The sequence below is a fragment of the Zonotrichia leucophrys genome, chromosome 4 (assembly GCF_028769735.1).
Source record: "Zonotrichia leucophrys gambelii isolate GWCS_2022_RI chromosome 4, RI_Zleu_2.0, whole genome shotgun sequence".
NCBI classification, from domain to species: Eukaryota; Metazoa; Chordata; class Aves; order Passeriformes; family Passerellidae; genus Zonotrichia; species Zonotrichia leucophrys.
Genome location: NC_088173.1, coordinates 55445082 through 55589260, shown reverse-complemented (window position 1 = coordinate 55589260; position 144179 = coordinate 55445082). Strand labels below are relative to the sequence as shown.

The 144179-nt window shown below is 38.5% G+C and overlaps 2 protein-coding genes and 1 long non-coding RNA gene across 6 annotated transcripts; 1 reads left to right on the top strand and 2 right to left on the bottom strand.

The window, feature by feature from the left end:
- Positions 1-3346: 3346 nt before the first annotated feature.
- Positions 3347-25212, bottom strand: LOC135447468 (uncharacterized). The gene is made up of 4 exons (XR_010440146.1): positions 25156-25212; positions 8176-8232; positions 4877-4933; positions 3347-3973 (listed from the first exon to the last, which is right to left on the bottom strand). It is a non-coding gene; the product is annotated as an uncharacterized LOC135447468 (long non-coding RNA).
- Positions 25213-65538: 40326 nt separating this feature from the next.
- CLNK (cytokine dependent hematopoietic cell linker) lies at positions 65539-96100 on the top strand. Of its 3 annotated transcripts, XM_064711794.1 has the most exons (18): positions 65601-65659; positions 65759-65853; positions 66855-66904; positions 70203-70237; positions 72682-72844; positions 74556-74632; positions 74926-74971; positions 77151-77179; positions 77510-77529; positions 78950-79078; positions 82011-82038; positions 84798-84816; positions 85849-85909; positions 87019-87059; positions 89471-89604; positions 89921-89998; positions 90130-90285; positions 95518-96055. In XM_064711794.1, exons 1-18 carry the CDS (start codon positions 65633-65635, stop codon positions 95644-95646), a joined length of 1317 nt encoding a protein of 438 aa, XP_064567864.1. In that variant the 5' UTR covers positions 65601-65632; the 3' UTR covers positions 95647-96055. The 3 variants fall into 3 exon arrangements, with proteins under 3 accessions (XP_064567866.1, XP_064567864.1, XP_064567865.1); XM_064711796.1 differs by lacking the exon at positions 84798-84816 and having other exon boundaries at positions 65539-65659; positions 65782-65853; positions 82011-82054; positions 95518-96098; XM_064711795.1 differs by lacking the exons at positions 65601-65659; positions 65759-65853; positions 66855-66904; positions 84798-84816 and having other exon boundaries at positions 70015-70237; positions 82011-82054; positions 95518-96100.
- Positions 96101-96865: 765 nt separating this feature from the next.
- ZNF518B (zinc finger protein 518B) lies at positions 96866-109842 on the bottom strand. Of its 2 annotated transcripts, none has more exons than XM_064711793.1 (2): positions 109670-109842; positions 96866-102786 (listed from the first exon to the last, which is right to left on the bottom strand). In XM_064711793.1, the coding sequence occupies exon 2, from the start codon at positions 102585-102587 to the stop codon at positions 99363-99365; it is 3225 nt and encodes a 1074-aa protein (XP_064567863.1). In that variant the 5' UTR covers positions 102588-102786; positions 109670-109842; the 3' UTR covers positions 96866-99362. The 2 variants fall into 2 exon arrangements, with proteins under 2 accessions (XP_064567863.1, XP_064567862.1); XM_064711792.1 differs by lacking the exon at positions 109670-109842 and adding an exon at positions 109278-109517.
- Positions 109843-144179: the final 34337 nt, after the last annotated feature.

The window sequence follows — 144179 nt, the reverse complement described above, 5'->3', positions numbered from 1 at the left end:
GCAGCCGGAGATTAGAAAAAAGCAATTATCACTCACAGCCATGGCTGGCAGAGAACAGATTGGGGTGACATGGCCAGATGATTATGTTACTTAGAGACAAGGACAATTTTTTTTTCTGACAGTATTTCAAGAACTTGTTCAGACTTAAAGAGGTGAGAAAATTATGGAAGTCAAACAAGAACAAGCATCTCTTCAGAACCCTCAGAGCTCTGGTCCATTGTTCTGGCATTTCATCTAACTATAGAACAGCCAAAAAATCAGGAGAAAAAAAGAAATCAGACTGTATCTTGACAATGTGTAGGTTCTACAGTTGTCCACATCAAAGCATGTGATAAATTCCCTAATCATTTATTTTGCATGTGCTAAGGTGATACATCTCAGTCTGTTTTGCAGCAAAAGGTCTCCCTAAGAAAATAAAAACAAAGTGCTAAATACAAACAAAATATAGAGGTATGGTCATTTCTTAGCCCTTAAGCTCTCATCCAACCTACAATCACTTTCTACATCTTTCAATAACTATTCTCATATCTCATATATTGATTATAATAATAAAGCAATAATGAAGGAAAACTTTTGAACTTTGAAAATAGACTTGAGAAAATATCTAAGGAAAATTTCAAACTGATAATACTCAAAATATATTGTTAAAAACCAAGAATACATCTTTGTATGGAGAGTTTCAGAAGAAAATTTTCTGTATAAAGAGAGTCTGACAATAGAAACTTGGAAAGCTAACCTTTAAAAAATTACCGATTTTTCCAAGTCACAATGCCATGCTACAACACAAAAAGTAATAGATTAGTAAAACAATCCCATTCTCTATTAAACAGGTCCCAAAATCTTTCAGTTGCAAATGCCTGTCAAAGCCAAATAGAATAATTTGTTATTTAAAAGGAAAAGTAATAAATTGGATTTTATGCCCAAAGAGCAACCTAATCAAGGTGATGTTGGATGATGATAATGAGACTTTACCAGGAAATCTGGAGATCAGTTTATTACTTTCCTACATGTTATTTGAGTTCAGATCCTATTTATAAATGCAGGCACATTCTCTGTTAGGTCATTCCAATTACTTGGTATATAATGCAGCACCTGAATCAATTCTATCAAGTTGAAGATGATGCACTTAACAAGATCCTATTTGCTGAACAATGGTGGATAGAAGCTTCCTTAATAAAAGAAATAGAAAAAAACCTGTGAGCAAGTAAGACAAAGTGGAAAGTCGTTCTAGAAATGCAGACCTGTTTCCTGTGGCACAATGAGTCCCAGCTCAGCATTTGCATGGTGGAGCATTACTTACAGATGGAACTGTCAAAATCTGGTTTTCATTGTACAGGATGACAAATGTAGTCCTTGTGGGAGAAACTTCTCAGCATAATGAAATCTAATCTCTCTGGAAAAGATTCATTCCCTGTTCATTTCATTTCTCCTCAACTTCTCCCTAACTACAACATGTTTTATAAGGGTTTCACACCTTTGCCAGCCATGACCAAATAGCAAGGGGATAGAGGGGGAAGAGGCAGAATTGCCCATAATTTACAACTTTTCTCTCTTCTATGCAGATTTTTCCCTCCTAGAACTGATTTCTTCTACATCTGCCCTGTACCGCAGTGATGTCCAACTGGTGGAACACAACAGGGACTACAAACAAGACCTGCCAGTTTTATACCAGCTGGGCCCAGCTCAGTTCTCTGATTTTTTCCCTACTGTGAGTTCATGCACATTGTCAGATATTCCCATGCATTCAAAATGTGTGACTAATGCACTGTATTGCAGTTACCTTTTCCTCATTTCTTTGAGCATTTGCTATGGAATCAGTTTTATCCAAGATGCTTTGCTTTGCCTTGGTTTCATCCCTCAAATTACTGATGGCTTGGAACATCTTTCTGGCTGCAATTTTAAAGTGGATAAAATGTATAAAAACACATATATATATATATATAACTCACAAACTCCAGACAGATAGGTAGCCATTTCCTTTGTGAGTTATCTTTCACACACATGAATTTTGCATCTGCTGATGGAGCTCCACATCTAGACATCCTGCTGCCAGAGGCCTCAGAGCACCATACAGCCAAAGCATCATTTTTCTTAGCTTGTTCACCCTCCAGTTTCTACGCCATGATATTTCTGCTCCTGGGCATCTTAACAACATCTGTGATGGTGAGAAATAAGCATAACATGCAAGATAACTAAAAAGTTGACAGCCATTTTAATAATACTGAAATTATTCTAAATTAAGAAGATAGAGTACAGACTCACTTTTATAACTGTAAGGAAAGATGAAGATTACACGGTGACCAGTACTTAATGCTGTCTTATTTGCTCTTCTTCAGCATGAGTTTACTTTTCAGAGAGCCCCCTCTGTGTCTGTGGGAGTGTGTGCAAACTTCAGTACTGGTATTTGTAGAAACAAACAGGTGTTGGCCTGTCAAGTCAGTTATAGTATCCATTATAACTAGTTTGCACAAACCAACATGCTTGTGTGAGGTAAACAGATGGCATCATATTTTCCCTCCTGATGCAAGCCCTTCGTAAAAGCTTTTGCAAATATTGCTTAAGGATTATTAACAGTGTCAAATGTAAACATATTTAGCACCTCTCTTCAGTTCTACATCACAGTATGGGTGCATTTGGTATTTCTCTATCCATATCCATATGCCTCAAGACTTACCCTTCTGATATTATGCTTGATTGCAATTGGGCAGTCTTTAATTCAGAAGGACTTTTGTCATTAATGGTAAGAAGATTGCCTCTCCATTAAAGCTTTTTGTTTTATTCATAAGCTTTATCCATATTTTAAAATTCTGCCACTGCAGCTTGGATCTTCCAAGAACACTGCAGGCAATGCTTCCACCTTGATACAGCTCATGTTTGTAGAATACAGTGAACAAAGCCTCAGAGTTTTGCCAACATTGTGCAAATTCCATGCACTTTGCTTTTTCCTACCAGTCTCAGATCAAATTAAGACATCAAAAATCTAATTGATTAATAATTTCTCTAGAGAGGAAATTATTTCATTTAATTACCTAAATGACAGCTGAATATTATTTGCTGACTTTTTCTCAGGACACAAGTCATAGTCATTTCTATTCCTTCTGCTCCCCTCATTTGATTTTCCTTGCACAAAAGGGACAAGTATTCTGTTAAATCATCTGTAGGTCCCTCTGTCAGAGCCAGCAGTGCAATTTGCAAGGCCAATGTACAACACCACAGAAAATAACCAGGTGACAGATTTGGTAGGATTCACCTCACTTAATTCTAACTTCCTTCATGTAAGCTATCTTGCTAACCTTGCTTCACCCCAATAAGAAGAGACATTGCTGGATACACAGCTCATGTTCCTTTATTCAGATTTACTTTCATCTGAAAAGACAGGATATTGATTACATTGACTATAAAGAGTGACTAGGACAATTAACTCCCAATGTAGACACTGGTTCTCCAATCAGAAGAACTTACTACTCAATTTGGAGGTGAATTTGAAATTCAAGCCATTGCTGCCAATCCATAGGCTGACAAAGTAACAGAGAGAGACCCTAGAGTGCTGCTTCTATAGACATTGTATTTGAAAATTGTATTTGGAAATATGAAAAAATTACCAGAACAATTTTTTACAAGAACACATTAAGAAATACAAAGCAAGACTAAAAAGTACCAGCAGGAAAAAATATTTTTGCAATGCTGTATCTTCACAATGCCTTTGATGGATGGAAAACTTCAAAGATAAACCAGATTCATCCTTCCATCCACTTCTCTCACAAATCCATGAAGAAAAGCAGTGCAGTCAAGGAATAGTATGAAGTAAAACAGCAGAAGAATAAGTAGCTGAGGGCCCTGCAGCTGATGGCATGCCCTGGCACAGGGCTCATCTGCAAAGCACAGTGCTCTATTTGCACTGTCACTTCCCCTGCCTTCCTTCAACAATGGAATACAAAGGCAGGACAATTCCAGGCTTTGAGGGGGAAAGTGTCTGCAAACAGAAATGACACATTTAGAGGAACACAGGGTCTCTATTCAAAGAACAGAATTCAATAGATATAAAGACTCAGTGTCAAATGAAGAGTCTAAAACAAACGTGTCATAAAAAAAAGCAAACATTTTGAATACTGATGAATAATCTCTTTTTAAAAATATGATTCAGATTTAATCTCTCCATTGTAGCAGAAAGCAAAAATGAAAAATAAAGACATTTATATAGCAGTTTAAAAAAATTGTTAAAATACTGCCTGAAAGCACTATTTACTGTCTTCTTTAGTAAATTTATAACTGAGTGGCCATTTACAATAATGCTATGAGCACATACTGCAGTAGCGTTGAGTAATCAAAGTTTTAGATTCTTCATTCTCATAGCATTAGCATTCAGGACAGTAATAAAAGGGAAATCAGGAAGAAAAACTAGGAAAGAATGAATATTAGCAGAGAGTTACTGTGAAGGACAGGACAACCTTACTACAGAAGGAAACCTGCTGGCAAGTTCTGTACCTAATTCAATGTTTAGGTACAAGTCACACTGGAGTGTCTTGGCATTGAGTTCTGTGTAACTGAAGCCAGTATGAAACTGTATCATGAATGTTTTGTAATTCTATGTTTATTGATGGACTACTGACAAAGAGAAAGAAAGAAAAGAAAGATGAAAAGAAAAGAAAGAAAGATGAAAAGAAAGGAAAGAAAGATGAAAAGAAAGGGAAGAAAGATGAAAAGAAATGGAAGAAAGATGAAAAGAAATGGAAGAAAGATGAAAGGAAGGAAAGGAAGGAAAGGAAGGAAAGGAAGGAAAGACAATCTCAACAGTTTCCACTTTCAAATTAAACCTATATTCTTGCACATTTTTATAGAAACTATATTTTGTGACATATTATTAATACAAACTTACATTAGAGATCAAGAAGATCAAAGTCTCCTTTTCCAAATACAGATCCTTTAGATATTCCTGAAATACAGGATATTTTCATTTAGATTAAATCTACTCTTAATTTTAGGCACCCAAGTATAAAAGTAGATCAGTATCTCAGTTGAAATATATCTTCCCAGGTCACATCAGAAAGCCTGACTGTACTGAAAAGCTCTCCTCTAGCTGATGACTGGTTATCTTAATTCAGGAAGCCATGAGTCCCACATGCTGAGTCCCAAGAGCCTTAGGACACTGAAATAGAGCATCTGTTCTACTGCACCACAGTGCACATTTAGATGACTGACTTCTGTATGGTTCCAAGCAAGTGGGAAACCCATTTCAGATAGATCAACAGGCACAAAGACCCTAATCTTTTATTCCAAATTGAGTTACAACTTGACTTCTCGCCCAATTTTTTCCAAAGTTATATGCTTCTTTTACTTTTTATTGTTTCATATAGTATTTAAAACTCTCATGTTCTTTTCATCCCCATCTGTGGTTATCACTGCCATTCAGTTTGGTGATATTCTGCTTAGCTTGTCCCCCTTGTATGATCAGATAAAGGAACAAATTCCTTCATGCTTTTTCATTCTGGATCCTGATCCATAGAATGAGTCTTGCTTCTGTGTCATGATGACAAGAACATGAGTGAACAATTCCAATGTATATAATAACAAGCAAATTATCACAGCTTTTCTTTCTCTTTCTTTTTGATAAAAATAAGAGTAAAATATACAATTGTAAGGCCACTGATGACAAGGAATGCAGTAAGGCAGCGCTACAGGAGCAGTAGCTGTCAGCATAGTCAACGCACCTTGTGAGAAACAGAAAATCAAGCAATTCACAGTGACAACAATCTGTGGACAATCTGTGGGAATATTCATCAAAGTATGTTGAATGGATAATCTGGAGTGAGCATGCACAAGGCAAAAATAGGCAACAAAGCTGTTCAAACATTACCTGACTACTCATTTTACAGTTTCCTCACATGATATTTATTTTCTCATCTTTCTGCTCTGGGTTTCTTCCACAACAGAAATGAGCAGACATACATATTGAGGCTCACCATATGGGCTCTGGCACGTTTCTATGAGTGTGTTGGATGCTGTTCTGCTGAAACAGGGACTTAAGATGCCTACAAGCCCAGATCTGCTTGCTTTAATTTCTCAGTAATTCCAGATGTGCCTGCAAACCATCCTCTGGCTCCTCAGAGTAGCTGTTCTTTATTTTTGCCTTCACAGCCCATCACAGTACGCTGACAGACCCACACAGATGTTTTACACAAATGTTGTCCTTGGGCCCCCATTCACTAGAGACAACCTACCATTCACCCTAACATGCCAATATTTTGTGAGAAGTATTGAAATAGCATGAAGATCTCAAAATTCAGTCTCTTCTGCATACTGCTTGCAGTGTCCATGGAGATCCAGGCTTTGTGGTTTTCCCAACCCTAAATCTAGGCACAACCCTAATACTAAGCAGAGAAGTAAAAGTCATTTGTCAGGCTGAGATTGCCAGCTCCTATGGTGGTGCTGAGGAGAAATGTGGAGGGAACAATGTTGTGGCAGTGCCATGGACCCATTGGCACGCCTTTGTAATTGCAGTGTCCCTGGAGATGAAGGCACTCTGGTTTTCTCAACCCTAACTCTAAGTATAATCCTAACCCTAGGCAGAACATTAAAAGCAGATATTTGTGAGGCTGAAGATCCCAGGACAGGAGTGTTGCCAAGGAGAAAGCTGTGGAAGAAATAGTGTTGCTGCGCTGTGCACCCCTTGGGATGCCTTTTGTAATTGCAGTGTCCCTGGAACTCTGGGCTTTGTGGCTTCTTCAGCCTCGACTCTAATCAGAGCATTAAAGCAGCCACTTGTGAGGCAGTGGTGCGAAGGGGAGCGCAGCACTGTGCAAACATTTCTCCCTCCTCAGCTTTGTCCTTGGCACCACCCAAGCCCTGGGAACCTCAGCCCCACAAATGCCTGCTTTTGACCGCTGAGCTCTCAGCACAACACGTTCTCCACTCTTCTTCTCTACTCCAGGGCAGAGTTTAGATGTTCAAAGGCACTGCCATGGGAAATCTCACACCTTTTGCAGTATATGAGGTAAAAGCTACGGAACATATCTTCTCAAGACACCTAAAGTGACTTCTTTAGTATTTTTAATTCATTAATTTATTTTCCTCTCACAATTTATAATTGTTATAAGGTCATTCTTTTCATACTGGGGTTAGAGTCTAGGAATGATGAATACAAGTATATAACATATAAATCAGTTCACTGATTTTTGTGTTGCTTCATACCTATTGAGGAGCAATGTCAATATTTTGCTTTCCCTCTCCCATCTACAATAATTTTAAACACTTTCAGTTACAACTTTCAGTTACAAGTCTTCCCATACTTTTCTTTCTTTTCTGTCATATATCCACAACACATTCTTTTACTTCTCTCTGCAAAATTTTGCAAACAGGAAAAATATACTCTCAAGCAACTCATCCACAAAGAACCTCACTTTGATGTTACTGCAATTTTCCATCTCATATGTTTGTTTATTTTCTCACTTGCTGGAATTTTGAATTTCTCCAGCAGACACATTGGCACAATTATTTTTACCCTATTTTATGCACCCTGCTGAGTATGTCTACAGGCTCACAGTCAAACGTCTGCTTCCTCAGCAGCTGATAATCTTCTAAGCTCTGTGGGACTTGTTTACTACTCTGTGCCAAAGGGGCACAGTGTTCTTTGAGTGCCTCTCACAGAGAGCTGTTGAATTTTTTACCAAGAGGAAAATCAGCAATGAGCAGAAACAAGGATAAATTTTCTTTCACTTAATTAACTCAGAAAACTACATTTTCAGAAGTGCCCCATTTACTCACGTCTGCTATAGTAATGACATAAACTTCATAATTGTTTGGGATATTGTTTTAACTAAAGTGTAAACACCCAATCAGAACCTAAGAAAATTAAAAAGGTATTTTGGTTCTTTCCTAAAATATCCCAGCTAAAATACTGGTAGACTGTGGCAGATGCACAGCCTAAGTGCATAAAACCACCATAACTAAGTAAGTGCTTAATCATGCCAAGCTTGTAGTCACCCTATATCTACATTTGAAACAAAACTCTGTATCTATATATTTGCTGTTAAATGGCTTCTTTTTTCTTAAGCAATGATCTACCCTATGGCATAATTAAGACTAAACAAATAGGATTTTCCCCTCTGCACTCTTTTGTGCACATGAGACATCTTGTCCCACGAGACAACCAAACCTAATTTTATTTGATGTATTTACCTGTCCATTTCTGATTCAGCTCCTGTATACTGGACAAGTCACATCACTTCTGATTTCCTGGGAAACAGTAATAATAATACTGACTTCCACTGCAAATTGCTTTGAAATTTAATGATAGAAACAAAATAGAGAAGACAGGAATTATCACAATAAGATGATAATCATTCCATTGTTCACCCATCAATAAAACTTAAAAGGCAGTGCAATAACCTTAGAACTGTATGAAAATTCAGCTTTAGAAGATTGTTCTGCTGTGCATTTGCTAAACAATACACAGTGGTTTCCAACATTCATTTTTCAAGATGAAATTATTATTTGTCACCTGGAGGTATAGCAATTATCAGCAATGCCACTGATAAGCAATAACTTACAATAGATAACTGAAGTCCTTCTTCTGTTAAAATTGAGCATTTGTTTTAATATATTTGATTATTTTCAGCATGCTCAGATTTTTCTTTTCTGACAAGTGGAACAGCTATAAACTACTTCTGTTAAACTATCAAGGGATTGGATATCTCCATGCAAAATTTAACACAACCAAATTTCAGTGAAAGGTAGAGCTCTAACAGCATCCCTCTGAGCTGCATTGCCTCATGGGGGCAAATAGAGGAATGACCCATTTCAAATTTATCACCTCAAAGTTCCTGGTGTCACAAGATTTTTTTAGCCTTGCTATGAAAGTCTTACTAAATATAAAATTTAGAAAATTCTTCTGGTATTGGCATCATCCCTTCAGCAGCTTGCATTAATTGAGACAGAAAGGTTAAAAATATGTGTCCTAAATCACAGGAGTCAGCATCAGGTTATTCCTGATGTCAAAGCAGTCACACTCATACAAACACCAGGATATCCTTCCCTCCATGCCCCCCAGAAATAAACAGGCCCCTCACTGATATTCATCTATTCAGTCTGGTTCCTTTGGTCAGTGCAGTTCCAGGAATAAGGTGTAAATTAGGTGTTTGGTGGAAATGCATGCATTTTCTGATGAAGAGAAGCATTTTCTGATGAAGAGAAACATTTTCTCTGTAACACTGAGCGTTGTTAATTACCTTAGTAGTGCAGTGCTGAAATATAAAAAGTGGCCATTGCTGTAACAACCAGGTGACATGTAACTGTATGTTTATCTTGACAGTGTTACAGCAGAAAACAAATTGATACTGAGGTTTGTTTATGTTTATCAGGGGAAGAAATAGATGAGTTTTTTCTTGTATTTAACCATTATCTTCTATTGTAGCAGGAGTCTGGGAAAATTAAAAAATATATGTACAAGAGAAATTTTGTGACTGCTTTTTTCCTTGGGGCCTCTCCTGGAGCCCTCACAGCAACAAAGGAGGGATACCAGGAGGTAAACAGTCAGCCAGAATTTGACATGAAAAATACAATACATGCATCAGCTTCAAGAAAGATGAAAGGAATTATGCCTTGAGTACTAGGCCAAATTTGAGGTATCTTGCTGAGTTGATTGTCAAATTTCCTCTGTCAGATGTTAGAGACTCACCAGATGAAACAAATTGTTAAATAAGAGTTGAAAAAAACTTTCTCATATTCAATGATTGCTTTTTTCATCTTTACATAATGTACAACTCAAGTATTAGAATGAAGAGTGTAATATAGGAAGCTGCAGCAGAAGTGATAGATGCAGTCATTAGATTAGAAATGGGGAAAGTTGTCTTCCAGATTGAATATCTAAGAGTTCAAGGAAATAGGCAAAGTAAAACAAGCATCTATAATAGAACAAAGATAAAATGAGGCAATAAGGATTCATTAATTAATTTTTAAAAATATTTATGTTGTTTTCCATTTGACATATTCACTGGCTCTTTAAATTATTATTCCTGTCATTAGACAGTATTAGTAAAAAGCTGCATACTTTGGTTTGATCTGAATATATTGTCATTAAGATTTAGCAACCTAATGAAACAAGAATAAATAAATAAAATTTTCAGTGTTAAACTGTATCTCATATGTAATACTGCTATATCACTTTATGTTTTGTAGGCTTTTTATCTACATAATGTACTATTCTTATACAGAATGCAGATAAACTCATTTAATAATGAGAATTACAAATTGTTCCATAGATTCATAAGCTGGACCATATGGGAGATATTCAAATGTTTCCTATAGGGAACTCATATTTTATAAAGAAAATAGAAATAATTTTGGGGGCACATTCTAATCCAGTGTACGATACTAGAGATACAGCTATACAACTCAGAAATCCCACATTTTAAGCAGCATATTAAAAATTTGTTTAGAAAATTTATTTTTATTAACGAACTTTTAGCATCCCTGACTGACATGAAGCTCTATACAGTAAGAATAGAAATCCTTCATAACAACAACTGAGAACAAATAATGTTATAATGATCAGTGGTTTAATATAATTTTTTCTTTCTTTGTTCTTCAAGTCCAGATTAACTTTGGGAAAATGAATATAAAATCTCCAATACCACATTTAAAAATTGCAAGCAAAATACTTCCCTGTGTAATATTTGCTTCCTCAACATGTTTTCTGTAAAATGTTAATATATTTTTGCATTTCTACTACAAATATCTAAATTACAGTGAGAAAAAAAAAAGAAATTAGACCAACATTTTGTGCCAAGACAGCACATTGAGGTCTCTAAAAAGCCAAATGAGTTTAAGTAAATTCTTTTCCTCTCCAAACTGGAACCTTTTCCTACTGTGTTTGAATCAAATGCATTAATGCACCAAGGCCCCCAGAATCAGCTGTATGTCTGTGCCTGTAAGCTTCTGTTGCATCCATTTTAATGGATCTTTGAGGGTGGGATGCCAATTGCAACTGCACTTTCTGTGGAGCAAGAGGCATAACTTAGAAAAAGTTCCCTTCCTGATATGAGTGGATTTCACTTTTGTCTCTGGTGTGCTTGCAAATTAAAAAGATGGGTAAATCTTCTCAACACTGTTAACATCCTCAGATTTAAATTCTATAGATTAAAGATCCAAACAAGGCTCCACATCCCTTCTCATTTCAGATGCAAGGGTCTGAACTGAAAATAAAATGCATTAGAAATGTTTGTCGCAAGATCAAAAATGTTCTGCATATTATGTTATTAAACCCAAAGATTTCCTTTAACGGAAGAAAAGAAACAAAACAAAACCCCCATATTCTATATTGGATGTTATGATCAATCCCTGATCTTTACAGTATCAGGCATGGAAAAACCTACAGGCAGAATACCAAGTGTGCCCATTTGAATAAGGATAAGCACAACCCAGTCAGCATTCCCAGTCTGATTTTCCAGAGCCATGGTCTCAAACTCTGACCATGGATGGGGGTCCTTGTTCAGCTTGTAAAGCTCTGCAGTGAACTTTCTATAGATCCTGTAATCAATGCCTACACAGCCTGAGCCCACACTCACACTTGCATAGTCTTCATCAAAGTATCAAGTTGCCTTTTAATAGTTATTGCTTGGCTTTCTAAATTCCTCATTATGGAATTTAGAAAGGCTTCCTTTAGACAAACAGACTAGAAAACTAGGGAGCACAGACTTAGCCATGCTAAGCCAGGCTTAACCAAGGAATATGCTGCATCCTTGTCTTTTAAAAGCATTGCAGGATTGGGGTGATAATCTGTTCTCCTATTGGGAAAAGCAGTCCTTTCTTCCTCCTGCACAGGCAAGCTGAATGTTTACAGCAGCTCAAACTATGCTGAGGAGACAATCCACTGTAAGGAGGCACAGGACCAGCAGTTCTGAGGCAGTAAAAGATGATGGTCCTTAATTCCTGTGTCATCTGTGCCACTCACAAGCCTTCCAGAGTTTGCCACAAACCTTGTGTGGAATACATCATAGCAAGTTTGCCTGGTCAAGCTTAGACACACACTGAGAATTTACCGCAAATAAAACAAGTGTGTCACAGCCACCTTCCACCATCCCACCTTCAGTTTAGAAATAAAACTGAGCTGCTGATCATTCACAGTCCCTGGCATTACCATGATATTTTACTATCTTCAGTATTTTGTCACTAGTATCCAAGCCTGATTCCTGACAGGCTATTCCTGTTTTCTACTTTCTCATTCTCCTTGTTATCTTTGAACTGTATTGGATGTTTTCTCTCACATCCCATTCTAAACTGATAAATATTTCTAAGCCATTTTCTATCTCCCTACTTTTGAATAACCAAAGTAACTGCTGCAATTATTTGACATGCTTGCAATTTTTATACTAAAACTGGTGCAGTTATGCTACTGTTCTTTCCTATATTTTCATTCTGTCTACTAACATCTAGAAAAGCCCAAATGAACATATATCCACACTTACTATAACTAAAGAAATAACTTTCTAAAAAATCTGTCCCAAATGAAAATGTATTAAATGAATAATGCAAAGCAAAGACATATGATACCAATTGGATAATGTAATCCTAATCTTACTTATCTCATAGCAATCATGTCATTGATGATTTACAATAGGGGACACAGCATAAGGTACTTTTTTATAAAAAACTGTAAAGATTATAGTTGAATGTATAGTTTCCATGAAACTGGAAATAGCTTTAAGATCATCCTTTTTCCCATAAATATGTATGAATTTATCAAAGAAAGAAAAGGCTCAGTTATTTTATCTCATTGGCTTCTTATCACTTGTCACAAATGATAACTACTCTACACTCTCTCAATATATTACCCCTTCATTCTCAATCTGTGATTTTTCAATGAGAGAAGATTCTGCTTTCAGCAAAACAGTCAAACTATGCAATGGAAGGATACAGATTATTTGGGCACCAACTTAGGCATTAAAAATGTCTCAGCCTCTAAAAATGTAACAGTGACACCTGTCCAAGTTCCATGGACAGGTGATTGATTCTCACCTGATTTTTCCCGAGAAAGCATTAGCTACATAGTTCAGAAAAACTGTGGATAAAATAATTCATCTCTACTCCAGACAGATCTTTTGAGACTATTGAGTTTTTACCAGAAATAAAGGAACACCAGTGACAGAACTAAAATGATGCCATTTGCATAGCTCTCTGTGACCACAGATTTTTATCATAAATAGAAATAAATCCAACTTTTTTTAATGGTTCCTGGACCCTTAAGGCTTTGACTCTAAAAATTCTCATTTTCCTTCTACAACTCTGTGTCTTCAAAACCCTGCACTTTTTGCTTCAAGTGTCCATTTTTACAATGTTTTCCTTCCAAGATTACAGGTGTTGAGCCTTATATGTCTTTTAATAAGTGGCCACATTCTACAAGGCAACTTCTTTGAGAGATCAAGGAGGATTCACAGTTCCTTTACAACCTTTCTATTCTGGAGGATTCAGCAGGCTTTAATCCCTTAAGTTCATGTTCTAAGAATAAAAATTTAGTGTAAATTTATTACCTACAGAGGCTTTCACCAGATCAGCACCCTCATGATTTAAAACACTGTGTCTGGGAGTCCTTCCTTAAATTTCACCAAGAGGGAATTAAAATGATGGAATATCTTTCAGCTACAGCCATATAATCAAAACAAAAATGGTTATCCACTAAATCTATTTGCTGATGTGAGTAATGGGAATCATTGATCTAGTAAGTTAATTACATCTTTGATTTAACCATATTTTTGTTCTTTTTGTAATAGATGCAATAGTAAAAACTCAATAATAAATTATACATATAAATAACTTTGATTTCATTAGAAAGTTGAGCAAGCAATGTAAGAAAAAAAAAATACACAAATGGAATAGGGAGTGGATCCCCAGTCATCTGCATCATGTCACTGTTTAACAGCATTCCTTCTGCTTCGGCTCACTCCAGCCAGCTCTTCAACAGAGGTGACAAGTCCTAAGATATTGAGACATGATCCAGTCATTTCTAACTGCCCCTTCTTGGCCCTCCTTTGCTGAGTAGCACAGACACAGGATGCACCACACCTGACAGCTGCATACATTTCAGGAAAGCAGCCTACACGCCTCAAAACTCCACTTCCAAATGAAAACCAGTCCATTCATGTACTGTGTTGGACTATATCAAATTCTTACCGAATAATATGACGACGAAAAGGCTGCAAATATATTCAGGTCAGCATCTTAGTAAGTTTTTATACCCAGACTTCTGAATATTTTGAGAAGAACATGGTCTGAGTGCAGTCCTGCAACATGCAAGATTTGACAGCCATCAAAGGACAGTTAGATCTGAGATCCTTTCACTTGAAGTGACAACTGAAATTATGAAGTTATGATGTAAATTGTATGGAAAGTACAATTCTCAGTAATATAAATAGTCACCTTTTAAAATTGACTGAGTGAATTGGAGAGTCCACAGCATTACCCTTTCCCTAAAGCTGTAAATTTAAATGAAGGAAATAAATGAATAGAATATGCCATCGCCTTAACCCAACAGTATTCTTATCCAACAGGTTTCTGACTTCAGTGAACATCAGGTCTCTTCCTGGATTTTACCTTTCTCATGCTGCCCTTGTTCAAAGATCCAAGGCTGCCTAGAACAGATACCATTAGTGGTAGGAATCAGATTCCTATAATCCAAATACTGATGTCCAGATTCCTATAAACCAAATACCGAAGAGCCATTCAACTCCTATTAGCCTAAGACTTGTAGCACTTCAGCAAACTCACTGGTAGATCTATCACAGCCTAAAAAATAAGATTTTTCTTAAAATGTACATTGTTACTCCTTTTTCTTTCATATCCATTTCTCTCTCTCTTATGGATGCCTTTCATGACATCATTTATTCTAATGACTGAGCCATGCCAGCTTTGTTCCAGGATATATGGAATCATGCCATTTCTAGTGGCTCAGTATCTGCACCAGGTATGGGAATATGAGACATATCCTACAAATTCACTGCCATAGTAGTTGCACTGGCTGGATTAGTTACTAATGGGGTGACATTTCTGTGAGCTGTGACGTGCAGGGTACAGCTACACCAGCTGTATGTCAGCACATATAAGTTCTGAAGACTACCAGAACTATACACTGTTATTTTACCTAATGAGTGTTCCTGAGAGATAACAGGACTTTAAAAGCCATGAGTTCCATTCCTTCATTCGCTTTTTGAGTATCCCAAAACTTTTGTGCTACACTCAGTTCAGACAAGGCTGAAGAGTTCAGTTCCCATTTCACATAAAAGTCTTACATATATTGACAATCCTTGCCCTTCTGTCCACATTTTGAATTAGTCACTGGTTTCCACTGCTTCTTTTTAAGTCAATGAGGGGACTGATTATGTAAATTCCTCCTATTTCTACTTTTCCTATTGCTCAATACCAAATGTCACTATTATGATTTTTCCCCTCTGCGAAAGAGAATGCAGCCTTTTAAATACAGATTTTGCTATGTGGGAGGGTTTGTCCCAACAGTAGTTTTCCTGACACAATTCTGAATTTGAAATTTAAATACTTACATATATTTTACATATATTTTATGTAAAGTGTGAATTGCATGGATAGATTAGACAATACACAGGCAAACCAAGAAAGGAACATAGAAACCATGAAAGGAACAGCATGATAAAGTAGTACTGCAAAATACTTGTGATTACTGGGTGAATTTTCCATCTTCATTTTACTGGAGGTCATGAAATGTAAATGCTAGCAAATAGGTACTGCACACATTGAAGATTTTTCTGTTTCAGCATTTTGTGATAAGGGTGCATTGTCCCCACCAAGAATATCTGAAGAAATGGTGCCCTTTGACAAATATTTTCTCCCAAGTAAAGGCAGAATTTTATGCTGAAAACAGCATAAAACAGATTTGTTTTCACAGTACTCCCTAAAAATCATTTTTAAATTATTTAACAGGTGTAATGCAGATCAAGAGCTTTGAAGGAAGAGAAAAAATAAACAACAAATAAAATGGGTAAATGGAATTAATAAAATCACATAAATGAACATAAAATAAAACTTATTTATAGAATGTAAAAAAGAAGGAATAAAATCAGCTTTAAAACTAGCTCTTAAAACTCTCAGGTTCTAAACCAAGAGCTCCCAAAGAAGAAATAGAAAGCCACTTGAGGTCATACAAGTTACCATTAAAGCAATGAACTTGGTGGAAGTTATGTTGCAAAAGTGGCTCTTGCAATCCAACCTGGGAACCAACAGCTTCCAAAGAAGCCTGGTTCTCAGGCTAACAAAGAGCTGCACTTAAAATCCTAATCTCAAATACAGTGATAAATAAAGAATAGGAACCTGCAGATAAAAACAGACAGGTTTTTTATCAGCCATTTAAAATCAGAGTGCCTGGATAACAAACAAAAAAAGGAATGTTTGTACTCAAAACTTCAAATATTAACTTGAATATCACTAATGAGTCACCATTTCACTGGAAAGGCAGCTAACTTCAGCTTAGAGACACAGTTTCAAAGACCCAGGGGACTGAACTCAATGGAAATTAGCACCTGCTCCTGAACATAAATTTAGTGCAAGGTAAACACCATTTTAAAGCACAGTATCTCTTTATAGTGGTGTCTGCAATGTAGAATCATTTTCTTGCTCTGAATGAGTTGAGTATTATTATATGATTTTCAACCACATAGATAAATATACATATTCTAAGTTTAATTATCTCCAATTATTTCACATTTTAAAAGAAACTATTGGTCTATTTTGAATTAAAATGCCTTTCAAAGTTTGCCTGTGAAAAGCCCTTAATCTTTTTTTATTTCTGATTCTCCTTCCTGACAACAGTTTTCAGTCATCTTATTTCCCATTCATACAACTAAATCAAACTGGATCTGTATTATCCGTGACTTTCACTTATACTTTGCTAAGCTTTTACCTTTATTTATTAAAACTTATTTAAGGACTATAAAATGAATTAATGCTTGATGGCAGACCTCAGAAATAAGGTCAAGAGACTGGAAATAAGGTCACCTGTGGATATGTTCAGAACTGCTGCTGTGGAGAAAGATGAGCTCTTTAGATTGACAGGAAGTGTAAAGAGCATCCTCGAAGCTGCTTTGTGTAAATGTGTTACTTAGCCCAGATTCTTATAGCAGCTCCATAATGAAGGACCCTTCTATCCCAGTCTAGATTAATAAAGAGAAAGACAGCTTCACTGGCACAAGATTTCCACGCAGATATCTTTTAAAGACCTTTTGTGAATCACAATAACTTGGCATGAACTCAGTACTAGTTAGCAGTTAAACTCACTTAGACAAGAAAAACTTCCATTTGAAGCCTAGAAATTTAGCTTTGACAACGAAAATTTTGGTTAATGGTCTCAGATACATTGGTTCTCTGCTGGAGTGTCACATTGAATATATGGTTCAGCATTCATCACAGGTAGTAATAGAAGAGGAAGACACAGAGATGATTTTCTGGAAGAATGCAATGCAAAGAAAGTCTTTGCTGAAGTCCCAGAAGACAACAGCACAAAGTAGCTTTCCTAGTCTGTTGCTATATAATTTTGAAATCATTAAATCTAAATGAGATGCAGAAAATACAAGTCTTGGGCCTGACATCACCTGCTGAGGCAATATTCCTCATGGACATATCAAGACTGTAGAGCTGTGATACTTGTTGAAACCAAAGCATAAGTGGGTTTTGTTGGAGAAGATGGGGGAAGGGATAATGGAAAGGATAGTTTTTCTCTCATAGATGCATGTGTCTCTGTGAAGAATCATCTAGCATCTTCCTGACAACCCTGTTATGCTTCCTTTTTCATTTGTTACACAACTGTCGCACTCCAAACTCAATTTGTATGTTCTTTCTTTTCGTTTTCTCCCCTCTTCCTCCCCACAACATCAATTCTCTCTACTTCAATTTTCAACTTGCACAATCAGCAATCCAAGCAGTCAAAGTAAGAAGTTCCATGATGGATCAAAAAAAAATATGTGCTCTCTCTGCCAGTCCCCCAGTTGCCAATACTAACAGAACAACTTAAGCCCTGAAGCATAATGTTGGACATCTTTACAAAATAAGTGCTGTAATACTCTTTCATAGAGATTTGTATTCCTTCTGCACACCAATATATTCCTTCCCTTAAAAAAATTGCTAGTATATTGATGTGATACTGAATTTGAGTCTTATGTACATGAAAAAGGATGGGAAGGGGAAGAATTTAATCATTTTACTCAGAAAATCTTTTGATTTATTTCAGTCTCAGTTTGTTCTTGTGTTGCTCTGTTTGCCCTATCAGCAGAATATGCCAGATTTAATGAAGTCCATTCATGCTTCACTGTCATTTTTATTTAAAGATTATTAAAGCACTGATATTTAGAAATTTCAGTTTAACTAAAGGTGAAGGTTTGAGTTTCTTAACTATCATCAGGTGCTTAAGCAGAAATGTTGAGGTATCAAAGGGTGGCTAAATCTCAGGTTTTGGATTGCAGGTCTTAATCTGGACTTTTGACATATGGCATTTCACTCAACTCGCTAAAAATGTCCTTCAGAAGTGAAGTTGCTGTGGAGATCATGACACAAGCTAATTAGCACCAACAGATGAAGTGTTGTTTTCTCACCACAAGTGAAACCTGATATAAAAAAATAAATAACTGATAAATGTTGGTAATTAGCATTTGTAATCTTTGATTTCATGGTACACACAAAAAATATGGAAGGAGGTTTGCATGGACAGCCTGTATGAAAATAACTGCACCTGGGAGGGAGGAAACACGAGGCAGCAGATGGAGGAGCCACATGGACTCTTCACTTTCTTTGCTTTCCACTAAGTGCTTTCTGTCACCTGCTCCATAGCCCAAATCCGAAGGCATTGCAGGGACAGGCTGCCCAACAGTCCAGATGAGCATATGGATTTGGAATCACAAGAACCAGTCAGTGTCTGTAGTGGAAGGCATTTGGCTGTGTTTTCAGCAGTTGGATTAGCCACAAGGAAGCTACACAGTTACCAGGTAAGCCCTGCTGGTGGATGCTGGAGTGATGCTCAAGAGACACTAACCATGAAATCCTCACTGGGTTGCCTCTAAAAGCCTTGAATTGTTGTAGCCCAATCCTCACTCTAAACATCTATACTTCAGAGAACAAAGTACAGGAGAAATAAATTGCCTTCTTAGTTTAAATTAACCATTTACACTCCTCTGTGTTCAGTGAAGAGAGATGAACAATGAAATAAAAGGCAATTCATCTCATCTATGTTAAGAGAGAATGAATAGCTCTCTGGAGAATGCTCTTTCTCTCCACTGACTACAGAGTGAGCCTGGATGACTCCTTTGGATTGGAGCTGCATCTTTTTTGATGGCTGAAATAAAGTAAGATGAATCTAGGCAAAAATTACTACAACTTCTAGAATCCCATTTATTTTTCTTTCATCTCAGGCTACCTACAATCACTGTGAACCATACAGATGAGTACATTTTCTCTGCTCATTAAATTTAATTCAGTAACATTCCTTACAAAGCACAATATAAATTTCTTCCAAAATGCCATATGCTGCTCAACTCTAATAAATTCCTACTAACCCTTCAACTCTGTTTAATTTTTGAAATTGATTATTTTAACCCCACATCATAAATTATGCAGTATTTCAGTTTATTTTAATAGTCTGAACAGTGGTCTGTGGGATCTTAAATTCTGTTCTTTAATTCTCTGTCACTTTTCCATTTTATCTTTTTACTCTTAATGGCTATTTAAAGACAAATCCACAGGAGCTATCATATTTTAGAACTAACTAACATTAATTAGCAAAAAAATATTATTTTAATTCAACAGAAAGACTTTAGCAGATTTAGATTTGCTTTTTTGTGCTGGAATAACTTTTAGGTTTAGTTTAGTATATATCCTACCCGGGCTTATGCTTCTTTCTTTTACACAAAATGATGTAAAAATCTGCAGCTTGCAGAGGATAACTTGCATTCAAAGACACATGGATGACAATCATTCCACATTCTTTCTGCTTAATTATCTTTCTTTTCCTCTCCAGAGCAAATGTAAAGGAGAGGTGAAGAATGAGTTGGACTTTGGTTGTGTCTTTCACAAAGCACTCTGCGCTACTGAACTGATTCCAGCCACAAGTTAGCAGACCCTGGAGTCTCTGAAGCTGAGCAGAATTTGGATCAGCAGTATTTCAGGAGAACACTTTTGTAGAAGACAACACAAAACAAGTAATAATAAGATAAAGAAATTCAGGAATATTCTGCAGACCTGCTTATTTATGGCAGTATTTGGAAATTCCAAATTCTTAATGAATTTTTGTGAAGCATATCCTTCTCAAAAAAAAAAGAATATATATATCAAAAAGAAAAAAATTAATGTTCAATTCATCAAATCCAGAATTATCAGCAGCATCCTACTGCTTAGGGGACCCACACTGCTACCCAGGTGATGACACAGTGGTAATAAATAGCATAAAAGCAGGAAAACGGAAAAATTCTTGTCCAGAGCAGGACAACAAATCTGGTGAAGGGGCTGGAGCTCTTCTGATGAGAAGTGGCTGAGGAAGCTGTGGGTGTTTAGTCTGAAGAAAAGGAGCTTTAAGGGGGATGTTATCACTCTCTGTATCTCCCTGAAAGGAGGTGGTAGCCAGGTGGAGGCTGATCTCTTTTCCCAGGTAAATAGTGACAAAACAAGAGAAAATGGCCTCAGGTTGCACCAGGGGAGATGTAGATTGGATATCAGGAAAAATTTCTACACCAACAGAGTGTTCAGGCACCAGAGCAGGCTGCCCATAGAAGTGATGGGGTCACCATTCCTGAAAGTGTTTGAAAAGCATGCAGTTGTGCCAATTGAGGACACGGTTTAGTGGTGACCACTATAGCTTTGGGTTAAAGGTTGTACTTCATGATATTAGGGGTCTTTTCTAGCATTAAAAGTTCTATGATTCTATGAACAGTTTGCCACATGTCTTAAAACCACCTGTTTAAACTTCTCTTTGAGCACAAAGTTAAGGTCAACAAACCACACTTGTGGTTCTCCCAAGCACAGTGAGCACCAACTGCAGGGCACAGAGGAAGGGTGAGCATCAATTAGTCTGCCTGATTATCTCCACTATCTTCCCACCCCATGCTACTTTAGTCAGGGCTGCTTTCATGCCTGCTTTACCACATGGATGCTGGCTGACCTGCACCCTGGGGGCTGAGGTGGAAACCTCTCTCTCTGCAGGGCGGCCTGAGGTGGGGGAATTTGGGGCTGCTCCTGAGGGTCATGACAATAAGGTGGCCACAGGCAGGGCAGGGTGCCCAGCTGCTGCTTGTGGTCAGCACACACAGTGTGCAGGACTGAACTGGACATGGCTCAGAGCAGCCCTGTCACTACAGGCCCAGCTGAGCAGGGCCGGGTTAAGATGGCCTCTGGGGCTCCCTTTTCACCCAAATTATGATTCAATAACATTATTGTCTCTGAATGGTGATAAACAGTTTGGGACACTGCTCAGCAGCACAGCAGAGAAGGTGGAGCCACAATGTTGGTGTGACCCTTGGACATGAGCTCAAGAAAACTTGTGGAAGGAGCCGATGCAATGGGACAGAGTGTAATAACTCATACTTGATAAATGTTAGTAGTTAGATGCAAGCCTAAGGGAACCTAATTCACATGTTAAGCTGATTGGGAGAGTCTTCTTAAGTTTATACCTGAGTTCAGATCACAACAGAGAGCTAAGCTGGCTGGAGTCAGTGCCTTAGCTTGCTGTTCACTGTGCTCATCAGCACTCAGTGACACTTCTACATGGGCAGGGAATTGGGCAAAAAAAGTACACGAGAGGTAGTGTGAATGGGAAAGGAAAAGGACCTATAAAATAGGAAAGTCTTTGATACTTGAAAGAAAAATTCAATGCTTTATCATCAGTTTTATAATAAATTCAAGCATAAATTATTAATTTGATTATCAGTGGAATTTCTATAAATATCAACCATTACTTCACAAGTTAATATTTGAAAGACATTTCATTGAATTGAAATGATTGGGTTTTTTTCTTTTTGCTGTTGAGAATTTGTCAAAGATATTAGAAAGAAGTGGTATTTAGAATAAGACTCATGCTGCTTACTGTGTGCAAGGACTTGGCAGGACCTCTCAGAAGGGGCATCATGTTCCCACCAGGCAGCTCCCACCTCTGGGGAGTTACCCAAGCTGTGTGCAGAAAGCTGCAAGGCCTTTCACATTAAAGTTCAGTTTTTCTAACTGAACCCCATAAACAAGGTCAGACCCAGCCAGGTACATACATATAAGGTGCATGAGAGGACAGAGAAGGTTTCTGACTTCCTGTGGGCCACTTCAGCAGTTAAAATGTGTTTATACTGGTGGTTTGGGTGGTTAACATCTACCCCATTATTCTAGCAAGTGCTGCACTAGCAGGCTCACTACCTCAAGCCCACTGGTTTCTTTTCCTTTTTGTTCTTCCTGATAGAGAGCAATTGCTCATAAGTTTTGTACTATTATGGCTGGTTCTGCAGGAGCATTTATCCAGAAATCACCCAATCCAGGCCTCAGCAGACATCAGTGATGAAGCAGGTGCATTACATGGTCAAATATGCTTTGGCAGATAAAGTGACATTTCAGCTAAAATTGTGATTCTGCAATAAAAGCAGTTTCATTGTGGGGGGAAATGAATAATGTCTGTAAAGGCAGTGATAATTTTCAGCCATCTTAAAGAGTATTACAGATTAAAAAAAAAAAAAAAAAATCTTTCTTCAATTTCTATTCTGGTTTTACTTAACATGTAGAATGGATTTTAGGACTGAAGAGGCCTTAGCACTCCAGTCTGCATGCATTGCTCTACTGTATTACAGTTTTATGATTTCTTTATGATTTATTATGAGTGCAATAACTGGCTTCATCTTTTAGTTTGGTAACTTCTCAAGATAAGAAAGAGATGAATTCTATAACACTAATCATTTTATGGATAGCTCCTAAGAAGAGAATGTATTTTTCACAAAGGAAATTTGACAATGATAGCTACATAACATAGTAAATGCATCACTGTTTAATCCTGACTTCAGATTGGAAGAGTTTAACTATTCCTTCCATCCTACTTTTCAAAAATTGGCACAAATTTCACAGATTTCCATTTGCACTAATTGGAATTAGTTTGTTTTGTAGCATGTGATAATTTTGTCACTTTTTTAAACTTTTCAGAGTTTTCCAGAGTTATCAGATTAGCATCTTTGGAAATATGTGACCTCAAAAATTCAATAATTATTTGATGATAGCAAGGGTCTATTCCAAGTGGCATCTGCTTCCCTTTGATATTAAAAATGCTAATTTTATTTATATTTCCCATTCCATTTTCACATATAAGTCTCAAGAAAACCTGTTATAACATAGAAGTAAAGCAGATGAAATTTAGATGCACCTGTGCTTTTATAGTTATATCAAAATATCTGAAAATTCTGCATGGTTCCCATTGCTGTAAGTCAGCTCTGTGTCCCTAGAAATGGCTTAAATTACATCAAATGAATTGGCTTTCCTTTTGATATAATGCAGAGACAAAACACAAAATGATGAGCTTATGGTGATTCCATCAAGAGGGTAGTTCCATTCTGATGGGTCTGCAACAGCAATTGACTCAGAAATAATTCTGAGTCTCTCAATATTCAAACTCCCTGGACATGAGAGTAGAATGCTCCTGCATGGCTAAAAGGCAATTTTAAATATTCTAAAAATAGGAAATATGAATGAATGAACAAATGAACAAAACTTACTCAAGAGTCAACATCCAGAGACCCAATCACCATGCTCTGGACATGCATTAAATAAATGGGTCTTCACAGTCCATTACCTACTTCCATTAATTTACCTATAAGAAGTTTTAATTAATTGCCAGAGGTGTTGCAAGTGCTATTACTTTCTCCCTGTAGAAATATCCATCTATCCTGACTGTTTTGAAATCTGTGAATAAATAGAAATCCCACTAATCCTGCATGAATAGCTGATCCTCGGATACTCTTTTCTGAACACAACACATGACTCAACACAATGAAATCCCACCAATAATGAAATTTAGGATGCAATTAAAAATAGGATTAATTGATTATGCATTTTTTAAAGTTATGATGTGCTCTCCAAGGATCTGTCCACGTAGCTGTTCTGGAAGCTTCTTGTACACCATTAAGTAGTACAAAGTGCTGCAGATAAGTGAGGCCCCACTTTGCAAACAACAAAAGTCATGCTACAATTATTTGTAGCTCCATGACATCTCAGCAATGCAATAGGATGAGGAACGAAGGAAGGAAGAATACAAAATGAGAGATTTAGAGATGCTACATACTAACTAAACCCAGAGTATCAAGGCTATCAGGTGGCAAAACTCAAACTTTTTATTGCCCTGTTCTTGATAGAAAAGTGCCCTTAGAACTGGACTGTTCAGATGATAGCATCAGATATTTTCATTCACTTTTCTTATGAAAATGAAAAGCTTCCAATTTTCCAGTTTGTTCTATTGCAACATCTTCAGAGTTTTATTAAGACTTCCTTGAGACATTCTGAAACATGTATATGACCATAATATAATCAAAGATTTACTATGTAACTCCAGAGTACATTGCTTTATCTTTAGCAAACTATAAGAACAGTTATGAATGTTTTTCAGTTCATACAATTTCAGAGACCCCCCCCCCACCAATACACTGCAAGAAGGAAGTGTTCCTTTGTACCTCATCTCCCACCTGTTTGCCTTGAAAAACAGGTTGATGTAAATTCAGGTCTAGTATTGATATACAGACCTTACTAAATACATTTCCTATTCAACCATTTGGCAGTTTTGCCACAAGCTGTGTTGGGAACATGCTGTCACTTACTTGAAGAAGGTCTATAATCGTGTTTTGAAAATTAGTTTGCACTGCTTTATTTTTAAATTTAAATATGAACCACTCTCAGATGAAGCATTAGTAGGATAGAATAATTTAGGAACTCTGTGGCTCAACACAGCATTGATGACTGGATTGCTACTGACCTTGTTCAAAAAACTGTTAGGGTGTTCTTGGAAAAATTCCTTCCTGATGAACCTTTGTAGCTATCTTAGAAGGGGCTATAAGTTCGCATGTTACATACAAACCTTTCAGTACTTTGAAACATCTACCTATTGTCATTACATCGCAAGGGTTCCACATTGCTAGAGTGTCGCACCTCCTTGATGTTTCTCGTAGGCAGCTCCTCTGGGCACTGACTCTACCTTGTCCTCACAGCAGCCACTGACCCCAGTTCCCCTCAGCCAGCCAATCCACTCTTTTATAATGCTCTTCTTCTTGGCTACAGGTGTGGCCTGTTAACATCAGGCCTGCTCCTAATCTTTAATAATTAACCCAGCTGCAACTCTTTAGGGGGTAAAATTACTTTCTACACTACCTTTATTTACTTATATTCTGTCCCCCTACATCTACTAGCCATGAATTTGAGGTAAGAATTTTTCACGGGGAGAGAGCTAAATCTCTACCCCTCAGAAAATCAGTATCAAATGCCATATGATAACCTGACCTTAGGCTAATCTATGTTATCACTCTAACGTAGGTCTAGCCTGTACCTACACCTGGATCCAGACCAGTTTATTTTTATCTGTCATTAAAACTGGTATTTCCAGAATTTTAATTAGCTGCTTACTCTTTCAGTGTTTGTTTTCCACTAACACCTGCTCTCTAATGGAAATAATTTAAGCTTTAAGCTTTTTGCCAGTCTGGCTTTTAGCACATGAAAGCACTGTCAGCTGTCAGTTTTCTTAAGAAAGGTTTTAAAATAGAAAATAGCCAGTATAAATATTTCTTTGTAAAGAGTAAGTTTACAGTTAGGTCTGCCTTGCCTCTTCTACAAGTCCAGCACATCTGCTTTGGCAAATATCGCTGAAAATGAGGCAGCAGGATCAAAGAGTCCTGCACAGGTGGATTCAGAGATGTACACTCTAAGAACACAGTCATCTACCACTAAAGGCAGTGATCAAGCAGCAAATAGAGTTTCTGAAAAATCGGAATCAGCTTCCACTACTATAAGGTATGTTTTCTACAAAAAGTGATGGTAGGAGGGAATGTTCTCATGAGAACATTGTGTCACTAGGGTGTAAGAAGCATAAAAGTACTTTTTTCCCCAGATATGAAAGCCAAAGTGAAAAGACAACCTTTAAGAATCTCCTACTTACTCAGATCAAGTTTTCCTTCTGGATTTACAATTTCCAGATGTTTCAGGATTATAATGCCAGCCTAAATTCTGATTTGACATCAAAAGGAGAGAAAAAGAATGAATAACAAGTTTCTAAGGGAAGTAAAGGCCAAAACATGTTTATTGGAGAGTTCTTCATACATTTTTAAAAACAATTATTAAATGTCACACAGATGTCCCTGCATAAGTCATTTCTCCCAAAGCATTGATACTCCACACTCCCAGACCAGACCCTGAGTGAAATCACTCAACTATTTTATGTCTCCATTTAGGCAGCTACAAGGCTCAGGAGGACAGGAGGTTTTCCAACCTCACACCCCTTCAGTTGCAGAATGTGCAATTGTTTAATTGGTTTGCTCACAATTACTACAAGTTCACGTGGTTCTGATCCTTTACAAAGTTGTATCTGGGCAAGTAGAAAAGTTGCTTTATTATCTTTGGCCCAGCATGTGCACTCTGAGTCGAGGAAAAGGGGTAAAGATATTCCTTTCTCAAGGGGAGCTGGGGGAAACCAATGGGAAGAAAGAGATACTTAGCACTTTAGTGGTATCAGATTCCAGAGAGATTTCTTGAAAGAAAAACAATTAATCAATGTTTACTCAACATAGAGTAACTTTTAAGGACATGTATTAACTTTTAAGACATATATATATATATATATATATATATATATGTATAAATTTTAAAATTTGCATTAACAAATTTCAGATCGCTTAATTCAGTATTAAGTTCTTTTACTTTTATAAGTGGCTTAGATTCTACCCTGAATTTTGACAAAAACAACAGAATTTAGGATCCTTAGTACAAACAAGTTTTTACTAAGACTATCAGAGATAAAGCAATAATGATGTCTCAGAGCAACCAGGCCCTTTTAGTCAGTACTCTACCACAAATTCTCTCAAGACTTGTGTTTTTGTAGTCACAGCAAGTTTTGGCACCTTCATTTTTTTCCTTCTGTGCTCTGGCTTGACTTTGCCTCACTCCAAATAAAAATAAAAAAACCAGTCCACCAAAATAGTTCCAACCTTTAAGTGATTATACATGTGCCTTTTTTTCTGTTTGGAAAATTTTATCTCATAACTTCTGCAATCATAAGTTCAGGGCAGGGCCACATCCTCACTCAGCTAAGCTCTTTTAAGATTTATTAGCTTTGTAATAATATGCATTGCATTTATCTCCTATTTTTAAAATAGACTACTCTTTTACTCACTTTGATCTTTCTATAAAGAAACTATATTTTTAAACACCTTTTCTACCTCAGCATACCAGATGATCTTTTAGGTCCTTTCCAAGCCAAACCATTCTGTGATTCTAGGATTCTAAAATAAATAAATAAATAAAATAAATAAATAAATAAATAAAGCTTGTTTATTTCAAAATTACTTAATACTATGGCAAATATGAGATATATAATTTTTTTGTTATTTTCAGAGTTTTTTGTAGGTATGAAGACATTGCAGTGCCAAAAATACTCTCTTTTTTCTCTGTGGCAAATTATTTTATTCCTCTGCTTCCGGCAGGTGTCCAGGCAAGCTTAAAAACTAAAAAAAAAATGGTAACAATTGGTAGCTTCCCTCCTATAAATCCAACACATGGCTTTACTTCTGCCTTAGAGGATGAAATTGGGTCTTTAACATCTGTGTGTCCCCAGCCCTAAGCACTTCATAGCACTTCTCCCCTTTTTATTCCTGTCAGAAGCAGGTAACTGATTCTTGTGAAACAGGATTTTTTTTCTCACAATTTAAAAGACGACAAATTCTCCCTCCAGCTGCTTTCTTCTTTGAAACTGTTACAAAAATTCTTTTCATTGATTTATATAACCTTCTAACTTTAACATTTGACTAAATTTAGTCAACTGCATGCTCTCATACACACTTGTTCCTGTGACAATTTTGTTTAGTTTAAACAACTCCTCTCCCTGTTACTTTCACTCATAGTATGGAGAATCTCCTGCCAGACTTCGTTACACAAGCTGTTCCTCTTTATTTTCATCAAATATACACTTTGTTTACCTTCTCCTTACACTCTGCATTTCAATTTCTTATTTTCAGGTAAGATTCTAGACAACATTCTTGCTCCCCACTAACCAGCAACAAAATTTACATAAGGACCTTTTTTGGGAAATAATTTAATGAGGAAGAAGTTGAGCATTGTAATTCTCTTCTTTTGAATTTCTGAAGAAAACCAGACTTGATCACTCAAAAAGCAAGATAATAATGGCAACACAAACACACCCACATCCACCTTGGGCTATATTTTGGCAAAGAACTGTCAATGATGGAGAAAAGTTATGAAAAGTTAATCTTTGGGACATTGTGATAAAAAATTCACAGTGAAACTCAGGATTCTCCAGAATGATAAAGTTATAATACTCTGTTTTCTACAGAAAGATGAGAATGTTTTTTAATCTTTTAGCCATAACTATGTAATCTGTTGAAAAGAAATGTTGCGGTGTGTTTTAAACTTGCGGGTCCCTTCCCCAGGTGTGCCAATACCCCTCTTCCCCTTCCCCCCTCACCCCCTGCTGGGCTGTCAATCAGTTTTAACATTCCATCAAGGCGTGGTGTGGTTCGTCACTTTCAAAGGATGCCCCTCAGGCCCAGAGGTCATTGGTCTGTCTAGGTGCCATCCTCTCCTGAGACCCCACCTCTCCCACCTGGTTGGTGGCTCACCTGTCCCCTCCCCCTGCCCCGGGAGCTTAAAATGTGAATCAGGCCATGTGATCAGCATTCTGTTGGAGCTGTTACTGATGTTCAGATCTCTGTCACCATGGAATAAAGCTCTGGATATCAAACCCTCCAGCAGAATCCATTTCTTTTGTCTTCACCTTCGCCTGAAGCCTTCTTCCTGAGGTAAACAGAGTTCCTAACAAGCCTGGACTTGTTTGGCTGCCTAGCTGCAACCACCAGCAAGCTAAAGGTGTCTCGGGGTGAAGAACCACAGCTGCTGCCTTTGGCCCAGCAGCGAGGGTCAGACTGGCCCAGGCACAATCTACCTGGTAATATTGGGATTCATATTCCAATAAAGAAACCTTCCAGACTTTTCTTCCAGACAATGGAGACAAGTGGACCTCTCCTAACAGATTGTTTTATGCCATTTAACAAGCAACTAGTTATCTGCTTCACATTAGTAGTTAAACAGGAACTTAAATTTTCTGCTGAATAAGCAACTATCAGGAAAAAAAATTGTTATCATATAGCCCACAGTTTGGAGGATAGTATGATATGCCTAAAACTTTTCAGTCATGGTGCAGCATTGCATTTCACTCATGGTGACATTTCATGCAAACACAAAGTGTCTGTCTTAAGAGTGATCTGAGACCACAACCACAAACTCCAAGGCTCTGGATCTATTTTAGAAAAATGTTTATTAAAAAGTTAATTTTCCCTGTGATATTCAAATAGACTGAATGTGCAAGTAATTCTTGCTCATTATGAGTCCCACTCATGTAAAACTAAGTTGAAAATGTTTGTTTCTATATAATCTTTCCATATACTTGTGTCTCTCCTGAGTGGGGGATATAGGTTTCTTCTATCCTTACCATTCATTTAATATAAACTTGAGCCATTTGGCAGCTTTTTGGGTGAAGGCATATCATGCAATTTAAAGTATTAGCCTTTTTTAATCTACAGCTCTTTGAATTTGTTCTCTATCAAATTTTCATTTAGTTGTCCCCCTTCAGTCGCGTTGCCAACAAGAAATTATTCATTCTAGCACAGAAGCTCCTCAGCCACAGGAATGCATGGCTAAAAAGATCCTCATTATTTTCTGACAACTCCTTAGGAGCAGTTGTTTGAAAACACTGCAAAATAGGTTGCATTTGAATAATGTAGAGGTGCCTGTAAATGCAGCCTGATTCAAAGCAAAAGCAACAAAATGCCAAGGCTGGCTAATTTTAATAGGGGTAAAACTGAATAGTTTTAAACTAATCTTTTCAAGTTTTCAGTTTCCAGCTCTACCTAGATCCATCCCTCATCCTCATTTTCTCTCTCCAAGCATTTATTTCTGTTTATCCCTGCCCTTCTATTTAAAAAACACCAAGAGTAAGCCCATTCTAAGCTCAGCTCCAGCTCTATGCTCAAGCCTCCAGGCCACCTCTCATTTTCTTGTCCACCACAAAGCCCCAGAAGGGAGGATGCAGGAGGGGTAAGAACCTCTTCAGGCAACCCCACTGGCCTTCAAATCTGGATATTCAAAGCAACATTGCTAAACAAGGCCATTCAAGAGCTGAAACACTTAGAAGTATTTTGGATGGGGTGTGAAAAATCACTCTCATTGTTTATTCCAGGAATGTTTGAATATTTTTTTAAAGTATAGGCTTTATATGTTCAAGCTTTTCCTCTGAGGATTAGAAACATAATTCCCATGTAAAGGAAAGCTGAATCTCACATAACCATGTGATTTGGGGGCTGTGGCCTCTGAGACAAATAAAATGTGTTACAAGACTCACCCATGAGAACTGGCAGGAGTGAGTGCAATGATAGCATTTCAATCATCATAACAGAATGTTTGGAATCAAATATATAAAATCAGAATAAAATGTGACAAATATTTCTGCCAGTCTCAATTATATAAAAGTTTGTTTATATGCAGTGTACAAGCCAAATCTAAGTTGGCATAGTCCCTCTAAACCAGAATGAGGAAGAAAGCTCTAGACAAATATGAATAATGCTCTTTAAAAACAAAAGCTAATCTGAATCTCAATAAAAGTATTTCTCTTGAAGACATGATAAACATTATTTCTTATTTTATTTTCCTTGTATTATGTATCCTTAGTGATTTTTTAGGAAGTTGTCGAAACAGAGTTTTAAAAATAGAAAAATTAAGATGTAAAAATGCATTAGAATTGTGAGGCTTTGCTATGCTTCTTTTCATAACAGAAAACACAGTCACACCAGAAATTAATCATCACAAGCAATAACTTCTAAGAAATTGAGAATCACTGTCTATTTGTATATAAGATGTTGTTTTTCTTACAGCATTTAACACCATGATGTCTTATTGTGGCACACAGCTAAGGAGCATTCTTTTTTGTGACTATGCTTTGACTAAATTCCAGTTGAGAATCCCAACAAAATTTATTACATTATGTGAAACAGATGTGTCTGTTATTTTAAAAATTCCAGCCACTCATAAAAATGATGATTTGAGTGCCCAGAACCATTGTTTGGAAAAAATATACTGAAAAAAAATTGGTATTACCCAAATCAGTCCCTTGCATGTACACAGCAGTAGTGGAGCAATTTACTGGAAGGTAGCTCGTGATCAGCCTTCCTCCAGCAACACGGTTTATTGCTCTAAGTCAGTTCTTACCCTGCAGACTATTTCAGAGAAATCTTCATATAACAATCTCTCTTTAAAAACCTGCTCTTTTCTAACCCTATTTTATTACAGGCACTTTTAGGAATCATTCAATGTGCTATTTGAAGCAGCCATCTGCATTTAAGTTATGTATGTACTGGTAAAGTACAGTACTGCTCATTGGTGTGTGCTACTGACATACATTCATAAACAGAATTATTTGACACAATCATTCAATTCAAAGCTTCAAAGTCCTAAAAAACATTTTCAATGTATTTGTCTCCTCAGTCACCTCATGAGGTTCAGAAATTGCTGGTTTTTTGAAGGTTGCCTTTTGCTGGAGGGCACTAATGAGTTACACCCAGCCAGCAGGATGGACGGTGTATACAATGAGAAGCATGTGCCAAGATGAAAACTGCTTTAGTAACTGCCCAAAAGTGCCTTGAAGGACTAAAAGTCTAAAAGATATATGAATAGCAAAAGAAAAAGCTGAAACCACATGTGAGACCTCAGTGTAAAGAGCCACTGACACGCTTCCTATTCTGGTTTACTCTGAAGAACTAGTTCTCACTTAGTTTGCTAAATGCTTTTGCTCTCATTTAATATAATGATAGGTGTTTTTAGCATTTGCACTCCCATGCTAGAAAAGTGACCTTTTCTGTAGTATGCAGGGCAGAATTATATACTCGAGATTAAAATAATTTGCAGATGCACTTTAACATATTAAATATAAAATGCAAATGCAGAAAAATAATAAATATACAAAGTTCACCTGTAGATTTGCTTGCAAAATAATGAGTACCTTGTAGAGAACTAGAACCCTCAAGGGGTATTTCCTCTGCATATTATGGGAACATTATAGAGAAGTTAACATGGAAATGATTGTATGTAGCACTAACAGTTCACAATAGACTCTGCCAACCACAGGCTAATTAGAGGATCTGTACATGAACAGCTATGGACCACATCCAGTGTTAGTAAGAGCAGTGCAAGAAATGTTGTATCTTCTCTGTTGTCCACAGATGAAAGATGTGAAAATGCAAAGGCAGTTCAAAGGAGGGCCAAAATAATGAACGAAAGTATAAGAAAAATAAACCCTATTATGTGAGTCTTAAAGAGCTCAACTTATAAAATAAGTGCTTGATCATGAATACATGAAATAGTGGGAGGCCTTTGAACCTTGCTGACAATGACATAACAAGATCCAATGACTAGAATTGGAAATTAGGCAACTGAACTTCAAAGTAGCTGCAATTTCACAAAAGATGACATTTCAGAGAAATTACACCGATTAAATAGTTCATCAACTTAGCTTTACTAACACCTTGAACTTGTAAAGTGAGATTAGATACATTTCTCCAGAACAGAATTACCTCATCTTTTGGAAGACATTTTTTGGATTGTGAGCGTGTTTTGAAAGGAAGAATAAAACTGGAGAATCTTTCTGGGTTTGAACTCCTCGAATTGGATTAGTATCAGGCATGTCTTTTATTTCTGAGCCCCAGGGAAGCCAGGACCTGCACGCGCATCCCCCACAAGCTCTGTAGCTGCATTAAGATAAGGATTAAAAATTTCATGCTTTTGGATTTTTTAAAATGCTTATAAAGTATTGAAAATAGGTGTTTTGCCCTGACACATTTTTTGGTTCAGAGTGGGGCAAAGGTTCTCACCCTCCAAAAGCAGCAGAGCTTAACTATGGGGAAGGGTAAGTCATAGAGAAGTATCACCCTCTGAGCCTCCCAATTAGTATATTTTATAAATTAATTAATTAGTTAATAATGTAAGTTGATATAGGGAAATAAGTTTCCTCTCCAGTGAGGATGGCATAAGCAATCATTTTCCACAATTTTATAGCTTAAGAAGAGTAATTCTGCTTTCTCCATATCATTTTCACTGCAGAAAAATCAATTCATTGTTACATGTAGTAAGCATTTATTTTCCAATTACCAAAGTGCTTGATCTTATGTATTATGCCTGATAAGCTGTAATATAAATATCAAACAAGTTCTCATGGACTACTAGTGTTTGACCTGATTAATTAAATTAATTAAAAATAATGTAAAAATCTTAAATATTGCATTTATTGCATTTGGTCAGTCAGTATAAACAAAAGGTGATACACAATACCTACATTCATATATATGCAAATATGTTTAATTGCTTAAATAGAGCAATTTTACTAACAGAATATTTCTTTTCCTGGTGCTACTAAAATATTATCAGGTTTCTGTATGTGCTATTACTAATCTATTTCTTATAATTTTTATACTCTTACTGCACTTAGAGAAAACCTAGAAAAATATTTTAACGATTTCCTGCCTTGGCCCAAATGACTCAGTTATTTCTCAGGTGGATACTAAGGATTATTATAATATTTTGCCCGTGTACACCTTTAAATGCATTTTAACTATGTGAGAATAATTTTCAACATTTCATGTAGAAATCTAGTATTCCAGCATTCAAAGTTTAAAGAAAGTTTGTGACAGAAAAATGGTGTAGATATACAGATAGACAGATAGACAGATAGATAGATAGATACTTTTTGTACTGGCAAAAAATAGCTTATTTTGAAGATTTCTGCAAACTAAGTAGTCTCACAGATCTATAGGTGCTTAGACGACCTGATCTGCCAGATTTCTGAGTGATTTCTAGAAGAATCCTGCCATCTGTGACTCTAAAAATTCCCTCCTTGCAGAGTCCTGCAGGGTCCTCCAACATCCTAAGTCCCAGCTCCACAGCAAAGGGTCTAGAAACAGGGAAATGTGACTTGTACTGAGTGGACTCCCAAAATTAATGGAAGTTTTCACCTGAATCCCTCATCAGTCATATTTGGATAATAGCATGCCTTCACCTCCCAAGGGTGCTGTGAGGTTTAATAAGTTAATGTTTATGCAGTACTCAGATACCACAGCAATCATGCCATAGGAAATCTGTCAAGTAAATACTCACTTTTCAAAGCAGATTTCCAACAACATGGCACAAAAAGATGAGGGACAAAGTTAACAGCCAAGAAAGAATGAACTATTTCTGAGCAAATCCCACTCACTGAATGTATCTAGCAAGGCATCTTAATGTTTTGGGTTTTTTGTCTGTTTGTTTTTTTAATCTAAACAAGAAATTGAATTGGGGAAAAGAGGATCTGAATAAAATTGCCCAGACAAAAATTACAGCATTCTTAATTATGAGTACAGACAGAACAACTTCCAGAAAACTCTTCTAAAGTTGAATATTTATACAATCTTTTAGAGATTAAAACACACAGTTAAATGTAGTTTACCATATATCTTTAATATCTTTCATGTACCACCATCCATCACATGTTCTACTTTTTATGTAAATGAGAATCTATTTGCCAAGCTCTACGATTAATTAATTTTTTATTTTTTTAACAAGCAGAAAGCTGAACTCTAGTAACTCGTTCCAGGAAATATGACCAACCACAAAAAGATTACATTTTAAAAAGAGTACCTTACAAAAAAGATAAGCCTATGCAGAGGTCTTCAAATTTTTCAGCTCAGTGTGAGCTTTTTCTAAATTCTCTATTTCTAAAATTGGCAAACTCACATTTGAACTTGTTCAATTCAAAGTAAAATTTTGAAGTACTCAGTCTTGGGTCAGACACAAGTATGAGATATGTTAATTTTTTTAAGAAAACATTCTAAAATTAAGGGGTAGTCACGCAAAAGGAAAGCAGTGCCCAGAAATCACTCTCAGCCATTGATTTTTCTTTCTGAGCAGAATATCTGCTAAGTGCCAATTCCAGCAGAAAACAGCTGAATATATGGGGATGTGTGCAGGAACCCAGTGAAGATAATGGGTTCTCAACTGGACAGCTCAGCTCAAGAAGCCTTACAGCTCCCAAAGGAAAGGTGATGGTCTTGCCCACAGTGTCTTGGCTTGTCTTGATTCCTGACTTGTGCTTCCTGCTGAGCCTTGAGCTTAGCACTGGCTGAAGGTCTGCAGTGCTAGGATGGACAGTGGCTTTGGGACAGGCAGCAAGTCCCACTTGACCCTTTTTGCAGCTGCATGTCACATCAGAAGCCCAAAGCTCCTCAGGGTGGCAGAAAGTCACCTTAGGATCGGTGTGGTCCTCTGCACTGCACAGGTTAATGAGAGAGGAGAGCTGGGCATCCATCCTGGACAGTGTTAAATCAGTGCTGCCTTGGTGAAATATTGTATTTAGGTACTTCAATGCTTGATACTGAGGCACAGAACATACAGGTGGGCTAATTTTAACTGTTTGAAACCCCTCCACACGCAACTTTTCAGAGCTGGGACAAGAAGAAAAAAGAAAAAAAAAGAAATGAAAAGAAAAAGAAATCATGCTTCTCATCTCTAGAATCTGGGAATTTGGAGTCCATGTTGAGTCCATTTTATGAAAATTGAAAAGACATAGTATGACATGTAAAGCCTGGGCAGTGTGATCATGACTCTGGAACTCAGCAGAAAGAAAGGATACAGGAAAGCAGCTGCCCCAACAACTCAGCTGCTCCTTCATGTACCAATTAGACACAAGATACTAAATGTTATCTCACCATATCAGCTCAATTGGGAGAGGCAGAAATAAAGTAGGGTTTGAGTATTTTTTGAGGCAGAGGAATCAGGAGTGTTTTGCTGATGCTTTTGACAATCCCACATTAGCACCAGGCACACCTGTGATAGGGGGCATTCTGCTCCAAAAGCATGCTCATGTTGTTAGGGAAATTTAGAAATATTTCACAAAGGTACCTTTGGGTTTAATTGAAATGTGCCATTGAACTTTTCCCCAACCTCAAACTTTATTAGAGAGATATTCTTGCAGTTTATACAAACTAAGCTTACCATTCCTATTCCACAAATGCATTGATGTCAGCAGCTTTTACCCAAACCCATATTTGATAACTCTGCAATTTAAACCCACAGGCTGACTACAAAAAGCTACCTAAGTTGAAAGTAGCCAAGCTCATAATGATTTGTGCTGGTTTTAATTAGTATATTCTATAGGAAGCTGAATTTGAATAAAATATTAATAGATATTATTTTCATTGTTCAGCAGGCATGATAGGTTTTTATTTCTTAAACAGTGCTAAAACTTCCATCTGATTTAAGTCACACTTCTTGACAGCACAGTATGCAGATTTCAAAGCTTGTGTCTCTGGGAAAACAAAACAAAATTAAACAAAGCCCATGCAAATGAGCATAATCAGCAATGAAAACTTGATTTGTTACCAGTCAAAACCTTTATCATTTTTTCAGCAAATTTTTGCACCTCACAGACAGACATTTTTTTTCCTATATGCAAATATCACATTTCTAATCAACCTGGAGAAAAGAGGATAACTTCAATGGAAAGGAAACCAAAAATATTAATAAATTTGATCAAAGTATAGTGTCCTGGTGTAAAAATAGCAAAATTTATTCTGGTCAAGAAAAATAATTCTGTAGTGCAACCTCACCTGATCAGTAATTAAGCAAAGGCTCCCATAAGGCTTCCCTGCAATTATGGTCTTTTAATTTAGCTTTGAAGAAGAATACATTTGGATTAAAAAGATATGCTCTAACCTCATTTATATTGACAGAGTTGATCTACTGCTGTAGAGTCTGTGACCTTGATAACACATACATATTTTGGGTATGGGCATGATCTCCATTCAAAAAATTGCAGAGGCACATTGCACAAAGAGCTTCCCCATCGGATACACCAGCCTTATTTATATTAGCATTTCATACAGGAGGTTCTGGCCTTGTAAGTGACACTGAGGAATGTATAAAAACATAATTGAGAAGTCAGCAAAATGCCTTTTAAATAGAGGGGCATACTTTGCTTTTCAAAGCAGTATTATGAGCAAGAGTATGGTGAGAACTGTCCATAAGTGATTGAAAAATCACCTTCCTAGAAAGGTTTAATTACAGTTCTGTAGTACTACAAGCACCTTATTATTGCTTCAGGGAAGAGATGCAGAATAAACATGTTCCACATATACTAGAAATTCCATTATGGATTTATCCATAAAAGTATCCATAATCAAAACATAACTCTGAAAAAAATTGGATGGGCAAATGTTGTGGGTTTTTTTCACTGACCAAAACACAAGGACAATGTCTGTCAGACAGGATGTCATCTGTAGGGGCAAAGCATAAACAGTGTATAAACAATAGGTTTTGCCCTGCTTTTTACTAATTCCTTTCCTCAGCACAGGGTTTGAATGAACCCAGGTAAGACAGGAGGTTCCTGCTAAGCACTCATGCTTTTAAATATTTTTATAACTTTTCATTGAAATTGGAAAAACAAGTTTTCATTCCATTTATCTCAAAGCTGAGTTTATTAATCATCCAAATTTTGTTGTAAAAGCTGTCTTTTTGTGTATACCTTCCCATTATAATTGTATTGTTAGAAAACAAGTTTGGTGATTCTTACATTTCATCCTGTGCTGGTGGATGCCTGTAGTATTTAAGAATGTGAAGGATACTCCCATGCTATCATGACTAACAAGATAATCGACTAAACAGAAAAACAGAAGATGGAGAAATTAAATGAAGTAAATTGGAGATGTGAACGTAGGACATTTAATTCTTCATCCAAGAACAAAAGGGGATAAATAGAAAAGAGAACGTCTTGCAACTCAGAAGAGTCAATGTTCTCTGTAGCAGATAGGGCCTGGCGTTCGGAAGATCTCGTGATGTTACGGGAAGACAGGGCCCCTGCCCCCTTAGATAAGAAAATTAACATAGGAATGTAGCCCCCTAAACCGGATTCCAGTAACTTTCCACTTGCCCAGGTAACTTTCCATCCCCTACTAACCATAGATGGTAAAGACAGACCCCCACCTGACGTAGAAGCCCCCTAGACTATAAAACCCCACGGGAAGAGAGAATAAAGGCCTTTGATCCTCCACCACATTGGTGTCTGCGTGTTTCTTAGGCCCGAGTGACCCTGGGGAAACGGGTCGCCGTGCTGTTTCCTGAAACCAGGCCGCCTGCCTTGTATCAGAAGGCAACAGTTCTCCCAAGCAGAAAAGGCAAAGTAAAACCCATTCTTCTCTCTGCCTCATAGAGAAAAATTATCTTTGCCTTTATAATTCATGAAAGGGCACTTCTATTGGCTCTGTCAAGCCTCAGCTCTTCAGTATGGGAGAGCTGTAAGGGACAGGAAGCCTCCTTTGCAGCACAGGGGAACTTGCGGGTCCAAGGCTGCCCATGTGCACTGAGCCCGTCCCCAGGCAGCCTGCAGCTCCACCAGGACAGCCACGCAGATGGAGAGCTGGCAGGAGGGGAGCCATGCTGTGTTCACATCTGTCCTGGGATCCTGCACTTTCGGAGGCACAAAGACACAGCCACTGAGTCCCTCCACTGTAAATGAGACATTTTCCCACAGTGAACAGCTTGGGTATTAAAGCAGTAATGTAGCATTTACCAGGCAAAGTACTACTGATGTTAATTATAAAGCTAAAATAACATTTTCTGAAGAAAAGAGATTTTGAGGGACTTTAAAAGCTAACCATTTCCAGACTCTGAGAAATTTTCTAGGGAAGTTAGATTTTTCAAATTCCTCTCATTGAAACAGGAGGTCAGCTCTTGCACATTTTAGCTTTTGTCAATGTCTGTTGCTGGAATGCTGGTTACACATTACCTTATTGTTCAGCCATAAAAAGGCACATATTTGTCACAAACATTTTACATGAAAAGTCATTCAGGAATGTTTGTTCACTTGTAATCAAAAAGTTCTTTTATAAATGGTACCTTTGTGACCTTTCTGAACTTAGTATAACAAATGTTTAATATCAAAAATTTCAAAACAAATTGTCTCAAAATGGCTGGGTTTTTTCCCCCCCTTTTTCTTCAGTTGAACTATTACTGGATCCCAGTGTTAACAGAGTCTGCAAGCAGATGTAGATGAACTGAAATTATTTTTATCAACAATTAAAGCAAATAAGTCTCAGCAAAAGAATACCACAGTCATGGAGTCATAAGCATAGCACAAAAACACTGTCTCTCAGAAACTGCCTCACAGCTCCAGAACTTTCTGTTCTGCAAAACATGAGCAAGAACAGACCTGTGGAACAAAACCAAAAGTCACGTTATTACTGCTTCAGCCAAAAAACAGACAAAACCCTGACCTGAACACAAACCAAGCAGATCTGGAGGTATTTCTGCAATATACACCACAAAGGTCCATCCTGCAGCAGACAGTGTTGGTGTCATCACTCCATCAAAAGTCTTCCTAAGAATTCCTCTACTTACTCCTCCTCAGTAGGATGGTAAGGACTTCCCATAGCACAGCAATAAAAGGAAGAAGAAACTGAATTTGCAGTGGTGTTTTACAAAGGAAGCCATAGTGTGCATCCTCATTCTCTAACAGCAATTAATGAGAATAATAGGATTCACATTGACGCCAGTTTATGCTAAACTGGCACTCTGCAGTTTTACAGACAATAATTATAAATGTGTTCATTTACCATAATGATGGTTCCATGCAATATTTTAATTACAATATTTTATTTATGCACAGAGCACTCTCAATGTTATGGCTTAAAATGTTTGCATTAAAAATCCAATTAAAAATATAGTATGCTTTGCAAACACAGAAAAAGTATCTATTGGTTTGTGGGTCATAGGCTGATTTGACTGGGAATTGGAAATACCTACTCTATTTTTAACTGATTTCTTGAATGGAAAGCATATTTTCAGATAAAATACATTTTTTTTTCATGAGAAACACAATAGGCCAGTATAACAGCTGTTGAAAGGGGAGTAAGCTTACAACAGAGGTATTTGTTTCAAAAATTCTATCAACAATGTTTATTGGGGCTATACTGTTAGTGGCCCATGCATTCTAGATTCTATGCTCTCTAAAATGCTGCCAATGTTCTTGTGCTGGGCACCATTCTTGTGTTCTATGGACTGATTTTTCAGGATATACATTTTTTTCCCACAGCAACACTGACATTTTTTACAAAATGTTATTTTTAGTAGGAAAAATATTTAATGAAATATATCTTTAGAAACCTCATGCATATTTTCTACTTACATATTGGTCTTATGTTTTAAAATACAAGGAAAAAAAATTCTTCATGTTCTCCAAAGTAGTCCTATACATAGGCACAAAGATTTAATGAAATCCCTTGAAACCACAATGTAAGAATAAGGACATTGTTCCCAAAATATTAATTTAGTTTTAAGGAATAGATAATGAAAATAGTCAAACATACCTTGAAATAATATGTAAGCTCTTTTAAAAGATTTAGAAGTTGAGAAAATTTAAAATCAGGAGATATATTTTTCCCCATTAAAATTAAGCAGCTGCCTATTGAAACAAAAACTTTTTCTGTGTGTTAACATTTGAAATGGCTATTGCCACACAGACTGAGCTACTGAGTATGGGTTAAGGCAGATGAGAATGAGAGAGCATATTGTCTGTCTTAGTTCACTTTGAGGTAGATTCTTTGAAAAGAAAGGATGAATATCTCACAGAGCTGATTGGTGCCAGGGCTGTTGTGGCCGTCCACAGGAAACTCACCAAAACCCCACAGAATATTTGTCCACTTGCACCATTTCAACCTACCAGTGCCTCTGATCTTCAGAAAGCTTTGTGGAGCATTTAGTAAAGCTGCAAAAATTTGTTTTACAGGGGAAACCACCTGGGCATTGTGCTAGCTCCAAACCCACGCTCCGTGAAGGAAGAGCTCTGTGAGTTGCCTTTGATTCTTCCTGTGCTCTTCTGCTTTAAAAAGGTTTCTGCTGAAGAGTTTTATCCAAGGGATTAGCTTGTGTTCCATAGTCTGGTTTTGCTCCAGCGGATGCCTATTATATCTTGAAACCTGTGAATGCCATGGGATGAGGGTCCTAGAAATAGCCTGACACCTTGGGTGGTGGCTTTTGCCTTGAGCCTGCCTTGTTTAACAGTTTTCTTCTCAGTTAAGAAAAACTATAGAGCCCCTATAAAGCAACTGTATTTTTATTTTTGCCTAATTCCACTGCATGTTTTTTCTGCATTGCTAATTTATGTTTCTGGGAGAAAGTTAGATATTAGAACTGCATTACAAAGTTACACTTAATAAACCAATGCAAATAGTTTCCTTAATAACTGTCTAAACAGAGAGCTTTGGCAGCTTCTATTAGAGATATATTTTGTTACTGCGAAGCTTCTGGTTGCATTTCTGGCAAGATCAGGAATCAAATTAATGTGCTATTAAAATAAATTGAGCAACATGCTAATTATTGCCAGAAACAAATTAGTGAAGTCAGATTGTTTTCATTTAAATCAGATAAATAAGTACTTCCTCCTACATGTAACTGCTTGTTGTTGCTGTAAAGACAGCCTTTGAAAAAAAATTTTGACAATGCCTTTTGACAACTGCTTTTCACTTGCTGGTGAAATGACTATTTCAGTCTCTACCACTGTTTCCTATTGTACCAAATACAATTGGTCTGGTGCTATAAAGTGCTTCAAAATGAGATTGAGCAGCATAAAAATTAAGCTTCCCAAGAATTCCCACACCTTCACTGTAGTCTAATTTTTCTGAACCAGAAATATGGTCGTGTCTGTGGCAACTCCTACTCATTTCCATTAATCATTAATGAGATAATACAGATAGCCGAATAAGCAAGAATAAAAAAGTTTACAGTGAAACTTTTACACAATGCCTCCGTAGTGTCAGTCTCAGCATGAAGATCTGGGCCCTGGCAGACATTTTTAGCTATTTATAGGTTGAGTTAATGATATACAGAAGTGAAAACCAAATTCTTCAGTTCTTCCTTCAGAAGTACTTGACAAGGAGTCTGGCTATGCTGTCAGTAGGATTTTCAAATCCAGTTTTCAAAGGTGTCTAAATGATTTTAGAAGGCTATATCCCATTTTCAGTTTCAGAAGCAAGTTACTTGTTTGTTAGCTCACATTTGATTGTAAGAAAACATTTTTTTTTTCTGCATCAATTCCATGTAGGCTTGGTTTTGGTTATTTCCTGTTGGGTTTGGGTTTGTTTGGAGTTTTTAAAGAAAATGTAAATGTCCCAAAGAGCCTGTATATTTTTTTCTTAATCAAATAACAGTGGCAAAAATCCTTAAAGAACTAACAAGGATGTACTGTCTAGCAAGATATTAATAGAACAAACTTGCACTAACTATCCAAATGAACAGACAGAGGCCTTCTCAGTTATAAAATGAAACATTTTAAAATACTCAGCTTTTTAATATACTGGGTCACCCCGAGGATAATGCAGGTTCCTCTGATTTGCTCCAGTCTGATGTTTGGACAAACAACTCATGAAATTTCCTGCAGGGCCCTGAAATTTGTTTGCACTGCACATCCCTCTTCTGAAAGTAAAAGCCCCAGGAAATCTGCTGCCTTTTGTGCGACAGAGCTAAACTAAAAGCAAAGCTACACATCTTCGCTTTTCCCTGACTTTCATTTTGAAATTTCATTTAAGTAAGTATAATTGAAAGGTTTTGATTATTTTTTATTGTTCTTGGCAAGTAGTGCTTGGCTGAATTTTTAACTGTGCTTCATATGTTGCCTAGTCAATTTTCAAGACAGTGCGTAAGAGCTAATTCACATTTTCTCATTACCCTCAGTTACGCTTTTTACAAACTCTTGGTGGCTTGGGGCCTTTTATTTTTCTTGCTTCTTTTTAAGTTGCATAGAAGCACTCCTCCTGAGCCTAGTTCTTGGGAGACTGGATTTTTTTGTTGTTGTTATTTTGAATAACATGGTCCTTTAAGGACAGGGGCATGACTGGCATGTGCCCTGCTTCAGTTTGCTTGGCAAGGGGCCTCTGTACCACAGCGTTTTAGCCAAAAGAAACAGCCAATCTCACTGACTCCTGCAAAATGTGCTGCATGTCCTTGTGCTCCTGTGTTTGATGGGCAGAGGGAGAAGAGCAGTGCAAAGCTCATCATGAAGTCCCAGCATTTTTCTTGTCTGCAAAAGACTTTGTGTTGCTGATGAAAAGCAGATATACAATTAAGAGTTGTTGTCAGTTCTCCATTCATCCATGGAACAGCTACATTTACACCTGGGCCAAGCTTGCTAGTTTAAATGGTTGCAAAACCTTTTCTTAATCAATAACAGGCGTGGTTGGTAGTTTTACTAGTCATATTTATTCCAAGGATTTTATTTCCAAAGGCCCCCACACCCACAGTAAAGGCAGAAATCCAAATTCTATAGGTGTAAACTGCCAGAAAAGTCACTTATCACAACACCTGTGTAGAGAAACTTAGTGCAGTGTTCCTTCTGCACTCTGACTGATTTCCAGCTCAAATAAGATATAAGAAATAAGGAGTTATATCTGTGATCCAGCTAAATAGGGGTTCTCAGTTGAATCTGCCAATGTATTCAAAGTTTTCTCCCTACTACATTTTTCATCCCCTCTAATGACAACTTCAGTCTTTTAATGCTCTCAAAGCAATTTTAAAAAATAAGGGTCTTTTTCATGTGAGTTTTCTCTTTTAGTCCCCCTCTAAAATAGACCTTGTATTTTAAGATCCAGTCTCCATCAAAATGCCTATAAATTTTCCAAAAAAGGGATTATTGAATAACTATGTAACTATTAAATTCATAAAAACACACACATTTGGAATATTGTGAGTTATTAGTAGTTCACAGTTTGGCTCATGCCATCTTTGGATACTTTGAAATAGGTTCAACAAGTGCAAAGACACAAAGAAAATGCTGGCCAAACTGCCTCAAAAACAATCACACATTTGATAGCAAATTTTCAGGTAGCTTTTTTTTAGAATACAAAGGGCTTTTCAGATGTTTGAAGCATAATCTTCAATATTTAAGGCAGGAAAAATAGCCTTCATTCTTATGTATGTGGCAACACAAGTCTGCACTCTTTGCTGAACTTTTCAAAATAAGTTTTTTAAGGAAAAGTGCTGTTTCTTGCACATCTTCCAAAATTTTAATTCATTCTTAATTTTAAAAATTAATTAAGGAATTATTTTTCTCAGATATCCATCTGCTTTACCAACGCTGGTTATATACACTGTAATTCACATGTCATCATTGGTAATTTCCACGATCCCAAATCCATTATTGTGAGTTCAGAGAAAGAACAACCTGCTCTAGAACTCTACTAAGAATACCAAAACCACAGAATAAATACAGAACAACAGCAGGAGAAAATTAACTGTAGAAAAATAAAACAGTTTGGTTCACTATCAATATGATTCAGCGACAGCTAAAACTGGGTTAAAGCATTTTAAAACGAACTGAATGTGCACACTTATGGGCAAATAGAACGCTTAAGAATTTTTGTCTGTAAATGTATGGCCAATTTAAAAAGAAAATGTAAAATAGGGTGAGGATAATAGAAAGCTCAGAAACAGTTGATATGCATACAGTTGCCATTCTCTGGCATTTGACAAGTTACTGCACATTAGGAGAGCAGACAATAAGACTATTTTTTACTCTCACTGCAGTTATTAAGCTGAGAGAAAGTAATGGCAGTGGACAGTGATAGAGACAGAGTAAATGGAAAAGTTATAAATTCCATTTTTATGTCTAAATTATGTGACTACTGAGGCATCTATTAGGAAATATCAGGCAGAGACAAGCAGACAATTGGAAAATTGATTGAGTCATCATCTTAAAAGTCTTGGCAATACAAGAGCTGACAACTCTGAAACAGCTTTTAGAATTTTAGATTTCTTCAACAAAATGGTAAAATCAAACTTTTGAAAACTGTAAGTCTGTGTGTGTTTGTTTGTGCATTTACATAAGTATTTTAATTTCCTCTTTTGTGACCAAGGAGTTTCACAGACCCATAGTGTTTAGATTTGGTTTTCAGAGATACTTTTCAAAATTTATGCTTGGCTTTTAAAATTTAAATTTCACTTCACAAATTCCAATATAAATGCAGGTCTGTATGTACAAATTCCATTAATGACTGCACAGACAGTAATGGTAGAACAATGTGTGCAATAACTGAAAATTTGTCCATGTACAAATAGAGATATCAAGGCCACTTTTAAAAACATTATCACAGTCATTATTATATTTTCAAACGCCTGTAGATTTACACCTGCCAAAACTGAAGCATTTTGTCCTTAGAATAGAGGATAATTCAAGATGTTATTTTCTACTTTAGCAAAAATTCTTCTAAAAAAATACGTAAAATTACTGAAAATGAATAATACGTCTAGATTTTTAAGTCTCTAAATAAACAGTATATCTATTTTTTCATCACAGACTCTTTTGAATATGTGCATTTCCCTGACTCAAGAATCATGAAGAAGTAAGTACTGTAGCTGAATGTTTGCCAACCTCTCTTTGCCACTCAATACTTGGTTGTTATTGCATTCAATTATTGATTATTGATGTTAATTTTATGCTTCACTCATGCTAAGGTGTACATGGCATCAGTCACAGTCTTTCCACATCTAATCTGTTACTGCCTTCTGCTTTTATCCTTTCTGAAGCTGCCATGTCCTACTTTATCTCCTGGTTCTCAAATCACTTCTCCAGGATGATTTCTGAAGGGTGACTTTAATCCCACTACACCTGCCTCTATATAAACTGAGCATAAACCTCTAAGGATTGAGTATATAAACTTCACCTGTCTTTCTGGGAGGGCATTTCAGGGTTTCTAAAGAAGGCTAAAGAGCCATCAGCCCCATGCAACTCATCCATTGAGGGGATGCGTGGGAGGAAGGGAAATCACAAACAAATTTCACACATGCAACTGAGGATCTTCCAATACCTGGGAAAAACAGATGTAGGACTCTAGACTCAGCTTGTAGGGCACCTTTTTCCCCTACTCACCTCTAGCAGGGCAAAAAGGTGAGGCTTGACTATGAAGCCAGTTAAAATCCATTGAAGGCATGACCAGATCCAAGCTCATACAGAGACTCAGTAGCATATCCTGTCAAGGACTGCAAGCTTTCCAAATCCCACTTGGTTGTCCTTCCCTGTGAAACACTGCCTCCTGTGTTTCTTTTCAACTGGGGCCTTTGAACACAAAGTTTTTCAAAGCAGTTCCAGAGTCATATATTAGTGGATAGCTTAAGAATATCTTTTTAATAATCTGGAGCCAATGGATTTTTTCCATGGGTAATAAGTGGACTTTAAAATTATTATTGTGTCACTTTATCCCTAAAAATACTTCTTGTGTATAAGTATTCAAAATTAACAACTCATCTGGGAGATGGACTCAATAACTTTTCACTTTCTTCATATGTTTTTATTTTTTTCTTGCATACTTCTCCAAATTTATATCTGCTTCTTGCAAAAATATTAAGACAGAAATGGGAGGCAAAGACTGAAAGCAACTTCTGTGTTTGCTTTGAGATATTTTCCCCAAAGGAGATCTAATTGTCTAACAAGGTGACCCATTTTATTCTACTATGAGGCATCTTGTCTTTTACCCATAATGAGTACCTGAACTTCTGCTCAGGTTGCCTCACTTTCACCACTTACACTGCTGTTGCAACACTGTACCATGGATGCAATCCCTTTATCTTCATTTTAGGGTGGCTTTGCTTCTGGGTAGCATCACAAAATTACTGTCCATTTGCTGCACTTAGCCATCCCCACCCTCTTTTCCTCTGTAGCAAACATCTAAAGCACACTGACTCATACCAGCTGCCTGGGAGGGTATGTGTTGCAGCAGGATTCACCAGCACACCCAGAAAGGAAATATTCAGCACTGAAATATATTCCCTCTGCTGCAAACCAATTCAGTTATAAGGAACAGAGCAATTCATAGGCTGCTGGGAATGTGTGTTTTATTTCAAAACATGTCTCAGGTAATTGAGAGCAATTACTAAAATTGACAAAGGAAATAACTCCCCAAATCTGTCTTTTGTTTTAGATCCTTGTGTCTCAGACTTAAAAGCTTTACCTTCTTTCTCCTTTATATTTCTCATGCCCTACCCTTTGACTGTCTTTCCACATGCCTCCTCTTCATGAGTTTTTCCAGGTTTCCTTCAGTGCTCCCAAGGGATGGGAGCCCACCCCACAAGGCCTTCCTTTAAACACAGTTTAATTCCTTTAACAGATCCTCTGATTACTAACACAAAAATGTATTTTTGACACGTGGAAAGCTTTAATTTGATGTAATATTTAAGTGAACAAATCAGAGCATGGTTGAGGTTGGATGGTACACTGAAGTACCTCTGGAGGCTACCTCGTCCGGCCTCCCTGCTGAAGCAGGGTCAGCTAGAACAGCTTGTCCAGGGTTGTGCCAGTTGAGCTCTAAATATCCTCATGGATAGAGACTGTAAAAAAGCTGTGCCAGTGTTTGACCACCCTCAGAACAAGGACGTTATTTCTTGCATTTAAACAGAATTTCCTGTATTTTAGTCTGTGTCTATTGCCTCTTGTTTTGCCACTGCACACTACAGAGAAAAGCTTGACTTCCTCTTTACTCCTTCCTGTCAGGTATTTGTGAACACTGATAAGATACCCCCCAGGCCTCCTCTTTTCCAGAGGGAACAGTACCAGCTCTCTCAGACTGTCTTTGCATGAAAGATACTCTGGTCCTTTGATCATCATCATGGTTCTTTAGTGGACCTGCTCCAGCAAGTCCATCTTTTTCTTTTACCAGTTAGCCCCAAATTCCATACTCAGGGGGAGGCTGCACTGGTGCAGAGTCACCATTCTCAGCCTTGCTGGCAACCCTGAGGGTGCATCTTGCCTTCTTTACTGCCTCATGCTCAACATGGTGTCCACCAGGACCCTGGGTCCTCCAAGCTGCTTTCCAGCCTCAGCACGGATTGGTGAATGGAGTTGTTTCTTCCCATACACAGAAGTTTGCATTTCCTCTCTTGAGCTTTGTGAGTTTCCTCTCTGGCCATTTCTCCATCCTCTCCCTCTGAATGACAGTACAACTGATTGCTGTATCAACAGCTCCTCCCAGTTTTCCATCTCCTGAAAGCTTGCTGAGGCTGCCCTCTGTCACTTGGGTCAGCAATGAAGAAATTAAACAGTGGTGGCCCCAGTATGAGCCCCTGGTGTACATCACCAGTGACTGCCTCCAGCTGGAACTTGTGCCACTGATCACAATCTTTCAGGCTTGGATATTCAGACAATTTTCAATAGACTAATACATGTACATGCACATGCACATTATATTATGCTGTAGCTCTTTTTTCCTATTCTTTTCCCATTCTTCTAACATCATGTTAAAAAGGATGTTATCACATCCTGTACTTACTTTAATGTCTCTGACATTCCCAGAGTAGGGCTTGATAGAGCAATGCCTGTGACTGGTGCAGTTTGGGGAATAGTAATTTTCCTTCAAGTATTGAATTTTGCTAATTTGCAGTTTTCTTCCAGGGGCACAACCACATTTCACTTTTTTCATCTGCTGGCTTCAGGGAAAAAATCAAATTCACAGGGAACATAAAGGAGGCCATATAATTTCCTGCTTAAAGGTTTGCAAAACCCTCAGGTTTTGCATGTCACAGAGGCTACAACAGAAGCTATACTTCAGAAGTTGTTATTTTTGGCAGCAGCAAGAGGTCATAGTTTGGGGAGAGGGTGGGGTTACTGAAATCTTTTAAGGTATGCCACTCTTTCATCCCAACTTGGATTCATCACACAGAATCACCTCACAACATTTCTACAGAGAACAGGGGACCTGCAGCTTCTGCCTACCACCCTAACAGGAATTATAACGATCTGTGAAAAAGTCTTATTTTCTGTAAAAAAGCTCAGCATCTGCTTCATTTTCTCTTATGGTTATTTTTAGGCACCCCTGACACCAAGAAAATGTCACTGCAGAAATATCCTACAGCTACCATGACTTGTAAAGAAACAGCTAATTCAGCTTAAACTAGACAGCTCACTATGGAGAGTAACATATCAACAGCAGCTCACTGCCTGATGAAAGCAATCTTGGAGGATTTACCTCCATGAACACAAAAGGCTCTCAGTTCATAACTAGCTCTGGCAGATTCACCTTGACTGAAGTCCCTCTGGTAACTAAATTAAAGATATGGAGGCAGGTTTTATGCATGAAGTTGAATTTGTGTGTGTGTAGGAGCACTGACATAAAATCTACTATAAATTTGTGTTCTGGCAGGTAACAGGGTTACCAGCTGATCAGCTGGTCAGCTCCTTACAGAAAAAAAAAATAAAAAGGTTTGTGTACAACACCCACTATCAGGTAATTCTGTCTAAGAAATGATACCTATGCTGCACTTGCAGATATTTTTCTTCAGATGGGGAAAGGGAGTGCTCAGGTTTAGTTAAATGAGCTAATTCATTAATACTAATTTTCGAGCTATCACAAAAAATATACTTCATTTTTAAGGATGTTAGAGTTTCATGGGGCACTGGACTTAAACAAGAAGGGGCAAACACAAATTAAAAAATTAAGAACCCTTTCTGAGGTACTGACAGGTTTATATATACTTTATATAGATGTCAAATATGTAACTAGACAGCTCTCCATCCTAGCTTACCCTTGTTTTTTAAACTGTGATCCTTGTGGGTCCCTTCCAACATAGGATATTCTATGATTCCATGACTGATCAGTGGCAGGACTCACCCAGTGTGGGTCTGTAATTTTGAATGCTTAACAAAATCCAAAAGAATGGTCATTTGCTAATTTACACCATGACACACATTCTGTAAATACAGAAATGTATTAATCACTGAATGAACTACTGTAGCTCCTTCCGCTGGCAGCAAAACACATGGCTGTGGACCTGCCCAGTATAACTTTGGTGGAAAAATCCTATATGTACAAAGTCACTTAGCATTTATCATATCAGAGTTACAGTCAGTAAAATAATACAAAATAAGTCATGCACATGTTTTCTCTCTTATCATAAGAAAAATAGAAAGATACTCCCAAAACCTCTCAAAACCTTGCTGCAGTCAGTCCTCTGGTACAAAAAGCAAAGACATAACCCATTATTCCTGACATTTTTAATTAAGACAACAGATGAAAATAATATCTCAAGCGGAACTCTCTTTGTACATCATAAAACAACATCAAAGAGCACAAACAACCTTTGTGGTTCACCCTTCCACATACTCTTGCTCTTGCAGTGCCCTACAGAAATGGGGTTAACACAGGGTTTCTGGAACAGTGCACTCATCCTCCTTTCTGTTTTTTCACTTCATTTTCTCACAAAGCTGACCAGAGGGAAGGAACACAGTGCTGCGATTACTCTCTTCAAGGTCTAATAACAGCCGTGCAATATATCACTTTAAAATACATTTTTTTAATGAACAAGTTGCCCTCAAGCCTGAAGACTGGTGAAATCTCCCATGTTAGATCAAACCAGCGCTTCTGGTGTCAGCCACAGCCCCTGCTGTGAGTGCTCCTTTGAAGTGCTCACAGGTAGGGGCAGCTCAGCAGAGAATGCCCTGCTGTGCTAAACCAAGGAGCTTGAACCCGGAGATCTTATTTTCTGCTTGTTCTGGGAAAAAATCCTGCTGAGCTGCAGGCATATGAATTTAAATAGGAGGCCTATAGGTACATTAGAAATATTGCAATTGATTAAATGACATTTTGCATGGGAAAGGAGCTCAGATTTAAGCCAGGGTCTTTGTATCTAAGTGTAACATAGCTATAAACTGAATTTCAACCTGTGTTTTAAAGCTGGTGGCTTACTTTTGCTGTGGGAGTGGGTTTTAACTACATCTGAGACTGAAGATATGGCATCACCTGCCTCTAAAGTAGATACAGAGATGTCTCTCTGCATTGAGAAACAACTCTTCAAGTCAAGTTCCAGCTAAGCTACAGCAAATGTAAAGCCAGTGTTTTAAGACTGTGTATTTCTTTGTCTGCAGAGAGGAGCTTCAACCCCAGCTGTGAGTGCTTCAAAGGCATAGATTCCATAGCTGGTACTAGAGCTAGAATTAAGATGCCAGCTTCAACATATGCTAGATTTCATGATCTGAAGTTTTTCATCATCATTTTTATCAATGTATACATTTTAATAAATTGGAAGACATCTATAACACTAATTTGCAATTTTAAATACAGCTAGGCTCAAAAATATTATTTAGATGAAGGAGACATTTTAGAATTTGTGAATTATTTACATTTTTCAGAAGTTATCCTTTTCAAAGGATCAGACATATACCTCCTGTGGTTTGGTAAGGTGCTGAAAGTAAGAAAGACTTGCCTTTATTAGCACATCTAGGTAGAACTTTCCTATGATCAGTGAAGGCTCTGAAATATTTATGCCATATACTGAGGAATGATTCATATCCTAGCCAAGTACAATGTTCAAGCTGCAAAAAGGCCAGTGCTACTATATGGAAAGATGGCATTATTTCCCAGAATTTGTTCTGAAATAACTAAAACACTTCAAGCACACAGCTTGGCATGTGAAGGGAGAGCCAAGAGTGAGAGTGCAGCTTTTGCCACCCTGTAAGAGTGGCAAAGCAGGTGAGAACAGGCTCCTCATCACAGAGTCACTGTATCCAGGGGAAGCTTGGCTCACGCTGGGCTAGAGCACAGATTTCAGAATATTGCTTAATAGAAATCCCACTGATACGTGCTTCAATAATATCTCCTAGATTAATCCACAGACACATCCCCCTCCCCTTATCCCTGATCCACAGATAATGTGGTTCTGTCGTTCTCCATCTCCTGAGTGTGGAGCCTAAACAAAGGATGTAGAGGTGGGCAAGGGACAGAATAGGAAAACTCCTGCTGGTCCATTGTCTACAGTGTGTATTGAGCCAATAGGACTGGAAAAATATGTTAAGAACTGGCTTTTTGGAGGCTATCAATTCCATTTTTAGTCATGGCGTTTATTTCATCTGAATTGAAGTGTACTTTGAAGAGTTTGCCCTTTTAGTTTTAATGAAAAATCTAACTCAATAATTTACAGCCTTACTGGCAAAAAGATATCTTAAAAAATCCTTAAGATTTTCTTGGTGAAATAGCTTTATTTTGTCTTGTCTGAATTATTTCATACACAAAGCATTCTTGTGCATTTGGCTTTGTTTATGTGTTTCCTGTCCTTCAAAATGAAATGAAAAGGGACAAAAATGTAGAGAATGAGATGAAATCAGGAACAAAAGTGAAATTAAACTGGAGGCAGCTCAAAGCTTCCTGAGAATCCTTTCTGCATACTCATTACACCTCCCATTTCCTCCCTCCTTCTCTAGGCAAGAGGGAACATTCCATTTTATTAGCCCACGATGAGAAGCAATACAATGTTTGCTATCTGGCCAGGCTGGAATTACTGTCAATTCTGCTGCTCTGTTCAAGAGACATTAAAGAGCATCTCTTGTTCCATACTGGGGTTTACATTTTGTCTGCAGCTATGAAGCTTTTCCAGTCTTTTTAACAAGGGCAGTACAATGTCTTTGGAGGGATTATATGGTTGCCCTTTTCTTACTGCATCTTAAAGTATAATAGAGAAGCATGGAGTAACTATAGTGCTGTAATTAACTGGAGTGGCTCTGCTGATGTTATTAACCATAAGCATATAATTCAAGTGACTTCTGAATAGCCATAAAGCCCCAGGAGTGACATACAGCTCCATATTCACTTCATAACCATCTGTTATTATCAAAATATGTTGGATTTTCCAGTTTATGGTGAAAGTTTTAAAGTAATGCTCTCTGTGAGATGTTGGAAAATGCCAGACCATTTTCTAGATGGTCTGTTACTGGGGAATTAGGCAAAAATTATAATACATTTGTACGAAATATTAGTTTTTATTCTACTCTATCAAAGCAAATACATGCTTGTAATTCTTATTATCCTTTTTTCCCTCTCCAATGCAATATTCTTTTTCATTCTAATTCTTCATTCTGGGAAATTTATGTACATCTGACATAGCTGTAGCCTGCATTAGGGAGAAGTGGAAAACATACAGTTCAAAGCCATTATGACTCTGCCTGCCCTGTGGTGCAGAGCTCAGCTTGTGAGAGTTGTCATGGCTCTATTAAGGTCAACATTCCAGCAACTGGTAGAGCATCTGATGCTCCTATGGTTTTGATCTGAACACACTCATTATTTCCTTCCCATCTGCTTTCCTTTACATGCTAAACATTTCTATTTCAATAACTGTGTGCCTAGAATTTTACCTTTTAATTCACACAAGCACTTAAATGTGGGACACAATCAGATCTAGGACTGGAGTTTGAGCCTAAAGTAACCAGACCTGGTTTATTAGAGGTGTCTGAAGGGTGTTTGAGGTTAAGTGAATGCTGCTGCTACTATGGACAAAGAACCTGTGTTGGTTTGAGGCTGTATTATAATTATTACTAGAATCAGAGTTAGTGTAAAATTCTCAGAGAGTAAGCAGTGAGAAGATGGTTGATGAATGACAGCGCTCCATAGGGATAACAAATGTGACTCTACAAATGGATATGGTTTGTTGAGACACAGTAGTGTCTGGGGCAGAGGTAAGGAATTAAATGAGCATGAAGTGAATATAATATCATGGTTAATTTTTTTGGACTGGTAGAGCTTGGATAAAAACTGCCCCAAGGGATGCAGAATCAGGAGTCAAGGGAAGTGATAGAACTGTCAGAGCAAGGGCTTTTCCAAGCAGTGACAGCCAGATTCGGGGTCCAGATCAGACAAATTCATGGGAGGTCAGTTTGCTGGTCAGGGTTCTGACCTTGTCTGAGGGGGGTAGGAAGGGTCAGACACAGCACTGCGGTTATTGAGCAGGATCAAAATCATGCTGGGAAGTCCTTTGTAGGATGGGGTATCAATCAACAGAGTCCATGAGCAGACATTGGCATGGCCTTGGCTGAGCTGGAGCCTGGAATTTCTGTGAATTCATTGTGCAGGGCCTGACAGCCCCCTTGGACTGAAATGGGATCCTGGGCCAGGGTGATGGGCTGGCCAAAGGCCCCAGGGTGGGCTGGTCAGAGCTTTAAGGACTATCAGTGTGCTCAGGGTCCTGCAGCAAATGAGTGGTGACAAGAGCCTCTGACAAGAACCACCTTTTGGCTTCAGAATTGGGGTTGAGGCTAAAGGCATAGATTTATGAGATAGCTTTAAACTGTGTCAGATAAACCCCCAGAATTAGGATGTGGGCTGACAACAGCAGCATGGTGGTTAGGTCTATGAAAGGCTTCACTCAAACACAGTTAAGGTTAAGTTTCGCTCAGGGAATAAATAAATATAATAAAAGGCACAGTTTATTTCTAGATCAGTATACACTAGGATGAGAGCTGTGAATTAATTTAGCTGCCTGATGGCGTGCACAGCAATGGCAAAAAAAGAAAAATGAAGATAGATTTCTTGAGTTTTTTACTTCTGGGCATGAACAGGAATAAGTTGCAGATTGACCTAAAGCAAGGACGAAGGGCTTACCTAATCTTCTTCCTTCAGAAAAATAGATGGGGTTTTGTGTTTGTCAATTTAGCATGGGCAAATACTGAACGTGGATCCCCCTTCCAAAGAGGTTTTGGTTGTAATTGACATTATTGAGTGTTAGATATTAGTAATACTATGTTTGAAGCCTAGACCAAAGTGTCGGCTTTAGCAAATCTATTGAACTAGATGGAAAATTATCCAGTCTTTCACAGGACTTTTCTGAAGCCACCCCTTTGGGCACACAATCACAGTAAGGCCAGCTGGGTACAGAAGCAGGGATCTTGGCCTCGAGAGTAAATCAGCTGGTTTCATTTGGAACAGCCTCAGGGACAAGCAGCAGAGTTTGCACTTTTACTGTGCCAGTGGGTTAGCTGAAAGTAGGACAAAGAGTGACACATTACACAGACAGTGAAGAACCTCTGAGTCTGGTGTGGTAATAGGCAAGCCAGAAGAGGATAAATGGCGCCTTCCTTTTGACTCTCCCAGGTGTCTTTCCCTAGGTTTGGTCCCATATTTTAATGGGAGAAAGAATACCAACAATATTAATTTTAGACATATATTGAATGAAACTTTCAATTTTTTGTAAATGGATTAAGTTTGACTCCAAAACAGAGCATAACTCTTTTCAGCTTTCACCAGAGACACTGGTGAAGTATCTTTTTTCCTGCAGTGGAGCCTATCAGCTCTCATTTGACCGACTTTCCCAGCATAACTTTCTATTTGCAGATATTTTTCACACACTTTTTTGACATTGCATGGATGAAATCCCAGGAAGCCAGGAGCTGGGGTAGCCAGCAGCATGAGCAGCCGTGACTGCTGCAGCATTTACACCTCCAGAGTGGGTCACAAATGTGGCCAAAAGTGAGGAGAGGCTTAGTCTGGGATTAGTCAGGAGCAGATGCCACTTGCAAGGCAGGACAGGTCAGGAACATGAGCTTTTACGACAAGATGGATAATTTAGAGGGAGGAAGGGAGAATTGTTCTGAAGAGGAGGACTTTTGTGGGTTTTTTATTTTCAGAGGCACTTAGCTACAACCAGAGAAAAGCTACTCTTCTCAAACATGAGTGCTGACACTGAGTCAATAGCAGGTTAATTCAGCCATGTAATTTATATTTTAAGACCCCCAGCCTGAGTGATATGAATGTTTAAATAAGTAAATATAACTTATTCAGCAAAGTCTCTTCACTTTCTCCCAAATTAAGCCTTTCTCACATTTGATTTTTCAGTGTGAGTTCTGCAGATTGCTAGATCAAGACATCAAAACATTATGAAATTTACATATAATTAATAAACACAGTTTTCCAGTCAGAAATCCCCTGCAGAAACCTCTGGCTTATGATTTGTTGTTCTCCCCAAAGAAATTTGTGTTTAGGAAATGCCAGCAGCTGTTTTCCTAAAAAAAAATACAATGAGGTAATTTAAAAAATGAAAAATAATAAAATTAATTTTTTTGTTTGTGTTTTGCTGATGATCCAAAAACTCCATCAATGTGCTTATAAAAAATATTAAACAGCTTTGAAGGCACTTTCTTGCTTTCATTTTTACTTGGAAGAATTCCCACTATACTTACCTCTAATACAGCATGGGAGCCATTCCTGTGATAACACTTGGAGCAATCATTTTTATCCTCCCTTAAACTGGATTTCATTGGCAACCTGTAAATACAGTGTGCCACTGTTGGACGCACAGATACTAAGGATGTGGATATAGGTTTACGGGACAGTAGCTGTGCAGTGCTCCCGTGTACCCTGCTCTTTTCACTAGGCACATATTTCTCTCCAACCTTGGGCAGGTTAATTTTATCCTCCCTGGATACTAAGAGTCACATTCTAGGCTGTGTTCTGTGTCTGTGAGGGAGGGATCAAGGACTTACATTATTACATTTATATGCAGATTAGTCCACCTTGACTCAGAGTGAAATTAAATTAAAAGCTGCTTACCTGCTAGCTCCTTCCTGACAGCAGGTAGCAAGGAAGAACAGAAATGGCATTTTCTTCAAGTTCTGCCTTGTTACTTTACTGTCATATGCAGTAGGTAGGCTCAGGTTGTTTCATGATTTGCTGTGGTAGAGAAGCAGTAAGCCATCAACATGATGGGAATAAGGAGGGAGTTTTGATCCAGGCACTTTAAGCCAGTGTCTGCTGAAACAGTAGGCTTGTCTGGGGCTGTGGGGCAGATTGCCAGACTCTGGCCTCTGGTATGTGCTAGAAAGATCTATACATGTAATGACAGCGCCCCTGAAGTTCCCTGGCACCTATCCCCGGAGACACAGTCTCATCTACTGACTTCTTGTTTGCTCCCAGGATGTCGCTCACCCATGGAAGAGGGAGATAATAAACTCCTCTGACGACTGAGGCTGGGATTCCTGGGTATTCCTTAGGTGGGTGAAAATAGTAGAAAACTAGAAGGCTTCAACTTCCATTTTCACATGAAGCAGTCCCCAAAATGTCTGCCAGGTCGTAACTCCAAGATTTCAAGGACTAGTGAGAGATTTAAGAAGTAAAATATTTTCCCCTCTGATTTCCCCAGGTCATTTGGGGATTTGCACCCTTCATTACAAGATTCAGGGACAGAGATCAGTGATATACTCTACTGTACAAACTTCAAGAGTAAAAATAACTTGGCAGGTTAGAAACAGAAAAAGTCTGAAAACTGTACCTCTTATGAGAGGGACAAAACAAAAAATAATTTAAAATATATATATGACCATTCAGAAAGACATACACTGTAGGCAGAATTATCTTTAGATGGCATGTTTTCAAATTTTTTTGTGTCTTCTGAGACTGCTTTTGTTACAAGGATCTTCATTAAAATTAAAACACATTTGTTGCCCATTCACACCTTTTCTCTTCATTCCAGAAGAAATCCTCTATGATTTAGATGTGAAATATCTCAAGGGTTTGCACAGAAGCCAGGGAAGGCAGAAATTAGTGTAGTCATAGTGATGCAACACTAAACCTCTACAAATTGTTAATATCATCCCAGGAACAAATTCAGATGAAGCATTTTAATTCAGTGACTTCCATTTCTATGATCACAAACCACCAGTTCTTCAAAAGCACCATTTTGTTTTTACTGTTATTGTGTTACTATAAACCACTTTACATGCATAAAGTATTCCTTCAGTCATGTCCACTCATTTTAGTATTTGCCTGCTTGGACTGGAAAATGTGAAAACATTGTCCATGTGATAGATTTGGTTCTTTTGTAGTCTTACTCATCTTCTCATAGAATACATGATTTCCAATGAGTTTAGCAAAACTTACTGAGAGGCAATTTTTATTCATTCTTAATAAACATTTCTATTTCAATCCACTGTTTGCCTAATCTCTCTGCTCTATGCTGTGCCATGGCAGACCTGTTATTTTAGATAAGAAAGTGCTTGGCATAAGCAAGCACAGTAGTACAAACAGTAATTACAGGTACCCAGGCCTCCCAGCAGCATTTCCCCAAGTGCCAGATATCTGTGGTTACCTTTCAGGTACCCACAGCCCCTGTCTGGCCTGACATCCCTTCAGCCAGCCAGTCACTGCCTGACAATCTACCAGTAGTTCAGACTTTTGCAATAAAGCAGCTGAGACTCAGTTTATTCTTGCAGAAAAATCCCTTTCTTTATTCACAAGTTTCCTATTTATAGGAAATATCAGAAGGCACTGTTAGACCTAGCTGGTTAGCAATGACACTCAGTTCATTGGTTGGTGAATGGCCAGGGTGTACCTCTGTCAAATCTCTCTATATTTTGTTAGTTTGTAGGGGGATACAGTATTGGGTAAATGAAGGTGGTATAGAATGTAATCTTATCCCCCAGTGAGTTGCAGCTGGACCAATTACTAAAGATTAGGAGCAGGCCTGATCTTAACAGGCCACACCTGTAGCCAATAAGAGCAGTGGTATAAAAGAGTGGATTGGCGGGATTTCAAGTCAGATGGTAATTACTGTAAGGACCAGGAACAGGTAGTGCTTAGAGGAGCTGACTGTGAGAAACATTGAGGAGATATGAAGCTCTGGTGATATGGATTCCTTGCACTATAATGGTAATAGAACTCTTGATATATAAGACAACATAGTTTATGTATTTTGTTCGCTGATTCCCATGGAATAATTTCTTGTTTATTACAGGTGCAAACAGTTTTCTTACCAGAATAGCTTGTTGTATTAACTGCTTTCATTCTTATGGTTTTTCACATGGGAAGTTAGCTGGCTGCACTTAGAAGAAGTAACAGGCCAGCTGGTAATTTAGCAGAGTAAGGCCTGATTTTATAAGACCTTTCTTTCTATTTGTATGCAACATCAGACTATAGGAACCTGACTAAATTTGGGTTGTCCTGTGGTCCAGGAGTTTAATTGGATCATTCTTGTGAGTCCCTTCCAATATGTTGTGGCTTCTTTAAAAGCAGGTTGGTCTCAAAGGTATGGACTTGAGGTGAGTGCTGCTGTCATTAAGCAAGTACATATTATGAATTAAGCAATAATACTGTCTTGTGCAATGCATACCATTAGGGAAACAGACAGGAAGGGTAAAGAAAGCAGGGGGCAGGCTCATTGCCCTAACCACTTTATTGAGAGGCAGAGTTTTCATGACGCACCTCCCCAAGAAATCTTTGCCATGTGGTTCAGATTATATTGCAGCATTTGGCTTGAAATGACCCATAGTATTCCACTGCTGTGTGAATATGTTTTATCTTAATCAGTACAAAAGTTGTGGGAAGAAAACCATGCCAAACACTGAATCTTTTCCTGGCATTTCTTTGCAAGGCGTGGTGCCGTGCACAACAACAAAACCAAATATCGGTTTCAGAGGAGCAATGGCCTAAAATGACATTTTTTCTGTCAGAATTTGCAATTGAGACTGAGTGAAATATTTTCCCCTCCTGGAAGATTTCAGGCTTTTAGCTTGAAGCATACCTTGTAGAGAGTCAACCTTTACCTCAGCCACGGTGGCTTACCATTTGTTCTCTTTTTCTCTCATCCAGTGCAAAGTCACCTGTCTCAGATTCATTACAACACTTCCACATGAGATGGTGCTGTATTACAAAAAAAGTGTATTCTGTGCATCCTAGCTGTCAGCCTGAATAACTGTCCTAACCAGTAGTAGAGAAGTGGCATTCATAACATTCACCAGGCCCTTGACTCCCTGATAAAGCTAGTTTCAATGTCTTCTACAGTTGTGTATGTGGAACTAGAGTTCTGCACCCAGTTCTGGAGTCCCCAGCACAGGAAGGACATGGACCTGCTGGAGCCAGCCCAGGGGAGGCCACCAAGATGAGCAGAAGGATGGAGAACCTCTCCCATGAGGAAAGGCTGAGAGATTGGGATTGCTCAGCCTGGAGAAGAGAAGGCTTTGGAGTGGCCTAATTGCAGCCTGATGGAGCCTACAAGGAAAAGGGAGAGAGACTCTTTACAAGGGGATGTAGGAACGGGATGAGGGAAAATGAAATGGCTTCAAAGTGAAGAGAACAGGTTTAGATCTGAGATTAGGAAGAAATATTTTAGTGTGAGTGTAGTGAGGCACTGAAATACATTAAGTATTTGTGGATGCCCAATCCTGGAAGTGTTCAAGGTCAGACTGGATGGGGTTCTGGGCACCCTGGTCTAGGGGAAGCTGTCCCTGCCCACAGCAGGTTTGCTGGCACTAGATAATCTTTCAGGTCCCTTCCAATCCACGTGAGTCTATGACTATATGACTCTTGCAAGGAGTTGCCACTTTGCAGTTTGTTCCTGCAGTTTGGTACTACAGTGTCTTGTTTCTATTTGACATTTCTAAAATCTGAATTTAACCATTACAACAATTAATTGCTGTTCAAAATGTTTGTGTTTCTGTGGGGTTATCTGAACTGAGGGCATGCAGATTGGTTTCTGTATTTACATATAGCATTGTAAAGGTTGCCAGGGAAACCTAGAGCACTCTTTCAGGAAGAAGAGAATAGAAATTAATTGTGCCAATCATAAATTCTAATTAGTTTTGCAAGTGGTCAGTTACATAATTTTGCTAACATAATAGAGCCTTTAATATTTATTATGTTCCTAGCATTTACTTTAGGTAAAAAGAACAGCACAAGTGTTCTCCAACATGGCACACTTAGAGGTCTATAGTAGTTTAAGTGTGGTAATCAGAAGAGCATCTCTTTTACAGTGTATTTATTGCAAGTCACAATAGTGAGTACAATGTTGCCATGGATGATCTTATTACTGATTCATGGAACTGACCTTTAAAAATTAAAAGAACAGAAAAAGCTCCATTTTAAGGCAGTAGTTGGTATTATATAAAAGTGGTCAGGCCTTTGTCTTGGACCTCGATGATATTTTTATGCCAGTGTCAAAACTGTGATCCTGAACCCCCTGTGATCAGCTGTAAGGTCAAATGGCTCTTTCCCTCCTTTCCTGTAATCCCTACCTGCTGCTGTGCCTGCCGCAGGCTGCCCCTGACTGGGGAAAGATGGAAAGCAAATAAGGAAGCTTGTGGGCTGAGATAGACATGGTTTAGTAAGTGAAGCAAAGAAAAAAAGCCTGAAACAAAACAAGCGGTGTGAAGGCAATCGCTGAACAGTAGCTGTCTTCCTAAAAGAAAAAAACCTTCACTTGTTTTTTGGGTTGTTTTTTTTTTTTTTTTGCTGAATACATGCTGCGCAGTGTGGGATATCCCTGGGGTTAGCTGGGGTCAGCTGTGCCAGCTTTGTCCATTTCCAGCCTCTGCCCAGCCCCAGCCTGCTCACTGGGAGGGCAGAACAGGAAAAAGAGAAACCTTGGTGCTATGCAAGCACTGCAAACTACAGCCAAAACAGTCTGTCACCACTGCTCTGGTCACAGATCCACAGTACAGCACCCAACACACTGCTCTCAGCACAAATAACTCCATCCCAGCCAGAGCTTGTACAGCAAAAAACATCTGACATACCTGGGGAGGTAACTGTGCCTCTCCAAAACTCTCCTGTTGTTCTCCTGCATGCAGTTGCAGCATTCAGGGACAGGAATATTTGAGCTCACCTTTTGGGAGATCCAAGCCCTCTTTGTGGATAGCACGCACAGGATGAGGACTGCAGGGTATTCTGGTGAGAAGCCTTCATCACCTGCCCAGGCACTGTGCAGGAAACCTCCCCTCCTCCATCAGCACATAAGCAAACTGTAAGGGAAGATCCAAGGGGTGCAGGAGCCCATACTGGGTTCCTGCTCCTCTTTTCTTTTCAGTGGAGACCAATTATCTAAGCAAGACACAGTAACAGTCATGGTACAAAAGCTAAATACCTTCTCTGACAACTAGATTATTTCATACAAAAGATGGTGGATAGCTGTCCTTCATTTTTCCTCAGAGGAAAGTGTGTTTCCAATGCTCCCAGCTGTGTACTGCAAGCACTGGCTGCACCTCCTCTGCAGCCTGAGCAGCCACAAAGGCTCATTTCAGGCAGCTGCTCTGTGCTGACTGGAGGCAGGTCTCTGTTCAGCAAGCTTGAGATTTCAGACCCTGCTTTGAGGTGTCCAAATTGACAGGCACCAGCTAAAGAAGTTCAATCCAAGATCTGGAAAATACCTGCAGCCCTCTTGAACAGCACCTCAGGCCACGCAGGATACACCAGGTGCCCAAAACAGAAAGGCACACCTGTGTTCAGCCAACTTGGAAATCCAAGCTCATCAAGAGTGACCTAGCCCAGTCAAGCCAGGTTCCTAATCTCTCTTGCTTGCAGGTATCATTTTCAAAAATGAGCTCTTTATGCACTTCCTTAGAAGTTCTTGACTATGTTAACTGTTGTTAGATTTAAACAATGTCAAAGTTAATTATTCCCTCCTGATTGCAGTTTTGCTTAACCTGGTCCACAGCAGAGGTGGCTAAACCTCCTCCCAGCCCAAACCCTGCTATGAAGTAAAAGCATCTACAGACATAGATGTGACCAGAAGACAAAATGAACACTACAATGCACTTTCGAACCAACTGAAGGACTTTGTGGTTGCCAAGTGGCCCACAGTCCAATCACACTGACATGTGTGGTGCACATACCACCTTCAGTCGCTCTTTCAGGAAACAGGATGGTTTCTGAATGAGAGCATCCCTTAATAGTCATCCTGGTAACAATTTATTTAAAAAATAGCTATAAACCATGGATTGATATAATCAGAGTGCTAAATAGTATGATCCTTTTAAGTAGCCCATAAAACATAATATTGATCTCTTTCAATAGTAGTCATGGAAATGCAAATATAAAATACAAATGTGGTTTTCTCTCCACAGACCTGAGAGGCGCCTGTTTTTCAAACTGGGGGCTGACCCTCTTTAGATGTCTACAGTCAGCACAGAGATGCATACTCCTTGTTTTATTCCTTTCCTTCTAGAAAAACTCCTTTTACCTTCAGCTTGTTGTTTTATCTCCATTTTTCAGTTGCATCCACCTATTTTCCCTTGGTTTCTGCATCCTTTGGACAGGGACTAATTTTACAATTGTGCCTCATCTGTCACAGTAGGACTGTTCTATGATAGGAGCACTCAAATATATCTGCAAAACCAAATAAATATGCAAATAACTGTAAAAATAAGTAACAATAAAACCAAATAACCAAAATTATGTTTAAGCAATTCTGGCTATTTTGGGCCAGATTAGGCAATTTAAAGTCTGTCATGAAGAAGGATTTGACATGAATACAGCAGAGCCTTTGCAATGTAGCAACTGATTGAACAAAACATCAGGCAATATTTCAGTGTTTTCATGCAAAGTATTGCAGTCAGAGGAGAGCTAGTAAATGTGATCACTACTTTTCTTCTTGTTGCTTCACTGTTGAAAGAGAAGAGAGACAATCAAAATAAGAGGAAGTGGACTTTTGTCTCTTTTTATCATCTGTACTTAGCCAACTTTTATTCCTAACAAGTAAAATTTACTCTGGTAACAATCCCCTTAAATGCTGTGAAATAAATAAACTTTCAAATTGAGTATCTTAAAATTTACCTAATAACTTCATGGTTCTTGGAAATTATAAGATCTTTGAAATAGACACTTTTATGCAATCAATTCATCATAAATTAAGCATAGCATTGCAACAGAACAATAAAGATGAATTCGGTTGACTTTAAAGTAAATGTAATTTCTGTTTCTCTAGGTGCTCCATAACAATTGGTCAGCATTTAAATATGAGTCAATCTTGGCCTAAAATGAAGTCTGTCCTCACTTTTTTGCTCCAATATTTCTTCTGGCCATACATAATGTAATTGAATCTTGAGAGAAATGGGTATTGTTGCTCTGTCTATGCCTCTAGTGTGCACTATCACAAACACAACTTAGAATTTTGTATCTGGTCAGTCTGGTATGAGTATCATAAATGGAAAAATGTATAGAACGTACTCAGCTAAATGAAATTCTACATTTTAAGTAAAAAGAGAGGAAAGTGTTCTAAATTGCATTAAAGAAAATCCCACATTTTTGCAGGAGGAAACAATGTTGCTGTGGTGTTGACCAGAGAATGAAGAAAATTCCATGAAGGAAAGATGCTTTGACCCTATAATTAGACATGGGGATTTTAAAAATGGCATACCAATATTCCAAACAAAAGTGGTGAAAAATATTTCTTTTAAAGCAAGGTCAGGATTTTATTAACATAGAACATGCAGAAGTTCCTAAATGTCCTCAATGGCCTTAGCCATGAGAAGTTTTTGATAAATCCTGAGCCATTTATGTTACTGGTCACCAGTAACGTGTATGTATCTCTGATAGACTCACAGAGATATCAGTAAAACCTCGGTGCTGCATCTCACACAAAGACAAAAACTACCAAACAGACCAAAGGAGCTCCCTGCTGCAGGCAAAGGAGAACCTGCAGAAGGTCACTCTGCAGGTGCATATTGGGAAATTTGCCATAGGAAGGGGCAGGGAGGAATTAAATCAATTCAAACACGCAAAAATTATGTTCACTGTGTGTATAATACTCAAGCAACAGCCTTTTGCAATTGTAATACAGACTGCCTTGGGGGAGCTGCAGGAAGAGTTTTGCAAGAAATGAAACTGTTCTTTTAAAAGACAAAAAATTATACATGAATGATAAAGAGCACTGAGATGACAGAAATCAGTTACCTGTTCATATTCCACATGCTCCAGAGGCATATCACTGCAGTACAGATTTAACTTCTTATCCAAAATTCTCTATAGCTATAGCAACTGCTCAGGCACACCTCTCCTGCTAAATCCACAGCTGAAAACAAACATATCTTGTCTTTCTTCTAAAATTTGCATCTTTGCATTTAAGCCCTTTAGTATTTCCATAACAAACTGTCTCACATGACAGTTAAAAAATTCATTAGCAATGTGTGCATTTAAATATTGCTTAAATTGTGTGTGGGGGGGGTGGTTTTTGTTTGGTTGTTTGTTTCAAATAGGTTTTGGAGCATGTTTGTAAAGAAAAACTGAAATCTGACTTGACAGCACTGATTATGGGATCTATGAATTTAAATGAGTTTGGGTAGGTCCAAAAGGACATGACCACCTTTTCATTTGTAGGAATAATTTGCTGGATAATCCTAACTCTTTTTGCTGAAAAGACTGAAATGTCCAGTAGTCAAAAGGCAAAAGTAAAAATCATCTCAGTTTTTGTTTCAAGGATTTATAAATCAGTACTATTTCATCTGAGTAACATAAGGAGTTCTGTTTCTAAGAGAGGCTCAAGGGCAATCAGAAGTAGAAAGGCCAAGAGAACTGAGCTCTGTTGTTTTGGTATCTACACTGCTGGTGTTTAGCAACTATTTTACCAGCAATAGAGATCTTGGATAGGTGCCCCTGGGTTTTAATTCCTATTCAGTTGAATTCAATAAGTACCCTATTCTAATGTAACCAAAACAGTGGACGCAGGATGCAGGAATTCAGTTTCCAGCTTTTCATTCCCTCGGCAGGAAATCGTTGCTCTTTTTTCCAAATCACTGAAAAGAAAAAAAAAATATCAGGAAAATATTCAGAGAATGAAAATGCTTGAGATAGAGAAGAAGGTAATAATTTACATATGTGCATTGAAAAGTTTTGAAAATTAGTTTTGGAGCTCTACTTGCAGTTGTATTTCTTTCCCGCTTACTGTTGCTCTCTAACAGCAAACTTTGTTCAATTCTGTCAGAGCCAACAGGAAAACAGTAGAATATCACCCAGCAGATTCAAACAGCAGGAAAACAGCTTTGCCAAAAAATAAGTAAGTAAATAAGTTATTTTTAAATCATTGATAAGTAATATAAATAAAAGTTTTATTATTGATGTGTCCATGCTATTATCACACACTCTAGTACACTCTTGTGTGGTTTACAGCTTGTTCACTGAGCAGGAAACCATTCAGCTTCACCCTGAGCTCAAAAGCTGCTGCTAATCTAAGTTATTTTGTAATTGTAAGAGTGGGCTAGTTGAAACTCTGAGATTTGTGGTGGTATTTCCCAAACTTTAGGCAATTCCAAGGGTGGATGCTTAGCTATAGCTAAAATGAATGTGCATTAATGCAGTCTTAATGCGATCCCTGGCCAAATCTTCATTGCAAAATAGCTTTTGATGTTGCTTCTGAATACTAAGTACTGCTACTGCAGTGATCCACAAATGTCTCTGGGCAGGCTGATACAGAGCTACAGTCTGGATAAATTCTAGGGACAGTCTAGCTCCAGTCCAGTGGGTAAAGAGGGTCATGGTGAGAGAACCAACACCAGAGTAAGGCTTATGTGGTTCTTCCACACCCAGTATATCTCATATATTCTCCATGGCAGAGGAATAGCAGGATGCAAGAATACCACATCAGGTCTAGGGAAAGTGTTATACTTATTTGGCAGAATGGGAAGGGGAACCATGTGGAGTGGCACAGCTGCACATGGAAAGAGAGTTTTAGCTCCTTTCTCCCTAAGGAAATTCATCCCTCCAATAATACACTGAATATGTAAAGCATCAGTAAGGCTGTTACAATATTTATGTCTACAATGAATGTTTGCAAAATGAGTAGAGCTCTCTGCAACAAACTTGGAGCTGTAAGTGAACATAAAATGCAAGGTTTGACCCAAGATTGTTGAATTTCCAAATCTGCAGTCATTTCTCAAATGCACTCTTTATCCTTGCAACTTTCACTCATTAATTTAAACTGGATTCTTTAGAAGTTTCATAGAACAATGGAAATTTCTAATATTTAATGGGATTTTTTTTCTGTTTTTCTGTATTTAGATCTTGCCCAAACATACATGAAGTAATGAATCCAAATAGACATCGGAAAGGTAAAATTCCTTCACTGCTGAACAAGGAAGTACTGTAGCCTGTTTCTTACTCAGAGTCAATAAAAGTCTGTGATAGATCTGAACATTTTAATATCATAAAAATTAAAATTAATTGGTAGAAAAAATGAAAATCCACTACTAAGGGGATACCCACTAATGCAGACAACTAAAACATGTTTACTTCCACTGTGCACAAAAAATGTTTGGCTTCATGATGGTATACACTGCAAAAAACTAGGAATAAGTTATTCTCTTGATGCAGACTGAAAACATTAGCTTGACTGATGGCTTCTAGAAAGGAACTGAGGGAACTTTCTCTTTTCCCTCTGCAGCTACCTTTGAAGGTCTCTCCTCATTTTGCTGTTTGCTGTTCCAAAACAACAAGACAATGACATAGAATCTCTAAACCTGTTTCCATGACAGATTATCGTCAATAGCAAGCATGTTTAAACTGCATTAATTTCAAAAGCAAATCATTTACTTAAATTCTTTGTAAATGACACTGCAGTTCACAACTGTAGCTGAGCTGAAACATTTAATGCAAAGCATATAACATTATCTAACTAACAAAGTTAGATAGCACAGCCAGCCAGATAAATTTATTTGATGTACCATATGTTTATAGTGCTAGTTTGCTTAAATGCATTTAATATCCATACAATATAGAAGATTTAGGTTTAGGGCTGGAAAAAGGTGTTCTGGGAAAAATAAAACCCAGCAATCAATCATCTAACTGCAAATCTTTCATTGTTGTGGATAGCTGGCCTTAGCCCAAATGCCCACCATAACTGGTATTTATTCACATGCCGTTTTCATATCTCTGAAGTGAAAGCTGCCTAATCTTTTACTTGGTACTCCAATTAAACCTGTATTATTCAGGAGTCTTGTTTGTCTAACCCCTCTTTATGCTTTAGGAAGATGCCTGCATACCTGAACAGGACAAGGCTTTGCTTCATAATTTTGGGCAAGACAGTAAAAAAAGTCACTCTGAAAACATCTACACAGCTCTTCCTTGCAGCATTTCCAGCTTCAGGGTTTTTTCTACTGAAGTGGTTAGGATACACCCTTGCAGGATCACAGAGTTTATTAAATCACAGCCCACAATTCTTTATCACTTTCTGCCACTGGCCGAAGCACCACAGGGACTAAAAAAACCACTGTGCATTCATGATTCAGAGAAGCCAATGGGAACAGATTTACCTTCTGCTTTCCCACTTAAAGGGTCATATTTTTGATGTTGGATTTTTGTTTTATTCCTAACCTGCCACCCTTTCAAACAAAACCTTTTTAGGTTACCATGAAACGTTAAGGTTCCCACAAAATGCACACACTGTTTTATTCCATTGCAAATTAAAGGGAAGATAATTTTTTCCATTTTGTTCTTTGACTTCAGGCATTCTCTGTCAACTGGCAGAAACACACCCACATGTATTCCTCAGAAATATAACATCTTACTATTATTATAAGTGATAGTCTCTATTTATCAATTTCCCAGGCAAAGCAGCAAAGCAATGAAAAATTTCCAGACTGAATAAAACATGATGAGTCCCCTATAACTTGAGGAGACTCTAGCCTGTGCCAGCTTTAAATCTTTAGCTTGCAGTGAAAAAACTATACCAGAAGGTCCAGCTGATTGCAGCTACCATCTTCATTATGAAAATTATATTCTTAAATAACAGGAAGAGTGGTTTCTCACTGGTTGGCACTCCCCAGCTAGAACAGAGCAAATATTTGGGCAGTTACATTATGTAGAGGGCAGACCCACGGAAAAGCAGCACCAGGGCTGCTCCCTTCACTGGCCCAGTGCAAAGGAGCCTAAGAAGAAAGAAGGCAGATGCAGTTCATCCCATCTCCAGTGATTCATGCAGAACAGAAGAGATGAGAAACTGACCTGGACATCAAATTGTAAACTGATACTGGATAGCAATACATCACCCCACAGGCTTGTGTCAAACAGTCCCTTTTTAGCATTAAGCCATGAAATGCATGGGCAATAGCATTGATGTTTATCACTGTAACTCATTTTTTATTGTTGAGGATAAATCAGCCACACTTGTTTTATGAACGGAAGTACAAAGGCTACGAATTAAGACTCTGCCATTTTATTATTATACTGGTATCACCTTTAACTGGGTTTACTTCTGATTAGCAGCAGTATAACTGAACAGAAAATCAGACAAGTAGCTTGCATGAATAAGTCTCCTTCCCTGTCACCCAGGAATGATCCTGCAAGCAGAGATTAAAGTACTGCCTATACAGAATAAATAAGCATTCAATGCCATCTGCTGGGGTATACAAAAATATGCAGTACCAGGCTCACAGGACCAGAGTGACAAATGCAAAAGGGGTGTTTAGGCAGAAACTTGTTTCTTCCAAAACACAGCTGTAAGGGAGGGTTGAGGGATGCTGGCTGTCCTTAATACCCTTCACCTATGGGGTACAACCCCTGGACAAGAAGTAATTCTGATTTTAACTCTCTCCTTAGCATAAAAGTGTTTCAGTGCACAATTATCCCTTTTTTCCTAAGCATTACAACATGTGGTAATTATTTGTTATTGGTTGATTGCGATAGAAAGACTTTCATGCTCTGCTTTTGAAATCAGGTCATTATGTAGCCAGAGATTCAAGATTTGTGAGATTGCAGGCAGGCTAAGGATTGAAACAGTCCAGAAGGAGAGCACATACTGGGCAAGGTCGTACCCATGGCTGTTTTGCGTTAAAGAGTCACTGGGTTAAATGTGTAAATCAGGTGAAGTGCAGAAGTTGGGAGTCTCTGTTGACCAGCTCTTTGGCCCTGTAGCTCATGCTCTCCTGGCTGTACCCTGGGACAGCTTCATGGGCAGACACCACTGAGAACAGTTTGTAGCCGAGAGCTGGAGTGTTCCCAGATTTGGGATTTTCTTCTGCTACGAAGAGAACAAAACACGTTTCTATTCACAGAGGGATTTCCAGACCAGGAGCCCCAGAGATCTCAAAGTTCTGCACCAAGAAGCAAAACTCAGGAGAGAGACAGGAGTTCAAGCACATCCTTTTTTGGGTGTTTTTGGCTGGGCGGGCTTAGATGTGCTCATGATTGTGAATCCCATTTCCACACAGCTACTTCCTCATGCACTGTACAGGTCCACAAACTCCTGGGTGGACCTGCTTCATGTCCTTTTTTCCATATCTCTAAAATACTGTAAATAAATACTCTAAAAGCTGCAGTTGGCAGACTTTGTTCCTTTATATAAGTTACTAGCTACTGTTATAATTTACAACAGAATGGGACCTGCTGACAGCTTTTCTCCATTTTATACAGAAAAGAGAACTATTCCTGGTAACACCTATAATTCTGTAAGTACCACATGTTCTTCCTAAAATTTTACTCTTTTTTCACTCCCTGATGTATGTTAATATCATCTTGGCTATAGTACTAACAAAAAATGCAATCATCACTGGTTTTTAATGTAAAATATGGCATAGGAATTGTGAATTACAGAAGAGAACTGTTACGTTTTCTTAGTGGGATCTAGACTGGAGAAGTGACTCACCAATTCTCCATTTATGGGCTGAATCTAAAATGCACCTTTATCATAAGATCAGGTAAAAATAACAGGAGTCAGGCTGAACAAGTATGTAAGTCATAAATCTCAAGATTAAATATGTACGCAATACAAATGAAAGCTGAAAAGCAAACAGAGAACATTTCAATATCTTTCCACTTGTATTTCAAATCTGGGTTTGAGTTTGAGTTCAGGCATGTAAGAGTGAAAATACCTTTTAAATCACAAAAATATGAAAATAAAACACAGGTCTATGTTCTAATAAGCAAGATGGACAAACAAAGGATGACTAAAGAAGTTTGATGCAATCAATACCTTGCTTCCAATTTCACAGAATGATTAATAACAATCAGATGCTTTATGGCATTAATTCCGAATAGAAGGCAAAAACAGCACAGAGCAGAATTAGGAAAGAATGGTCAGGAAATTATTTACTTATGCTAAGAAACTTAAAGAATTATTTAAGAAATTTCTGAGATATTAATTTATTCTCTTTGGGAATTCTCCAGAGCCCCGAGTTTCTAAAATTATGGAAAAAACAGTGGTAGCCACAATTTCTTCCAAGAAAGAAAGCAAATCCTGAGGATTTATTTGGACCTGGAAAGATTATTAAACAAAGTCAATCTGAAAGCATATTTTGGAAATAATAGGTCTGATTATGTAAAGAATTGTTAATGTGACATGAAGAGCATCTCATCAATTCCTCAAACTAAAAGTAATTTCCTTTTCAGCAGAAATATGACTACAATAATGAGAAAGAAAACAGTAAATATGATATATATTGCTTTTTATTAGGCCTCTGATATTTCCCGGAAGACATTCTCACAAGTACATGCCTGGTCTAGATGAAAATTATTTCATCTAGATGAAAGTGTTGGCACAACTGATTGAAAAAATAGCCACTCTCAGCCTAGGTGACAGTATTGATATTGAACTGGAAAGAGTGGTGCAGAGAAGAACCTGAAAACCCAGGTACCTGCAGGGTCTGTCCAGGGTGTGGTGACATTTTTGTGTACTGTGATAAAGACAAACCTCACCCTGCAATGTAGTGTAAAGAACATTTCCGGAAGGTCTGCCTCATGTTGTAACAGAGATGTTTACAACATAGAGTGTGCTCACAGGAAAGTAACACTGGGGATATGAGATTCAGAGTCTTTTAAGTTGGTTGACGGTCCAGGAAAGATTTAAAGAATATTTGCTTAGTGAGAAGAATTTTAAAAAGTATATAATTATAGGCATTAGGATAGAAAAGTTTGAAATAAAGTGGATAGTAATCAATTTATTTCGTGTCCTTGGACAGTAAAAAAAATTGGCCTGAATTCTAGCACTCAAGAGAAAAAGCATGAGCTGAAAGGGCAGTTAACTGGTAGAAGATACATCAGGAAGATATTAATTCCCCATCAGTAGTTAGACTAAAACAAACATCAGGGAATAAATTTGAGAATAAAATAAATTTGAGAATAGAAGAAACATCAAAGAAGACCCAAGTGCATGGATGCACCTACGCTGTTGGTAACAAAATGTGACTTGTAGAGACATGGGGTACCCTCAGTTGAGGTTCCTCAGCATCAGTATTGGCTCTGTGCTGAAGGAAGGCAGCCGTTGTGTTTCAGTGAGTGAACAGTGAAGATGCAGGATGCAGCAGCACTCCATAACACAACCTTGAACAAACCTACACAAGTGTAAAGACACATCCAGAGACATCCTGAGTCACTCTCAGGATGCACCATATTTCCATGGACTCCACTGTTCAATACATAACTCACTATCACTATCACTTGGACTGCACATTTGTTAGCACAAATTCCCCAAAACACTGAATGTTTTTATTTTGAAGTGTGACATTTATTATGAGCTAGTTAAGATATTCTTGCAAGTAACATATGTAAACAGTCAGTACAATACAAATACCACATGGATAATATTATAATAAAAGATACAGTTTCAAATGTCTGCAATGATCATAAATTAAACACTCTCATTATATTTTCAAGAGCAGAGAGGCAAAATTCAGAGAAACATTTAAGCTGTCTCCCAAATGGCTACTTCATGAATCTAAATTAAAAATTGAGGCACTCAAACCACTTCCTCAACCACTTTCCAACCTTTCAGTTTCCATCAGAAAATTTCCCATGCACCAAAATGTCTGGTTATGGCAATCATGTATTTCCACACTGAAATCAATCTTAAACTTAGATTTATTTGTATTATCTGTATTTCTCCTCTTCTCTCCAGAGTGAATACTTGACAATGAAGGGCAAGATTGACTTCCAGCTTTCCTCTGAGCTATCTGAGGAGGAAGACAATATGTATGAGACTGTAAATTCTTCAGTGCTGGAGGCCGTTCACTCTTTGAGAATCCTTCCTGCCAAACCTCTACAAGAATCTGAATATGCAGGTAACATTTTCTGTCTGGGGAAACTGAGCAAAACCTGGAGTTGAAGAGGAGCAGTACAGACCTGGAGTTTTCTGTCCAGACCTTTTTTTTTAAATAAATGGTTCAACTGGAAAATAACACTGGTAGGCGGAAACATGGGAAGAGCTTTGTCTGCTTCTTCATATTCGAGTTACCCTGATCTTCATTAGATTATGCTAAATTAATAATTACACATTGCTCTTTAATTTTAATATTACCTTCACAAGATAAATTCTATTGTCCCATTCCACATAGAATGTGCAAAAAACTGGCTGATCAAACCCACAGCCATTTCACAAAATCTCACTGCTATTTAAGCCTGGAAACCTTTAAGATTGAAGACATATTAAAGAACACACTAAACTTTCCTCCAGATGATAATGTAGTATCCTTTCTAAAGAAGTTCTCTGATGCTTTAAATAGCAGTAATATGCAATTACTGCAAGTGTATTTCTCAAGCATTCTTAACTTTGTAAGGCAGCTGCTTTAATCACCTTCTGGTTTACTGAAGATTTTCTAAGTCACATTTAATGCCTAAACATACAGAGGCAATTAATATCCCATTTATGGAAGTGAAATGTCATCCTAGCTGTGCATTGCTCCAATCCAATATAAACACTCTAAAGGTTTTAAACAGTTTTAGAAAATGGGGGGGAGTCCTAGATGAGAAAGACTGGAAACCATAAACCAGACAGCTTGCTCCAGTTCACATCAAACTCAGCAAACACATTTTCTACTCATTTTTCTGGGAGTTTGTTTGATGTCTAAACAAATAGATGTCTTTTAAAGTGAGAAAATTCATCAGTGTGTGAAAGGACCACAATCAGTCTGAACAACAGATATTCTACATTATGTTCCAAGACTAATTTGTCCATTTTATTTGGAAACTTGAAGTAAATTCCAAATACAGTTTTTATCTTGGTTAGTAGTAAAAACCTTCATTTAGCAGTCAGCATCTTATGTTGTGTATGTAAGATTGCCCTGAGCTAGCCAAAAGACATAGTTCTTGTTTTGTGATTTAAGGTAAAACACATTAAACAAAAAGCTACTTTTTGCCTACGTATTATGCCCAGTAACTATAATGTGGCAAGATACAGGAGCAAAGAAAGGACTGAAAATATTTTGCAAAAATTCAATGCTAAAATTTTTTCCATCTTTAGATAAATACATTTTTCCATCTCTAGATAAATACAAGTGCCCTTGAGATATAAAATTAATGACTGAAAAACACATGTTAGCATACAACCTGAGCATTTCTTTTTGATGGCCAGGGATGCATTTTTTTATTAAAAGCTAAAGTAAAACTTGAAATACTACCTAGAGAATAAAACCCCTACAACCCTCACAAAACCAGAACATCATGACAGCATTGCCAAGAGCAAAGGTTCAAATGAAAAGCAAATTCAGTAATCTAACAAGAGTTAAGGTCAAATGTCTGCCTTAACTGTTTACCAGCTTATGAAGGCTTTTATTTATAACCACAGTGGGGACATTAACCATAAAGCTATTACCAGGATCACGCTCATGTTCTCAATATAGCTGCTATAATGGTTGTTAAGTTCTGAAAAAAAAAAAAAGCTATATAAATGATGAGACCTGACCTGAAAAACACATTTTGAACATTGAAACCTCTCCTTCTTCAAACATTATATTACTGAATTACTCAGGCTTGATTTTTCTTCCTCTTTTGCAGATACACGGTGCTTAAGGCCTTCAGGTACCACTTCCCCAATGAGTGAGAACCCATCTCAGCCCCCTCAACACTCAGCTGTAAGCAAAGATACTAAAATTTTTCCACAAACAGATTTCCCCTTTTCTGTAATATCCCCCAAAGTGCAGTCTATTTAAAGTCTTGGCCGCATCACGTTCGTGTGCAGCAGGCAGCCCAAGTTCCTGTGAGCTGTTCCTGTTTCACTTTGCACAGATGCCCCATCTCTTCCTTTCACTCCTTGGCTGCTGGGCTAAGACTTAGAGGCATCCCAGCCAGGAGCAGCACCCTTTCTACTGGCCATAGATTCTGGAATGATGGCTAACATCACACCTTTCTTTTGGTTTATTAACAGATTCACACATTTGATCTGGAGGGGAGAACAGTGCCAAATGTAAGAGGTATAATTTAAAAAAACCCTACCCATTTCTGCAAACAGAAATAGTAATTTCTACTTCTATAATTAACTTTTGTACATAGGCAGAGATTACAGGTGATAGAATGGACACGGTTTTCAGAACAGCAGCTGCTTTCCAAAATAATCATCCTGCAAATTTTGCAGTACTCTTTCAACTATCTAACACTGAAGTAATTGCTTACAGAAGGAGATCTATTTTATCTCAGGAGTTGTCTGCTCCTACGAGGGGAGAAAAAAAGGCCCTTCAGTTTAAAAATCAGATTTTCCTTTTTGCTATGTTGTAAGGATATAAGGGGCAGGGAGAAGACAATGTCTCCTGAACTCTTTCACCAAAAGCCTGCAAGAGGTCCGCTGGGCTTTACTTCTAATAACATAATTATTTTTCACTCCCCATCCTTCTCAGGGTTTTTCCATTACTATATTGTAAAACATAATCTAATAACCATTTTTAACCAGTAATACCAAGTTTGCCAATTCCCACTAGGGATTTACATCCTAGGGTGACTATTTACAAAGGCTTTTGGACAATGTTCTGACCTACTCAGAATATGCCAATGGTGGGGTACATCACCTAGCTTTTTTTTTTTTCTCTGCTGCTTTACCTACCTTCAACCCTAAATTAGCTTCAAAATTCTTTAATTTACAGTCAAAAATGTACCTTTAATTTTTGTTCTGTTTCTTGAGGTGAAATCAGAGAAAGGCAATCTTATTCTTCAAGAACCTAATGAAGTCTCCAAATATAAAATCCTCTGATTGACAGTTTCACTCAATTGTAGGATTGTTTTAAAAGTAGGTTTCCATACACTTTTTTACATTTCATTTACTTTGGATATAGCAGTACCTCATGAAGTGAGCTACTGAAGGATTAAATATATTATCTTTGAAAAGAAATTGTATTGTTTATCTTACCATTTTCAAATCTTTGAACACAAGGTAATATGGTTCAAAAAATTGCAATTGCCAAGCCAAGAAAATGTGACCTTTTTGTGTTTGCTGTAACAGCTGATTTTTTGAAAGTACTATAATTTGACCAGCCAGAAAAATAACTCAGTGTAAAACAGCATTTTCTTCCCCCCCACACCTTATTTCACACTGTAATGCAAAATGTAGAGAGAAGTAATTCCTACAGATGATGAGAAAGCACTATATAGGTTGAAAATGAAAGGTTAGATTGATTCTTGTAAGCAAATCCCCATGTAGCCTGGAAAAAAGCTGAATTGAGATAAATTCTCAATAAATGAGTAAGCAAGCTTCAAAATCTGCAGAAATCAGTAGGCAAGGACAGTTTGCCAGTTTATCTAAAGCTCTGAATTCCACCAGGATTTAGTAGGTTGGATTTACATGTCTCCATGTGATGTGTGCTGGTGTTAAGATGAGCCAAAGCCAGTACAGGAAAGTAAATTAAACTCTGGTGTTTGAGAATGCAATTGATACATATTTTTAGTACTTCTTGAGAGAACAGTGCTTATAGAGATCACTGTTATTTTTACATAATAGTTACACTGTTTTTAAATATATCCAAACATTTTTTCATATGCCCAGTGCTATTAAGTGGCCTTGCCACAAGATGGCATAAATAGCACAGAAGATTTTTTTCAACAGTATTTTCTAGAAATGTTAAACATTTAAGGTATCATTATTTTATTCAGAAAAATTTGTTATGGTTTATTTGAAGGAGAGCTTGAGATCTGTTGCACGTGCCTTGCATTATTTAGGATTCCAGCATGTAGAACTTAGAAAAATAATTTCAATTTAGCAAAAATAAAGATTTTTTTTTAGTAGTAAGATGTTAATTAAATAATAAGTCATATTTTGATACATTTGAAAAAATAGAACTGATTTCATTGGTTTTCATTATTTTTATAAATTTCTATACAAAAATAAAAACAGACAAAAAATGCATCTCCAACTCAATAAGTATATATACACATATGCATATAAAGTCTCTGGAAAATATTTAAATTTACAACAACTGAATAAATATCACCCTCAAATGTTTAATTCTGAAAGTAAGAGCAGAGTTCCAGAGGTAGAGCCAGGGGAAGGCAAGGAATGGGGTTGGACTGCCCATAATAATAAAAACAATACCAGAATAAAGCTGCAACTTCATTTGTGAATTATTGGGTAGCACTCAACTAAGAATTATTTGCACTTATTCTTAGGAGGAAGAATGAAACTACATGGATACCAGGTAAGCAGAATCTCTCATCAATTCAATTTTTTACTGGTTATTTTGCCATTTAATAGATTTTTAACAGCAGGCTGCCATTTTGCTACCACTAGGCAAAGGAAAAGAGAACTGTCTACATTACCTCACTTGCATGCACATGAGGATGTCTTTTATTCCTCAGTGATTTTAAAATGCCATGTTACAGAATGATGTTTTGTGCTGTAGAGCACATAAACCCTTTGACTCTTGACACAGGCATGCCTACTTAATCTAAATTCTACACATTTCTCTCAGGTAAACGAAGTGGGGGTGAAAAAGCTTACAGAGATTTTTGTTTCCTCTCTTTTCCAGGAGCCAACACCTCCCCCACGGTAAGATCACACCAGAGATCACTTACCTGTGCTCCCCGGGGAACTCAGTGCTAATGAATGCTCACATCCATCTGTGCTGCTCATGGTAATGAGGTGGCTGGAAGTGAGCCAGCATCCTTCCACTGCTGGCTGTCTTTGGGCTTAACAGGTTCTGATGTGGAATTAGGGAGAACAAACGACGAGCTCTGAGCATTCATAGCAGGAGCTCAGGCCTGCATCTTCGAAACCAACCTGGCTGTGCCTGCAGACAAGTCAAAAGCCTAGAAATATTGAATCTGGTTCAACCCAGGTATAAATTGCTGGGGAAAAAAATATTCTACCAATTGAATTCGTGCCTTAGGCTCTGCTCACTGTGATAATATTGACTTCATTCTCACTTAAATCAATTTGCCTCTTTTTTTTTGCTACACATCTAAATCATGAATGGAAATCAACTGGAATATTTCCATTGCTCCCACAGAAGACAGACCAAGCCCCATTCCACAAATATATTTTTCTATATATATTTGTGGAATATGCCCACAAATAAAAAATTAATTACTTCTTGATTTGGTCAAACTCAAATAATAACTGCTATAATTAATAAATCCTTTCAAAAGGTCATCTAGGAATGGCAAGTTTATTCCTCCATGCCTACACTGACTGCCCTAAAAGATAAAAAGAATTTTAAAATATTATTAGCATTACATATTTATATTTGACTCTAAAAAATATGAAATAGCATAAAAGGGCAGTAAGTCTTCACAAATTCAAAACCATATTAATGCAGGAACAAGAGCATTCTCAATCATTATTCTATAAAATTTCAAAAATTTGTTTCTGTTTGTATTACAGTGGCCAGAATGGTTGTTAATTCTCTCACTTGACTTAATTTGGGTAGGTACTGTGCAGGCACACAAGGCTCCCTCCCTTTGGATGTACCTCCAGTTCTGTCCAGCCAACCTCTCCATGCTGCATCTTCCAGCTGGAGCTGGGCTGTGGCTGCCTGGTCTCAGAGCACAGACAGAGCATGCCCACATCCCTCAGAAAACACCAGGCCCATGGCACCTTTGAGTTTTCTGGGATGAAGAACATTTTTTCCTCTGTGTCTGAAACTGGACTGGGTTCCGTGGGCCATACACAGAGCCATATCCACCTGGAAATATCCACACTGCAGAGCTGTACTTGGCACACAAGAGCACTATTTAGTGGCACACACACAGTGCAGTAAGGTCTTGCAAATGTAGAATATTATCCAACATTACTGTTGCTGTTGAAGGGCCCTGAAGAGCTCCTGGATCTGAGCTTGGCTCAGCACAAATACATGGAAATACTCTCAGAAAATTCCAGTCTCTTACTTCCAGAACTTGCGCTTAAAACACAGTCCCTGCACCTCCTTTTTTCCCTAATAGCTCTTCAAGGTCTCTTTTGACTTCTCTAGGCCTCTGAAGATGCTGCCAAAGCAGTATCAGCCCCTTCCTCCAGAGCCAAGAATAAGCAGCCAGGTCTTACCCAAGAGGAACACGCTCAGCCGAGACCCCACCTTTCCAATATCAGCAGAAGTCACAAGGTACAGTGCATTTCTCACTTTGTTCCCTGAGAATCAAAACACTCTCACTGCTCAAACCACAAAATTTTACTTCTGTCATACCTCTGCTTTGCTTAAGAAAGTTATTCTTTAGACAGCTGTGAATAATTGAGAAGTGGTGTTTAGTGTAATGTGACACTGGCATTTTTTTTTTTTTTAAAGAAATGACAAAATAATGGTAAAGGAGTAGAAAAGCAGACAGAATTTTCATGAACACTTTGTTTAAGATTTTTTTCCTTAATAATATTTAGAGGTCTTGCAACCACTTTTAAGTACAAAATGCTATTTACTTAGCACAGTTAGTGAATCAAGTGCTGGGGAAGTACACTGACTGCTCCAGAGATACAGAAACTCACTCCGCATCCCAAAGACATTACATGCAGCAAAAGAAATTACTCATCTGTAGGCAGAAGTCTGGCTTCAGCCCATGGGACCAATGAGTCCAAGCTACAAATCACTTCTTGCCCTTTGCATTTTGCACTCCTCAGCCACACAATACCCATGGGCATTCAGCATCCTTGCACTTGCCTACTTTTTTATAAAGACCTGGCAGGGAGGATGAGCCACCTGAGGCACAAACACGCCTGCCCAGCTATATGACCCAGCACATGCTCATGCCAGGCTAGGAGTCTGGTTGCTTTTTCCACATGACACACACCTGGCCAGATGAGCAGGAACACACTCTGCTCACTGCCACACAAGCAGATGTGTGCCTGCTGTGTGACCAAAATTCACATTCATAATGGGCGACAGTGTTGGACATGCTGGGAACAGGAATGACACAAATCCAGGGGTTATGATGCTCAAATGACTCCTATAGCAGCCAGAAGCTGTGTCAATCTTGTCCATCCTCCCTTAAATTATTTCAATTTCAGCTCATCAGGATGGAATTTTGCTTCATTTTACAGAGGTCACTTCAAATCCTTTGGGGGGAAAATAAGCTTAGAAATCAAGAAAATAATCTTTGGCTTAAAGTATGTATTTAATGAGTGAGTTCTAATTATGGGTTATTGGGTTGTGTTTTTTTCCTGAATGGTGCTTAAATTTTTTCATGGCTTAGGTTCCAAAATATGTTGTTTGTGAAGACATTTTATTAATATGAAGTAGCTTCATATTCAGATGCAAGACCTGACACAGAGCTGCAAAGTTCCAAATCCCACAACTGATCCCCTCCCTTGGTAGGGCAGCACAGATTGAAAGCTTTTTGAGAAATGTTATAATCCATGCTGCCAGCAGATATCAGTATGCAGAGCACTTGGATTTAAAAGGTCCTATTATAAAGCCACATTCTGTAATAGAAATACATGTCATGGCTGTTGTACTAGGGAGTTTTATTACATGAGTAAAACAGAAGTGGAACAGAATAAGACAACACAATATCTGGGGAAGGCACTTGACAAATTTCCTACAAGTACTTCACTCAAAATATTTCTCACCCATCCTCAGTCCAGTTACAGCTTTGTAAGGAGAAAACAGACCCATGAGCTGCAGAGGGAAGGACTATGGCACCACAGATTACAGCCCTTTGCTAGACTGAAAGCAAAGCTGTCCCACCAAAGATATGATTTAGGAGTGCAAGTCTTGTTTTCCAACAAAAATTGGAAGACTTATAAGATTTAACACATCATTATTTATACACTCTAAAAAATAGCTTTATAAAAAAGTAGGCAAGTGCAAGGTCCTGGAATGTATGTTAGAAGCTCTGATGTGATTGAAACTTTTCTATGCCTGTGGTAAGCAGGCCATGCAAGGGCCATGTCCCTTGGAGGTGGAGGCCAGCCCTGCAAGCATATCTTTAATGTCATGGAACTTGACCACACACCCAGAGACCCGAATATGAGCTTTCACACGCTAAGGAATGTGCGGAGAAATGGAGACCACACGAACAAATTGAAGAAACTAACACAAAAACAACTATCCAAAGCAAAACAGTTTAACTCCTTTCTCCTAGCCTTCTTGAATAATACGGATAATCTCCAAATTTCTTGCCTCAGGCCTCCATGCTGGTTGATGTTTTCAACACAGACATGAGGAAGAGAGCCCTTGTCACTGTTGAAAAATAGCTCCCAGGGTTTCCTATACCAGATCTTCCTTTTGTCTTCTGACTGACTTAGCAAAATATCTCACTGTCATATTTTTTCAGTCCAGGAGACAGGCTAAACAGGGACTAAATCTCAGAGCCTTCCAAAAACTACTAGATGCTTATTCACACCTTATGTTGCTAAATAGCTTGTAAAATCTGGTACCCTGCCTCTTTCATTAGGAGATACAAGCTACTAAAAGCTGCCATAAGCTTTCATCATAACCAAAACATCTAACAGAATTTGTCAGACTCAATACCTCATCCATTTTTGTTTGAAGGAGAATTTTTCCTTCCCAGGAAAGGATACTTCTGTTGATCAGGCATATCAGAAGGCAGAAAAATACCTTAACACCTATTTAATCAGGGCCATGAGAAACATTCTCCACTCCTCTTTCCCTGTTTTGCACCTCCTTTCCTCTACACTTTCCATTTCAGCTCTGTGAATGTTTCATTTTTTAAATTCTTCAGTCTTTAAGGAACTTACTTCCATTTATAGCTGACTCTAACATGTGTAATAAGACTTTTTGGCCTTAGATGAGGTCAAAGAGATGAGAAGTGCTGAAGTTGATACTCCTCTTTTTCCCTTCCTTCCAGTATAAATCCTTAACAAAGTGGTCTTTTACCATAATGAATTGAGTGGATGCTATTCTTTTTTTAAGGAGGTCCAAGATAATTCTCCTGAAAATAATTCATGTAAAAAATAACCAGCCTCTGAACTTCTCTAGCAGTAGCAAAATCCTTCCCTTGTCAAGACGTAATCATCACTGATGATGTACTCAAAGTGATTTTTATCATAATTAAATATTTTGGTTATTATTCTTTCTTTTCCAGACATTCTTCTGTTAGGAAATCAAATACAGTAAGTATTCATCTTTGTATGTATTAGGACCATAAAATCCAAACACATTCCATGGCTATGTATGTATATGTAATAGTATTTTAGCCTATCAGGTTAAAAAACCTGTAAGAGTCATATTAGCTTTGTGTCATAAAAGTGTCCATCTTTAATGTGTGCTGCAATTTCAATAGTGCTACTTCCTGAATGGATGGGGTCAGTTTCTGAATTTGTTTGCAGAAATAAAAACAAAGGTACAGTGCAAAGCTCCCTGTCCAACTATCCACATAAAGCATCTCTTGTAACTGCCTGATGGGGATGCCTGTGAAGAGGGAGACACTCTCCTTCAGACAAACAGAGAATCCACATACATCTTTACAAGCAGAAAACTGAAATTTTAAGGTCAATAGAGGAGTCTAATAGCATTAATGTAATATAAATACTTGAAGTATAAGGTGACCCATTTCAATATGAAAAAAGAATGGACAAATTTTAAATCCAGTTTTAACAGTGCCTGCTATCCCCCAGCTCCCTTTGGCCTCTCCTTCCCCACTCACTTTCTACTCAGACCAATGAAGTAAAGCAGAGGTTTTAGCAATAAGGGAGTTTAGTTATGACAAGAGGTTTCCTATAAAACTTACTAAGAAATACAGTCCCTACAATCATGCAGAGTGTTAAAGAATGTTTGTAAAATTTGGAAAGAGGTTATCATTTATAGCATTTTGTGCTTCTTACTGAATGTTTTAGATCCTGCACTAATGTGTTCCTACTGAATTGGTTTTATTTTTCTCTCATTAAAGGGAACAGAAGAAAGGAATCTAGAGTAGTTAATCCCAACTGTTTCCTTCTACAGCAGGTTGAAGCACAAATCTGCAGACTTGTCTAAATTTCAAATCCATTGAGTTTTCCTTCCCCACAGCTCTGACTGGGAGGCTGCCCCAAACCTCACTCCTCTTGGTTAGAAGCTTTAGTTTGAAAGATGGTGACAAAAACATGGTTTGATAGCAATATTGTAATCAACACTTCCTGCTTAAAAAAATGATATATTGGCAAGAAAGACACAATTAAAAAAAAAAAAAAAGCTTTTCTTCTCCTTGATGCTGACTCATTACAAACCAAATATGAAAACACTCCCAAGAAAAATAAATATCTTACATCTGTAATTAATATTTCTGGCTGAACACTGTACAGCTGCACAAATACTTCAGCTCTTAACAGACTCTTAGTTTGGTTACATCTTAAGAAGAAATATTGTGTGTCTCATGACATGGAAAAGATAAAATTTCATTTTGGTCACTTCCCATTCCTATAGATATGAAGGCCTAGCCAGTTTCAGTGTGACCTGGAGAAGACACAGTGTGCCCTTGTCAGGGTTTCAAACAGCAAAGAGCAGGTTTGAGAGAAGGACTGCCCCTCACCACAACCCAGCCAGGCTGCAGGAAAGGGTACTGAGGAGTCTCTTGAAATTGGAAAGAACAAAGGCAAAATGCTACCTAAGAATGAACTAAACCATCTGCTCAGCTCAGAAGGACCTGGGGACCAAAGGCTGAACACGAGCCCCTGGTGTATCCTAGATAGCCATAAAGGCCAAGAGCATCCCAAGCTGTGTCAACAGAGGCATTGCCAAGAGAACAAGGGAAGGGACAATTCCCTTTTGACTTTACTCATCACTCACTAGACAACACCTGCAGTACTGTTCAGAGAGGGTCAGCACAGGGTCTCCAGGACATGCAGTGCCTGTGAAATGAGTCTGCTGGGACTGGGCTGCCCTTGCCTGGAGAGGGACGGCCCTAGGGGAGCCCAACAGCTGCCAGCCAGTGTCTGAGGGATGTTTGTCAAAAAGGCAGAGCATGGTGCACCACAGAGTGCACAGGGGAAGTACAAGAGGCAACAGTCTTGAAATGATGAAGGTTTCAATCAGAAATAGGGAAAAAAATAATTATGAGGGTATTGAAAGAGGTTTGCAAGACCTGGTTAAAGCTCTGAGATCCCCAGGTCTCATCTCACAGTTCTCCCTGCTTTAAGCAGGTCCTTGGGCTAGGACCTGCCCAGGTCTTGTTCAGCCTGAATAAGACTGAAAATTTCCAAGTAATCAGTAAACATTATTGGGGAAGTAACTTATAAGGAAAGTTCAAAATGCAGTACCTACCAAAAAAACTTTTTTTTTCTCTTTAATATTTATGCATTATAGTCTTAGATGCATCAAATTAACAAACAAAATAATTGATATTACCATTATTTTTATCTGTGAATCAAAATAATAAAGAAATACAGTGAAAGTTTAGGAGCCAAACTCCAATCTTTAGAAACCTATCATTCTTAATTTTAACATAATGTGTTGGATTAAGACTCTCCACACAGTGATTTTAAATGAAATATCTGCCATGACAGTAAAATAATTGTGCTGTCAGTTAAAGAGCCTAAAAAGAAGTGACTGATTTTAATCTTTGGGTCTCTCCAGTCAGCCATAATCAATCTCAATTTAATACAAGATCAAGGAAGGAAAACCATATTGTAAGTTAAATTGATACACAGTAGCCATCATGAAATGGTGATCTTTGCAGTAAACCACATGTTCACTTACACCCCTAAAAAGCATAATTCTCATTGTTGCTAGCAGACTGAGATCAGCATTCAGCCCAGGTTTTTGACAAAGTGATCAGGTATTAATGATTGAATGTCTATAAATGACTTAAAACTGGTGGATAGTTGGATCTGTAGTTGGGGTAAATTCAAGTTACAAATCCAAAGAAAAATATTTACTATGTTATCATTTTATATAGGTACCTGGAAGACAGCAAGGTCAGTATTCAATATTATTATTATAATAATTTGTTGTCGTTCCTTTATATTCCAAAACTAAAATATTCTATCATTAAAATTCTAACTGAAACAAGAGACATTCCCCAGGTATAGTTCTGCTACAAATGGAGAGAGTTAGAGACCTCAACAGTTGCTGATGAGCAGCAGAAAAAAGGAAACTTAACTTGGCCTTCGCTACAGCTATTTGGGGAGCCAGGGTAACACATTTGTCCTAAGCAAATGTCTTATTTTGGGGAAAATAAGAGTGTTGGTGCCTAAAAATCGTCCAAAAGAGATCTGCACAGAGGACATCACCCTTCTGACAATCTTGCTGCTCTACCATTATTTGAGGGTAAGAATTTTGGATAAAGTTTTTTAAAAGCTTTAGGCTTTTAAAGCTATTTTTTTCTGTTAAAATTTGAAACCTCCAATGTTTTAAAAACATGTCAATTCTTTAAATGTACATACAGGTTTGAAAAAAGGGCTCAAACCACTCACTGTGTCCATGTGCACAAAGGTCCATGACAAACATTACTCCAAAATACTTTGAAGATAAATACAGGTTACATGGCTTTCATGCTGTTTATACTTTGTGTTAATTCAATAAATTCATAATTTCCTCTGGCTTCTCCTTTTGTGGATTAAGGCACCATTTCCTGATTTTCAGCAAGAAATAGAATCGACTGCTTTAATAAATTCAATGCCTATCCTGTCCTATAACAAGGATTTATGAACACTCCACATACTTCTTGTTCAACATTCTACAATATTTACTATTATGTGAAGCCATATTTGGCATCAGCAAACCCTGTAATGTCCCCCATGTAACATTCAGTCCTAGTCCAAATGTTTCCCACTGAAATCATTAGCTGACTCATTTAAACCAGACTGATTACAGCCCTTTAAGGTTTTCTATTGAACTGCCTCACCCTGATGGATGAATTTATTTAATTTATTTCACAGTAGTTGCTAGATGCTCTCAGTTAGACATACTGAGAGGAAGTACTGAGTTCTTATTCTTTTTACTAACAGTTACAAGTTTGGAGAAGAAACCTGAAGTACCTTTTCAAGCACATCATCCTCCTGAAGCCAGGTAGGAATAGAAGAATTTAATGAGTTTGTACTGGATGCTTCAAAGACTAAACATTCTGCCCTAGAAAATTGCACTTCACTGTGCAACAACAGCAAAATGATACCACTTTCTGATGCCATGCAGTGATATCTTTTGCCCTGATGTATGTCAAGAACATCTTTGGGAATTGCTTTTCAAGCCTTTGTAATTGCACAGCCAATTTTTATCTTTAATAGCATGCTGCTGTATTACATTTCTGCTGCTATTTCTGTGATAGGTTGTTAAATATATTGTATAAAGAAGTTCTATCTCCAGCCTCAGAATTTCCTCTCCCCCTCATTTTCTATTTTTATTTACAAAGGATACACACCTGGCTCTCCAAAGGCTGATTATTCTTCCACAGAAATCTTCCATAGTTAGACCTACTTTGTTTTTCTAACTTATACAAATCTTTCCTTTCTAAATGTCTGTAATCTCTATTCCACTGAAATATGCAACAAAACTCAAAAATATAGGAGACAGCATAGGAAGTGTATGAATGATTTAACATCCTCCCTAGACAAATACAGTATCTCTCATGCAACATTGTTTACAATAAAGGCATTTCACTGGGATAAAATTACTGTATGGAGCAAATATGACCATATTTGTGACCCCTAGTATTCTCTTTCCTCTTATGCTTCTGTTGTGAGAAGTTATTTGGTCAGTATTCCTCCTGGTATAACACAACAAAATACTGCCTGGCCAGCCACTCAGGAGTGGTCTAGAAAATCAGAAGAGGCAGGGAGGAACTGCTCCCTGGGCCTTCCTATAGAGGCACTGGGAACATCACCTGAAATTAGCAGTGAACAAAAGCAACTGTGCTTTACTACACATGCAGTGTATCCTTTTATGAAGACTAAAAGCCCCCAAAACTCTATGCAATTTGAAAAAGTGGCTCAGAAAATAAGGGAAATCTGTCAAAAGACACTAAATACAAAATTACCACCCAAAACCTGGGAAGCTGCCATCAGTAAGAGAAAGGGGTATTCTGGGGAAGCACAGCTATGCATTGCTCTCTAATTTGACTCTTACACTGCCACTATAAGAAATATTTTTCTGACATTATTTTATTCATTGCTTTTTCCTAGCCCTCAATGTACACGGAGCTCTAAGAACATTTGCAGATCAGGTAAGAACCAGAGATTGCTTTGAAAGCCAAACTAAACATGGAAAAATCAGAATAAGAAACAGATTCAGGTTGCTATGCTTGTATGTCTGCACTGAGGATTTTCAATGCACTTCCTACTGTCCTTGACTACACAGCATACTTTTACTCTCCTGTAACTGTCTCTGCAAATGTCCTTTTTGATCAAAAAAACAAACTCCTAGGCTGTGCCAAGAACCTATGAGTGCTTAACATGAACTTAGGGTAAAAGCAAATACCACCAGGAAGAACATATGGACTGCATTATGTGTTCAGGTCAAGTAGGATTCAAATTAACTGTGGTCACTGCCAGGCAAACCAAGCCCACCTCCCCCAGCTTTGCTTCACAGGCCCCAGCTCCCAGATTCTGGGGGGCTCCCTCCATTGAGCCTCTTCCTTCTTGTGCTGGGTAGCAATTGCACACACTCTCCTCTGGACACCTACTAAAAACCCTTCTTTACAGAATCCATAAAGCTCATCTAGGTCTCTGTTTGCTGCTGCCACTGCAAACACTTCCTGCTATCCTTACCAGGGCTTTTGCTCCTTTAGGCTCTCTGGGACAGCAGAGTATCTTTTTTCCTCTGTCAATTCCTTGCCTTCCTGAAGCAACAGGGGGAGAACAAATCAGTAGCCTTTCCCCTGCTACTCTATAATTGCCTTTAGAGTCTATATTTGGCTTAAAGAATATTGTAAGAACAAATATTAATTTTATTAAATCTTATTTCTTGACATGGTGTCGTTAGCTCCCTCTCAGCCAGAACTGGTACATAAGCATTGCAAGAGAATTTTAATTTTACCCTTCTTATCCCACACCTTAAGACACACCAGGAAAAAGATCTGCAAAAAATACACAGCACAGGTCCAAAGCAACTATGGCCCTAGCAGAGGGGACTCTTTAAAATAAATCTGGGGATGCCAGCCACTAAAAATGCAATGCAAACAAAAATGCTAAAATCATGATCCAATAAGCTGAACAGTAAGAATATGTCACATTTTGACAAGTCAAAGTGATTGCAGAAACAAAAGGTTGATGTCTGGTGCCAGGCCCTTTGAACAGTGGTTTCATTACTGAACAGACTGACTGCCTGCTAAAGATCATGGCTCTTTGTCTACTGCTATCTTGTTTTAAAAGCAAAAGTAACATAGTTATAAATCTAGAACATAGAACAGGGAACAAATATGAACAAATATGAATGGAACAGTGAAAGGCAGTGAAAACCACTTCCCCTCTTAAAAGAAAGTCATCCTAGTAAAATTTAATATTGCTATATGCTACACACCAGCATAACAATAATAAACTGATAAAGCATGAGCAGATAAAGCACAATGAAATACCACCCTGACAAACAGCACTGTCTCTGGTGAGAGTAACCAGAAGGAAAAGATGGAAGCCATTGATAAACACATTTTTCTCATTTACTTTTAAAATAGACACTGGATCATTTCTCCCACAAGCACTGCATGAAAAACAGAAAACTGTTTTCTGTTATACAGCAGAATATGGTGGTTTTTATCTTCAATTAACAATTTTTCCTCATGTCACATATCTGAAAATTACATTTGATCTTTACATTGAAAGGAAGCCCTTGCTTTTCTGAGGCTGTTTCTGCATCCTCACAGTCAGCCCAAGCCTCCTGTATTACATGACTTCTTGTGCTCCTGACCCAATCCCTGCATTTCCTTAGCTCCACAGAGACCTGGGTAGCTGGGTCTAGCTTGTAAAGACAGCAAATCACATTTGGTGTGGGAGAAGGATTTCAGCTACTCCAGGCCCCTGTGCCAGCAGCACTGCATGGAGAGGCACACTCAGCCAAAGACCAACGGCTTCTCCTTAATGCGAGAGCAACCTCAGCCCCGGGTACTGAATTTGTTAACCCAAACAAGTCACAGAGGAAACTGAAACTCAGCAGCATGGCAGAGCATCTGAATCATCTGAGGTTTCAACAGCTTGGTAGAAACAATCCTAGTTGGCAATGGAATAATGAGAGGCTTTCATATGATCCAATGTAACAGCAACTGGGATCCAACACAAATAAAAGGGCTCAAAGGTGAAAGTAGAACAGAATGAACCACTATCTTTGTCCTACATTTAGTATTTTATTTAGCATTTGCTGTTTCACTTACAGTTTATTATTTTGCTATGTCCACAATAGCCTGTCAGATTGAAGTCAATTAAAAACCATCAGGAATCTTATGTGTTAAATCTCTGGAGGCATTAATCTGAAATCATTGATGCAGCATTAGCATAAGACCACTCTTAACAGACAGCTCTAAATTTTAAAGGTTAATATCAAATTAAAAGTACTACACTCAAAAATACTAAGTAAAACATAGCGTAAAATTAAATTATAGCTTTTAAGAATGCAACCTTTTTCCTTCTGAATTTACTTTTACAGGTTCCACATTAAGTGTAGATAATTTGACAGTGAAGAAGCCACCACCTCCTAGATCATACGCAGCATGCAAAAATAAATCAAAACATTTGCTTGTAGAACAGGAAATGCAATCTCTTACCAAACCCACTGAAAAGGTAAAGAGCGGCTTTGCTACATAAAAGTACAAGTCTTTAGGAAACAGGATTAACACTATATGGCACCACCCCTGATTCCCTCTGAAAGCTGTGGATGTTCAGCACCATTGAGAAAGTCCAATATGAGCTCCTGAAACCATGCATAAGAATGTAAATGCCTAATTTAATTAACAATTCCTAACAGGACTTCTCAATATAGATGCATTACCATTATATACTGTGCTGCATGTGCTTTAAATGCAGATTAGAGAGAATCTGGTTTTTATTCTGCTTGTTGTTAATTTCTATACACTGATTATGCTATCTTAAAACTAAGGATTTAAACAAATGTGAGTGGTATGTTGGAGAATATGATCGCCATAAAGCAGAGAAGATCCTGTTACAGAAAAACACTGTAAGTACCATTTATGTCAAAACATGGGATGTGAACTCCTGGGGGAAAATTTCTGTAAGCTGTCCACAATGGCATACAAGTTTTGTTGTGAACTAACCATACAATCTATAATTTAAATCTGTATCATTCAGGATGAGACATTCTTGGTTAGAGATTGTTCAAAGAAATCAAAGGCTGAACCATACGTGTTGGTTGTTTATTATGGAAGAAGAGTATACAACATTAAAGTACGATTCCTGGAAGAGAGCCAACAATATGCCTTGGGAACAGGGCTCAGAGGAGAGTGTGTAAGTAAAATCCCATCTGCTGTTACAGCCCATGGCTTTTATGTTAGACTTCACAAGTTCTTAATACTAAATATTAGTTACAAACTCTCCCACATAACAAACTTGCTGTTTCATTAAAGTTTCTTTTACAATACCCGAATTTTAAGTGTCTCAAAATTCGAGCAGCTTCAACATAATTTAATACCAAATTTTGCATACCATGCTGAAATTCATATTTTCATCAATTTTAAAATCTTCTAAGTACTTACAATACTTCTATCTATTGTAAGTAACACCTGCAAACTAAAAAGGAAAGAGAAGTTCTACCTTTTCTGGTATACATATTATTTTAGCATATTTTTAAACTTGTGATAATTTAAGCAGGCATTTTCAAATATATACAGCTCCACATAATCTGACAGCAGGACCTAGTGCTATGAAGCAATAGGATAACAGTTGTCATGGATATTCAGAAGCAATTAAATCATGTGGGTCCCTAGCAATCAGTCTTTCAGATATGGTAAATTTCAATTAGAAAATCCCTTTAGATGAGCAAAGCTTCTTTACATAATTAAATTCAATTATAGTCATGATAAAAGTCTAATTCTTATTCTACATATATGGTTAAATGATAAACACTGTATCTTCAAGTCTTTCACACAAGAAAAAATTCATTAAAACTGAAAGTCAACTCTATAAAAATGTGATACTTGCAAAACAAAACAAAAGAACCAAACAAAGATTTTAAAAAAGACAAACACAACGTAAAATTTAAAGAATGCTCAACTACAGAACAAAAAAGCAAGGCAACAAACTCCTATGGGTCATTAGCTATGTAAATCACTAACAGAAATCCAACTCAGGTGAACCAGCAAAAACTCTGCAGCTGAATCTTCAATTATATCCTTTTCATGCATGTAAACACTTTTCAGAACTTACCTTTTGTATAGTTAGACTTTAAAAAGCCTGAAATCACAAGTGACCCGAGATGATTTAAGGCATTTGATGGGTCCAAAGTTTGTATTAGAATTTTTATTAGAAAACATGGGATAGGATCCATAAGCTTTCACAAGAGGAACAATGTTTACTGGCAAGTCGTTCTTCAGGAACATTTGCTTAATGATAAAGGGGGGAAAATCCTTCATTATGCAAGCACAGTGAAACAGTTTGGAAGCTGGAAGGTTGTACAAATCAAGACCTGTACTGCATCATCCTGGTGCTGCTGTAGTGACCATCAGTATTCTGTAAAGCACTGGCTTCATTACTTAACTGAAACTCCCAGATGATTTTCCTGGAATTTTAGTATGACTTAGGAGAAAGCAAGTTTAGTTTTCCATGGTTCTGACACTGTTTAGTCTTCCTGTAATGGCTCTAATACAAACAGGTTCAGAACAGACACAATGACACAAATAAGACATGCTACAGCATAATGTAGTATATGTTATTCTCACTAGAGAATAAAGACACAGAACTAAATTTTCATTAGGTTAACAGTTTTAACGATTAAAGTAACTGGAAAATTACTTGAACAGTACATGAACAATTTTTACTGAACTAAAAGGAAGGAGAACACAAACCCTCCCATCTCAGGAAATACCAAAATATATGACTTTGTTGCTTGTTCCAACTTCTGCACAGACAGTACATATCTTAAACAGTGGGTCGGGACTGACTAGTCAAATTGCAAAGTACAGCTCCAAAATAAGAATTCCAAGCATCCAGTTAACAACACACAGAACATCCAAGACTCGGCTCTACCAGGCCAAATCAGTAATCATGACTGCCTACCTTATGCCTTCTTCTTGGAGGATTCTTTCTTTTAACTCAAATCTTCCCCTGGATCAAGCACAACAGAAAAAATCAGAACTGCTTTGCTGGTCAACCAAGTGTTGTGCCAGGGAATCACAAACATGGCAATCTTCCACTTCTATGTATTATTCTCAGCAGTTGACATGAAAATAGAACAGGGCACAAAGCACATATGCAGTAATGAACAACCAGTGGCACCAACATTGCTCAGAAGAGCTTTTTCTATCTCAGGCAGTCTCACAGGGTTCCCCAAAAGGGCTCTTTCTTGAAAATTCTCACCTCAATTTTTGCAGCTTATCTAAGGTTTTTTTCCAAAGAAAGCGACAACACTTTGTAAGGCTGTGAATTACAGAAAATTGCTGCATGTAATTTTTTAGTACCCATTAAAAAGCTTTCCGGAGCATTCTGCTTTGCCCCTCTGCAGGGATATCCTTTGTTACACCACATTTTGCAGTGCAGCCAGACCTTGCTGCTCCATCTAGATTAGCTGAATATTCCCTCTTCAAGCCAATGAGAAAGAAAACTAAACACCAACCAACATGTGCAGACCTATTACATTTTTCCACAGTTGGTGATTATATTCAGAGGTTTGGTCTTGCAGTGTGTTTTCACTTTTGAATTAGTCTATTTTCATCCATTAAAAACACATTTTTCCTCACACATAAATATAATTATTCAAAGTTTCTGTATCTTATTGCAACTTCCGATTTTTACTATACAGCTTACAAGTTGTTAACATATTGTATCACCAAATAAGATTTTAAATTAACAGTTATTTTTCAAAATGTATTTCATTTAACTCTCATGAGTGCTTTTATTATTAGCTCCCATGTAGCCCTGTAAGGTTGTGAGGAGGGAAAAAAGGGATTGATCATCAGATTTTTATGGTAAAAGTAACTGAAGTTCCATGCAGCCAAATTAGTATAAAACTCAAATATAAGAAATTGAAGGTTAAAAAAAAGAAAATAATTTACTCTCTTACTGGAGCTACATTTTTGCTAGCTAATTAGCCACAGATGTTCATACCTACATATTTAATATACCATATTGAGCTTTCTAAAGGCCAAATTACATAAAACTATAAAGTTCAGATCTCCAAATGACATATACATGGAATTTTGGAACTTATATTCAAAACTGAGCACCCTTTACTTGGCTGTTGCTTTCCTCTACTCCAGACAATATCACTCTTAAAGACCCAGAGATCACTGTAACACTGGCTTTTTTCATCTGCATAGTTCTTTTGAAAATGATGAAATACAAACCTTGCTCATATTTAAAGCTGATCATGACACAGAGTTTACATATTTTTCTTATCTCCTTTTCAAAACTAGATCTGCCACATGCAAAATACATGATTTTAGCATCTCTGTAGTATCAGTCTCAAATCCCAATGCAGTGAAAAATGTGTAAAAATGAAAGACAGAAGTAGGCTTCTCTTTATCTTGGTGCCTGCTTTACACAGAAGATTAGAGCAGAGCCTGATGTGTATCTCTGGATCTCCCTGTTCCAGCCACAGATACTTTCTCCATCCTCACCACTGCATTTGCAGCGACCTTTCATCTTCAAACTGTAAGTCATAACAGTCACATAATTTCACTCAATTAATTTCCATGTGAGCCAAAAGGATTAGCTGCACCCACCTTCAGCAGCCACCAAACTGGCCTGGCCCATCCCAGCAGATCAGGGAGCACTTCCACATTGCCTCCCAGTGACAGTGTTATGTCAACAGCTACTGCAGGAAAAGTGGCACAACAAAGAGCCAGGACCTTCAGCTCAGTGAGGTTTACAAGATAAGCATCTTGTCCACAGCTTAAATGACAACTCAGGGATGAAAGGTCTCCTTCAGGATGTGCAACATAGCCCAGAGTTACACCACCCCCCAACACAATTGAGAGCTACACCTTTCACAAGCAACCCTTGCAACCCTACTCCCATCTCCCCAGAACAGTCTGGAGACCTGCAAATAGGAAATTCCTACAGCAGCAGAGATGGGCTGAGTCTCTTCACACAGCGAAGGGAAACCAATCAAATACTGAATTTTCTTCATCTTTATGTCTTTAGGTGTCTTTACACCTAAGAAAATGTGGAGTTCCATTAAAAGAGCAGAGAACATCAAATTCTGAGACATTTTTCACCCCTTACCAAAGAGCTAGAAAAATTAACAATGTGGCATTAACCTAGTGAAGCCTAATTGAATTTCCAAAGCAGATGAACAATCATTGTAGACTTTCTGACTTCCCAACCAGAAAACATTCAAACACAGGAAAAGAACAGGCGCTGGAATTATTAATTTAGAATAATAAAAGTAATGAGTACTTTCATAAGGCATGAAATACAGACCACAGTTTTGCCTCAGTTTTCACTAGCAACAGTGACTTTGAACATAAGCAAAGACAAAACAAATGCATACATGTAAAAATTATCAAAACAAAACTTGAAAAAGCTACCATACTAGCTTTGAGATCTTAATACAGGAACAGTTTGCCCAAATCACATCCTTAATCAGATTCTGTTGTTATAAACTAGGTGTCAATCAGGTGGGGGTGATAGACACTACCATGAGACACCACCATGTGTAGAATGAAGAGCCACGCTTACAGCAAATGTTATATAAATAGGTGATAAGTATTAATGGTCAAAGTAAGCTTTCACTACTGTGTGCAGTTCTGGTGGTTTAATACAATGAGTAATACAAAGGCTAGCTCAAGAGGAAAACACTGATATGATGAGAGCTTTGTGGTGTGATGAGAGCTTAGAAGGCACACACAGGGAACAGAACTCAAACTGAAGGACTGCTAATCATTGGAATGGGGCTCTTCCACTAGGGCAGATGAGAATAAACACCTTGTGTAGCTTTCTCTTGCTGTTTGATCAGGTCAGCAACCTTGAACCAGACCTTTATCACTTGAGGAGTTGCCTGGAGAATGTCATTATTTGAGCATGAGAGAACATGATGCTTCTTGCTCCATACTTCAAAGGGATTCTATAGCAACTGTCTCAATAAACTGAATGGGAAAACAAAGTGTAATTTAATAAGGTACATTGAAACTTGCAGTGTAAAATATCATGTACTGCTAATTAAGTGTAATTGGGGCAGGAAAAAAAACTAGTAACAATTTACAGTTGCTTCATCATTTCAATATCTATTCTCACATCTGCCATCACAACCTTTTATATGTGATACTGCACTACCAGGGCTTAGAAATATTTCCTCTCCCTAAGGAGCTAGTTGCTTTGTCCTGCATATGACAGAGACACAAAAAAGAAGTATGAGGATCAAAATATGGTGCTTTTCCTTTTAGAATTGCTTTCATCTAATCATAATTCCATGCAAAAATGTTACCTATTTTAATATTATCATTTGCAAGTCTTTTACTGTTATAGATTAAACCATCTAGCAACTTCACTTTCATTCACTGATTACTATCTTTCCCCCCGCAGAAATTTAATTCCGTGGAAGAGATCATTGACTTCTACAGATCCGTTCCCATAACGCTCATTGACGGAAAGGATCAGTCAGGAAACCACAGAGAACAATGCTACCTCACACATCCATTCAAGGCAGGCTGATATGGACAATGCTACCTCACACACCCATTCAAGGCAGGCTGACCTTTGCTGCCTCATTGTCGCTGATTCATCTGTACAGATATAAATAGAACACTTCTTGAAACGTCTCAAAAATCAGATTCGCCTCTTAAGCAAGGAGCTCCCCATAATATAATGAAGCATTCAATATAATGAAGCATTCTACAGATCTACTCCATTTTTTGTTTGTTGCACTTTCACTTTGAGGATACAAGTAAAGAATATGTCAACATATTAATTCACAGGAAGGCGTGGAGACCAACTCCTGATATCTTGACAATGACTGAGCAATTTGCTTACCTTGCACTCTATCTTCTTATGTTCAGATGAAAATGAAACTTGCCCCTGCTTACCTAAATGTCACTTAAACTCTGCTAAGTAGCAAAACCTAATAAAGTATACCACAGTCATTAAATAAATTTTCTTGCTTTTAAAAATACACATGAAACACTGTGTGTCACAGTTCTCACTGTCTAACAATTTCATGTGGTGTGCATATGTTTGCTCAACAACAAGCTGTGCTCAGCTGCCACTGAAGTTAGTGTCAGTTGATGCTTACAGGCACTGGAGATTTTAAAGCTAGCTGTAATTATGTAAATTCTATTATTCAATGAGCACTTACTCTCCAACTTAAGTAGTAGATACTTGTATGCCATACCTGAGCCTTCAAACACTTACATGGTAGGACCATTATGCAAACAGTCACTTTGAATTCATACCATATGCAAATGAAGAGATAAAAATCTTAAGTAGAAAGAGTAGATGTACTTCAAACCCAGCAAGAAAACATACTTTAGTATGTATGAGCAAAGAACATGAGAATGTGATTATTTTTCCAGAAAAAAATACAGAAATATGTATTCATACAATTTTGAGTTTTGGAAGCCTACCTAAATTCTGTATGTATATGAAGGCAAACTACATTTCCATATGTACACGAAGGGATTTTTCTGTACAGCATTGATAACCTGCCTAACCACACTGGAAGTTTGACTAGGTTATTGTAATATAACAAAAAAGGTATAGTACAATAACCTAGTTACTTTAGAACCTCAGTTACTCTATCCTTTTAGAATAGGAACAAGAAGAACAAAACCACTCAAGCCCAAAACCACAACATTCCAACCCAATTTATGACATAATATGTAGTGGTACAAACTAGCTCTAAAAAAATTCAGCAGTCGATTATTATTTTCTTTGAATCATTTTATTTCTCATTGCTGAGTCAAAAGGGAAGAAAACATCCACTGTAAATTATTTCTCTCAAACTGATGACACTGTTAAACTTGAAGGAAATTATTCTGACATATTTTTATCTAATAAAAGTAAAAAACCAGAAGCTGCTAAAATGGAGTTTAGCAGAGTTCATAACAAAAAGCATGACATAATCTGCTTTAAGAATTTCATAACCACAATACAATTTAACTTACAAAAGGTTTTCATGTTGAAACAAAAAAAATATCTAAATTAAAAACCATAAAAACCCCAAGGTTTAACAATTTAGATAACAGATTATGGCAGTGACGTACAGAGCTTTGCAGATGTCTACTAAAGTAAACTTGCTTACAGAAGACAAGCATTACTAGTGTACTTAAACCACCCAGAATCCACAAAGCTGAGCAGCAACACTTTCTCCATTTCCCCCAGTACAGCTTTCATGAGCAATGTTCTGATTTTGCCAGTGACAACTCTTACAAAGCAAATTCAAAACTATTTATTTGGTAGCTTCTACAGAAACAAAGTTAATTCAACCAGTAACCTGTATTGAAGGAATTAAAACAAAAGAGGAATGCTAACCATGGGGTTTTTTGTGTTAACCATTTCAGTATTCATTTTATATGTTATGCTATAATTTTAAAATCACAACTATTTTCACCACTGAAAGTGCAAATAGCACTGTTAGGTTTGGCATCAAAGCGTATGAAGTGGGGGAAAAAAAACCCTCAAGTGTACCCATCTAAAAAAATATAATTCCATTTGAATACAAAATGAGAACTGTCATTTCCTTATTATTGACGAAACAGGAAAAACAAAGTTTGTTCTGTAAAATTTTCCATGTGTACACGATGAAAAGATCTGACTTAAAGCACCAGCTATCGGAAGGATTTTAACACTGTATTGCAAAATTATGGGAAAGCAATAAGTGGTTTTGAAAGTAAACCTCAGTCAGATGTAGTTTTAAAATATTTACATTCTAATGTAGATATGATAAATATTTTATCAAAACAATGTATAATCTGCTGGAGTATATAAAAAAATATTCCCAGATAAACTGTTTACAAAAATGCACCATCAGTGAAAAGATTTAGGGACTACCAGTTTACCAGAGAAGTCCCAGTTCAAACATAGAACACACATCCAGCATTAGAGTCAGTATTGATTTTCATATTTTTAAAACTGTAACACATTATTTTAATTGTTATATGTGCTTCAATATACTTCATTCTATATGATTCTAAAATGATTTAAAATTGACAAGATGAAGAGAAACATCCACAGCTCACATACAGAAACAGTAACTTCAGTGTCATCTATCCCTCTTTTTTACTAAAAAGCTGTCATTTGGCCCTGATTTAGAGAAGTGTTTAAGCAACTGAGCAATGTTTTACACTGCACTGAAGTCAGTACGCATCAGACATAATCTGTAACTAGGCACATGCTTGTATGAATTTGAGGCCTACAAAAAATAAATTGTAACAACATCTAAATTCTTAAATACGATGAAAGATTGCACTGAAAATCTGGTTCAACACTGTCATGTAAAAGCTGTGCAACGTGGCTTTTCAGTTTGAAAAGTCTTCAACAAGCTGCCTAGTAAATCAGCTCACCAACTAGAGTTCTAACCAAATACTGAGTCTGTAAATGCTTCTATCACACACAAGGTGGTACAGAGTTTATGTCTGGCTAATACTATTTTAGAACAGCCTTGAGGCCATTTAAAGAAGTGCTTTTCACTATCAGCCCAAGCCTGAAGGTATCTCTGGCTTGATGGCACAGAATCCTCCTGGTGTTCTGCTCCCTCTCATCTACACAACACAGTCTAGGTAAAGACTCAGTACTAAACAAAAGTAAATTTTTTGTGCTATCTGACCTAGCAGGAGTAACTGATTCCATAGATTTTTTCATTTACACCCTTGTACCTCCTCTGAAGTCAGCAGAAGTGTTTTTGTTCCACTGAAACACAGCACTTGCATTTAAATTTTACTTTTTATGTGTAATGCTTAATTTGCCACTAAAACCTATGACTTACACTTGCTGTCCATGGAGGACCAAAAGTGCATTTCCATACAGATGTGCTCGATCTTTGAAACACCATGCTGTAATAAAGCAAACTAATCCTGTTAAATTTACAAAGATCTCATCATCTAAGATTTTAATCCATACAGACCTAGCACAAACCACGTACAGCATAGTATCCTAAGGTAACTAGAAAGATGTTTGCATAGCAAATCTTCTTCAAATTTTTCCTATGGAACAGATGAAGCTGGTCTCCAATACAAATTTCAATCACAAGAGTGCAAAGTGGTGCTTAATCCTCACTATCAGCTTCTCTATCTCTCTGTACCTCTACTCTCTTCTTCACTTTGCTAATAGCAGAGGACTTTTGGCAAAATAAAGCAGTTATTTCCATCCTCCATTTTAGGCAAGTTAGTGTCACTCATTAAAAGCAAGAAGGGAAACCTTCCCTAGGCTCTCACTTAACGTTTTCTTGCTTGAAGAGAAAGAACATCCCAGCCCTTGGTTGCCTCTATTAAGTGTCTCTGTCCATGACTTATCCATTCTTCTTGGTCCATATATACTCTCCCACAAAACCAACACTTAAAGAGACACCTAAGTGCTTCAGCTGGTGAAGTTTCCACCACTTGATAGTTGTTTTTGTGGGTCTTTTTTAGCTTCATTTTTAGCATACTCCGCTTTTTTGCTTGGTTTCCTGTCTCACCATCCTGAAGAGTAAGACGCTTTCGATAACGTTTGACACCAAGACAACTACTTGTCCTTTCTGACAGAACTACTTTCAGGACTTGACCTTTATACTTGTTGATAGTCTTCATGACATTAATTATCTCTGGTGAATCAACATCAGGATGGTTTAGTACCACAACTGGCTGATTACGACGAGGGCATTTTATCAACTGATTCGTTTTCAGAGGAAGAAGTCGAAGACGCCTTGCTGTCAACAGGTATGACATATCAGAACTTGAAGTGGTTTCTGACTGAGCTCTTGTTTTCCTCTTAGGAAGTTCTCTGAATCTTGTTTGTCTTGCCTTATTTTTGGGACTTTTTGAATAGGGCTTGCTTTGCTTGCTCACATCACTGCCTTTCTGAAATGCCACACTAGTTTGCTTGCTGTTATTTTTAACACTTGCCTCTCGCTTTGGTCTTTGCCTGAGTGATATAGTTTGGGACTCAGCACTTGGTTCACTCTGATTAGGCAAACATGGGAAATTACTGCTGAGTGCCTCAGAAACACTGATGGGGACTGGGCGAGGCAGGAACATTTCATTGTGATGCACAGGAGCTGATGTTTCACCCCTGTGTTCTATTCCACATGAGCTTTGACTGCTGGTAGCATTCAGCACTCTCAGCATTGTCCCTTTAGGAATGAACACCGGGGTAGCAACATGGGAATTTTTAGTTACCCTGTTTTTAGAAGTTCTTGCAAATGTAAAGAGCTGATCTTCACTGTGTTCTTCACTCATCACACTTCTTCCACCACGTGCTTCAGACAAAGTTGCAGGCTGTTCCACTTCAGTGGCACAAACAGCTCCCTCACAGCTTCCTGAACTTTCTTGAGGCAAAAGTAACTTTTTACTAGAAGCCTGACATCTCAAGGGCACGGATTTCATGTTAGGTTCAGCAGCAGACATGAGCTGCGCAATCTTTCTACACAGCAATGTTGCTGATTTCTTCCTGCGTATTGTGTCATCCCATCTGACATCCTCTGGAACATTTTCAGTCCCAGAGCTAAGAGAAAATACAGATGAAATAACAGGTCCTTCAAAAGGACTGCCTTTATTTTCCATCTTCTGTAGTTCAAGTGATTCCAGAAGATGACTACTCTTTTGGCTTATGGTTTCAGTTCTCTTTACTTTGCTCAAGCCACAAGTTATATCCTCAAAAGCTGCAGTTTTAGTAATGTGGAAGTTTTTCCCTCCTTCAGAGGATGCAATAAATTTTTTATCAAAACCCTTTCCAGCCATATGTGCTTCAGCAGAGCTGACTGGTAGATTCCTATGTTCTTTGTCAACCCTCTTCACAGACAATGTATCCTTTTCTTTATGGACAGCAGAAAAATGTTTGCCCTCCTGAGCAGCTTCTACTGAAACAATCTTGGAATTTTTACCTTCAGAAACGGAAGTGTATTTTGGATGGTATGTATCTTTGCCTTCTTCATAACAGTACAGATCACGATGCAAGTTATTTTTTCCATCTACTTTCCCCCTTGAGGATTTAAGATCACTTTTTTTTTCAGCACTGTTCTTCACCAGAGATTGAGAACAAAGTTCTATAACACCTGAATGGACATCAATACCTTTCACCAAATGAAAGCATAATTTTGATGTATCTTCCCTCTGTACAGATACAGAGTTATAGCCTGAGAGCTGAGAATCAGAGGAACAAAAACATTCAGAATTCTTGTCATGTGTACTATCCAAATTAAGCTGGTTACTAACACTGGATAATTTGTTTACATTCACTTCCATAGTTAGTAACTCATTCTGACAGACAGAAGATGTTTTCTTTACTTCTTCAGATCGTTCTATACTTTGATTCTCAAGTTCCTCTTCTGCACAGTTCACAGATTTGTAAGTTGCTTCTTTCATAGGAATTAGTTTAAGAACCAGCTGTTGTGCTCCATTCACTATTTTTAGCTCTACTATCTGAGCTAAACAATTGGAAGGAACTACAAGTTCAGATGGTGCAATTACTGTTAAAGGCATCCCAGGTTGTAAAGGCTCTGTTTTTGGAGAATAAACCTCAACCTCCACACTCTGATTCTCACATACACTCAGTTCAGATGGCTCCAATATTGTCTCATCCTGGACGGATGATGTGTTTATGCTACATTCTACATTTTGAGATGAGCAGACTGTTTTACTTGCTTTACTTGGAATCTCACAAACCATATTTGAAGACAAATTTGAAAGTTCATTTTGGAAAGGAATTTTATTGTATTTCTGCTTTTTACATAAAGTGCTTTGACTCTGCTTCTTTTGCTTGTGGTTCATGAGAGTACTTGACAGGCGTTTTCTGGGTGTTTCATGTACTCTTCTCGTATGTTTAACTATATAGTCATGTCTAACAGCACCATATTCACAGTACTCACACTGATATGGAAAGGTTCCAGTGTGCTTCACCAAATGTCTCTGGAATTCTCCTTTGGTGTAGGATACATAACTACAGTGGGAACAAAGAAATTTAATTTCTTCATGTTGCCCTACGTGCTTTTTATACTGTAAAGGATCCTTTGTTGAAAATCTGCATTTATCACAGTAGTATTTGCCTGGCAGAAAATTTTTTACTTTAAACGTTTTCTGGGTTTTACTTGGGGTTTTTCTTTCAAGTTTTTCACAGTCTGCAGCATTGGCACCTTCAGGAACAAAATCGAAAGCTGGTGGTTCAATATGACTGCACTTCTTGCAGATGAAATTTCTGTCTTCAGTCCACTCAAGCTTCTTATGCTTCTCCATATCTTGCACTGAAATTTTCTGAACATTTCTGCACTTTATACAGCTTATCAGTGACAACTTACTGTTCTCAGCCTCAGTTCCTTGGTAACAGCAGTTCTGGTCATCTGCCCCTTTTGATAGATTTATTTTATCATCAGATTGCTTTGGGGATGTAGTTAAAGAATTATTTTTATCATTAATTTGGCCAGAGTACAATCTTGGTAAAATTTCCCTCATTTTTTTCAACTGCATTTCAGATGAAGCAACTCTGCATCATTTTCATTAAACACAACATCAACAGACTGAATGTTTCCTTGGTATTAGTCCTGTGTATAATTTCTTATCAATGATTCAGGCTACCAATCTGCAGAGTACAAGCTTTGGAAGAAATGATGTTCAAGCAACTGCATCCATATTATATTCCATGTTCTTAGTTGATCAGCTTGCAGCGCTAAAGAATAAAAAGCAGAACATTAAGTCAATTAAGATTCAATGATCACTGAAATACAATGAACTAATAACTGAACTATTAGTGGACTACAATTGAATTACAGAGTGCAAGTTTACTCTCAATATACCACTGATTATATTCTGAATATAGAACCAATAACTCTAAAACATACCAAATCAAATAATCCTTTAGCATTTGCTCTCATTCAAAACATTCCTAAATTTGTGTAATTACCTGCTATGCATCAAAACCTGAAGAGTTTATGGTATTTCTCCCATGTCATGAAAAATCTTACACTTAAGAAACATATTTATAAGCCAAACAAGATACTTGATAACAGAACTAAGCAGCAGAGTATGATTTCAGTTCATATATAGCCCTCAACTCAGGACAAGATATCAAGAAACATGCAACTTCCATTTTTATGTGAATTGCAGGGAAAGAGAATGTGACTAGGATGGTTACTAGAAACACAGAACTACTAGGCTGTTTTTAAATAAAGGAATTTTTAAGCTAGCATGGAATTTCCCGACATACAGAAGGAAGTTCTTTTCTAATCAGTGCCAATGTTTCAGATACAAACAGTCTTGAACACTAATTTGTAACAAGATGTGATTTATGCTTCACATGTTCTCAAAGCAATGAAGTCAAAACAATCTGTGGCTGCAAAATTAATCACTTTTTCTTCTATTAATATTACAGTGTAATCACATCTATATATGTGGACAAGCATATAAATAATTCACTTCATCCTGATAAAACAGAACGTCAATCAAGCAAAATAAACAATGCAACATAAGTCAGAGGGAGATCAGTAATATCACTGTAAAACACCAAATTAACACATGCAATATGTTTGGCCCACAGGTTCCAGCACTCTGTCTCTCTACTGTATTTAGCAGGAGGAAGATCTCAGCCTTTAAGCTTTTGGCAAGACTAAGAAACTACTACTATTTAGAAAATAAACAATCAAGTTAGGCTTTTGAGACATACATGAAGTCCAACCAACACCTTTCTTATCTAACATCATTAGCTATATTGTTGCACACACCTGCAATCACAAACAGACTCAATTGCATGAGGTTACTTCTGTTTTCCAATACACCCTACCAAAAGGCTTCTGCTCCTGAAGTCCAGACCCTCACCCAGTGTACCTACAGAGATCAGGGCCTGACTGGACTCCAAAAGCACAGTGCTGAGTTCACTTAAAGCAGCTTCCCATCACAATAATCATATGGTAATCAAGAAATTAAACTACAATACTGGAAAGACATTGAGGAGCCTGAGCAAGCCCAGAGAAGGGCAACAGAGGTGGTGAAAGGTCTAGAGAGTAAATCTTACAAGGAGTGGCTGAGGGAGCTCGGAGTATTGAAAAGGGGGCTCAGGGGAGACCTCACTGCTCTCTGTAGCTACCTGAAAGGAGGCTGTGGCCAGGTGGGTGTCAGCCTCTTCTCCCAGGTAAAAAGTGACAGGAAGAGAGGAAATTGCCTCAAGTTGCACCAGAGCACATTTAGATAGGATATTAAGAAAAATTTTTCATTGAAAGGGTTGTCAATAATTGGAACAGGTTACCTATGGAAGCGGTGGAGTTACCTTCTAGGGATGGATATTAAAGACATGTAAAGTGGCACTCAAGGATATGGTTTAGTGGCTAGCTTTGCAGTGCTGGGTTAAAGATTGGACTTGATGATCTTGTAGGTCTTTTCCAGCCTAAATAATTCTGTGATCTCCCCAGCAGCTTGACAGGAATAAATATCTGATCCAAGAAGGTTTTCCTGCACCTCACGTGCTCACAACCCAGAAAGCAATCGTACCATGGCATCAAAAGCAGCCTAGCCAGCATATTGAGGGAGGCAATTGTCCCATTCTGCTCTCATGAGACCACACCTGAACTGCAGCTGCATCCAGCTTTGGGGCCCCCAACACAAGGAAGATGTTCAGTGCCTCTCCTCTGGACCCATTCAAAGCTTATCACAGAGCTGAAGCACTTCTCCCATGAGGATAGGCTGAGAGAGCTGGGCTGGTTTAGCCCAAAGAGGTGGCTTCACAGAGACCTTATAGCACCTTCAGGCACTGAAAGGGGGCTTCCAAGAAGGCTGGAGAGGGACTTTTCACAAGGGCATGCAGTGATAGGAGGAGAAATGGCTTCAAGTTGAAGAAAGGTAGATTTAAATTTGATATTAGGAAGAAATTCATTACTGTGAGGGTGGTGAGGCACTGGAACAGGCTGTGCAGAGAAGCTGTGCAGAGATGCTCCATCCCTGGCAGTGTTCAAGGCCAGGCTGGATGGAGCCCTGAGCAATCTGGTCTAGTGGAAAGCGTTTTTTCTCATGGCAGGAGGTTGAACTAAGTCTCTTCCAACACAAACCACTCAGTGATTCCATGATCTTCCTTATACTCCATCAATATTCACAACTGCTGTATCAATGCTGCCCTAAATACAGGGCTCTTCAAAGTGTTCTGATGTAGTCACAAACATCACAAAAGTAAGTTAGAAAACAAGTTAGGGGCAACATAACAAGTTTTCACTCTTAAGCAGATGGATGGGTGTACACTAAAACTCCTTAGTGGGTAGTTCTAGAACTGTAGTAATCCCATCTCATTGCAATGCAGACAGCTGTGAAAATACACACAATTTGAAAAACAAATCAATGGCAGCCTTGCAGTAAGGAGGAAAACATACCTGACTGCTGTATCATGATCTGGAGAATTTTCTTCAAGCAATTCTAGTGTGGACAACATTATCTATTACCCTGATTCTAAAGAAGACTGAAAAGCAAAATGTTTGCGGTAGTTCAGATGGAACATCCTTCCCTGGCTAGTACCACTTTCTAGACTTAAGACTAACATGTTGACACACAAGTGTGGTGGTAGGCCTATGTTCAGGACATCCACTGTTTTGTTTCAGGAGAAAGATGGTAAGAGGTCTTGATAAGCTCAAGATCCAGACCAAAGATGCTTCATGCATTTCTGTACAGCTTTAAGAAAGAAGTAACATGGCATTTGAAAGGAAATGGGGAAGCTATATCAGTATTTGCCTTTTTCTGCTGTTAACATCTATCCATTAATACTGAAACTGCCTTCCATGTGAACTAACTGAAAGCAAAGTATAGAAAATTTGTGCCATCAGCATCCTTTACCACAAAAACAAAGTATAAACCCAGAGAATTTTCTTGTATTTTTTAAACTAAGTAGATTTCACTTTATGGGAGAACATGAAAAAGAACCCACAACCTTTAAAGGGCAAGAAACTACAAGAAACAAGGTCCGACATTTTCAGAAGACTTCAATTTAACAGTTCTGGGCTTCTCAATCCAAGACTATGCCAGAAAAATTTAACAGAGGCAATTCAGAGAACAGCTTTGTTCTCTGCTCTCAATCTCTTGCCCACCCCATGGCTACTCAATAAAATGGGGGGGAGAAGAAAACCTTGAGATTGTGCAAACATTGTTCAGCAACAACCAAAACACCAGTGTGTTATCAAGACTGTTTTAGCCACAGCACTGTACAGGCTGCTTTCAGAAATTTAACTCCATCCCAGCCAGACCCAGTAAAAGGTAAAAAAAAAGAATTGAATAACCACTTGATGTCAAAGTAACATCTCTGCTGTCTTCCTAGCTAGTTTTTCACCATGTACCCTGAACAACAACCAGTTAATAACAAAGGTTTTGATACAAACAGCTCCAATTTATATTTATTTTTGATAAAACAAGCCCAAAATTATATTGTAATTTCATGCCTGTATTAAAAAAAAATTCAGAAAGCCAAGATCATAAATGTACATAGGGAGGTGAACATTACATACATTCACTCCATACCACTGGGGAAGGTGGGGGGGGGGGGAGGAATTCCCCTAAAGATTTGTTTTGGTATTTGAAGGATTGGCAGAAACATGCTTCAGAAGATTTAATTAAAAGATAATCGATTTTTGAGTTATAATCATATGCAGTGCACATAGACCAACCCAAAAAATATCATTAGAGGAAGACCTCGAAGTCTACAAAGAGTCTCAACAGAAAACAAGGGAATGGGATGGATGAAAAATTAAATAAGAGACACTAAGACTGACAAAGTCAATTCCAGATAATGTCTTTACAGGAATGAATTCAGAAAAAGAAAAAAATGTATTAAGAAATACAACAAAGTACCCAAATTAGGAAACATTAAAAAAAAGAGAATCCAGTTTGGAGAAGAAAAAAAAAAGCACATGGAAAAAAGACATCACAAGAAAGATCAACCAAATTTTCCCATTCACTCCTACCGAACACCTGCAATTCAGTGACATTAAAAGGTCAGACATTCAACAAAACAAACATTTCCACCTTTCACACGACAGAATCATATCTTGAACTTTGCTGCTCAAGACACAAGAGACTAACAGATGCACAGAAATTAAAAGGCATTCTAAACTCTGGATATCCCAGCTACATAAAGGTTAAAAAATAAGGATGCATTGAAACAAAGGAAAATAGGACGAAACATCCTCTGCAGCCTGACTAAGCCAAATTCAACCAGTACAAAGGTTTTTGCACTGCAGTACATTAAAAACCACTGATGTAGCCATGGTCAGACTGGAAATTTCTATTTACTTCAAATACATCAAAAATTTGTTCATCATTTCAAAGAAGAATATATCCATTCCAAGGCTTTAGGTTCCTTTAGTTCAAACTACATGCTGCTATCAATGAAAAGGGTGTGATGAGCAGGATGTATTTAGCCTATGTGAACAAATAAATGAGCCCTTACTTCAGCAAAGCACACACCTCTTATGCACAAAGATCACAGACTGCAGCCAATAATCAGGGTGTGCTTTGGTACTGAAAAGCCATCCCCAAGAAAAACAAGTTTAAACAGAATTGGAGGACACTGTGCATCACTGCATCAGGAGGATGCAGTGTATAAAATTTGAGCCACTGTGAAAAATGTCAATCTCTATGCATGCTTAAAATTACCTTGCCTGTATTTTGCAATTTTATATATATATATATATATATATATATACATACACTCACATATACACTGACTGTTTAACATCAACTACCTCTGTTCAGCAGAGTTAACTGTTCTACTGACCCAACTACACAGCTGCCAATTACCAGTCACTAATTTTAGGCCTAATGACTGGGAGAAAACCAGAGTGCTTCACTCAAGTATTACATATTGCATTAATTAAAATAATTAATTTTGTATTAAAAACAAACAATTCAAATGCACCAAAGAAATTTCGCCTACAAGTATTTCTTCTTAAAAAGCCATTTTGTCTCACAATAACAGCTCATCACACAGTCGAAACAGTTCTTGGTTTTCAGCTGAAATTCACATGAGGTTTTTCAAAGCAAAATGAATGAAGAGTGACAATGCAGACAATTAAGAAGAGCAATGACCATGCACCAAGTTTTTAGAGCTCATTTTTATTAAAAAATATACAGTTCTTTCACTCTACAGAAAAAATCAATTACACTTAAAATGTTTATTGCTTACAAAGTCATGCAAAACACCGATTGAAAGGAAATCACTGTTTTTTGAATGCATAAGTGAAAATTTGTCCAATCTACTAACATTTTTGGCATTGTATGGATGTAGGTACATGTATGTACCATGCAGCATTCTACTGAAATGGAGGTTGCTTCCCTGCGGCTCAAGGAACAAGGCCTAGCTTTATTTATATCTGAAAGAGACACATTTCTGTCACATCATTCAACTGCTTGCTGGTCTTCCTGCAAAAAGCTAAACAAGGCACTACCAAACAACTACTATATCAAAAGCAGTATTCTAGAGTGCTCAGAGACGTTTGTAGAGTTATTTATCATTACATGTATGATCAATTTTTTTTAAATCTGTGCTGTTCATTTCATCATTTCACACAATTTACAATGATTTTCAAAGTCTTTCTGCATATCCAGAGCATACTGACCAGTATAAAGCATTACCCTACTCTTGAGCTCTAAGGCCTGTAGGAAATACAGCAAGGAAGTATGGCACTGAAGAAAATGGGAGAAGAGGGGGAAGAGTGCCATTAAAAGCACATATCCCTCCATACCCTCATCTCAAAGCACTCATGTAGATGTTAAAATTGATTTCCACAGATTTCATTCCTGATAAAATCAGCCACATACGGTTTGTACGTGCAAGAAAAGAGCCTTGACTGCAACCACCTACTGCAGTAACAATGCACAACAGACTGCTAGAAAAATCCTGTAAAGCACCACTAGTCTTCTTAACTATAAAGCAGACTTTTTAAATTAAATGTACATTGCAGGACATTTTGGCTACATATACGATAACACTGGATTATTTTTTAGAAGAAAATCGGTTTATATACCTAAATTACTTCAAGTGTCCAATGTAGCACTTTTCAATGATAGACTGTCTTGCAACAAAATTCAATATGGGATTCAATTAAGCCAATCTTATACCCAAACACTCAAAAGAACCTTATCTGCACACAAAACACAGGACGTTCTATTTAGCTCATGAATACATTTACTAACCCGAGAGCTCCTTTTCTTCAGGATGACCAAGACGACAAACCTGGACAACAGCTTTAGTCCAGACGAGTCCAAAGCGGCCTGATGGCGTCCACGAGACAGCGAGCACCAAAACCCTCCTTTCCTTGGGCACCCAGCCCACCCACGCACCGGCTCCCCGCGGAAGGGCGGCCTGCCCCGGCCGCGGGCAGCGCGAGGCGGCCCGAGGAGCGCGGCGCCGCGGGGGATGCGGAGCGGGGCGGGCGCTGCGCGGGCCCGAGCGCAACCTCCGCCCGCCGCCGCCGCCGCGCACTGCCGCCGCCGGCCCGCAGGGGGCAGCACCGCGCGCCGCGCCCGCTCCGGCCCCGCGGCCCCGCGCAGGGAGGGCGGCGGCAGCCGCGGGCCCGGGGCCTTACCTGGCTCGGAGCGGGACGAGGGGGATGGAGGAAGGGCAGCGTCCCTGGGCGCTGACCCCGCCAGCCGCCGCCGCTGCCGTTGTCTCCGGACACAGGCGGAGCGCAGCGCCGCCCCGCGTCCTGCGCGGCCGCTGCCGCCCCGCCCTGCGGCGCTCATTCCGGCAGGGAGGGCGAGCGAGCCCCCCGCCGCCGGCCCGGCCCGGCCCCCGCCCGCGCGGCGGCGGAACTGACCTCAGCGCGCCCCGCCCGCCGCGCGTAGAGCTCTACCGAGCGCGGCACCTGCCCGCGGCCCGGCCCGGCCCGGCCCGGCAGCACCGGCCCTGCCCCGCGAGAGCGCAGCCCGGGAGCCCCTGTGAGGGTGCCGGCTCCGCTTGATGCCCGCGGGCCGCGCTGACACAACAGGCCAAAGGATGCGCTGTGTTCCCAATGTAACCTCCCTACATCCCTTCGATCCCGTTGGGTTTCGCTAGGGCATGGTGTGGGCACACACTTCACGGGCATCACTCAGTGAAGTGCTGCAATGACGTGGTTGTGTATTTTCATATCCTTTCTATGGAATCCAGAGATTTAACTGACTGTGTATTGCCCTATAAAGTACCTTTGATGTCACTGCATTATCAAATTACTGCACTGTAAAAACAAACCATGTCTGACTTAGGGCCCGAAGTCTTGCCAGAAGAGGTCTTTGGAATGAAGCTTTTTGGTACACGTCTTCAAAGTTGAACACTGTTGCTGTGACACATTTTCCAATCTGTTCTCTACTGGAATGATTTGAGAGTGCTTGATCTTGTCTAGGCATGGACATACATCCTCAGGGATCTGGGATTTTGGGATAGGCTCTTCAGAAAGGGAAAACCATACACAGGGACGTCTGGGGGTAAGGAATCCTCTCAATTATATTTGTTTTAATTCAAAAATGAGATCTTGCCTTCAAGAGTCTGTTACATCTTTTGATTAGCAGTGTAAGAAAGCATTCTCAATGGCAGTTTGGAACACTGTAGTTTACTGAATATCTTTAAACTTGTGAAAAAAGTTTTCTGGCTGAAAGAGCCTGTTGGGATTTCTAGAAGGTTTTTGACAAAAACTGTCAAAGAAACAAAACTGTAATGGGCTAAGACCAAGTGTCTTGGCATGAGTAGCTGTTTAAAGGTGGAGTGATTGTGTGGTCCTTGTAGCATAGAGATGAGGGATGCACTGCTGGATCAATCTCTGCTTGGACCTGCTCAACATAAAAGTGACTTGAAAAGGGAGCTGGGCACTCAGGTGACCCCCTTCTGATCATACCAAGCTATTGAGGGACCTGAGGACAAAAACCCACTAAAGATCTGGGAAGGACAGTGTGCAGATGAATAACTAGAGAGTAAAATAGCAGATTAGATTTTGGATAGATTACGGTGATGCACAGTGAAGAAAACCATCCTGACTTCAAATAAAAATCAACTCTAAGCTCACTAGTACTGTACAGGAGCAAAATCTTGGCCTTAGAAAAAGGTTTTGTGAAAATCTCACTTCAGTGCTTAATTGAGTTGATAAAAATAAGCCTTATGCTGAGATTTGAAAAAAAAAAAGCAGAGAACAAAGCAGATTAATGTTACTGTATAAATTCATGGTTAAACACATTTTTAAAGCTCTTTAAGTTCCCTCAGCTCAGGAAAAACAGAATAGTAGTGGAAAAGGTTCAGTGAAAGGTAAAAAGGATGATCAAAGGTACTTCACTCTCATGAAAGGAACAGCTAAGGAAGCTTCTATCTGAAAAAAAGAAAAAAAAAGAAGAAAAGAATACTATTGATAAAGGGCTAAAAATCATGAGTGATCACTGAAATTTTGAGCAGTTACAGAGTTACAGTTGGAAGTTGTGTGTGTGGATCCCATGAAAGCCACCAGGGACAATTTGCAATTACTGACTGGTGTCAGCTATCCTGCAGAGGTGATTATGTAGTGTTATGAAAGTTTACTTCCCTGTTAAATCAATCAGTCTTTTTAATATGAACATGTATTCAGTTTGTTACCATGTATTAGTTCACATGATACAGTGAAATGGAATGAGATGGAGGAATTTTACTGGAGAGTTTGAGTTTGTTCATACTCGAGTAAAACAAAATAAAGGACAGCCCAGCCCTGGAAATAAGGACTTTGCTTCTTGGAAGCATAGAACCGTCCATGAAAGATAAAGGACACCCATAGACAACCCAGATAAAGCCAGAATTCTAGTCACTGTAATATGTCTTTGAAACCCTTCCAGTGTCATCTAGCAAAACTGACCCCAGGGAGATCTGGATCAATAGACAAGCAGACAGAATGCTGCAGAAATACATTTGCCTGGCAAAATCTTACAGTTATTAGAAATCAATAGTGTGGGTCTTAGTCATTAGTCAAATCATGTTCTACTGGAGTGGTTGAAGGGTATAGGAACCATGTGTAAAACCACATTTAGGGTGACCCAGTTTGGCTGGGATACCTCATGCACATGAACAAATATTTACTCTTGTAATTCTATACTTTGTTTCCTGGCCTCTCTTGGTCAGCACCGATTGTTGCAAATTTTCATAAAAGTGACCTACGCTTAGCAGATAGGTTTTTTCAAAAACAGATAAATTAGGAATGTTCCTAAAATACAATATTATAATATTTTACACAATATTTCAAGAAATAGTTGCTAGCCAGCAGGTTTTCTCACCTCATCTATCTGTATCTGAGAAAGTCCAGACTGCAGTAAATATACTTCATATCAGTAAAATGGAATCAGTTATCTGTTACTCAACACTGATTAAGCACTTTCACCTCTCTTCTTAGATATGTGTAGCTACCCAGCTCTGAGGTTGGAATGACAATTTCCTCTAACAAATGCAAATAGAGTATTCAGTATTAAATAAGGCCAAACAATGTCATCCAGAAAAAAGCCTTGTTATGGAATGCTTGAGAGACAATTTGCATCTTCCTCAGTGTTTTACAGCTACATAAATTCAGTCCCTCTCCTGCAGTTTTCTAACCTCTAATTGTTCAAAGTGACTCAATTTCCTGTGAATGCTCTCTTCTTTGCAGACACGAGTTGGACCCGATCAGATCAGATCCGATCAGAGCTCCTCTTTCTTACTTGGGCTCCAGCCCTGAACTGAATTAGAGCACCAAGCAGGGAGTTTCCACCTTATCTGTCCCCTTTGGTTTGCCATGTCCAAGCCAACTTTGGTGACCTCTGAATTCCCAGATCTTGCCTGATCTTTTGTTCCTTCTCAATTTGTCCTGTGATTCAGCCACCCACAGTTCTGGTTGGGTGTTCCTGGGCCATCCCGCTGAGGCTCCAAAGGGAGCGCTTGTTACCCAAGGCTTGTTACCCAAGTAGGAAATGCTGATGGCAGTGCTGCTAATTGGCAAACACAAGCAGCATGCAAGCAAGAAGGCTCCTTAACTTGCTGCATCCTTTGCAGCATTGCTGTCCATGAAATTGGTGCTGTCACCAGGAATTCACCACAGCTCCTCAGTTAACTCTGCTTGTCCTGTTGCCATCCTGCATTCCTTTCCATCCCCTAACAAAATTATCTGATATGAAGTGCTGATTGTTGCTTGTGGATCCATAAGAACCACAGGTAGACAGAATCACAGAATCACGGAATGGGAGGGACCACACTGGGTCATCTGGTCCAATCTCTGTGCTCAAGCAGAGCCATCCCAGAGCACATGGCACAGGGTCATGTCTAGATGGTTCTTGAAGATCTCCAATGAGGGAGGCTTCACAACCTCTCTGTTCCAGAATCTGTTCCACTGCTCAGTCCTGCGCAGTAAATTCTTCCTCAATATTCCTGTGCATTAATTTCTCTCCATTGCCTCTTGTCCTGTTGCTTGGCACCACTGGGAAGAGCCTGGTTCCATTCTCTTCATGAAGCCTCCCTTCAGATACTTACAGATATTGGTGAGGACTCAGTTGTCTCTTCTTGAGACTGAACAAGCCCAGCTCCTTCAGCTTTGAAGCTCAACAACAAAACCATAAAACAGCTGTGTTTAGAGAAGGTTAGCAAAAAAAGAAAATAAAGAAGATGAGTAAATGAGCTACAAGATGAATCAGGTGCTCTAGGTGCTTCTCTTGGAACAGTTTTGCTTTATGTGTTACTAAATTCACAAGCTCTTCTGTCACTGAAAATGTTGGCATAAATCAAACTCTCTAACACAATTATTAGTACTAGATTGCAGGCATTATTTCATTACAGCACTGGAGGCATGCCAGCTCTTTCCTTGAACATGTATAGCACTTTCAAAACTTTTCACTATTTGTACATTTTAGCAAACAAAGAAATTAATGTTCATTGGCTGTAATTTATATAGTTCCCTTCATTACTTATTATTCTGTCTTCTCTTGATTGTTGATTGATTTGCTTCTTCTCATGCTGATTTGCCCATATTTTCAGGTTTTTTATTATCTTTTTTCCAGGTAAAGAGAGTTTCAGCACAATTGCTGAATTGTCTTTGTTAGTTTCGTCTTTATCTCAAGGTTCTGCAAAATGTCCTTGTGGTTCATCAATTCTGCATTCCTAGTGTCCAGTTTCAGCAATGTATCTCTTGCCCAGGTCTGAGATCACTGAAGCATATCAAAGTTGATTACAGTTCTTTTAGCAAAACTTAAGGTTTCAGTAATTTTCCCCAACCATGTCCCCACCAGAGCAGCTAGTGGCAAACCTTGTTGTGTGAATCAGTGCATAGAGGTAACCAGGGTGATCACTAAGCTGAAGTGCAAAGAGTGGATTTATTTCACTGAAAACACGGGGTGGCAGAGAAACAGGCTCTGTCGGGCTTAGCTCATCCTAGGAAAGAGAGGCACATGGGGACAGTGCTCTGTCAAGCTTAGTTCATCCTCAGAAAGACAGGCACATGGGGACAGGGACTCTGTCAGCCTCAGTTCAGCCTTGCAGCCCACGAGGATGGGCAGGAGCTCACTGCCTGCCCTGGTGTATCAAAGGGCTTCACACATACACAGTTTATCCCAAGGCTGTGCTTCCATTATCTCCCTCTCCCAGCAGGAGGCTCAAGTATGTGTATGAGTGTGTTATCCCTACACAGCACTCCTACTTCCTCAAAACAGGTAAACAACACCAGGCATAATAAATGGAGTTTTCCCACACTGACATCCTGAGCAGAACTATTCCCTCCTCACCAAATCTTCCAGTTTTAACCCCCTCCTCCCAGCATTTGCTAAATGCTGGCTACAATGGCATATGACAGAGTGGAAAATTAGACTTCTTATGATTCATTGAAACAATTAATTATAAAAATGAGATTAAAAAATTGGAAAAGTTATTAGGAAAGTTATATCATTTCCAACACTCTCCCCAGAAAAGTAGAAAAAGCAATGTGCTGGAAAACCAGTGGTGATAACTCAAGTTGAAAATGAAGAAGGGCACTTTTTTGAGACAGAGTTTCTCTCAGGGCCAATGCAGTACCTTCACATAATAATTTCTCCTGTCCCTTTTCAGGACACTGATAAAACTACAGCCAAGTGAATATGGGGGGGGGGGGGGTTCACTCTATAGGCTGCAATAATGCAATAGTACAGTCTACTAAACTCAGGGAATGCACTTTGTACAGCTAAACTTTTTTGAGTGGAACATTTTGGCTTCCAGGTTAGAAATATACTACCTGGTAAGCATTTAGAGCACGTAAAGAGAAATACAATCTTTGTTTTCCATAACGTGCACACAATGGCAGTAGTCAGGATTTCAAACAGCAAGAGCAGAAGTTTCAGCTCTTGCGTTTCCCAGCCCTGCATATTGCATGCTTGGACTTTGAAGGTACCAGCTGAGTTGGTGCTTTGCGTTTCTGTGGCTGCTCTTGGTGCAGTTTGATGCGTTTCCTCTTCAAGTGGCGGAGCAAAGTGCGTACAGCATATGGCGCATTCTAGAGGTTTCTTTAGGCACAGCTCGCTGCTGCAGAGCAGATCTCCCGCTCCTACCCCGTGCTGGGCATTATGGCCGTGCGGAGGCTCCGAGCGGCTTTCGGGTTTGGCGCCGCCGTCCGCGGGCTCGGCTCGCGGGGCTCTGCTGCCCTCCAGCGGCCGCCGCCGCGCTGCGCGCCCGGGCCCGGCCTGCCCGAGGGAATCGATCCCGCCTGGAGCGCCGCGGGGCGGGAACCGCGCGTCCCTGGCGCTGCTCGCCCCTCTCGTGCCGCTACATTCCTGGGATTTCCACCCGTTCGTGGTGACCTCACCACCGCACGGACGGGATCTCCTCTGCCCCCGAGCGCGCGCGAGGCACAGCCACGGCCCCGTGCTCCTGAGCTACGTGGCAGCGCGGCTGCTGCCTCTCGCCAGGCACAACACGCTGGGATGGCATGGCATGGTACGGCATGACATGGCACGGCACGGCATGGCATGGCACGGCACGGCACGGCACGGCACGGCACGGCACGGCACGGCACGGCACGGCATGGCATGGGCTGCTAGCCAGCACTGCAGGGCAGCTGCTTGGACTGAGTCATGGCCACTCCAGCAAGCAGCTTGGTTTTACAGTCTTACAGGAAACACTCTCATGTAGACCTCAGCTCGTTTATTATTATTTGATTTGGGAAATAGATTTAAGGGGTGAGGGCTGTGGGTTGTGCAGTCACATAAGCCTAGTATGGAGGGGCTTGACAGCTGGCCTGCAAATAAAGCTGAATTAATAGAAATAACAACTGATGATTTTTGAGTGTATCCATAGCAAGGAAGAAGACAAGGCTGTCAGCATGGAAATAGATTAGAAAAGACACATGAAAATTTTTGTAAGCTAGACTACGTGCGAAAGTAGATGTGTATACCTGCCTTATTAAATTTCTGTAAAGCTTTTGCCAATTATATTTACGCTAATTGCTTTGCAACAATGAATATAATAAATTATTGTGATGTGGTTAATGACTTAAGATCATGCTTTCTTAAGAGTATATAAGCTGGAGAACATGCAGAATAAAAAACTTTTCTTCTTGGACCCTGATCATGTGTATGTCACGTCCGGCCTAACAGTGACGTTCTTGATCCTTTGGGAACTCAGCAGATGAAAGTCACGCTGAAGAAGGAAGAGCCAGCTCAGAGTGTGGTCAGGGCAGGAACTGGGATGAGGTTCTGAACTATTGGAGACTGGAATTCCTGCAGTGGCTTTGCAACAGACAGGCTGTGGTTAATTTGGGGGTAACTTGGACATTTTTTTGAAGGGCAGTAAGCAATGCTTACTTGAAAGAAAGAGACCCAAGGTGAGCTGGAGACCCTCCTTGCACCATGTTCCCTGCCGGTGGCTGAGCTAACAAAAGCCCTTGGGTAGGGGCCTGGGGACTGCAGCCATGAGCCAGCACATCTCCAGGGGCAGCCCCAGGAAGGAGGACAATGGGCAGTGGTGAACATTCCTTACTGCTGCCTCAAAGAGAATGGGGAGTGAGCAAAAAAAAATTAATATTCAATCAGTTAGATTAAAAACACACCCAGTTACAAGTCAACAGTTCTCCCTCATCAGTTATTTTTGTGATTCACAGCTATTCCTTAAAAAATATTTGAAACTACCTAGGGATAGGATAACAGTCTTAAGCATGCAGTAAAATGTGTTCATGGTATGATGTGTCCTGTAAACCAATACAGCAGGAGAAATCTGAAATAGAGTCTGCATTTTACACAGAAATTAGAAAACTGGTGCTTAGTCAAATACCATTAGAAAGTCATAATACATTTTTCAGACCTTTCAGATTTCAAATTTCATTGCCTTGGATTTCTCTATTGCAACTATTATAAGAGTATTTTCAGATAACTGCCCATTCTGTGAAGTTTTGTTTTGCCATCTATGATGAAATTAGAGACAGGCAGAATATTATCCCTCTTAAATCTCTACATAGCTAAACCCTGTTAAAGCTGTAGAGGTCTTAAATGACATTCTTTTATTTAAAAGAATTTTACTATGTGACTTTTTCTAAAAGTATCTTAGTTTGATATTAAAAAAAAAAAGAAAAACAATAATGATGTAAATCCAGACTGCTCAATGAGTGCCTTTTTCTTTAGAATAATGAGGAAGAGCAAAATACAATTTGGGGGCCATTTTTAGTTTTGTTTTTCTCCAATAACTCAGAAATCCAAGATGTCATTATCACTTGGGTTTTACTTTTGTATCTATGGATTTTAATTCCTGAAGAAGTAAAGGTGAAGAATTAGTAGAAGCAAGCGTTTTTTAATCATTGTCAAGGTTCTAAAATTAGCAAATATATGTTTCAATCAAGCCTGAGAACAGCATTTGCTTTTGGCTGCTCGACATCCCAAAGCACTGGAGCTGCTCTGCCAGCACAAAGCACCATAAATAGCATGAGACATACTTTAAAAAATGTGAGCCTTCATGATGTGGTATCAAAAATGCCTCATTTTGGATCAAAATCATATTTAAGGGACATCTTTTAATTTTTTTTTATTAATTTTCTTCAATTTGTCTTAAAAAGAGATGAGAAGGTTAACATTTTTATAGCTTCTGGCTTACATTTTTTCTCGCACCTGTAGATGCTGTGAAATGTTTTTGACATCTGATAGTTAAGGGTGCCAATGGTGTACCTGTTCAATTTAAGAGAACAATGGAGTTTTTAGGACAGTCTTCCAGCAAAACTATTACCATGAAAGTTATTTCCCAGTTTATCTTTAGAAGCAAAAGAACCTAAATTTTAGAAAATGCTGCAGAGTCACAAATTTTCCATACTTAAGACTGGTTTTTAAGTTTCCTGCTGCTATGGCAGCCTTAGCAATAAATGCATTTTAAATATCCCTTTGATGAGTCACAAGTGTCTATTGAACTCTCTTTGTGGTGAACTACCATTTCATTTCCATTCAAAGACTCCCATTGCTTTTTTTACATCAATCATTTTCTCTCCAATCTAATATTAAGGAAGAAAGAGGTAATGTTTCATATTTGTACAATCACAAAAGAAATCTTACCAAATTCCTTGATCTTCTCACACAGTCATAAGCATAGTGAGAGGAAACATTACATCACATTACCAAGCAGCTCCAAAACAGAGCCTCAAAAACCTTGGGTGCTTACATATCTGAAAAACAACTTTGTAAGCATCAGGTGCAGCACACTGAATGCTGTGAACTCAGGATTATCATCTCTGCTGTTTATCAGAAATATCTAATAAAAAGTCACACTTGCTCCCTATACACTACATCTGTAGATATTTCTATTTGATATCTACCCAGAAGCAAAGGATGATAATAAATTAGTAGAGGTGAAGTTTAAAAATAAGCCTTTTTACTATAATCACTTTCAACCCCACATATCCCAAGTTAGTCTCTTCCCTTGGGATCTTTAAACCACTTTAGTTCTACACACAATCCCAAAAGGCCCGAGATACCTGGTGGTCTGTGGGAGCTTACATGAGTAATTGGGGAGGTCTCTCAGGCTTCACCATTTAGCTGCCTGTGACTGGTGGAATCAGTCTGGACAGTTCAGAGAACAGCTCTGCAGAAGAACTGTGTTGGGAGAACTGTGCTGGCTGAATATTAGACACTGGAGGCTTCTCTTTGAGGACTGATACACCTCATTTCTTCTGCAGCTTTTACAAGCTACACTGGAAGGAAGTAGATACAAACAGCTTATGGTGAGGAAAAACTTACATATATATGTATCCTGATTTTTTTTTTTTATATATACACGTGTTCAGTCTTGTAATCACTGCTTAAAAATGTGCACTGCTGTAGAAAGGATTTCTATTTTTAAATAAAAGTCAGTTAATTTACTTTGAACAGATAATGGATGCAGGTAATCTTTTGAATACACCTAATGAGCTTATTTGGCTTTTTGAAGTCAATTTTATGTCTCAACAGGCATCTTTAGTGATATTTTTAGTTGCAGTAAATAATTTCATAAAATAATGAGGTTTTCAAGAGGGAATTTAGTCAAGCTAGAATCTTAAGACTAGAATACATTTCTTAGTATCTGCAGATTGGCATTTTTTTTAAGAGAGTACAGTCTTCATCTCCATTTCTGGAAACTATTCCACATAAAGGGAACCAGCACAGTAGAATTCCAACGGAGACACTCCTTGGGCTGTTACTTTACTGTAGTGCATTTTAATTGGCATTACTATTGCTAAAACATGACCTGGAGTTAAAAATTATTAAATTTACTAAGTCCTTAAAATTAACTATTTTTCTGCATAAAATCTTGAGTTTAGATTTGTAGCTTTAAACAGCCATTTTATTCTAGAAGCAAATGAATAGTCTGTTTTCATGTTATTAATGAGAGTTTCTGAGATTCCTGCTTAAGAAAATGGCCCCAAGACCCCATCTACCTCTTCAAAAGAACTTTAAAGCACTTGCCCAATCCACATCACTGACCTATTTAATAACACAGGATGCTGCATGGATTGCTAGTACCTTTAACTATATTTTGGCATTATTAAAATTAAGAGGTGCAAATGGCTCCACTTTTCCACTGTAATGCAATTTTACCAATATTAAATTTACTTAATTGATGTTCCTAATTTTTTGTAACAAATGTTTATCAAGACACTTCATAACACAATTAGAAATATCATGAGATCTGTGTTCAATTCTGTGGTTAAAAGTCAGTCATCAACTGACTAAAACAAAATATGGATTTGTGATTCATTCTTTTTGTGCCCAGAAGTGTATTAATTTCTCACTGCCATCTTTATTCCAAGTTTCAAAGGCAGGATTCAAAATCCACTACAGCTGATGGAAGTATTTCCATTGATTTTCACTAGGCTTTGGTCAAGCCCCAGATGTCGATGAACAAGCTGAAACTCACAGAATCTCCTTGTTTACAGAAGTGATGAAGCGGGTCAAAATCCTCATTTAATCTCACTGTGGGGGATAGGCCACTGATGAAAGAGCACACTAGCAAAAGGCAGATTTTGAAGAGACAGACCTGAAACAACCTGCTGTGCAAGTGCCTTTTAATTACCTTCGTTCTCTGATCTTAATTCCTCTTGATACAACCTGCTACAGACTGAACATTGCAGAATAAACAGAAAGCTATTTCTGTTCCCTTTGTTTTCAATTACCTTTGATGCTGGCCTAATGGCTGAATGTACATGATGTTGTAGAGTGCAGTGGGAAGCTTGAAGAGAGTTTTATCCCTGGGTGAGACTGTGTGGCCCTGTCAGACCACCCAGGGAAATCCTTGACTCCAGCTGTTTCCCTCTGCCCTAAAGCCCAATGTTTTTGTGCTGCCCTTTCCTCTCATGGACATCCTTCTAGGTTTGAAATCTGCAGCAATTGAACTGTGTCCACTTTTTCTTTCCACCCCAACATGTACATATCTTTCTTAAAGTGCATAGTCAGGTGGATCATTGCATAGGCTGTGTAAAACTAGGTGACTTTTAAAAGACACCATTGTTGTTGACTCTGCTAGTGGCCACATCCATCAATCATCATTTAATGAATCTGTTCAGAGGGTGAGTCTGAGCCTCCATGCACAGAGGAGGAGACCCCAAACTGCAGGACAAGCACAGCTGACAATATGAAACAGACATTGCATTGCAGGCACACCAGTTCTGAAATGTGGAGTAACAAAGGATGAAAAGTCAAGCTATTACCTTTGCACACCATTTCTAAGAGAAACCATAATTCTCACAATTTCACAAACCTAGATGAGACTTCAGGTGAGAGACCTGTGAGAAACCAGCACAGCTTTGTTGTCTCCAGATCAGTGACCATTTACATCAGCTGTCAGTCCAGATAGGTGACCCAAAACTTGGAACAGTCAATTCCTCTGAGGAATTTACTTCTGCACCTTAGGTCAGTATAGAAGCCTCATGTGGCTCTAGTTGACGTTCATCTCCAGGAATATTACCATAACATTTGCAAGTAGAAAGTGTTTGGTGGTATATTCATAACCCCAGCATGATCTTCAAAAATGAGGGAAAGACCACAAGTTCCCAAGGCCTCTTGTTCCTCCTAGCAGCACACACACACATTTTTCTATTGCAAATATATCTGTCAGCACAAAAGAAGCAATATTCTTGTCAGTGTCAGTTACCAAATGTATTTCTGTGTTTAGAATTCAGGGTAATTTATTCTAATGATTTTCCTAAGAATCTATACACACTGTTTAAATTTCTGCTTGTTCTCATATCAGCTGTTATACCAGATAGGGTCTAGACATATACAAGATAGGGTCTGCTGATTTTAGCAACTGAGTGCTTGGATGCAAAATGAGCAGACTCATTGAAGCAGATGAATAAGCCTCTACAGAACACCCACAACATTACAATATTTTCCTCCATGCTTCTGCAAGAACACAAAGAAGAAAAACAAACTCAAATAGAATATTTGACAATATTAAACAATATTCATTCTCTTGAGATTGTCTGAATCAGAATTCTAAGTGGCCTGAAAGCTTGAAAACAATTAAATGGGAAAAAAATACTAATTTAATAGTGCTGTGCATAGTACTCCACTGGAGTACGGCAAGTAGAGAAATTATATATGGTCATAAAAAAATTAAATCAGTTCAAAAGCGTTTTTGCTACCTCTTTAGCATATAATTTCACAGACAATCTGAATCAGGTATAATATTATTTCAATCTGTTGACTCTTATCCACAATCTCAAGACAGGAAATACCTGCCTTTTTCTTCTTTTCTCTCTGTTGAAATACCATGTGTTGTGCCTTCAAAATTGTTGATAGCCCTTTTCCCCAGAGCAGTTTCTTTAATGAATGTTTAGTTCTATCACCAAGCAGTTAATGGTGAATTTTTGGTCAGAACAGAAGGTGCTCTTCATGGAAGAAGACAGGGCAAAAAGGGAAAAAGCCTTTGTTGCAATTTCCAGCTCTGGGGCACTGAGAGAAGAGTCTTTGAACATCCATATGCTTAAGGCATTAATGCACAAGATAGGCAATGACAGCAGCATTAGTGTCAATATAGCATATTATACAGGTCTGTGAACGCTGCATTGCCCCAGATTCCTGAATCTAAAAAAAAAATATTGCAGCATGACCAAGTGCAGGTTGTCAAATGACAATGTAAGTTTTGTAAAAAGCAAGAATCTAGAAAATATGGACGTGTCCTACCTAGTAGATTCCACATGGAATGTGCATGCTACTGAAGGAAAAGTAGACAGTTATGAAGAATTTTCAATCACAAAGGCAAAGTGGAAACAGAATAAATTATGATACACCTAAATTTACAAAAAGAAAAAAAAGAAAGATGCTGATGGAAATCTCTTTAAGGAAAAAAGTATAAGGACATTTTATTTTTTAAAAAGAACTACATATCGTCTAAGGTAGAAATCTTAGGACTGTCTTGTGTGATGAAAACTTGGTTGAATTAAAATATGTCTCTGCATAAAAAGAGGAGATATTAACCTTTCCTATTCAAATTAGGCATGCCTTTGAAAGAGAATTTAAATTGAGTAGTAGCCTGGAAGCTTTGATTTACATCAAATAATTGGATATATACTTCCAACATGTAAAGCAGGCAGCAACTGAAAATTATCTGAATCAAAACAAGATTTTCAAAATCATCACTGAATTATTTGGAACAAAGGCCATGAGTATTGGGAACAAAACCAAAAGTGAGAAAAATATTAAAGCACAGATGATTCACGTAGGAAAATCTTCTATGTAAAATAATAGCCTCTCTGACTGCTACTGGAATTGAAAATTATATTGCAATATCAACTAGATAGTCAAGTGCTCAGGTCAGAAAAACAAATCAAATGCTAGAAATGACAAAGAAAGGAACAGAAGACACAATAGGAAACTTGTATTTTTCCCCATGTGAACCCCATGTGCCTGCACCTTGGCTATTCTGGGATGTAACTCAGAAACTAGAATGGGTTCAGAGGAGGACAGCAGGGATGATAAAAGTCTGGACCAGCTCTGTGAGGAGCAAGTGCCAGCACGAGAAAGAAACTGCTGAGGAGGGAATACAGTGGAGGCCTCTGCAGCCATTAGCAACAGAGAGAATAAAGGGAGACCAATTGTGTTTTACAGTTCAAGAGACAGCAGTATTACTCTCAAATAAAGCAAGCAGGCAGCAGGTGCAGAAAAAATAACGGGAGGTGACCTTCCACACAATGAGTGAATAAGATATAAAAACTCTTGAGATAGTGTTGTTCAATGCAAAAGAGTATTTGGATTCAATAAGTGGTTGGGCAAATGCAAGAAGAAATATCCACAGGTAACTAAGTTAAGGGACATCACTCTCTGAAAGCATCACTACGTGATCACTGGGCTTTGTATTGTGCACCAGACATCTGCTATGTTTTGCTAGATTTGTGGGCTAGAAGGACCACTGGCTTAATGTGTCATTTTTATACTCTTAGGTTGCTGTAGTTTTGTGCTTCTGTCTTAACAAATTTTATTTGTATTGTGCATTAGGTTGATACACAATGCAAATTATCTCCCACCTGTCAATAAGGACAGGAGCATCAGAGAGCTGTTGCTAGGGATCTGCAAACTAGAATTAAATAATAAGTTAGCGAGAGTGATTTTACCATCAAAAACAGCAATAAGCATTTCTTACATAAAGGCAGGTTTGTTGCCACACAAGCAGAAGGAATATTAAAAAGTGATATAACAAGATTGCTACTTAGAAATCTAAAGGCATTTGTGGTGTTTTAGCATATGGGAATTTAAGTTACCGATTGATACTTGGCTCAGATTTCAGAAAACAGCATAACTACTTTTTAAATGTTACATAATATGAATTTTTAGCATGTCTTTTTACATATTATCCCTTTTAAAACAAATTTATAAGCCATGAGAACTGATCAAAACCTTGGAACACTTTTGATGTTAGATAAGGTAGAAGCTTAGAAACAAGTTCATTAACTAAGCACAGAAAGGAGCAGCAGTGTAAGGACACTAGGAAAGAAAGGTGAGAAAAGCTCAGCGAGGTCTGTCCAAAACAATCTTTCAGCAGTACCAGCAGAATGACCAATGACAGAAAACAGTTAATCTAAACCTCTCTGTCCTTTAAAGGTGCTTCAAGAACCCCTACTAAGACTGTAGTGATACTTCAACATGACCAGCCCAGAAAACTCACTCTTTGGTTTCACTGGGATTAAAGTGTGTCCTTCAAGTATTAGTGTTTCTCTGTATCTTCAATAATTGCATTCAGTTTCTTGGCTGGACTAGTTTAGGGGAGAATTTACTGCCATAGAGCCTGTCAGTGCTGCAGAGCAATCCTTCAGTGATTGCTCCTCAGGACACTCACACGGCCTGTGCGGGGCTGTGGGAGGCAGTAGCTGGGGGATGATGGATGTGGGCTGCGTATTCAAAGGCTGATATAACCTACTGAGACTCAACATCTTGGGCTTCTTCTAATATTAACAGTCAGAGCTGGGGTCCTTCAGAAAGAGGTTCAGGATGAAATTCTGATTTCACCACTTTGAATTTCTCTCTGGAGTGCTTATCTCTCTGCACTGATGTGCAGGCAGCTAGGGCACTGGGCTTGCTATGCTAATATTGAGCTTTGGGACACTCTTGCCCTTTGAAGATCTGTCACTGCCTGCCAGAAGCCTGTTGGATTTTGCAGTAACATCACAAATCCCCTGAGGGTGCCAGGGAGGCGAGAGCAGAGGCTCCAGCTTGGCTGGAAACACAAACCACAGAAGGTCAATGACTCACGGGTGCAGGAATGCAGCCTTGGGAGCTGGGAAGAGCTGGTTTGGGGAGCTGGGCACGGCTGGCTGGGGGAGCAGGGAATTGCAAAGAGAGCAGAGATGTCATTTATGTATGTAAATCATCCTGCACATAGTGAAAACACAAGATAACAGGCAAGTGTAGATAACAGACACAGTCCCTACTAGGGGACGAAGGAAGAGCAGAAATTGCTCCAGCACCCTCTCCTCCAGTCACAGAAGAGTAATGTCTGAGCAATGTCACTGCTCCATCATTGCTACCACCTCCCTCACTTTCTGTAATGAGGGAACACTTTCTGATTTGCCACCCCCTTCCTTTTGCTCCCATGATCCAGCAGTTCAATGTAAAGATTTTTCCTTTATCAAATCCTCAGGTTAAGTAAATAAGTACATTGAAGAGCAGCTTGAAAATCTCTGTTTTCTGCTTCTACTTTCCCACAGCACAGTGTGATTTATTACCCCAGTGATTTATTATCAAACCAATGTGAAATTGGGTTCAGGAGTTGTGAAAATGTGCATGCATTGGAAATGTTTAACAGTTTAGAAGTGAAATTAAAATTATGAGATGGCAAAGTGAACTGTGAAAATACCTGTTATATGAGAGAGACTAAGAACCAATGGCTCAATGAATGTCACTAGTTTTTCCATAGTGTTTAAAAATGACACTTGAATACACACAAAAAGTTATTTCCAGAGTAGATAACTGAATTCTACCTATTTAATTTACAACACTTAGCAATGACTGCTGACCTGCAGAACTGTCTCTTTATTTCTTCATAAATGGAATAAGACATCCCATTGCTAAGTGGACTAGATTTGATTTGTCCCCCTAAAAGGCTTCATATGTTTCAGGAAAAGTCCTCCAGATGAAGTAAAGTAAATCTTATTTCCTCCTGTGTGACTATTCTGACATTAGAGCAAAATATTCACTTTTCGAACCATGACACACTTCAAGAGCTTTAGTAGCTAAAGTCACAGAAATTCATGCACTACCTCCTTTGTAGCTGCCATCATAATTTCTCTAGTTACCTTCTTCATCAGGCACTCTGCCTGATTTACACCTTGGAGCTTGCTGCATTTGAAATTGCATTGTTATTGCCACACCTTTGAAAGATAGAATCTGGAGTTCAGTCACCACAATGCAAATATCACCCCCAAGTAGGGGCCTCCTACACCTCGGTGTTTGTTCTCAACCAGGTGCCAGTGATGCCCTGCCTCTGTGAATCTCATTTGCATCTTTGTATTAAGGATGCCTGTCAAATACACAAACTTCATAGCTCTCCAGGTACAGGCTGGGGAATATTTACTTTTTTATTAATAACCAACATAATAGAACAATAAAGTTCAGGATGAATAAATGGGCTCTGTTGAAAGGGGTGAGAAAGTCCTTAGTTTAGGGGAGAAGTGTCACACCAATCTCCAAGGATGTCAGAGATGGAGAATTTCCAGAAAGGGACCAATAAAGATTTTTTTTCTGATAAATGTAATCTCTGACATAAAACCTGGGTGAAGAGAGGGGTTCCTGATTGTATGGGCCAGCTTAGAGACTTTTTGGGGTTTTTTTTGTTTTTACTTTTTGGTGTGAAAATATAAAAAACCAGTTTTCTTTATTTTTTTCACTGATGTCATTTATGAGACTACTCATAACTGTGTAGCTGTCCTGGGTTTTTGTGAAGTTGTAAACAAATACTTTCCACACCATCTATCTTAATCTAAATCAAGTGAAACAGGATATCAGCCTTTGGATAGTATTACACAACTTTTGCCCTTAAAAGTAGGAAACTGAAATTTTCAATGAGGACATTTTGTCCCAGCAAGTTGTTTTGCGATATTCAGCTGGTAATATGTTTTTCCACAAAAGCTGCTCAAATCAGTTTGGGATGTAGAATCATATGAGTCAAGAAAGATGTAACACACTGAGGGCTGTGCCTGACACCCAGCAGTCCCCAGGGTATATTAAGCAATTGTCACTTCTTCATACAGCTTAGCACACTTTTTTCATTAATTGTTAGAAAGCATTAGGAATTCCTCTCATGCCTTCTATCCAGTAATCATTATTACAGTCATTACCAAGTTAATTGCACTAAGCAGTCATGATTTTAATACTTTTCTTGTCACCTGTTTAAAAGAAGTGTATATAAGCATTAAATAATGCAGCTACTTAGTGACAGCATTGGAAATGGAATTCAGACATCCAATGGAATTAAACTACTCTCTAAGCTCAAAATGTTAAAACACAACAAAAAGCAAAATAAGAAATTGGAATGAAGACAAAAAACTTGTTCTGTTTTAATTAAGGAACAGTTCTTACAACTCAAGTTAGACTACAGGCATACAAAAATATATACCAAGATAAAACTTCCCATTGCATCTTATTTTAGCTGAAACTACAAACTGAACTAAGCATATAAACAAAAGATCAGAGCATGTGGCTCAAACAAGGGTATATAAAAGAAAGATAATGGGCAAAAGAGAAAAGAACTGTGTTAAACTGAAATGACAGTTATCTCATATTTCTTAATGTTGAATGAACTACCTCAGAACAGAAACAAAATCTAAGAAACATTACTGTTCAGGTGCTTTCATCACATTTAACCTTTTTTTTGCATCAGATGAGAGAGATAACTTGAAAAGAGACAGTTAAATAGGACAAAATCCATCTATGCTATATATTGAAGAAAAAAAAAGCACCCAAGTTCCAGTAGCTCATAAGAAGAATACAGTAATACATTATAAACTGCATGCTAATCATAGGAAAAATATTAGAAAGGATGAAGGTCATATCCAGTCAATACACAGCCAAATCCCCCTGAGTTTTACCTTGTATTTTGAATAACATAAATAAAATTACACAAATATTTTCATTTGTAAAAGAGCAGGAGAAATGGTGCAGAGTGGTAGTGGGCCAGGAGGATGCTCCGTGCCTGCACCTCTACTTGTGTCCTCCTTCCTCTCCAGGCTGTTTGGAGGACAGTGGCACTCTGAACCCATACTTTTTGTTCTCTGTCTTCTCCTGTTTTCCTGGTTCTCCTGCTGCTCTGAAGATGCTGCCCAGCCCTACTCCATCAGCTCCCAGTGCAGGGCTGAACATTGTGGGGTGAGATGCAGTGCACTGAGTGTTAACAGAATCACTGAACCATTAAGTTATGTGAGATGCAGTGCACTGAGTGTTAACAGAACCACTGAACCATTGAATTCAGTGAGATGCAGTGCACTGAATGTTAACAGAGTCACTGAACCATTGAATTCTGTGAGATGCAGGGCACTGAGTGTTAACAGAGTCACTGAACCATTGAATTCAGTGAGATGCAGTGCACTGATGTGGTTGAATACTAGGAGTCACTGAGAACCACTTGAATTCTGTGAGATGCAGGGCACTGAGTGTTAACAGAGTCACTGAACCATTGAATTCAGTGAGATGCAGTGCAGAGTGTTAACAGAACAACTGAACCATTGAGTTCAGTGAGATGCAGTGCACTGAGTGTTAACAGAGTCACTGAACCATTTTGTTATGGCTCCAGCTGTGCTCCTTGCTGAGAGTTTCCTGCCAGCAATACACTGCAATAGTGAAGGCTACAAATGTATTGCAGCTGTCAGCCAGCTGTAAATAAATACCAGTTGCATTCAACGTATCAGACCAGTGCAAGAATAGAGCCTGAAGAATCTATTTTTTTGGAAGAGAGCCAAACCTTAGCCATAGTTCTGTCCAAATGATTAAACTGAAGCTGCAGTTCACTTAAGAAAGAATTTAGGATTGCTATTAAATAAAGATTGAGTACTGAAAACCTTCTTGATGAGGACAAAATGTCAAATTAATGTACATTTGCAGTCAGGACACAGCTATGGAAAGTTACCTCAATTTAAGTCACTGATTGAGGTGTGGGAAGTAAAACAGTGATTTCAGTTACTTCCTCAAAGAGGAAACTGGAATGAGAAGTCAGTATAACAAGTCATTTGTTTACTCCCCAACTCCACCAAACATGGCTCAAGCATGAGGCAAAATTTGCAGCTAATTACAGATGACCGAAACAGTGAAAAACAAATCTAAAAGTAATGCCAAACAAAGCAGAAACAGAACACAGCATTTGGGGAGGTGGCCAAGAAGATCCAGTTAAGCATCACAGCTCAAGTGGCAGCTGTAGCAGAGACCAGTTGGTCTGTGGAGGCCACAGATATCACACTGAAGGGAGGTTGTTCCTTTGCCCAGAGACTTGCAGATACTGGTATTGGTAACAGTTCCTGACAAAACAATACAACTTTTAAGACACCGAATGATGTTTATAGTGATTGTAAAATGTAAATTGTAGAGGCTGATATTAGATTATTCTAACATTTATAAGATTTATATCATGCCTGAGCTACTTCTCTGTTACTTGTGGCAGGAAATGGCCTTGTCCTGGCAGCAGCAGGATGTGATGCATTAACAGCTGTACTGGAGCCTGCTAAAATAACAGCAAAGATTTTCAGATGCAATAGCTCTCCTTCAGTTACTCTAATAATGTTTTATTAAAATGCCAGCTGGAAACAGCAACCATCTCTTCTGTTGCCAAATAATTACCAGCTTTAATAAAGATGGCAAGTTAAAAACTTGAATGGGCATTTCCGGCTAATGTCTATACCTAAATATCAATTTCTTCTATCAAAAGAGGACAAAGTCAAGGCAGAAGTTAGAGCAACATGGCCTTCATGTTTTATAGATGAAGTCCTTCATGAATGTGTCTACACTATAGTTTAATTTTTCATTTCATAAATACTGAATTCCTTCTCTTGCTGGCACATTTGAACTTTGATGAAATGAGATTTTGTGTAGAAATAATTAAATTACTTAGCAGAGGTGCCATTTTAATCTTAGTGGAAAACAGAAAGTTAAATGGGTTCTGAGTTTTGACAAGAATTAAAATAAATGTTCTTTCTTTCTGTAAAACTTGCTTGGAGAAGTGCCATGAAATCAAATCTTTCTACATCATTCTTTACCAATAAATAAACATTTTCAGCATTTAATGCAGTTGACAAACAAGACCAGTTCCTCCAAACTGGGATTCTTTCAAGATGTGTTTTATTTTCCCACACCAGCTACCCCCAGCCCATCTGGAACCCATTCTGGTTCTGTCTTCTGGAAGTTAATACAGCTATTGATTAGCCATTTCTTAAAACAGCACCAGTTACAAGACAGTAATGAGCGTCATTTCACATAAGGTTAAATGTTTACATGAACTGATTTTTCAGAGTTATCCAGGATAAATTTATCCTTATATTCTTGGGTATGGCTGTTAGCTTAATTTTTTTCTATAATGCCCAATTCTTCTGGAATCAACAACACTCAGAGGGCTTGTTACACTGCAACACTCAGCAAAAATGCTGTAAAATTGTCCAGGATTTCAATTTCTTCAAGGACAGTATTTTAGTTCACAGTTATGCCTATGCATTTGACATTCACAAAACACAAATGGTGAGATTAAGTCAAAGATAATCTCTGTCTGACCTAAATCACTTCAGAATAGTAGAAGTTATTAGTACAATGTGAGTCTTTCCTTCTATATGACTTACATCCTGTTTTCAAGTCCAGACTAGTCAGGGTGTCTCTATAGCCTTTGAAATCTAATCTCTGTCTTTTCATAGGACTGTGGGTGGGTTTGGCTAGAAAACTTCTCAGTGATAAGATATTGTTGCAATGAAATTTTATTCTGAAAACACCAAAATTTTTGGCCTAGTATTCCTCCTCTTGTGGATCCTGTTTGACAGCCAAAATTTATGAATTACAATGAGCCTTGTCAATATTGTGTTTTATTCAAATATTTCATCAATTAATTTGGATTTTATTCAGATAATGTGAGGGATGTGAAAGCTAGATCTCCTGTTAGACTGCTTTTTAAACTATTTTCTTGCAAGTCTCAAGGCAATGAACCTATGCCTCCTGGATGTCATTTCAATATCTATTTTCAGCACAGAAATGAAACCTGAATTGCATATATTAGTATCAGGAAAAATCATAAATGTTGAAGCTGTGGGAAACAAAAATACCAAATTTGAGACCCACCAGCTGGTTTTTCTACATACAATGATGCAGCCTGGTTCAGAGCTATTTTCTAAAAGCCCAGCCTGCTATTCCTGTAAATGAAAATAATTTACACACTGAACTTTATAGCAGATTTCTTGTAAATTGTCTGAATAATAATCACTCTTGGGACAATATTTCAGCTTTTATTATCCTTGTGTGCCATGGGTGGATTTCTCAGCATTTCAGTTCTCATATTTCTGTGGTTGTTTACTTACCTTCCCTTTAGCAGAAAGGGAGTGATCATACGCTGTGGCCTCAATATGACACAGACAGAGCATGTTTCAAAAACCACACACATAATCTTTGTGGAGAACTCACACATGTTGCTACAAGGCACAGAAAGCTGGTTTGTTGCTAAATGTCATTTTCTTCTTCCACGGGCAGAAATAGAGTGGCAGAAGAACAGAAAAGAATCACAAGCATCTCAGCCCTCTCCTGCATCCTCCTGCATTATTTTGCCATGCCAGAGGCAGGTATCTGACCCACCTGGGTAGTTCTGGGAGACTAATGGGCAGGAGGACTTTCACAGGTCTTGACTGTGCAGATGTTGCAATCAGCAGGAAGAACATCTGAAATGCTTGAACATTTGAGTGCAGATGAAATATCATTGTAGTGCAACAATCAACCTTAAGTCAGTTTTAATTGACTGCCCTGTGAGGAGGTCTCCTCTTTCCGTTGCATCTCCTGAGGTGAAACCAATTCCATGCAGGGCAGCCCCGCTTGCCAGGGCCTGCAGTCCCACCCTCCTGGTCAGCATTTGCACCCCTTGGCTGCCACTGCCTCTGCATCAGGAGTGAGCTGCCCTGTGTGTCCCTTGGCTGTGTCATGTGTGACCATGGTTTGGGTGGTAAAACCTGATCAGGGAGGATTGCTGGCTGCTGAAGGCACATAAACAACTGCTGAGATGCCATCTCAGTGCATCTTGTGCCTGTGTTCAAAATGGCCCTCGTTTTAGTGTCAGTATTGCATAAAGGACTTAGAGCAGAGTGCTAAGCTCCCCAAAATGTGGGGTAAAAAAGCACAAGTGGAAACAACGCTTTATCAAGTTACTCTAGCTTTTTCAGAAAACAATTTAAATTTTTATTGATCCTCCATCCTTGTGAGACCCCTGAACACTGACCACAATTTCTTAAAATTATGTATTTGTCTTTTTGCAGCCTTTTTAAACTTCACAAGTATCTGCCAGTCCCTCCATGAGCCTCAGAGCATCAGGACTTGCCATTTAAGAAGTACTGCTGTCCAGAGAACACAGAGGAAAATGTGCCCCAGGGTGCCCAACACTGGCAATGAGCAGCTCAGAGCAGTGCAGGTAGCTCACACACATGGATGGCAACGCTGGGCAAGCAGTGTATGAAAAATGAGCACTTCTCTCTGCAGCAGGGCATTGTCAGCCTGGTGCAAGGGGCTTGGGCACCGTGGTTGCTGATGCTTGGTACCAGAGTGAAACCCTGGAACTGGGCTCATGTGTGTGAGGTGATTATTCACTTTCTCTCCCAGGACACTTAGGGCTGAGACAGCATCAGACATTTAGTACAGACAGCTGTGAGCCTGCATTTTGTGTGCTATACCAAATTGTAAGTTTCTTTTGCCATTTCTCTGGCAACCACTTCAATTATGCAGGGAAAACTGCCTTGGCATCTTGAGTGTGAGGGTTGTTAATTTTACAGAACAGTCCCTTAAATGGGCAGAAACTCAAATATAAATGTATAATGCTGGATCAACTGCACCTACCTGAAAATGTACACTAACATCCATGGCAATTATTCTTGAAAAAACAATTGGTTAGTTTCAGGGTTTAAAATATTTATAGTAACACATGCAAATGTAAAGCAGGCTGTGCAATTGAGTCATTGGGACTCTATGCACAGGCATCCTGGCAATTGTTTACCTCTCTTATGGCCTTGTTGATGTACTTGAGCAAATCACTTCATTGCTGGTCCTATGTCACACCCAAGAATGTCTGAACTGTTGTTAGATACTACCAGAAAAAGGAACAATGTGTGACAGGTATCTTAATGCAAAAAACACTGCATCAAGAAACTTTATATCCTTCTAGGAATTACTGATTAGAGTGCCTCAGAGATAACTAACCCTATGCACTAAAACAAAATCTCAAGTTGAAAGTCTCAAAGATAACTCATGCAGGTAATAATTATTCTGCATATGGTGGAGATTTGACTAACTAAAACAATTCAGTGAAAAAAGTCCCATCAAAATACAGAAAATACTATGTAGGAAAACTTCTTTTGTATAATTTCTATTCTCTTCATGACAGAAACATATTGTACCACCAAGTGTCAAATGGGGATAAAAAGACTGAACTCCTCCAAATTGCTTTAGGGTATCTTTCAAAAATTAAACACGCATGGAGTTTTGTCATTTCTGATCACACCACAATATACAGGGAAGTACAGACATGAATTAATCTACCCATGAAATTCAATAACACATGTTTACATGGTCAAGAATGAGACTCATGGAAACAAACAGTAAATATATGCTTAGAAAATAATTATAGCTACTGTTGTCTTGACTGACAATGAAATCAGTCTTGCAGTCACCTACTGTTCTTACTCAAGCAGGAAAAAGTAAAATTGCAGACAAACTGGCTTACACAGAGTAGTGTTAGAAACAGTAGTAAATAGGCAAATGGGAGAAAATACTGACACAATTGCATAGAGATGAAAACCGTCAACAGACGTTATAGAGAGAGATATATACATACAGTTATTATATTGAGATATATTGATGACCAGATATATCACTTTATGGGTATGGAGAGATATATATGCAGTTAAATAAGCCACCCTCCCCAACTGGTTACTGTTTAAAATAAATGTGTAAAATTGTTAAGAAATCAGTGTTCTTAGAAAACTGAAAGTACTAAGAATGTGAGACAGGGAAAATTAGGATAAGTGTAAAAATATTTCTAGGGCTGTATGCAGAAAGTTTATAGAATGAGTTAAAAAGTTTAACATAGTAACTGTGGGTGGGGTTTTTATATCTCTGAGAAATGATACTACTGTGATACGTGTACCAAATTGAAGTGCAAGATTGACAGCTATGATGCTAATCATTAAAAAAATTAAGCTTCTGGTTTGTACATTTAAAGAATGTTAGATATCATAACATGAAAGGGAATTGTTATTTAAAGGCTGAGATTCAGAAAAATAAAATAGTCTGGAAAAAATAATTGAATCAAATCAAACCTCTTTAGCAAATAAAGAATTCATACATAATCACATCTACACTCTCAGATATAACCCATAGGAAAGGGGTTTGCTTATAAAGAGTATCACATTTTGCAACTTATTCATAGTTGGAACAGAGGATGAATAAAATGGAGTGTGACATAATGCCAGAATGTGTCACAATAATGGCAAACCTGCAGTTAGACCATCAAGCCTGCTTGAGACAGGCATAGAGACAGGCACGTGTGAGCCAACACTAACCTTGGAGCTCTGTGGTTCTCCAATCTAACAGCTGCCCATAACAAAAAGGACATGACATGACATAACTCTGCTACTTTGGCACCTCAATAATTCAACTTGCTCCTAAAGTTAGATTTTTAATGATTAACAATATTTTTTGGCACTTCTGGTCCCTAAAATACCATTCTTGTTTTGCTGAACTAACAAAACAGGGCCTACCCAATAAATCAGACCAGTGACATGCAGTATTGCTCTATAAATCATCAGTTTTGTTCCTGGATTATCCTGTAGGCATCTGCAAAAGACACCGAAGAGAAAATAAACACATTTTCAGGCTTAAATCGCCTTCAAATAATTCTCAGATACTAGAAGAAAATATTTATAGGCTTGTTAATTGAAAATGGTGCTGATGTTAGAAGGAGGTTTCATCATAAGACTTATCTCTGAAGGACTGAATGAAAACTGGAAAGAGGGATTGCAATGTTCTATATACTAAGAGACATTACACTAGTTTGATGTTAAAGTTGTCCTGGGCTACACCACAGGGTACCACATCTCCAAAACAGGCAATAGATTGTTCTTGGACACCATCTGTAATTGTCCTGAATACAACCATTGACTGCAGTAAGCAGGTGGCAATTATAGCTGTGGGATTAATGACTGTGACAGCTGTGGCCATATTCCTCTTCCAGTTAATACCATTTTATACAGGAAAGATACATTTTTTACATGCTATAATGTTTAATATGAGGGATGCCTGGGGAGTCCAAACACATATGCTTTGAATTCAGTCATTTTTGGACCTGAGGCTACTAGCTAAATTGTATCCTACTCCACATTGCTCCTGGATAATAACGTGAATTGGGAGTCTGGACAACTCATTAGGGCACAGATGAGCTACATTTAAAGTATTGAAGAAAGAACTTGTATTACTTCCTACTCTTTGCTTAGAAATATTTGGATTTTTCCATGTATGCAGTTAGGGCTACTTAGGAAGACAAGAGCTGCTGTTGTAGCAATATCTCTTTCTGCTCATCTGTTATGACAAAAACTGTCTCGGTGACTGTTTATTCTCCCAGGATGGGTCCTGATCATGATTTACAATCCAGTGCCTTATTCTGTCTCTTAAATTTGGGCTTTTACAACCCAAAGACTGGAAGCTGCAGCCACACTGTAGTGTTTGCAAAATGCCCTGCTCCAAGCAAGCATGCAGGAACAGGAAGTGTATAAATTGGCCTTCGGTTCTTCACTTGGTATCTCACACTTGTCACCTGTGTGCCACCACCAGCTGAGATTTTGTTAGCTGGTATTGGGAAGGAAAATTATTGTGGGCAACCCAAGTGACTACAATGGCTGGATGAGTTCCCTTCCATTTTTGCATGGGAGGTACCTGGGACTTCCAGAGATGAAAAATTACAACATGAGAAAGACACAGTCAGAAACTCTGAGCTTTTTGAAGAACACTCATCTCCACTGAAGTTGTCTTTTGCCTTTCCAGAGTTGTGCTCTAAACATGAAACTCAGATGATGGTGTCATGAAAGAAAGAAGTGGCAGTGGTTTATTTCAGTTATGGAATATTCTCCAGTGAAAATATACACACCCTTCTTGTGCAGCTTTTATCTTAGACTTATCAACCCTAGTATAATTCATTCTCAAAGCACTAATTAATCTGTCATACCTATTTTGTATGACAATGCAAAACCCTATCTCCCAGTGGGTCAGTATGCAGGATTCTTGCCACATAACCATTTTTTCCCCATGTAAAACAAAAGCATTTTCCTCCCAGTGTTGATCACTGATTTCATATCAAAAAAATCATTATGTCCACCCTAGCAGTGGGTTTCTGGACAGGCACTAATAAAGGGCACAAAGGAATGACTGTGCTTGTGACTGGCCAGCTGCTCCTTTGCTAAGCATTAGGTCCACCTAGTTTATTATTTTCAGGAGCAGGGAGGAATTATTCGCATCCACTCCATTCCTGCTCTAGCAGACTGGCCAAAAATGAAATCAGTATTTCATCTCCCAGGAAGAAAGCAGGGATAGAAAGGTGATGTTTGTTCTTGTTACTGCAGTGCTACCACAGTGCTGATGCTTTGCAGAAGGTAAAAGAGCCCTCAAGGCTGTGACTGACTTCATGAGATACTTGGAAATTCCACTGTAATTCCACTGTAAAATGCATTGCATTGTAGGATTTCAGGCCTTTCTGCTGTCTGTCACTAGTCTGCTATAGCAGTGGTCTCTGTAAAGCTAATTTCCTTCCAATACCCCTTTGAAAATTTGCCTCTGTTATGTGTTATTTTTAAGGAAAAAAAAAAGTGTAATGCAGGAAGAACCTAATGAAGCTTTTGACCTTTACAGGGCCTAGTGTCACTTATACTATTTTTAAATGTTAGATTTTTCTTGATCCAGATAGGATGAGAATGCACTTATAATTAATTGTGGACATCAACAGACAAGAATATAAGAAATTCCAGTGACTGGATTTTTTTCTCCCAAGTAATGCAGAGCTTCAAAAACTAATTGCTGTATACCAAAAGGAAAGTTTGATTTGTCTACAGAGCAGAGAATCTCTGCCACAATTAATTCTATCAAATAATTGTAGACTGCTATTTTTTCAAGCAAATACTGTGACTAATGAACTACAGCAATTGCAATTATGTTTGAGAAAAGCTCTATTACCTAACAATTTTGTGGACAGTTTGTTCTACCTCTTCACTATTTGTCTCCACCTATAAGCATGATACAAATGATAGTTTCAAAGCCACAAAAACAGACAATCTTTAATTTCACACTGTGTACCAGTTTATATAATCTAGCAGATCTTCCATGTCTATAAATAAAAATGCTCTGAAAAGGTAAGGAAGGGAAGACCATGTCTTTCTTCCTTGCATCATTCTGTGAAAGTTTGGCAGTGGAGACCTTTTGTCTGTCCTTTTCTCAAAACATAATTTTTTCTTTTTCCAAATAGTCAGTGACTGTTTACATGGTTCAGAGAATTTGTAATTATCGTGGCAGAAAAAGACAATAATCTGGTGCAAGAATGAGGGTCTGTGTCAAGGTGTGTTAGCCCACAATTCAGGCATTTTATTCATCCTTGTATAACTAGCCAAAAACCTATTCTTTTAAAACCATTGTACATCTGCAAGGAGAAAAATAATTACAACTGTATGTCCAATGTTAAAAAATACCAGCCGTATCTCTAAAAGAAATTATACTATTGTGATCAGAAATCTGCATTTAATACGAAGAGATATTTTTCTTTTCTATCCAGCTTTCCTTCTATTATTGACAGCATTTTCAAAGTCAGGATTATTTTAAGACGCTTCAAAAGCCTAATGGTTAAATCTTCTTACCCACCCTAACAGATTAATGTCAGCTAAAGGGACTAGCATGATACAAGTATTGATTCAAAAGCCACTCTTTTCCTTGGGTAGACTCTCCTGGCTGAAGCATCCTGGCAGACAGCCAAGAACCTGCTTCCTTTCTCTCCTTTCAGGCAAGGCACAGAGGGATCCAGCACAAAACTAAAGAGAATCTTTCCGGAGTATCTTCATGACAAGGAAATGTGCCTCTGCTTTTGTGCCACCTTCCTTCTTATTTTTAATACGTCCTCTCTTCACCTGGGGAGTTTCTACAAGAGTTCACAGGCAGAAAACAAATCTCCTTTTAACTTTCCCCTCCCCAGCTCTCTCAGTAGCCTCTCTCTTTTTCTTGTCCTTTAGGAACATCAGTGGTGCTGCCAAGAAAATCTTTGGGGAATCTCTCCAAGCCCTCTCACTGAGATCCATACCATTCTCACTGCTGGAAATGCTTGTCCTGGTATGATCTGGAGTTACAGTCACCTTTTCCATGGCAATTTAAAATTATATCCTTCTCCTTCTTCCTCTTCTTCTTCTTTCTTCTTTCTTCTTCTTTCTTCTTTCTTCTTCTTTCTTCTTCTTTCTTCTTCTTTCTTCTTCTTCTTTCTTCTTCTTGTGTCCTTGTTTGTGTTTGCTTTGTAATGGAACACTGACCTTCCGGGAAGACTTGTATCTGCCAGACCCTGAGTATAAAACTTTCATTCTGTGCTCTGAATTTCATGCCAGCCCTAGCTGCACAGTGGTCAAGGTTGTTAAGTTCTTCCTTTATGTAATTCTGGCTCTCTTCTGTTTTGACAAAGCATCCAAGTTCAATGCAATCAGGAATTTTCATTTTTAAGCTCTTACTGAGTCAGAATCATGAGAGATTTCAAACATGAGCAGTCCTAGGAATGATGCTCAAGGAGCTCCCTTGGCCACTGCTCCTTGTCCTGATACAACACAGCCCACTGTTCTCTCCTTCCTCACCAGTTCCCCATCCATTCTCACACCAGTTCCCATCTGTGATGACCCATCCACAAGGGGAAGGAAGCACCTGATCCACCCTGTGACTTAAAGCCAGTTTCTCTGGGTCTCTACACCATCTTCTATGCCTTAGTTACTCTCCATAATATTTCTCCATAGCCTTTGGGCTACAGGAAGACTACTAGGAGAGTTCTTGATTAATGAAACCTGACAGCATCAATCCATCTGAAATTTAAGGACTTCTACAGAAATGTCAAGCATATTTCACAAAAGAATGACAATGTAGTGTTTACAGCAAGCCATATGAGATTCATATCTTTGCCTTTCTCTAGAAAACTGGGAAGAGCTATCAGGACAGCCTGGTGCCATCTATTCTGGTATATCTATATTACATTTTACCCTAATTTCCAGGTAGTTTCATGTCTTTATAATTATTCTTAAAATATGCACAAATTATTTATGTATTCCATGTGCTTCAAAATTTATGCGCTTACTCCTGTTGCAGTAATTGTCCTAATTTGTTTGTTTTGTCAGGCTTCAAACCAAGGATGGTTTTCTGAATTAGTAGACATTTTAGTGTTTCAAGAAATCTCCTCAACACAACTACAGCATAGCAGGCAAACAAAAATTATTAGCTAAATTTTAGTATATTTATTTTAGCATCCTTCAGGTCAATTAAGGAATAAAACTGATTAGGCTTGAAAGGATTTCTTTTGATCCACATTCATCATGGCTGGTGCACACCACCCACCAGGCTGAGGGGAGGCAATATCAAATGTGACATGCAAAAGCAAAAGAAAACATTCATTTTACAGATAGATAACAGGCAATAAAGCAGCCATTTGAGTTTCTTTGCCCCTTTGAGTATGCCAAAACCTGGCTTTTTGCTTCCCAACATGGAATAAAGGCCCGAGAGATTCCAGGAGAGATTCCAGGCTGCAGGGCGCTGAGTTGACACTCTGTTCTTCTCTGCAAGATCCAGTCAGGGCTGTATGAATCTCAGGAAGGGCTCTAACATTTTCTCTTGACATCATCAAAGACCCTACTCTTTCTGTGGCCAAGAGGAAATCCAGATTTAAACCCTAAGACTCCTCAAGCCCAGAGTTGTGGTAGTGTGTGGGTTCTGGCTGAGATGGATTGCCTGTACAGCACAAGGCCTTCTTTCTCTCACACTCCCCCCAGCAACGAGGTTGGGGATGGGCAAGGGTTTGGGAGGGGATACAGCCAGGACATCTGACCCCAGCTCACCCCAACTGATCCCAGGAACATTCCAGAACATCTGATGCCATGCTCAGCAATGTGAGGTGGTGAGTTTTCTGTCTGAGGGGTTGTTGCTCAGGGGCTGCATCAGCAGCAGTCTGTTGGTGGGAAGTGATTCCTTTTGCATCACTTTGGGTTATTTGGTTTGGTTTTGCTTTTTTTTATTTTTTTATCCTTTCCTTTTTTTTTTAACCCTTTACTTATTATACTGTAGTTTATCTCCAAAGCATGACTTTTCTCATTTCTGCCATGCCAGTCCTTTCTTCTATTCCACTGGGAGCTGTGAGCAAGCTGCTCTGTGAGGCTGAGCTGACATTCAGGGTGAGCCCATCACAGTCTTTCCTGGCACCCAACACAGGGCACTAAGTGTTCATGAGAATAACAGATTCGATCCTAGCATGGTAGAGGAAACTAATTCTGTATCTATTTAGCAGTTGCTGGTTACAATATTTAGTAGATTGTTCTTGACGCTGATTTGTTTGTTCCCTTACCTGCTCCATACCACATTCCATGTCTTGCTGTACATCATATTAGAGAGTGTGTGGAGGGCTGGTTTTGGCTTTTGCAGTTTGCTGTGCTGTGTATCATTTGTTTACTGGCTATGAGAGTAATCTGGTATTTGGGCCTAGCCCTGCAGTCACCCCTGTGCCTTGGGCATTGTCATGGAAACAATAAACAACTAAACCTTTTCCCTTTTTTAATTTGAGAGTTAATTTATGGTCAAGATGAAGAATGGCACCTTCCCCATCTGCAGTGAGATGCTTTCTGCCTTGTTACAATGGCTCCTCAATCCTTTCAGCATCCTTGGGTAACCAGAATGCACATAGTGCTGTGTCTCAAGAACCTATTCTGACTTTTCCAAGATACACCTACTCAGGAATTTCACACAGGAGCACATCCTGAAGCAGGATGGTTATGGGTGTATGGGAGAATGTGGGTAAGTGCCTGGAATGGTTTTCACCTCTGAGAATGCGGCACTTCTCCCCAAGGCAGAAAGATGGAGAAATCTGATGTGCACACTGGGGAGAATTAATCTTGGGTGAGATAAGCCATGATTTGAATTACATGGTGCCATTGCTGTATGATGCCCCTGCTGTGTGAGACTGCACGTCACCATTAACAGCAAAATACCTTCATGTTAAAAAGGCTGGTTTGGTCTAAAATGAGCAGTGAGCAAACAGTGCATCAAAGAGTGGAGTCTACCTGCAGGACCTGGCTTTTGAACACTCTTTAAGCCAAACTGACTCCATGTCTGAGCCACCAGAGCAGTGTTGTGTTTAGGGTGTCCCACCCGTGCCACAGTAAGAGCTCAGTGCAGTGGTGGGAACAGGCTGGCGCCAGTGCGGAGCGAGGCAGGGCTGCTGGGGCTCATCAGTCTCTGTGTGCACACTCCTCTGACAACAGACAGCAAACCCAGACAAATAAAAGAACACAGTCACAAACCTAATTCTCACATTTTCAAAAACCAGATCAGCCTGATGACCCCATGTGCCCAAAAGGAAGTCCATGCCACCACCTGTCCATAAGAAAAGCCCATCTGGATCAAGAAGATATGGTTGTTTATATGATAAATGTGTTTACATTGATTACACAGCTCTGTCCTTCTGCCCCTCTGTCCCACTTTTGCTCACAAGCCCATGCTATAATCCCTCACAGAGGACTGTCTGTCTGATCAGACCAAGCTAATGACACTCTGGGCTGGCAGGAGAAGCACAATACATATTCTCTCATACACACAGAGTTTAACTCCATGTTTACAGATAGGTTGATTTTTCACAGCAGTAAGAGCATGCACTAAGTACCTTATGTTTTCTGCATTTGTATAATGAGAAAAAAAGGTTTAAAAACAATTCTGGAATGGAGAAAAGAGAAGATCCCTTTTCATCCCAGTTCACACAATTGTTTTGAATTGAAGCTGCATACTCCTTACTGAGAGTGAGCTCCCTATTTTACCCAGTATAAAGTCAGACTTATTGTTCACAATTACTGTCATGTAGCAAACAACACATACTGCTCTGGGAATGCCACTCATCAGGCTGGGAAAGACAGGATTTTATAATTATGTTACAGCAACTAGCAAAGAAAATATTTCATTGCATGTTTACTTCTTTAATAGACATAACTCTCATATATTATAAACTACTTATAATCAGTTTATTATATGTACATATGCATATGCATATGCATATGCATATGCATATACATATACATATACATATACATATACATATACATATACATATACGTATTAGATTTGGGCTCTTCCAATTCATTGCTGTGCACAATGTTGACTTTCACATCTGTTGATAAAATTCCTATTTATTTCTAAATAAAACATAAATAAAATAGTGTTCATCCAAATAAATTTTCATTTTGTGCTGATTTATGAGGCAACTTGCAGGTACAGGCATGGTAACATGGGAATGCTGCAGCTAAATCAGAGTACATTATCTCAGTTTGTGATGGCAAAGTAAGAACCACGTGCTCTTACTACAAAAGAAGTCTGTTTGAACATGATGAGAACAGGAACAAACCTTCCTGTTCTGGGGAACAGGAATGTTTTTTTGCTGGGGATTATCAGAATTTTAATATTATGTGGTAGGCAAACCACTACAATGTAAGAAGTGAGAACAGATGGGGGGAACACTAATGCTTTCCTAGACTGCAGAACACAACTGGATATTGTACTTCAGTTGTCACCAGGCTCCAACATCCATCTACAATCTCACATTCAGCTGATAGGAAAAGTGATGAAAGACAATATTTTAATAAATTAAAATGACATCATTCATGCTGCAAGTGAGGACCATCATCCCTCTCAATAAGTCTATGTCATCAGCTATGAAATTCAGGTACAATGGAAACAATGGACAAGAAACACAAAAGAACTTCACACAAACTTGGAGGTATGTTAAATACAGGGGAGAAAAAGAACTCTCAGCTCCTTTTCTGGAACACTGATGGAAAAAAAAAATCAAACTTTTGATTAAAAAATGTTATCAAAGCAACAGCTGTGCTGTAGGATATTTATTCTGAAATTTGTTCTTAACATCTGCACTTGCACTCCCAACTGCTATCTCAACAGAGCAAGATATGTCACCCTATACATTAAAAGGGTTGCTTGAGTATACAGTGTAATAAAAAAAAAATATATCTTGTATCTTTAAAACTATAGCAATATGTAGCCAGGTTTCTCAGAAAGTATCTTGCCAAGCCTGGCAGTTAGGCTCATAAAAAAGACCAGGGTCAGAGCCAGCCCTGACAAGCTTGCAGTCCTGCAGGTGGCCATAGGTCACGCAGGGAGATGCCAGTCAGAGATTCAAGCCTTTATACCAGCCCCTTGTTAAAGATGTGGTCGTGTATGAAGTTATACAGGGTCTGACAGCTTCCCAGAAATATGTCATGTAAGTATGATACCCTTTATGAAAGCTTTGAACCTCTGATGGCAGGTCTGGCTCTAAAAATACAATGTGGGAAAAGTCCTGCAGAGAGGAATAAAGGAAGAAAACAATTTGAAGAAAAGACTGGAGCCATTACTGGAGCAAGGGGAGCAAGGTAAGAGGGGAGATCAGACTGCTGAACGAGATGGAGCTACAAAGACCTTCAAGACAAAGATGAGGCTTTTAAAGTGATTGAGGAAACAGGGAAAAGGAGAAACAGCAGCAGATGCTGGAGAGTGTTGTGTTTTGAGTGAGAGGGAGTGAAGAGAGACAGTTCCCAGTGAGACTGCAAGAAAAGAAGTTTTATCAAGGGAGGAAAGATGCCCAAAGGACTGTGGGTATGGTTAAAATGTATTTAACCTAGAGGAGGGGAGGAACAGAAAGACTTTCCCAGCCAAGCC

What these genes read in the sequence shown, in the direction of transcription:
- CLNK (XM_064711794.1), top strand. Translation starts at nt 65,633, where the DNA reads ATGAAAATGCTTGAGATAGAGAAGAAG. An exon ending in TGCTTGAGATAGAGAAGAAG is followed by an intron (nt 65,660 to 65,758) that starts GTAATAATTTAC and finishes GCTCTCTAACAG; the next exon opens with CAAACTTTGTTCAATTCTGT. An exon ending in TCCAAATAGACATCGGAAAG is followed by an intron (nt 66,905 to 70,202) that starts GTAAAATTCCTT and finishes CATTTTATACAG; the next exon opens with AAAAGAGAACTATTCCTGGT.
- ZNF518B (XM_064711793.1), bottom strand. Translation starts at nt 102,587, where the DNA reads ATGCAGTTGAAAAAAATGAGGGAAATTTTACCAAGATTGTACTCTGGC.